Here is a 144,179-nt window from a genome sequence, read left to right on the forward strand (position 1 = left end):
CAAGGATCTCTGGTAGGGAGAGTGATCAGAATGAATGAATGAATTGTTTATTTGAGTGTCACGCATAAAATACAGATTAATAGCCATAAAGATAAAATACATCATATTTTTTATGCCAGGCCTGGGCAGGCCGAGGAGACGCTATTACTAGTATATACAATACAATGATTCTTTATTCAAAATTTTAATATAAATATATCACACATCAAAAACTATTTCATGTAAAAGGTTTTATACAGTTATTTAAAATGTGTTGACAAAACGCTTTCTTCGAGAATGCATTTTAAAACACATTTGACCAAGATTGCTAAGAATGCCATTATTATTTAAAAGCCGCTGCATTTGCTCATCCTGAATATTATTTATCAAAGAATGGTTATTGAAAAAGTTTGGTTATACAGATGTACGAATATCATGATAAAATGGGTATTGTAAAAGAAAATGGGTTTCATATTCAACACAATTAAGATTACAAAATTTGCAAAAGCGTTCTGCAGCGGGGATTGGTGGGCATAAATATCTGCCCGTTTCTATTGCTAGTTTAAGTGTGCCACATCTAAATGAAGCTAAAAGACTACGTTTGTAACGTGGGAGATTAACATAACACTCAGTAGATAAACAAATCTTAAAAGGCTGTAAGTTCTAAGTTTTGGCATTGATTCAATACGCACCCGAACTGGTTTGTTTGTCTGATTGTTTGTGACGGCGGCCTGTGTGTGTGCGTGCATGTGTGTGCGTGTGTGTGCGTGCGTGTGTGCATGAGTGCGCGTGCGTGTGTGTGTGTGTGTGTGTGTGAACATAATTCACATGCAATCTTAAATACATACAAGTTACAAAGTATTTCTATGGATAATAACAAACGAAACTATTCCAGTGTCAGGATGGTAAGACATCTTCGTTGGTTTACTCGAATACATGGTATCAGAGTGGCCAAAATGTTATGAAATGTGTGTTTACATTGTGAATATGATGTATTTCTGTCGATGTAATATCGGTTCGTTATTTCTTCTTTGATGTTTTGGAAATTTGGTAGGGAGACGGAAATGTTTGGTTTGAATATGTTTTGCTTTGTTACAGTTATGATATGCTTAAAAACCCCATTTTCTTTTTCTGGATATTGCAATTAAAATGGCAATTTGGAAATTCTAGTTCTATTCCAGTTTTGCATGGCTATTCCAGACATGTTTTACAATTTCACAATCAAAGAACATGTGCATTTATATTTCTTTTTCTCGTTAACAAAAATGGCAAAGAAATATTTTTTATATAATAATATGTGACTTATTGGAACCATTTTTGTTTTGAGGACACGTTATATCTGTGGGAGCTACGATTAATCATTTGCCAATGTTTTCCCGTCATGTTCCCACCTTTTAATGTATTTTTGGGATATCATATTGCAGGGTACCGAATTTAGTATATCAGAAACATTCTACATCCCCTCTCCACCAAGTTTTCAAGGAAATAAAGTATTAAGAGCAGATGTAACTTGGATGTTAGGGATATATCGTCGTATATCTGTTTTAGGTCTGAAAGAGCTAGAAAATTCCAATTCTTGTCTATCAGATCACTTATTTCCCGACTAAACGTTATAATGAACAGCTATTTTCTCGAGACAACAGTAACACGTATGGGTTGACTTGGCTGGAGTTGACTCATCTGAAATACTGCTCGAAGCGCTGTTAAAAACTCACTCACTCACCCACTACTATATTGACTTCTATATTGAGTGCATATTTCATTGATACAACGGCGTGTCAAGCATAATGGGAAAGCAAACTTTTTAGTGATTCAGGTTCAAGACGTATTCCATTTTGGCGAAACCCACGACCACGTGCCGATCAGCCAAGGATTAAAACCTACAATTAGAGGATTCTGGAACTATTATTGGACGTAACTCTGCGTTTGAAATTAATAATTGAAACCACGAATCTTGTCGTGATTGGGAATGATATTCTTTCAAGCGCCATGACATATTTTTAAGATGAGGCTGGTGTCGCTCTCTCGCATCCTGGGGTTTAGTCACACATGGGACGATAGAGGTACTGGATCCACAGGGACAGATTCAGGTTCTAGTCACACAGGGACAGATTCAGGTTCTTGTCCCACCGAGGCAGATAAATGATATATTCCACAGGGGCAGATAGAGGTTCTACTCACACAGGGACAGATTCAGGTTCTTGTCCCACTGCGGCAGATAAATGATATTTTCCACAGGGACAGATAGAGGTTCTAGTCACACTGGGACCGACAGATGTTCTAGTTGCATTGGGGCACATGGAGTGTACTACTCCTACTGGGGCAGATAGAGGTTCAAGTCGCGCTGGGGCAGATTAAAGATCTCGTTCCAAAGGGACAGACAGATATTCTAGTCCCATTGGGGCACATGGAGGGTCAAGTCGCATTGGGCTAGATAAAGGTTCTTGTCCCACAGGAACAGACAGATATTCTAGTCGCACTGCGGCAGCTAGAGGTTCTAGTCGCTGTGCGGCAGATAAAGGTTCTTGTCCCACAGGAACAGACATAGATTCTAGTCGCACTGGGGCAGATAGAGGTTCTAGTCGCACTGGGGGAGATAAAAGTTCTCGTTCCACAGGAGCAGACAGACATTCTAGTCCCATTGGGGCACATGGAGGGTCAAGTCGCTCTGCGGCAGATAAAGGTTCTTGTCCCACAGGGACAGACAGAGATTCTAGTCGCACTGGGGCAGATAGAGGTTCTAGTCACACTGGGACAGGCAAAGGACTAGGGTGCAGCCCATGCTTGGTGCTAAGCAGCATGGGGTTTATTGGCTTCAACACGTGAGGACGGTATAACAGTACTAGTATCATCTTCGGTCGACTGCAGGATTGGCAATGGATGTGTACCATCATCTGGGCGTCGACAAATATTTTCCAAAACTTTTCATGTTTTTCATCAAGGTGCTCACATGATTTGATGCACATCGTGAGGTAAGACCCGTTTTATTATAATATACATCTTGATCATTGATCAGATCGTCTTGACTTGGCGCCGCCATTTTGTTTGAAGCAAATGAAAGTGATATGAGAGGTGGAAATCTGATTGGTCAATAGGAGGGGCATAAAAGGGACATAACTGGTTAAAGCCTCTGGTGACCCAACGATCGAGCCAAAATATTCCAGCCTAGTTCGGCAAGGGTGAAAACTGCACGTTGAAATCCATGTTGCTTACGGACCGGATGTCGATTTCGTTACGCGATTTTGATTGGACTGTGCATGGACTCATCAGTCCAGCCCAAAATTGCAGCCTAATTCGGCAAGGGTGGAAACCGGACTTTTACAGTCAGTTAACTCTCTTGCCCCTGGAAGATGATTTCCTGCGTGAATCGGACATTAACGTCTATTTCCTGAAGATTTCAGGGATTGTATCCATTCCTTGATTTGACATATTCCCTGTACCATATATACATTGATGGTTACGTTTAAATAATTGACACATATATTTCAGTCCCAAAGGATGTCTTAAACGTTAAAAAATGTACCACAACTTTCTTCCATAAGAATATCAAAGACATGACAAACAAAGTCCGACACAAACGAAATTGGATGACTTAATGTTGTAGGTCCTATATTTACCCAAATATATAACGTCAACGCCAGTAAATAACCAGTCTTGATTATCAGCCGAAACAGATTCCATTCCAGCAAAATAGAGGTGATAGTTATATGAATGGATCATGGAAGGTGAATGATGACAGCAGGTGTTCGCGAAAAGGGTAAACATGTCCTGCTGTACCGGTAGCATCCGTCACTCACGCAGATTGCATAAGAAAGTAAGTGTTTGTATTTTGCCGCACAGTAGAACAGAGACAAACCCACTTCTAAACGACAAGAGGTTATTTTGGCATGCAGTTAATCATTTCTTTACATATGCCCCATATAGATTCATAGAAAAAATGGAATAACTTCTTATCAAATATTTTAGAAAATATATCATGTAGAATAATGTCAGTGTAAAAGTGATTTTGAAATCAGTAAAAAAAGTAATACAATGACCCGACCATGATCAGTTTCGAGAAGGGGCTACGCCCACGTATTTAAGTCTTACCTTCATAAATCAATGTTTAGTGTCCAGGCAGCACGATATTTTTTAGAACCATGACTTTGACTCTTAGTTTACCACTTAATCAAACAATACAAACCACGCTATCTGACATGTTGGAGGGGCGGTCGGGTAGCCTAGTGGTTAAAGCGTTCGCTTGTCTCGCCGAAGACCCGGGTTCGATTCCTGACATGTGTACAATGTTTGAAGCCCATTTCTGGTGTCCCCCGCCGTGATATTGCTGGAATATTGCTAAAAGATGCGTAAAACCAGACTCATTCATTCATTATCTGACATGTTAGCAAATACTAGACGGAACACCTATAGTAGAATTACTACCAGCGGCAATAAACTATCACTCCATGTATACAGAATCTATACTGAACAACAAAAGTTCCTGTGACATTGAATAAGATATCAAAGTTAATATGTTTTTTACCAAATTTGAAACAATTTCGGTTTGCAACAGATAAAAGACTCCTGTAAGTGTTCAAATTGTTTAATTTGCCATACTGACTTAAGGAAATGCGTGATTTCATAAAAAAGAACCATGAACATGCCAAAATGTCAATTTACAAATCAATAGGGTGTGTGTCCACCTCTGGTTGCGATGCAAGCAACACATCTTCGTCACATTGAATGGACAAGGCGTCGCACAAAGTCCTTTTGAGTATCTGTCCATATCTGCTGGAGCATGTTTCGAAGTTCCTGGAGTGTCTGTGGAACACATGGTTGACGTCGAAGGCGCCGATCTATCTCATCCCTCATGTGCTCGATTGGAGAGAGATCAGGGGAACGAGGCGGCCAGGGGAGGACATTCACGTTGTTTTGTTGAAGAGAATCCTGAACAAGTCAAGCACTATGAGGCCGGGCGTTGTCCTGTTGAAAGGTAATGCCTGGGACATGACGATGCAAAAACGGTAGAACAACAGGGCCGATGATCTCGTCGCGGTAGCGCTGTCCATTGAGATTTCCCTCTACCACTATCAAACGGGTCCTCTGTCTTGCTGTAATCCACCCCATACCATAACGCTGCCGCCCCCGAACCGATCTTCTTCCATGACACAATGATTGACGAAACGTTCACCTCGACGTCGGTACACTCGATTCCATCCATCGCTGTGGCTGAGGTGAAAACCCGCCCTGATATTGCTGGAATATTGCTAAAAGCGGTGTAAAACCACACTCACTCATTCACTGAGGTGAAAACGAGACTCGTCAGGGAATAGAACTTCTCCCCACTGCATGGCCATCGAGCGTAGACGATGTCTGCACCACTGTAGACGTGCTTGATGGTGGTTTCCTGTCAAAATAGGACGTCTGGCGGGTCTTCTTGCGACAATTCCTGCACATGTGAGGCGACGACGTACGGTTTGTGAAGATATTCGTCGAAGGCCAGGGATGTTTCTTGCAGTCACTGTTGCTGGCTGGAATCGATTTCGTAGGTGTGTTGTTCGAATCCAGTTGTCTTGTCGATTATTGGTTACGCGTGGCCTGCCACTCCAAGGATGGTCCCTGACTGCATTCGTCTGTTGCCAACGTTGCCATTAACACCAAATGGTGTTTCTGTGGACGTTAAATTGTCTTGCAACATCACGTTGACTCGCTCATTTTCGGACTGGCGTGGCATTTCGTAATGTTGAAAAATTGCGTGATTTTGTTGTTTTTCTGAGTGGTTGTTGTCAGCACGATGCTAAACAATGCGTATGGAATCCCGTTAACGCACATGTTTTTATACCCATTCTTGGGTAGTGAAATGCATTGGGCTTGCATAAAAGTCAACTTTTGCATGGAATGCATGCTTTTCTGTAGCAGTTGCGTTTGTGTGACTTGATTCCATACATGTACTGCAATACTGAAAACCAAACTTTACTTGTTTGAAAAATACACTAAAATATTGGTGTCACAGGAACTTTTGTTGTTGAGTATTTAACGTGAAATAAGTATCGCATTTTCTTGGATCAGGACTAATGTTTTGTTTGTTTGTTTGTTATTTTACGTCGCACTCAACAATATTCCAGCTATATGACGGCGGTCTGTACATAATCGAATCTGGACCAGACAATCCAGTGATTGACATCAGGAGCATCGATCCACGCAATTGGGATACAATGACTTGCATCAACCAAGCCAGTGAGCCTGACAACCCGATCCCGTTAGTCGCCTTTTACGACAAGCATAGTCGCTTTTTACGGCAAGCATGGGTCGCTGAAGACCTATTCTACCCCGGATCTTCGCGGGTTCAGGATTATTGTGTGTTTTCTGGCTATATAAGGATAAGTCGATCGCATTGATGGCTCTCCTTGTAAACTGCCGGACAAAAGAAATGATACACACATGTTTTATGATGGCTAGATTTGAGATAAAATAAGCATGACGTGGATATTCGATGGCCACGTATTTGATACGGGTACCATGCATGAGACCATAAGTATTTGATAATAGTCGATTTTTTTCAATTTTCAAGTGTATTTTTTCGCCCCCTCATTTTAGTGTGATAAATGGGATGGACAAAATCGACAGCATTGGGTCTACAGGCTAGTTGACTATGTGTCAGTTTGCCTCGATAGCGTAGATCGTTGCTAATATTCTCACGCACTCTTTTGCCTGGTCCAGACTCGACCATACGCCATGATACCTATCGCCGCGATATCCGGAATTTTCTGAATGTGGAGTTAAACAGCATTCCCTCACTCGTTATATTTCCTATTGTCACCTTTTCTTTCTTCTAATTACGAACATAGAATAAAGTAATACATATTTATTTAAGAAAAAGAAGTAGAAACCATCATAATAACAACATCCTTGACCTGGCAACGATGGAAAAATGTTACCCGAAATGGAATGATAGCTAAAATCAAAACAAACGTCTTTAAGTAAATGTCAAGCAAGCGACGTGGCAGTGATCAACTTCTTCATGGAAAAAAAGCAAGCTCTACCACCACATCACGATCTGGGCACGGTCAGCATGGTCAAGGCCGCATTACGTACATTGTAGGTCGACACATGTTTCCATTCAAGTTATATGTAATAGCAGGCAAACATTTATCAGCTGTCCTCATTAACATACATATTGATTTCGTTCACTCTCTGTGAATGAGCACGTAGATGTACACTCAGGAATATCATTCTTGAACTTTCCTCAAAGAATACGTTGATTGCTCAAGCGTTATTGGGATAGTTTTCCCCTTTTTGGTACTTGCCGTTTGGCAAGGAGGTAAATGGTTTAGACTTTTCTGTTTTGATAAGTGATTTTTGTGTATATTCGGGTGCATATATGTTCTGTGCGTTCGACTTGCAGTTGCCCTCATGTTTCTGTTCCGTGTGTGTGTGTGTGTGTGTGTTTGCGTGTAGAGGATAGAGTGTCTGCCGGCGAGCGGAAGGTCGGTATTCGATTCCCTGACCAAAAGATTCAAACCAAAAGATGGTACTTGTTGTTACCCTGCCCGGTGTCGGCATGAAGGGGATACAACAAGGACTGGTCGCCTCGGAATCAGTATTATGTGTTTGAGTGAGGTATCGATGTTAAAATGATCCATGCTATCTGAGTGGCATTATATATAGAGCTCTAAATGCCGAATATAAGTCCAGATTAGTTCAACCAGCTCCACACGTACGTACGTTGCAATAAGCTTGAACGCGGCGTTAAACCCAAATTCACCTCACCCTAGATCTATTGCTTAGTTTGACCATTACAAATATTTCTTCGAGGTATTCAAAACGGCCCAATGATGTTAATTTTCAGCATTCTGTCGGAAATATAGCTTGCCTCATTGATGTTGGCAGATAATATTTGTTCCTAACGGACGAGGTAGGAGAAGACGCTGTTGGTATCTTTGGAAAGAGTTTCAAATCTTGATGCGGATATTATCAGCTCACATGGCTTCCAACCGGCTCTTTTCGTTCTTACACGTGTGACAGAACATTATAAAATCTAAATATCATGGCATGCATGTTGAGATGGCCTTTATCAAATATGTGTACAAGGATTACTTGTCCCAAACTTGATTGAATTAACCCCCCCCCCCCAAGCTGGCTACGGCACTGTAGTCGCGCATGCAGAAAGCGTGATTGTTGTCGGTTATTCAATCAAATGCAGTTACCCCTCGTCAGATTCCATAAAAAAACATGATAATAATAGAGACAAAAGGTGTATGAATACAAAATTATAAAAAGTGAACTTGTTGCCAACTTATATCTCAAAATTATTTGTTTCTGTGATTTAATTTATAAAAAAGTGTGTCAAATGGATAACTGACGGTCTGTAAAAGTTAATAAACTACAGTCGAGACCGTGAGACCAATGTAAGCACGGGGACTCTTTGTTTTACAAACATTTGGCTTGGCCATGTCCTCTCGAACATTCAAATACTCAAAGTAGACACAATCTATTGATAACATCTTCTTTAATTACTGCAATTAGAGAAGTTGTTATCCATATATTGTGCCTACTTTGTCATTCGTAAGTAATGCGGGGCACGGGTGGCCCAGTCGTCTAAGGCGCCGCGATTCACTGTGCAGAGTTGCGTCCCTTGGGCACGCCAGAAACCTATATTACCCGTGCTTGTGAGTTTCACCGAAGTGGTAAACGTCTGAGACCTGCATCACTTCCGGCTTTCCTCCCACATTAATCTGACACGCCGTGATATAACTGGAATATTGTTAAAAGTGGCGTTACACTCAACTCACTCACTCACTCACAAGTAATTCCGATCAAACAATTCAGGCAAATACTCATACTATAATATCACAACTGTCCTCAAACCAACAACAATAATCATATATATACCACTGATCAAGCCATGACATCACAAATTCGAAAAAAGGAAATGGGCACGACAATAATTTCTCTTGATAAATATTGATCGAAATGGATTTTCTTCAACATCCTGCCAACCCGGTGATTTCAGCATGTTCCGTCAGCAATGTTATCACGACTTGTAAACATATGTTTCTCCCCTTAATCATATTCGTATAGTTGTGCTTCTATTTAAAAAAAATAAAATGTTTCAAAGGTTCAGATTCTTTATTAACCCAAACTGACGTGACACAGAAATACATCTTTTCATATCTTTGACAATTTGACTTTCAGTTTATCACAGCTTCATATCGGCGATATATTGACTTACATTACCTGCCGTTATTTAAGAGCTCACCGACGTACGGCAGATAGAGAGGTGCAGTGAACACAGAAACCACCTGGAGTGCTTACCACGCGTATTTCTGATAAGACCCAGTGAAGTATACTATTTGCGACACTGAGTGAACACATTTTAGCCCATATCAAGTTATACAATCGTGTAAGTGTCCATGTTGAATGTAGTTATTAAAGGTGAAATATTTGCAGTAATTGGGCATAAAATCGTTCAGTGGAACACACGCCAATGAAATAAATCTTCTATGTGCAAAAACATGTATAAAGTACAGTTGACATACGTTGTGTATAATGTTTCTCTTCATGTAAACAAGAAACGCTTACACAGCTAAGCAGTGCCCTACTGAATCAACGCAATGAGAGTCGTTACACGATACTCCATTGATAATGTGTGTCTATCTGGGATCCCTGAACCCACTGTCACGATTCATTCATTACTCCAGATAACCCACTTACGCTTCAACTGCCCCCAGAGTCATGTTCATACGGTCATGTTTCATGTTTCCATTTGCAAATCATTCTGCTTATATTGATGCAGACATGAATAGCCACGTGTGTAGCAACCAGAACTGGGATAGGACCAGAACTGGGATAAACAGTCCACAATTTCGTAAAACCCCATTTACTGCGGTATGCTTTCGGTTAGCTCTAAAACGCATGGCGATATATATGCGGAATAAGATTCAGTTTTGGGGAACCACACTGAATATGATCTTTTGTATATTTCCATGTTCCATTCCAAATAAGTAACCCACATTACATTCTTCACTTTCAATTGGAAACTTCTTCAGTTATAAATATTCACATATTCACACGCCTTTCTGTGCGGCAATTCACATTTATGGATAAATGTCACTGTGTCTGTACGATATTTTCACTAATTATGTTGTTAAATATATAGGACCTCTTCACTCGGTGTGCGTTCTCTGAATGGCAGGCAGTTAGAGGCCGTAGACTAAGATTTCAGTATCGATGGTCATGTAATACTATGAACGAAACGGTCTGGGTGTACAAACATACACGTGGAAAAATGCAAAGCACCTGGTGTCATATTTTTTCAATTGTGATTCATAAACACATGTTCCTGATAGAGTCGGAATCAATGGACTTTTACCAGAGATTTCTTATGATTATGGAAAATGTTTTGTATGTGTTCTTTCCTAATATTTTGATATAAAATATTATGTTTTTGAAAACGGATCATGTATTCATGTTCAAACTAAATACATTATTGTTTTTGCGTATAAAGTGAATTACTCATATTTAAATACAAAAACCTGAATCAATAATGTAATGCCATGTTATGTAACTGGTAGTGTTACTTGACTTCTCTTACATTGCCTCCCCGCTGCTTGTCGTGTGATGCGGCTTTGTGTTTGTGGCCATCTGATAAAACATACAGTGTACAACGTAGACACAATTTTGTGGATAGCCCTTCTTTATTTTACTGCAATAGCGACGTTCGGTAAACATCCTTGTGCCGTTGTCAAGCATGCTTGTTGTTGTCCTTGTTTGACAACGGTACAAGGATCTATACCGATGCGTCGCTGAGGCAGTACAATAACAGTTATCCATATCCTGTGTCAACTTTGTCATCAGTCAACTTCTAAGAAATGCAAAGCAAACAGAACATACAATGTTCTTGTTCTACTTTTTCTGTAGGTATCGGTGGTGTTTTACCCATTACATATATTTCCATGACATAAGTTCCACATGTAAATATGGCTGTAACATACATGGAAATTCGGTATATAGTGACTTGACGTGTTAGGGGTAAGATGTCTAAGTAGTGTCTCGAGTCTTACTCTTGTTAATTTCTGCATGCCTTCATGTCGATCAGTGTGGTTTTCCCCAGCGTCGTAATTAGTGTTTTGTTAATCTCTTGTCAGTCTCTTGTTAATCCCTAATAAGTTTCTTGTTAATCTCTTGTAAGTTTCCCGTTGATATCTTATAAGTTTCTTGTGAATCTCTTGTCAGTCGGGGCGGTCGGGTAGCCTTGTGGTTAAAGCGTTCGCTCGTCACGCCGAAAACCCAGGTTCGATTCCTGACAAGGGCACAATGTGTGATGCCCTTTTCTGGTGTCCCCCGCCGTGATATTGATGGAATATTGCTAAAAGCGGCGTAAAATCAAAAACTCACTCACGCTTGTCAGTCTATTGTTAATCTCTTATAAGTTTCTTGTTAATATCTTGTCAATCACTTGGTCGGTTTAATATTAGTCTCTTGCTCGTAGCATTCAGGTCTCACGGTTGATCCGGCCTCAGCCCCGTGGGGACCCGGGTTAGAATGTATGCCCAGCACCCTATTGCTTGAAGTAAAAGGAGGCTAAATTGAGAACTCGTGGGGACTCCGGGTTAGAATGTATGCCCAGCACCCTATTGCTTGAAGGAAGAGGAGGCTAAATTGAGAACTCGTGGGGACTCCGGGTTAGAATGTATGCCCAGCACCCTATTGCTTGAAGGAAGAGGAGGCTAAATTGAGAACTCGTGGGGACTCCGGGTTAGAATTGGTCCCGAGCAACCTATACTGATTGTAAGAGGCGAATAATGGATGGAGTGGTCAGGCTCGGTGAATGGCGGATTGCATGTCAAACCCGACGGAGTGGATAGTTGCTGATAATATCAATCATTTAAGTGTTTGGTTCAACCTAGTAGTTAAAGGGTTCGCTCTTCACGACATGTTATTAATGTGAAACCCTTTTCTGATGTTCTAAGACGTGATATTGTTGGAATATTGCCAAAAAGGGCTCACTCACTACTCTAGAACGTTAAACTGAGTCACAAAGATCACATGCCTGTTCGGAGTTTGTAAATATTTTTTTATTTTTGTTGTTGTCTAAGTACCATATTTCCCAAATTATGACATCAGCTGCAAAACTGGGGCTACACTTGCGAAGATGATGAAAACTCAGTTTTAATTAACTGTAGACAGATAAAGAATATGATTTTAGTACACGTTTATGTGCTTATTTCCGAACAGCTTGGTATGGTTTCACAGATTAGAAGGATTTGAATGAATGGTGGTTTACAACCCAGTCAGCAATATTTTGAACATACGTGCCCAGGTGTTGACTGAATGCAGTTGATAGGAAAAGCTGTTATACAAATGATGATGGAGATTGCCGTGGCAGGGTACACATACAGTTGAACAGGGGATTTCTTTAATTTGTTAACTTTGGTAACAGTAAGAAAATATCTCAGCATCGTCATCAAGATTCAGGACCCATGGAGGATGGGTTGTGACACTTGTGAATATCCCATATAGGGATCCGTGCTCCATGTTGTAGGCTCGACATGTACGGATCCGTGGTATTGTCCGGGACGTACAATGGGGACTCTAATATAATAGCTGGAACCCATTGTGTCCAGGAAACCCTGAGGTGAGATGTGCATGGAGTCCTAAAGACAACAGGAAACCAAATGTGGAAACCAAATGTGGAATCCAAATGGGGAGACAAGAGTAACCTTTTGCTGGGGACCCTTTTCTGTCCTGAAATCCTCATTGGGAGACAAGTCAGGAGACCTATTCTGCCCCACAAATCCGAAAAGGAAGAAATTTGTGTTCAGTCACACAGTTCCAAAATAAAAACAAAAAAAGGGTACCTGGTGTGTCCCATGTGGCCAGACACTGGCACTCAGATATAAATTTCGATTTATTTGACACCCTTTATACAGATTTAGACGGAAGCAAGTTCTAATCATTTATCACCTTTCCTTGTTTGTAACAGTGCGTGAACACATCTGATCCAAGCTTTTCACAGTCTTTAAAATTCATATTTCTGTGGAACGATCACTACAAAATAACGTTTCTGAGCGATTAGGTACACGTGTTTTGTCTCCATCCAAGTGTGGGCACATGCCACCTGTCACTGTACATGGAACACAGAGTGTCTTTCAGTTTCCGATTGTGACACATGAACCCTGTTATCATAGGTTTAAATAAAACACATTACCTGTACCGCAATGGTTTGACACATACCACATGTGTTAACGCACGACTATCATATATTTGTGGACACAGAGGTAATGTTAACGTTTAAATGCACGATACATACCATTAATTTATTTAGGATTCATGACTTCATTACTTGTAGATACACGATATATGCCATTGTTCAATTTTGGACATGTGACACCTGTCTTTTATTACTTGTAGATAAATGACACATATCATTGTTCAATTTTGGTCATGTGACACCTGTCTTTTAATACTTGTAGATAAATGACACATATCATTGTTCAATTTTGGTCATGTGACACCTGTCTTTTAATACTTGTAGATAAATGACACATATCATTGTTCAATTTTGGACATGTGACACCTGTCTTTTATTACTTGTAGATAAATGACACGTGTCATTGTTCAATTTTGGTCATGTGACACCTGTCTTTTATTACTTGTAGATAAATGACACATATCATTGTTCAATTTTGGTCATGTGACACCTATCATATATTACTTGTAGATACACGATACATGCCATTGTTCAATTTTGGACATGTGACACCTGTCTTTTATTACTTGTAGATATATGACACATATCATTGTTCAATTTTGGTCATGTGACACCTGTCCTTTATTACTTGTAGATATATGACACATGTCATTGTTCAATTTTGGACAAGTGAAACCTGTCCTTTATTACTTGTAGATACATGATACATGCCAATGTTCAATTTTGGACATGTGACACCTATCAATATTTAGTTGTAGATACATGATACATGCCATTGTTCAATGTAAGACTTTAATCACCAGTCAATGGTGAATATGAGACACAAGATACCTCAGGCTGTTAGTATTCAATTTTAGACACCTGTCATTTATTACTTGTAGATATATGACACATTTCATTGTTCAATTTTGGACATGTGACGCCCGAAAGATTTTTACTTGTAGATACATAATACATTTCTTTGTTCAATTTTGGACAAGTGAAACCTGTCTTTTATTACTTGTAGATACATGATACATGCCATTGTTCAATGTAAGACACAAATCACCAGTCAATAGTGAATATAAGACACAGGATACCTCATGCTGTTAGTTTTCAATTTTGGACACGTGATGCCCGTCATTGATAAATTGTAGACACATGGTATCGGTCAATTTTGAAGACATGGTCCTAGTCAGTGATCCTATCATTGTTCATTTTTGTTCAAATGTATAACAATCGCTTCTGGTCTCACATGCAGAATGTGCTTCCGACTGACACTCGTGTCTCGTGATGCTGTTTCACGGTGACGCGTCTTGTCTTTGACAGAAGCTAGCCATCTTGAAATGACCGCCGACAAGTCCACCAGAAATATACTCCCAAAAACCAAAGTTAGAAACGCACCACCGATGTACCCAATACCTGCCGCGGACAGACGAGTGTCTTGAATACTCACAAACTTTCTTTTGGATTTCGACGTCATGATCGGGTCCACTGTAAGCTGCTTCTTAATCTCTTTTGCCTTTTCTTCCACTTCTTCAATTGTGATGTTCTTGCAAGTACATTGACACGCATTTGATTTACTTGTGACCTTCACCGTTGAGGTGACTTTTACCTTGACTGGTACGTCGCGAACCGTTGTTGCCCAGTCTTCTCTTGTGACCCGTGGGTCAGTAGTGACGTCATCATTTACAGACGCTGTAGTTTCTGCAGCTAATGTCGGGGTGACGGTTGTAACGTCTTGAAACAAATAAAAATTAAATAGATCAAGAAATATATCTACTCTTCCTGAACACATGTTTACAGCATTCTTATATGTCTTACTACATACTATTTCATGATGAATATTCAATTTTTAATTTTGTATTCCATTACATGTAGGAGACATTCATATTTTGTGTTTTACATTTGACAAGAAATGTAAAGTTGGCAGAGGTGAGGTGAAGTGAAATGGGGTTTAACGTCGCGTCCAAGATTATAGAACCAATATAGCGACGTGCATGCACGTGTGTGTGTGTGTGTGTGTGTGTGTGTGTGTGTACTAGTCCGGACTGATGCCGATTTATTGTGCAAGCCCACTTAGATACCATGCCGCAGTAGTACCATCTTTTAACGTCTTTTGGTATGGCGGAGCTGGGGATCGAACCCAAGACCTTCTGCTCACTGGGCAGATGGTCTACCACTAGACCACGGAGGTGGTGATAAAGTTGGCAGAAACAACATGGAGGCAAGTGCACGCATCAACAAAATAATGTTGTGGTACTCCGTAATAAGTCATACCAAGGCGTGCTTGACATAACCATAACCGCGCTGTATTACTATTACATACATCGAAGGGACCTTCGAAGAAGGCGGGTAAGTTTGCCGATAACCTCTTGTTTTCGCTCAAGTTTTCTTCCCGCTTTTCCTTTTTCCGAACACCTACACTTTTAGCCATTGCGTTAGGGTAGTGAAGTTGGTGAGCTGGCATCAAACATGGTGTCGTACAGTAATTTTAGTTAAATTTCTCTGGAGGTCTACCACAAACAGTAGACACTACCATGATCGTTCGTCATTATGATTATGTGTTAAATAAATGTCAGCTGAAGTTCACACAAAGCACACGAGTTTCACATAAATGGATCGCCAGAACGGAAACCGTTTTAAAGATAAATATTAGGCCTCATTTTGTCGAGTTGACACGTGCATTCATTATGATGTCTGGAAATGGATTATGTCATCACGCATAAAGGGAAGCCTGAATCTTGTAAACAAAGGTGTGTGGTATTGTATTTGAAAAGAACAAACAGACAATGGCAGGTACAGAGCAACGCGTTATCGATTTATCGATTTCCGATTTCCTTTCAGCACCAGCAACGTCTGTAGTCTTAAATAAATAGTACAAATGACTGCGACCTCTACTCGGATCACATTGGGTGATGACCATTGACACGTCTTTTTTAAGTTGTCATTCGACCTATGTGTATATACTTTATATAAAATAGTATCAAGTTGTACAATAATCCAACAATGACGAGGAGAATTACTGAGTCGAAGTGTCAGTCAGCACGACTCAAGACATAACAGGTAGATAAATCACACTACGCAAGACAACAGGTAGATAAATCACACTACACAAGACAACAGGTAGACAAATCACACTATACCAGACAACAGGTAGACAAATCGCACTACACAAGACAACAGGTAGACAAATCACACTACACCAGACAACAGGTAGACAAATCAAACTATACCAGACAACAGGTAGACAAATCGCACTACACAAGACAACAGGTAGACAAATCACACTACACCAGACAACAGGTAGACAAATCACACTATACCAGACAACAGGTAGACAAATCGCACTACACCAGACAACAGGTAGACAAATCACACTACACCAGACAACAGGTAGACAAATCGCACTACACCAGACAACAGGTAGACAAATCGCACTACACCAGACAACAGGTAGACAAATCGCACTACACCAGACAACAGGTAGACAAATCACACTACACCAGACAACAGGTAGACAAATCGCACTACACCAGGCAACAGGTAGACGAATCGCACTACACCAGACAACAGGTAGACACATCACACTTCAACAGAAATCAAGTAGACAAAACACGCTACACCACATAACAGGTAGACAAATTACACAAGCCCTCACAATATGTATATTGGCCACCACGCGCCTGTGGTCAGGTATGTGAAGCTGGCCAAAATTATTTTTTTATACCTAATAATACTAACATTACATTAACATGTATATTTCCCTGATGCATATTTCTGCTTTGATTCAATAGTGATCTTTTCTACGCATCTGTTGTCTACATCGGTGAGCATGACTGTTCCTGTGTCCCAATATGCTGGGAACGTACATGTTAAACAATAGTTTCGGACTGACTCAGTTGTCAGTCCCTGACAGATGTAAGTCAATCTAACCCGACGTTGTCTTGGAGAGACGCTGACAGTTACCGATTGTCCTAACTAGACCATGACAAAGACAGTTTCTTGACTGGAAGTGGTGGAGCAAAGTTGATTCAGTCCTCGATAATAATTATATATCCATTCTGTTATGATAGATATCCTGGAAGAATTTGCCAGTTTGCTTTCTTTAAGAATTGACCTCACCATCGCCATATCAACATTCTCTAACTTAGCAATTATTTCTATCGCTCGTAATGGAAATTTGATTTAACAGTTAACTTTAACTTCGTGCCTTATTAATCGGGCGGGAACCATGGTGGCAAATAGATACAGGGTTTTATAATAGAATGGAGAAATGATACACTGCATAACCGAGGATGAGTTCTTGTTTAAAACAATCATTTAGCACATAAACTTCGTCAAGGAGGCGATGGTAACTGTAAGTGCACAGAGACTAAACTGTTAGATACAATGTACAAAAGAACTGTTGAGGGAAGGGATGATCTTACCCACGAAACATCTTTCTCCTGTGAAACGAGGTGGACAGATGCAGGTGTAGTTACCGACGAGGTCTTGACACGTGCCTCCATTTCCACAAGGTTCGCTCACGCAGTCGTTGACCTCGTCTAGGACAGATTATCGGGTTACTGTTATGCTTAACAGTACTTCACAGTATGAAATCAAATTAAAGCACTACACTGTACGTTCAATGTTATTTATGTTGTGTTATTCATGTTGAGCGCCGCCGTCAGTGTCCATCTGTTTCACGGCGGGCTGCCTATTAGAGAGTCTTGGCCGGACAGACCAGTGGTTTATTCACGGATTCACGACAAGCATGGGGTACTAAATATTTATCCTGATCCCGAATTCCAAAGGGTGTTATGATGTTAAAGTTTATTTCCAAAAAAAATAATTAAGTGAGTGCGTGAATGTTTTGTTTTGGCAAATCAACCATATTCCAGCCGTACCGCAACAACGTTCATATATACGATATTGGGTAGCAGTGGTTGATATTTGATCCGTGACACAGATCTTAAAGGTATTCTTAACTAATTTGATTATTAATAAGGAGTGTGGGGGGTGGTGTGTAGCCTCATTTGGAATATGACAAGATGGCAAATTATTATTGTGATCCAGAGAATCCGCAGTTATACCCAAGTGAGCACCAAATAATACCAATATCCAATTTTCCAAATGGACATTTACACATTAGTTTCTCACCGTTTTCACAAAGTAGGCCGTTGAACCCTGCAGGACAGTAACAGCGATAGGAATCCCCAGATTCGTAGCAAGCTCCACTGTTTTCACAGGGAGCAGAGTTGCAGGCATTCCTCCCTGCAAGATAAGTCCAGTACTGCATGAGCGTTTGTTATCCATAACACAATAGGGAGATTGATTCACATGCGTCTTATAACTGAAATCACAGGCGGTTAATCTTCCAAAATTTTCGATCTAAAATATGTTAATTTTTAGAACATGTCCAGGGCAAAGCCCGAACCAGATAGTAAATATATTACCTGAAAAGTTGTCAAGAATAATTCCAGCCAGATACCCATAAGCTTTGAAGGTTATGAGGCCGTGTACCGTGGCTCCGAATCCTTTCCCGTTACGATGCGCTAAGGTGAGTTCCCCTTGTTCAACAGATTTGGAAGCAGTTGTCATGTCACACCCAGGGATGTCATGGAAGGAAGACTGTGGCATGAACTCCAAACCAGAGCTGTCATTTTTGGCCACAAATACTGACACATAAGGAACCAGGACATACCCAGGGGTACTGGAAGATGTGATCAGATCCAGGACGTACCTGGACGCGTATCTTTCAACCGGGGGCATGATGGCCATGAAAGGATCTCCTTCTAACGCAGATCCATCAGCAACCTGCCCCTTTGCAAACTGCACCACCATGACTGGCTTGTTGCTTGTGATACATCTGTAATCCGTCTGGGTAAAATCCAAATCCTTAAAGGTCCTTGCGGACAAGATGTGTCTGGTACCGTCTGATTCGAAGACCACAGTGTCATGCTTTTCAGCAACAATCCGATACACAACACCGCACTGGCGACCAGCGATGGGGCCCAATGCATACTTCTTCCCGAATGCATACGTGGGGATTAGCATTTCAACGAGATTGTCTGGGAACTCCACCTTCTTTGGAACTTGGGTGAGAGGATTCCCAGAGAGGACAGCAACTGGTTTAGTTGCCTTGATTAGAGTACCAGTGATGTCTCGATCACAATACACACGCACTATATCCATCATCTGCAGCCGGAACGTGAGGATCGCTCCCTGCACCAGGCGCGTGCTGTTGCAGCTTGCTGTGGTGCTCAGTGTCACGTTGACAACGGTGTCGTTTTCTGTTGCAGCGATTATTACATGGCCTGAAAGTAAATGAATATTTTTCACGTCAAAGTTTCAAAGTAAACTATGTAAACTCATTCTCAGGTTTCGTCATGTGGTTTTATATCTGTGATATCACTGTAAGTTCTTTTTATATTTGAAACAACAAGAGACAAAATTGATTGCCAAGTGTTCATTTCACTGTTCTGAGAAAGGCATTGTTTATGTGCCATGAAACAGCATATTGTTCTCACTGGCAGCCTGTGATTCTCCTGTATCACTACCAATGCCCTTGGAAGGCCTAACCAGCACACACTCAGGGTGTTGCATGGTCACTTCCGTGTTCACACATTACCAAGGCTTTATATTCATGTGCCAATAGAGGAACATTTAGATTATTAAAGAATGGCATGACATGTGGTTAGTGAAATGTGCAATACACAAAAATAATCAAAACCATACCCAAGGTAAAACGTTTAACTATTCATTGCTTGACATACTAACTATTACCAATGGGGCCTGCATGCTCCCATCCAGATGTATAACACAGTAGGTTTATCTCCATTCTACCATGACGGCAACAACGCTTTGAAAACTGCGCTCTCTTGTGCACAGGTCCGCAATCTTAGAACTTTCCGAAAAGTGGTCACAGGTAGTTAAATATGTAACAACTATTACTAAAGTTCAAGATTAAAAACACCATAGTCGTGAGTAAGTCATAATACGTGTTCAAATAATAAATTGTACACTGTGGACTGACTGTCGTTTTTCGGAATTTTGCGCATTTCTTGGAAATCGAACATGCCATCATTTCTATTGTAGGGGTGACGGGTAATAGAAAAAGGTTTTAAAATGCTAAACGAATATAATTCTACAGCAAACTTTATGAATTAACATTCTATTATACATTAAACATGTGTAAGTGTTATTAGTTAGTTAGCAATTTCCCCCAGTAAACAATGATAAAATCAAAATAAATGCCTCGATAAATGCCACCCCGAACTTCGAAGTGGCAGAACTTGACCTACATCACGGTTACTCACACCTCAAAGCTGTCAATGGCTGACAATCTTGTGTTTATATTCTCCGTAAGGAGTTATAGAATGAAGCAAGATGACAACCCCGATCTATGATGTGGTTCAACATTAACAGGTAGATTATCTGGGATTGATCGAGCCTGCTGGTACATCTATATGATTACTGAGTATGACTGAACAGCCGCTTTAAAGGCTTCAAACGAGCCGGATATTTTGAAACGAGGAATCTGCATGGTGTGACCTATTAATTTCAAGATTTCACGGATCCAAAGCCAAATAGTGAGAGAACTTAAGACATTTGTGTCCCAGAAATAGTGGATCGTGTATGATTTTCTTAATTGTGCGTGTTCTGAAATGAATTTCATCAAGTTTGATAAGCTGTTACTTCAGTTGGGACATTGTTTTCGTGGACTTTCGAAGGGGAGTGTTTTCTGATGGACTTTCAAATCCCCTCCTGCCAAATTCTAACGGTGGTGGTTGACGGAGATGGTAATGGATATCGATCAGAAAAAGAAAAAAACATGTTGTCATGAATAAAGTTTTTTCAAACAATTTTTAGAATGTTATATTTTACTTTCATTGTCGGTTGTTTCAATGAGGAAATAGTTTAAATTGTTCCGATTCTGGTCACCATAGAACATTTCTCTTACAATTTCATAAACATTTCATTTGTATGCAAAGGATATGCCTTCGTTAAATCTTTTAATGTCATAATCGAAGCAGTCAGGGTTGCGGCCTAGAACGCCCCAAACATCCGATATCAAAAAACCGTATTTCCTTTATTTGACGCTACACCATCTATTAATTTCGCGAGAGCCCTTGATTCGGCGTGTATTAGAGACCTGGCTGGTATTAGAGGAAATAAAGATTAATTTTACAGTTTATATGGGGGCGATCGATCGGCAGCCATTTTTTATAAATCAATATGTAGGCTTTCTATGTATTCATGCGCACATTTTTTTGTGAAAAGGCTTAATATACATGTATTTGAAAGGGGTTTCCGTAGCAAAAAGGAAACCTCTTTTTAACCAATCAGAATCAAGCATTCATCAATGTCATGGTAGAATATACAATATAAAACGACTACGAACGGTAATGCTAAAAAGGATGTTCACATAAGAACTTCATCGCTTTCCTCCAAGGGAAATAAGGTACACCTGAGGTTAAATAGTAAGTTCGAATAATCCGTGTTTGGAATTCGTAAGTTCGAATAATCCGTGTTTGGAATTCGTGCCATGTGCCACGCAAATGTGTGTTGTCCCTATTAGGATGCGGCTTAAATAATGTTTATAAGCGACATCAAAAAGTCATTCAATCATGCTCACCTCCTGCACCTGCGTGACTGTAATAGGTTACTGCAATGTATTCGTCCGACAGCGTATTTACAGGTAGAGCCAGAAATCCATCCATTGCATTGTACTGATTCACGTAGCCGTACACTGACACCTTGTTTGATGCTAAGATGTGGATAGCCTTTCTCTCCACCGCCATGTTCGAAAACACCGTGGTCTGATAAGGGAAGTAAATATGTCGAGAACTTCCGGCAGAAAGGAAATGTTCAGTGTCATTTTCCCCGTCCATCATAACGTAGACTTTGACGTCCGTCTCTGACGTGATTACCAGGAGATTGACGTTGTCATTTGTACCGCTGTCGGGAAATGCTACGATGAAATTAGTTCCTTTCTGGTCTATTTGTACACCACAAATACCTGAAATATATGCAAAACATATTCATGCACACGCGCGATAGTATTCAGTTAGCATACAATGCAAAGTATGAACAGTATTCCAGTTATATCATGGCATGTCAGCTTGATACGGGAGTACCTCTCGAAGTGATTCATGCCTCAGACGTTTACCACTTCGGTGAAAACCACGAGCAAGGGTATGGTACATAAAAACCAAGAAATATAATCAATGTGGTAATTTGCATCACAGTATACAAAATCATTTAGTTATAATGACAAATTGTCACCTCACACGAGGGGAAATTAATAAAATTTAATATATTCTGCATTGAATATTAATGTATACAAATTTGTTGAATGATTTGACCCATTACTGAATGACATTCACTTTTTAACAGTACCAAATGCACCAAAAGCACGAAGGGCTACTCCATGTCATCCGAACTGTGAGTACATGGAGCTATACACCTACCTCGGATAATAGCTTGAAGAACCGACGTAGCCACAACCATTTGTACCTAAAATATAATTCTAAAAATCAATTTACAAATTGTAAACATATGATAAATTATTGTGAAGAACTAACCAGATATATTAAAACAGTTATATGAAATGCGTATCAACAGCTTGAAAATTGACACAGACAGAATTCCTAACTTACCAAATAGAACATTTTGCCGTGTTGTCTAAAGCGCCAATCCGAGAAGTGTGTTTGTTGCACATTTCATCCTACTTTTGTTCATTACGTGGTCTTTCATCAGTCAAGTGATGCTGGTGTAAATATGTACATATGCCATTTTATGATAAATATTGCAATTACCAGAAAAGCTACAGCGAAATACGCTTCCATGTGTGTGTAGTTGTCTGTCAATGTCAGGAGTTGATTACGTCCCCCGAGCACTGTGTGTTTGTTTTATTGTTGTGGAATCTATATCAAGCTGACATGCAACCGTCATGTGCTGTCATGATTAATGATGCACTGTTATTGATGAAATAATAATAGCAATATGTACCATTATTGAATTATAACTATAAGCCACTGTACGAATTTCTGTACTGTATTTTGAAATACACCATGAAAATACACTGTTTATCTCAGTGAAGTGCTCCATATAATGTACATCCATTATAGTCTTCTTAGCGTATTGAATGTGGCTGCGAATTTTTATGAATTTTACACACTAAAACTGATATTATGAAACCAATACAACTACCACAATCCAACAACGCTTTCTACACCTGCTACGGCCACAACCCCGCTACTCACCATTTGTCTAAGGCACCACGATTCGCTGTACAGAATTGCGTCCCTTAGATATTAGGACCTAAGACATACTTCGCACTTTCCTTCCACATCAAGCTGATACGCCGTGAGATAACTGAAATACTGACCAAAGCGGCGTTAACCCTAAGTTAACACTCACTCACTCACTCACACATGTGGAATTGATATAGAGTAAATCATACTGATATCCCTTGCCATTTGAATGTGTCTTCACAAGAAAAACACACAACCCTAACTGATACATGCATGTAAATTAAAACGCAGTAAAATATACATGAACCACATCTGTGTTTATGACACAACAAAATAAACGTCATGGAAATCAACTATTGTCATTTAATTTATTTCATGTGCATATAAAATGGCCAGACCTCAATTATTTCCAGAGAAATATGATATTGATCTATACTCATTGAAATGAAGAACCATATTGATAACAGGAACAACACTCAACACATCTCTCGGCGTTCGTCCGGCCAGCGTGCCATTGGCGCTTTTTAGATGTGTACATTGCACATTGCATGTCAGTTTGTCATTAGCAACTGGCAATATTCCGACGTACTCGGGCAGCTGACAAATTTATGTATTTACCTTTTTGAAGGGAATGGGAGATATATTTGCAGAAATTAACACCAGAAAACGATTTTAGGCAATGAGTTCAAATAAATACATTGATAGCCTATCATGCAGAGAGGGGTCCAACACTGAACAATATTCCTCAGATGAGGGAAGAGACATTTCTCAAAGATGTCTCTTGTTGTTCATCACAGTGTAAGTATACTAGCCATTATTATTAGAGATGCCCATATTTCATATTTCACAACTGTGTCTTGAATTCAAATTTCGATGTGCTTCTATACTGCATTGATAGATGCTGTTATGAGACGTGCATATTCTTCTGTTATTCAGATTACTTTTACAAAAATGTATGTTTAACGTCGTATTTATTAAGTTTTATATACTAGGGGCGTATGGCCCCTATGGAGTTCTTGAAATAAATAATAAACTTTGACTGCCAACTTTCAAATTTCGTGATATTGTGGACAAGAAATGTGCTTGGTGGACCATTTTTACTGTCCCTTATGCCAAACTTTACATTGTTCACAAACATTTTGTTCCATTTCTTAAACATACCATATTATCTTTGCAGGCAACAATTCTTCTACTGATGTCTTTAATGTTGGAACTTGGAAATGGTAAGTTACATTTGTTTTAGTACATAAACAGTGAAATAAATTGTTGCGCCGAATGTAATTGCTTCGTGTATTACGTATTACGTTTGTTAGGCGTTTGCAAACGCCATAATTATTTTCTTCATTACATATGTTTCAAATTAAATTACAGGTGGTTTAAACAACAACGGCAAAGAGTTTGTCCTGACCTTCATGGATAGTCTACGCTACAATTATGACCTTGAACTTTTCATTGCCACGTCAGAGGAGACGGAGGTCAATGTGAACGTCACGGCCCCAAAATGGCCATTGGCCAATCTAGATCAATCGTTTACAATAAGATCCGGGGAGGTAAAGCAATTGTTTATATCAAATTCATTGCGAAATATTGGTACAGCTATCTCAGGTAAAGGCATATACGTGTCTGCTGATAATAATATAGTGGTGTACGGTGTCAATAAAGAGGACTATTCCAACGATGCTTTCCTAGGCTTACCAACTGATGTCCTAGGGAACCGTCACTTCACTGTCAGCTATTCACCGGCCTTCAGAAAATGTGAAGTTGTCATTGCAGCAGTTGAGGATGACACAAGTATTCGAATCAAGCTCCCTGTATCCGACCCAGCCGTCAGTGTCAACTACCAAGGACTGCTTTATGGAAATGGGGGCGTGATTAACATTGTCCTGGATCGGTTCAGTACCTTCCAATTTCAAAGTGTAGGCGACTTGACAGGATCTCGAATAGACTCAGATAAACCCGTGTCCGTCTTCAGTGGGAACATGAAAACCAATATCGGGACAGGAAGTACCCAAGACCACCTAGTTGAGCAGATACCACCAGTTGAGGCTTGGGGTAAGCGGTTCGCAACAGTTCCAACCCCTTATAGAACTACAGGGGATTACTTCCGGTTCATAGCCAGCGAGGATGACACTGTTGTGAACGTTACAAGACATGGAACCCACAGCTTAGCTAACGCAGGGCAATATCTTCAACTCCTCATACCATCGAATGAATTCAATCTCGTCTCCAGCAACAAGGCTATACTGGTAGTGATGTTTGTCCTCAGTCAGTTGACCCAATTTGACGAAGAAGAAGCTGATCCGTCCATGATTCTGATCCCTCCTATACAGCAATGGGCGTCTGACTACACATTCGCAACACCTAAGTTTTCATTAGGGTCATATGAGAACTTCTTCATGTTGGCCATCGACTCTGTGGAGACTTCTGGGCTGATGCTGAACGGCAGGCCAATGGTTCCTGAAGGCAACTGGACGTCAATTCCCGGAACCAATCTTGTAGGCGCCTTCGTGTCTCTTCCAGAGGGGGTACACAGGGTCCGACACATCTCCCCTATTGTCTTATTTGCTGGCTACCTGTATGGAAAAGCCTTATCAGAAACTTATGGATTCCCCACAGGGATGAGACTAGCACCAATAAATGCGGTAAGCACTGAATTGCTTTACAGTAATTTATTCATTTTCACTTTTTCACTATTGTTTTGGGTTTTAGCCCCGGCAGAAAATTGAGACGTTATATATTTATAAGAGATCCTAGAGATTTCGATGAGTCACAAATTCAAACAAAATTTAGATTTAAGTATTTCAAATCAAATTTACTTCAATGAGCTTAAGAACAGTTGTCGCACAAAAATGGAATCATGACGTAAGTTAACCCTGATGCAATCTCGATTTAAAAAACTGATCTCAGTTATATACTTATCATCTTAATTCAGTGACCATTGCGTGTGATTTCAATGTAACAGTCTTGAACCAGTCCACAGCATTTCAGGACTTACATCAAATATTTTTAAAAATCTGGACTTATTTCGACTCATCGTTATATTTGAATGCTAACATGATAATTCTTCAACATCAGTTTTGTTAATTATCCATGAGCAAAGGAGCTTACGGACCTAACAATATCTCGGTATAACCGAAAGGCACATATCTCGTGTCAGACACATCTGGATTTGTCATCAGTGCGCATGGAATAGGACGACGTATCACTTTAACCGATGTCGTTATATACGGACTTGACTGACTTAGTTCTGATTACCAGTATTATTTAAAAATATATACTATTTCTTTCCTTTTTGTTTATTGATCCCTATTTGGATATAAAATCACGTTAATATTTTGGACATAATATCAGATTCTTATATGTTCTCCTTAACTCCTTGTTCAAAACCATGAAATAATTTTATGTATTGATATAATACTTGGTCTTGGTAATGCTAATTGCTCCTTCCTATGTTTGGCGTTCTCTGTTTACCAATCCCTATGGAGAAACACAACACAGATATAATATATGATTCATGGTTATGTAAATAAATAATCCTTACTATTACAATTTTACCGCAGTTGTGTACGGCAACTTCATCTACGGACGGAGACGGGGTTGACAACGACTGTGATGGTTTCATAGACGAGGAGCTGTGTTTACCGGGGGATGATGGTAGGAACTTTTGTAAACATACAACTTAGGTAAACAAGTATAGACATATTGAGTGGTATACAGTCAAACCTCGTTGTTACGAACTCGTGGGGACCTGGAAAAAATCGACTTATCCGGGCTTTCGAGAGGTTAGCAGAATTTTATGCTTAATTCAGATACTTTTGACTCCCAAATGAGTTCGAGACAACCGTGTATTCGACACATCCAAGTTCAACACAACGAGGTTCGACTGTGGTGCCAATATCTTATATATGAGAATGAGTCAGTGAGTGGTGTTTTACGCCAATTTCAGCAATATTCCCGCAATATTACAGCGGGGAACACCAGGGATAGGATTCATACACTGTATCCATAGTCGGGAATCGAACACGGTTTTCAGTGAAACGAGCGAACGCTTTAACCACTAGGCTTCTCCACCGCCAAAGTAATTCAAAACCTACTTTATTTGTCTGTAAACTCAAAGGTAATGAATTAGATCAATCTAGCAGTTGATGATTGCCCTAATTGTGTCAATTTGACTAATTTCAATGCCTAGACTCTACTGAAATTTGGTAACAGATCAAGGCGATAGCTCATTTTCAATCCAATTCGACATATTAACAATAAATAGTCAATCCTAAACAATAAAAGTTAGACCAACGCTGAATTCTGTGTGTGATACGGAACCCTGATAACAATAATCGAGTTTGTCTTTATTAAACACACAGTTCATTTTGTTGTCATAAAGTACGGGTTCTCAATATTTTCAATATTTCTGTTATCCGGTTATCATAGAAATGCTATTAATGTCACGTATATACAATTCTTAGTTTCAAACGTTTCCAATAACGTCATATTACCTCTGACTGTGCGGTGTGAGCGAGTGATATAGTAACAGTTTTTCAGTTAAATCACGACGTGGCACCTTACTGGTGGAGGGAAGTCTGCGCGAGGTTCATGTAGGCCGTTGACCATTAAACAACCTAAACAATAGACAGCTACGCCTTTGTAGACAAGTAAAGTAAAGGGGGACATCCTTGCTTCATGCTGACAGCATGGATAGCATGATGTGCCATCGACCATGACTCACTTGCTTGAGAGCATTGCATGGACACAGGAGAACCAATGTCTCTGTCCTTGCTGTATACGAAACTGTTCTGTTATGAAGATAAAACGGAAACACCGATATACTGATATGGTAATGATCTATTGAAGGTAATTCTACTCCTCGGAAGGGGCGGTCGGGTGGCCTAGTGGTTAAAGCGTTCGCTCATCACGCCGAAGACCCGGGTTCGATTCCCGACATAGGTACAATATGTGAAGCCCATTTCTTGTGTCCCCCGCCGTGATATTGCTGGAATATTGCTAAAAACGGCGTAAAATCATACTCACCCACTCTACTCCTCGGTGGTCATAATCCATTATCTTTGTGTGGATAGCGACTTTGGCCTATACCGAAGTTATATAAATGATATTGTGGATTCATTATAACCGGAACTAATCTTCATATGAAATAGATGATGACGACATGGATGGTTACCTGGATGAGGACTGCGCCAAAACTATTCCAGGTAAATGTTTTCAAATGTTAAAATGACTTCAAGCCGATTTCTCCAAATGAAAGGTATAAGGACCCGTTTCAGTCAGCAAGATGTCAAATTGCATAATTTAAGAATGAGCAAAAGTGCAGAAATTTTACATCGCGAATTCGAATAAGAAGAATGGGATATAACAACAATGTTCAACATTTGCAAATTTTGGACATTCAACAACATGAAATGTCGAGGTAAGGATGAAATATAAAATACTATAATTAAAAAGGACAAATAAGCTTATTTTAGGGGTATTATTAGATTCTTACTTGTGTAGATTTTAGAATTTCTCTCGATGAGATATCGTCTCTTTTAACTCATTTAAGCCATTTCTTGTGTCAGTCATTTGAACATGCTCAATAAACGTCATAACAAAGGTTCTCTTAATTTTGAAGTTTGACATTTCCAGCATGCCAAAACGGGCCCGTATCACATCCTATGTTCCTGGAGGCCTAAAGACGCCGCCTGTGACCTGTGGGAATATTTTGACATTGATAAAAGGGTCGAATACTTTGAGACGTGCGCCAATTGAATTGTAGTATTTATACACTCCGGTTCGTTAATGGTTTATAATGTAAAAAAAATCCATATTCTGATTTTGACATTGGTCAATGTTTTATTTGTTTTGTAAAAGTTGAACAGAATTCAGATTTTAATGTTTTACCTTTCACCGTGCGAAGATATCGGTTATGAATAATTTCAAGTACATTCACATTGTGTAGTCTTAAACATAATCATATCAATAAATGAACCGATTTATGGACTACATTAGCATAGAGCTCTCACAAAGAGGTCATTGGAGGTAAGAAAATAATTATGTGTGCGGTGAGGGTGGATGCGTTCAGTGTGTGAAAAAAGCACCCTAAACATTATTTTCAGTATATTTACCATGTATTTTAATGTCGCGTTGTCGCGCTTTAAAAAAATGAAGCAAGTGTTAGTTTTTGCTCCTTAATGTGGAACGAAAAATAATTTCACAATTCACAATCGATATACAATTTGAACGTAAAAACTAGATTTCACAGATTCTCACACACAAATACAGGATACCAGGCAATCCTTTATCCATCCATCCATTTTAATCTCCGAATTTTTGCCATCAATGTCAAATTACCTTTACAAGCGGTGACAAATGGTGCACGTTTGTGTGCCGTTGTTTTAAAACTGTGATGCTTCGACTTTTTCTATGGGCCTAACGGATTCGACAATCTGTCCTTGCTTCCACACAGTTGACGGTTTCTGGTCTGACTGGGGTGCGTGGGGAGACTGCAGCCAAGACTGTGGGGAGGGGATGCAGACCCGTACAAGATCGTGTGACGCTCCCGCCCCAGCCTTCGATGGTCAACCGTGTGCAGGAGACAATAACGACACTCAACTATGTGTAATCTCTTCCCCGTGTTACAATTCGGCATTAGGTAATATAACCTGCGTTTAAACACTAACTTTATTGCACCGTTTTTCAGTGAAACCCTAATCGTCAGGACTAACACATGCCAGCATTAACGAATCGTTAGTTAGTCCCCTCAGTAAATACATAATACCTCCTAACAACATACTGATTTTTCCACATAAATATAAACCGACCTAACGGGATTTCTATGCATGTTAAGTACATATAAGTCATTAATTTTGGACTGGTATGATACCAGGTTTGACGTTTGGAGATAAATGACATCGTTCAGTATTTACCATATCTGCTTTTTCTGGACACCATCATATCTTTTGTGATATACATTACTCTAAAGAAGTACAAGAACATCTGATTCCTTCATATGACGATACTTAATCAGTCATGGATTATACATAGGAAAATGAAAAGATCGGGCATAACAGATTAACTATTATATTGATAGAATCCGGTGTTCTTTAACTTCTTTGAGTAGAAAACCATAACCTGCAACGAAACTTACCAGCTTTACATTCTTGTCCTCACATGTGTGTGGTAAATGTTGCAAATCGGTCATTCAGATCATAACTCCCTAACACCGTGGATCTGTATTCATCATGAGGAAAATGTATCCCTTCCTTATCATCACGCTTGGTGAAAATTACTCTTGTATTCCCAACATATATGTGGTAAGCGTCTGCATATAACCTTACACTTCCAGGTACCTTTTACAGATCTTTACAAGACCAGGCGGTTTCGTCCCTTCCAGAACCTCCTTTTGCTTCAGTGCCTGAGTTGTTTGGAAACAGTGATGTCATTTCGACAACCGACAGAGATACAAAGTATAACACTGAGATGCGCACGCATGTATTTGAGACTGGGGAGTCTCAATCCTGGGCAGTTGCAGAATCTGGACAAAGCGAGCTCATGACTTCAGTTGGTTGGGATGGATATTACCCCACGTCAGTGTCGACACAGAACACTGGGTCGTATAGGTCTGAACGTTCATTCCCTAGCCAAACGGGAATCATCTCATCTCTCAGTGGAGACGCTTATCATGACGCGGATATATTGATACATCCAGAAACAGACAGGACCATCGTTGGGAACGTGCTTCAGACAGTAACTGTGTACTCTTTATCTGCGTCGCATCAAAGTAGTCTGAGATCAAACGGTATAGAATCACTAGATGCGTACCCTTCCCCAAATACGATGAGTAGATCGGTCAGTTCGATGAAATCACCCCATGATCTTAGAACGGACGCCTTTGGAGAACTTTCGTTACATACTGGAGATGTTCGCAGAAATACACACTGGGAAATGTCATTTGGTGAAGTTTCATTCTCGGGTACATCTGTAACATATTTCACATATAGCGACAGGTATGCCACTACTAGACTCGATGGTCACAGTACTGTTGAGGTAAACGAACTGTATCCTACCCCCGTTGCTGAAACTTTATCAAACAGTTTTGGAGTGGAAGAAACAGACATCTTGAAACCAATCTCCAGTGGGCTTGTTGATGTGTCTCAGTCCATCGCTCAGATTACAGAAACTCCCGCTGCTGTCATCAGTGCTGAAAGTGCTCATATTGTCACATCTGGTCCTTGCACTGTCAGCCATGGTGCAGAAGCACCATCCCCATCTTCATCGTTGGTAAGGGTTCCACTTTGTTTGTTTTCACGCACTGTGATGTGACCAGTGTGAAGTAGGATTTTCGCCGTTGAAAGCAATACGACAGCAGTGTGATAGCAAATACAACCTTAGATGACATAGACTGGTACTTGGCAGAAGTACTCCTGTACGGCGTCAGACCATAAACAGTTACTTTTTAAGAAAAGAGGTGGGTGCATCCTGTAGGAAAGGTCATGCCTATCCTTTTCGGGAACATCTGGTGTCATCACTGATTTTCAGTAACCAACTCATACACCGCTATTTTTCTTTTTACGCCCAGTAGAACTTGTTTCGGCAGATAATCGAGCCTGGTTATTATCTGACATTGACGTTTGTTATTTACCACAAGTAACACCAAAAATAAAGCGACTAATAAATCTGACATATTGTAATTTTTACAACTCTGACACCAAATATTCCCAATAAAAAGTGAATCGTATCCCACGCGAAGCAGCCTTTCTGACACATTTTAGCGTTACCCTTTTTCCAAAGTTTAATATATGAATATAATCATTTTTTCACTTCTAATTTCCTTCGTCATCGATTCTTATGAATGTATACTCCTCCATACAATGAACGCGAATGCATTGTATTGTGGCATTTGTTGGATTCATTGAATGGATCAACGGAAAGCAGCTGAATTATCACCTGTGACACACGATGCCACCGTATACACCAGCTGCTGGTGTGGACATGATATGTCAAAGGCCAAAGCCATCTGCAATTAGTCGACTTCATGTATACAGTTCAATGCTCATACACTTAACACTTTCCATCTCCACGATGGAGGCGTGACAGGCCTTTGGCTCAAAATCCTGCCTCACACATGCGGGTCCTCGCCGCCTTGGCTGAAATCCTACGCATATCTGGTATGGCGGATGTTCAAGAGGCTGTCGTGGTGGTCTGTACGTAACGAGCCATTGTTATTGGCTCTGGTGGTCTCCGTATGTGGGAAAGTCATTTGTTGTCCGATGGTGTTGACCTAATCCTCTTACTTCTTCTCCAGCAAGCAAAGTCTCCTGTGCGGCGTCTGTTATCCTCAAGCTGTATATGTCCGTGCTCCAAGATCACCAATCTGAACAAGGATGAACTGGATGAAGTGACAAGGAGAATTGGGCAGAGGCTTGCTTTGGATAAAGCCAACCTGTCCGCTACTATCAGGAAGCACATCAGTGTCTGGGACGCAAGAAGTTCCTCCCGGACAATAGGAGTAGTTGGGGTCAGTCTCATCATTGGGGTCATCTCCGGGGTCATCCTGCTGGACGTTGGAGCACTGTTCAGAGACTTCAAAACTCTCTACAGAGACGTGAGGACCTTGTGTGCTTCTAAGGTTTGATTGATCCCGTGATAGCGATGTGGTATCGTGGTTTCTGGTTGAACATGTACATATAACCATAATGGGCAGAACATCCTTATGTCTATGAATCGATCAAGAAACAAATGTTCCTTGCATAATAATTGTTGCATTTTGCATTGCTTGTAAATTGATGTATTATTATTATCAATAATCGTTTGGCCAATTCTTCTCGTCGTCCCGTCATATTTTCTTTTACTACCAGTGGTTCAAGCTGATAAGATTTCATAATATGTCGTGAAAGATGTTAATTAAGACAAATCCACACAATAAATCAGAGACTTTCTTTCTTAAAATCGTGCGATTAAATATCCCTGCGTTCCATGCAATGTATCAATACTGAGTTAGTGAGTGAGTATGGTCTTACGCCGATTTTAGCAATATTCCAGCAATATCACGGCAGGGGCACACCAGAAATAGGCTTCACACATTGTACCCATGTCGGGAATAACCCGGGTCTTCGGCGTGACGAGTAGACGCTTTAACCACTAGACTATCCGACCGACCCGTATCAAAACTGAAAATAATGACTTTGTCCATTCCTTTAGTGGATGGTACAAAAGTGGTGGTTAAAGCGTTCTTGACACTGTCATTTCAGTCCAATAAAGGAACCATATGTGATGGGCGACATATGATGTACACATGTACGCTACGAGGGGAGTTCAATAAGTTTTGCAACTTCAATATAAAGGACCAAGTGAGGTGAATGAAGATTATATTGAAAAATAAAAGGGCAAAAGATATTTTGCATTTTTGTCTTATGTTGAAGTTGCAAAACTTATTGAACACCCCTCGCATGATAATGCTCTACGTGTAATCCTCGCAATTATGCGTGAATGAGTTTAATTTTACGCCGCTTTTGGCATTATTCCAGCAATCTCACGGCGGGGGACACCAGAAATAGGCTTCACAAATTGTACCCATGTCGGGAATCGAACCCGGTTCTTCGGCGTGACGAGCGAACGCTTTAACCACTAGACTACCCGACCGCCCTCGCAAATATGAAAAGAAACAAGCGTTTCAACTTGTACAATAAGGTACATAATTTATTACTGCAAGATATCTATACCAAAAGCTCCAAGTACAAAAGAGTATGACAGAATACGTTTCTGCAAAATGAAAACGTGAATATTGGCATCATGTTATGATTTTCTTGTTGCGTTTTAACCCTGTACAGTTACGAACACATATGACCTTCCTATTCATAATACCGGGAGATACGTGTACCCATGTGGAGCATTAAAGTTAACAAAATGGTCGCCATGATAGTTTAGCTGAGGGTTGATCGATGACATCTGCATGCAAATAGTTGGTCCTAGAAGCAATGGTGTGGGAGAGAGATATATCTGACCCTTTACCAAAAACAACTTGTCATAAATTTGATTTCTTAAGGCCAAAATGGTTGTTCAAATTACTGGGATGAACAGGTTTACCTTTTGTTAACTTATTAAGAGATGTTCAAAAGGAGAAAACCATCCGAGAGGTGGGAGAAGAAAAAAATCAACACATAGAGACACCCGGTCATTGTTGAAACTTGTAAGTGTAAAAGAAGGAAGTCTTTACATGATAGTTCCTCACTACTTAACCCGTCATCACAAGTGACTCCATCAAAGTGGACAATACAAAGGCTTTTACATGGAAATGGTTACCGGAGACGGGTAGTCAAAAAGAAAACATCTCCTCTCAAAATCGGTTCAAGCGGAGGGCCTTTCGCTAGATCCCATCTACACTGGACTGTCAAACAACATTTTTCCGAAGTTATATTTGCAGGAGAAACTCGGGTTGCAGTAGGTGAAGATCAGAAAGTTCAGGTTTGGAGAACTAATGAAAAACAGTGGAAGCCGAGATGCCTTGGTGTGAACAAAGAACTGAGTGACATGTTTTGGGGCTGCGTTTGTTTTAAAAGGTGTTGGTACCACTGTGGATGGTCATCAAAAGCCATCATATGGCCAGTTATTGCCAAAGTTCCAACTGACAAAGGATGTCTTTTTCAAGAGGATAATTGCCCTGTAGAGAAGCAACTCAGTGGAAACACGACAATTATATTCAGACTATGATATCGCCCCGAGTCCCCAGACTGTAATATCATAGAAGATGTGTGGAGAACTCCGAAGATTAGGCTGACGAGACAGTTACATGAAATCAAAACCAAACAGGACCTCATTGACCAGGTTATTGACATCTGGACGTCATTGACTACAGAGTACTTAAAGCCACTATATGCCAAAGAGAATGTGACAGGTACTCTTGGCAAATGTCTGCATTTACTAATAACTTCATTTTCACGTAACGTAATAATCTGTGATCACAATCAAAGCAGTTTTACGGCGGCCATTGTGTGAACTTAATATGGCACCTGAGTGCTCCAATGATTACAAGAGTGTGAACATTGTCTGGTTATTGTGACCATATGGCTGCATACAATTCTTTTATCTAATAATGTAGCATATACTGTTTGAAATCAAGCAAGGAATAAAAACATTTGTTGTTTGACATCGTGTATATTCCCTCAAGAATCACCAGCTACCATCATTTTACATACGACCTACACGAAACGACACTATTAATGATAACACCTCAAGTATGAAAACACATTTCGTCAATGTTAATACAACAGATTACCGGTATTTGGCCGGAACGTACAACACCACGGCATGCCATGACGCCATGGCGCAGTGGATGACGTCACAGGTGTCCACGACATTTGAACCGATGGAAATAGGAATGCAGAGAAATCCACTAAGTGTTCACACGTTTTTGTACGTTAGAATACTACGCTAGATATTCTTATAACGGAGTAGACACCAATTCGTTCTACGAACTGTTTTCGGCCCTGTAAGCAATTTGGAACAGACCAACCAGTGATTGATATTATGAGCAACGTCTCACGACGTCGGAGTAGGATGGCACACAATCTACCAAGCCATCAAGCCCAGTAACCCGAGCAATTTAGTCGCCATTTACAAGCAGAGATAACCATCATACCTATCCTCTGAGATAACATCTCGTTCGTGACATATTGTGTATATATTCCCGCCAGTAACCATATACATGCGCTGAAACAACGCTACCATACCTGTCATAATATATGGCCTTAATAAGATAATACACAATTCTGGTAGGTAATTCGTAATGAGCATATATACAGCATGTATACAGTAAATGGCCGGGACTAAAAAACATTTCGTTATATCCGGCAGGTGGTTATAAGCGTGTTCGTTATGAACGTAGTTTACTGTATATAGTTAAGGTGATGGCAAAATAACTCGTCGGTCTCATTTTGGAGAATCTAAGAAGAGTGAACAAACCTACACGACTGATATACATATCGATAAAATTGAAAACAATATGATCTCAGAGTATGTAAGAAAACAGGAGGAATTAAACAGAGCATCATCAAATGGTTCATAGTGTCATGGTTGAATGGAATATAACATCCATTTAGCGGTGCCAACTTTTAACGGTTCTATTAATTTGATAGCTTACGCTGACACACTCAAATTTAAAGAAAGTTTCCATAACTGAGGAACCAACCAGAAGAGTATTTTGCATGTAGCTTTTCAATCCCTTCCTGAATATTGTACACAGTCATCTCGGACATAAAGAAATTCACTTTGAACACAAAGTAATGGCCACATTCCGAGCATCACAGTGGTTTATATTTCTATTAAGATAGATCTTTCCGTGCTGCATCCAATGTAAGGTGTATACGACACATTTCTTTCGTTTTCAACACAGTTTAATAATCAACTCATAACCTTTTTTTCAAATTCTGTGCTGAAAGGCGAAAAAGTGTTTTCCTGATTTTTGCGTATACCGACAAAATATAATTCATAATCTGATACAAATTTGGTTGTACATGAATAGTGATGTTTTAATGTGTTTTTAAACTTGTGTACTAAGTTTTACATCTACGCTTTTGAATACATAAAATATACAAAAATATATTGTGCTAAGATCACTTTCAGAATTCAGAATAAAATACAAGGTTTTAAAAAGTCAATATTTTCTAAATGTCACCAGTTCTTCACTAAAATGTCCAAATCTATCCATAATATCCATATAAAAATGAAAACACACAAAGAAGTATTACAGCATTGATATCTAAGAAGAGATTTATATTTTGTGGTATTCTAAGACTGAATTTTTCTTGTATTAGGTCAACCATGGTCCTCTCGTCAACGCCGTCTTCTACCTTGACGTCAAGCGTCTTCGTTGTGTCGGCATCATCATCAACTGTAATGAAACAAAAGTAACTGTATTAACATGTCCGCTTATGGATCCTACTCGTTAGACATTTCAAAAGCCCTGTTCAAAGAATAGGCTCATTTTTATTTAGTTATTCATTTTGTTGGCAGTCGATAGAAGCGAATATGACTAGCCCCAAATCACTGACCTTTCACACTACAGTGATTAGGATATAGCCTTAGAAGTATTATACTTTCTGTCTATAACAAGCAATGACTAGAATGAGGAAATTGACAGATTTTAACATAATAGATTTGTAACATGTATTTACCTATGCTGTGTATTGTATGCCATTAGGTGATTAATAAACATAATACATATACACAGCACACATTTGTTATTTGTCTAGTAACATGAGGTCCTGTGACTTGATCCAAGATGTCCGACAGTCAAAAATACTTAAAACGAACTACGGTCATAACGAACTGAAATTAGTGGTCCCTTTGAGTTTGTTATAAACGTAGTTTACTGTAATTAAATGGTAAGGGGGTGCACCACTGGAATATTGCTGAGTGCGGCGTTAAACAACAAACGAAACAGAAATAAACAAAGGAAGGTATTAACTTTTCATACGCTCGTATGTACATCGATCCATACATCAATGTCTATTTTTCTTTCCATCGAGAAAAGAAACATTAGGAACTAAAGGGAATTAACTTTTTGATTTTTCATATAATACACATGCCATTTCTTTGCACGAACGACAATTGATATTCATGTATGAGAATAATGAAAACAAAAATTACAGGAGAGCGCCTATTTGTCCGTTCCAACCGACCTTACGGTTTTCTAAAATAAATCCGTCAACTGTGAATGACGAGTCCTTACTCTGTTTGCTGGTCTTGTTGGTTTGCTCTTGTTCCTTCATTCTGTATGTTGCGTTATCCCGGGTGATCTTTTTACGAATACTCCAGTATGTTAATCCCTCCGTCTGTAAACAGCGAAAGTAGTCAATTATTACCATCGGCCTCGGTCATCAAGGGTATTACGCCTTCATTTTAGTCAATCTCATTAAAATCAGACCTTAGTTCTCGCTACCGCTAAACAAAGATCTCAGGACATCCCATTACGGGTCACGTCAGACCGACCTTGTGCGAACTTTGACCGACCAATCGAATGACCAATCAGAAGGCAGCTTTCTCGTGCTTTACGGCACTAATTCAAAATTGGCGACTACGCTTCGAAACATATTTTGACAAATTCTCGACTACAAATTTGAAACCTAAACAAAAAACATTTTGGAATGGCTAATAGATGGTTTAGATTGTATGGATTCAGTCGTTAAACCTGTAACTATCGTTCGGAATACCCCGTGTAGGTTGTATGATTAGAAATCACATTCCGACTGTCACTTTCATGATCTGGTAAGCGACGTTCTCATTGGTCGGATGAAAGGTCGGTCTGACGTGACCCGTAATGGGATGTCTTCAGATCTTTGATTAGCGGTAGCGAGAACTAAGGTCTGATTTTAATGAGATTGTCATTTTAGTGTAACAATTATGAATGCCCTTGACCCCTGCACTACGGTTCATTCGCCTACCGAAAAGAACTGTAAAAAAGAAGTACTACATTTTTAATAATAACTTCCGCGGTAATACGACCATCGAATCAGCTGTTTCAATCAGAAAAGACTTTTGCGGTTTGACCAGTCAGAATAAGTACATGGTTTAATTTGTCCTTACGAATACCACGAATATGAACTGCTGCAGTTTCGAATAAGGAAGTGTGTACAAGCAGTCCATAATGTCGATGGACGTGAAAATATAAATTCCTGTCATTTTAAACATAATTTGAATACAACGAACTGATATTCAATTCAAGAAAAGATCGACCTCAGTAGACATTACAGAGGTCTATCTGCGCCCATGATATCATTAAATAAACATACCACATCGATTATTTAGCGATTCATTGAAACGAGGTAACACAAATTGCACACATTGTTCTCCTTAGCATTCAATCACGTTAACCCAATTTCGTTATAGTAAGTGAACACCCTTTATTTAAAACTCCCACAGAAACAAAGAAAGATCTAACTAAAAATACCATCGGGTAATTACGACTAATTCCAAAATTCTCAGTTTTAAGGAATACTCTACTTTACTTTATAGTATACATATACAGCCGAAAACCAACTTTTTAAGCTTTTATTTTATTATTGTTATGTACCAATGAAATTTAAAAAATGCAGCAAAGAGGGTTTGGGTAATCCTGGCACAGTCAGGGTCAACATCAGCTCAGGGCCCTTGCCAGCAGCCCAGGCACCGAATGGGACTTCTCCCAGGAAGCGCTGCCTAGTCGAACACACCCAGAACTTTTCGGAGAAAGTGACGACTCCCCATGCTGCACAAGGGGATCATCAGACAAAGATAAGTGTGCAAAAGTGCACTAAACAATTCTATCATGAGGAGCCTCTAAGTTAAACAAACCACTCCCTCCCATTATAACTGGGAAATATAAGCACTTGAGGGAAGAGAGAGGGTCGTGGGATCAATTGTCTGACATGATTCTTCGTATGAGGTGTCAATACTGAGAAGTTCCTGTTTCGTCCGATCAGAAACACCAAAAGAATTGGAAAGGACGTATAGGCGTGATCTTCCACGAGATGGTCAACAACTATTCCCCCAAGTGAACTGACTGATCCCCCCTCTTCTACCTTGCCACGTATCAGATGAAGCATGTTGCATTTGTAGAGCCCAAAGGACATGCCAATATCATTAGAAAATGGCTCGACAAGAAAAATCTGAGTATTTTTAGTGGACCTCCTTTGGCAAGAATGTCAAGGTCATCCATGTAAAGGAGTAGTAAGGGGTGATCTCTACTGAGGAGATCAAGGATGATAGTATTCCTCTTTGCTGAGCAAAAAAGCTTAAAGGATTCGTTGACAAACAGAAAAGCAAAGGACTTTAAGAATGCCACTGAAATATTCTTCCTCTAATAGAAGTTCCGAAGTTACCACCTGCCCCTGCGAATACAACTCAAGTTGAGTTGACATGCGAAGTGAGTGACTGAATGATGTATGACGCTGCAGTCAACAATGTTCTAATTTTACCACAGTGGTCTGTAAGCGACTGGACCAGGGCAACCAGTGGTTGATAGCATGAATACGCTGACACACTTCCAGGTTACACATCCCAATCTCCCTCTGACAGCAAGCATTGAATACTGAGGACCATTTATTCTCAGTATCAGTTGGGACTTCTATGTACATGCAATAACAATAGTTTGCTGACATCAACCAGTTTGAAAACGTTTAGTCCGCTATTCAACATACATCGAGTTATGGGAACCGTCTCCCCTTACAAAGGGAGATAATCGGTGAAACGGTACGGTTCAGGATTGACTACTTACAAGTTCCTTGTCCGGCTTTTCCGTCATGAGGCTCACGGCAAAGGCAATAATGGTGGTCACGCAGAGGACAATCCCCGAGAAATAAGTGAAATGCACCTTAGACACCACAGTGGGCCTGTCGTCCACGTTGCCGCATCCAGGGGAGGGGTACACGAAGTCCAGGACGAGGCGACAGACCCCAACAACTTGTCCTACTGCCACGCCCCAAAACGCACCCTATTATGTACAAAACACATACATTATCCCAATTTGCTTTATCGAGGTAAATCCCCAAGAATTCTGACTTTTTTAACATATTCAAAACTTTGAGTTGACAAGGCTTCACTTAACTGAATATCACAACATTAATAAAAGTAGGGATGATATAAGCTTATGATGACGAGGAATGTAGTACTGAGGACAATTACAAACAAAATATGAATATACCAACGGAAAAACGTAACTGTGCTTCATTATACTGCAGTTTCTGAAACTAAATAATGCATCTTTCAATACATATTCATGCAGACATCGGTCGTGATTCCGGTCGTGATTCACGATTTGCACGTGCATGTTTGCGGCGTACAATTTGGATGTTTGCGTGTTTGATTGGGAGCATGATACTCACACACGTGGTTGTTTAATGTGAACAGCACACAATTACTGCTCATAAAAATACTCTTTGGTTTTGGTGCTTCACTCCGCGGACACTTGAATGTTCATCGAAACACAACATCATCTCTTTGGAAACGTTATCTACAGCAGGGCAACATTCATGACTTGCCACGCAAACAAGGCAACCCTTTTCGGTTGATGCATTTACGGAATCGATATCAAACTGCCACATTAACAGCTCGGACAATTCCTGGGTTTAGTCCAATTATCGGCAGACCCGTACACAACCGATTGAAGGAGCACAACATCGGACCCCGACGTCCAGCGACTCGCCCAATGTTCCTTTCACTTCACCTTTAGGGTCGCCTAGCTTGGTGTAGACAGCGTCTGAGGTTAAGAATAGAAGGTTCAGAATACAAGACTGGGTCATATATTGTTCACTGATGAGTCCAGGCCTCTTCAGGACAGTTCTGATGATCGTGCAAAGGTCTACAGACTTCCAGGAGAACGTTTTAGCGACGTTTGCGTTACTCAACGTCGTCGTCAGTTTAGGGGTGGAAGTGTTACGGTAAGGGGTGGCATCACCACTCATGGATAAACACAACTCATTGTTAATGGCAATGTGTGTGGCGTACGCTACCGGGACGACATCTTTCGCGATCAGGTTCTACCTCTTGTGCAATGCAGGGACGTAACGTCACGTAGCAGCAGGATAATGCCCGCCCACGTTTTGCACGTGTTGTGCATATATTTTGAGGCAGCACAACATTGCTGTTGTGCCATGCTCGCTGTTTCTCTGGGATGAGATAGCCGACGCCTACGACAAGACCAGAACCATTTGACATTTGGAACAACATCACCCAGGATATTTTCCACCCTCTGATATCTTCAAAGCGCTGCGGCTGCCTCGCCTGTATCAACGCAGATGGTGTTCACACCCGATTGTAATTGAGTTGTTCATACCCCTCTTTTAAGGCGTGTCGTTCTGTCTCCTATCACCAGGTATTGTTTTTCTGAGCGTTGTTATTTTTCTATGACATGACATTTCCAAACTTTATATGTATCACGGTTTACTATTTTCCTTTTGAATAAAACAAAATTATTTGTATCATCCAAAACTTGCTTCGATATCACTTTAAAGTAACTACATCACAATGCTTTGCAGACCATTGTGATGTCATCACAATCAAAGGGCATCACTGATATTTCTGCCACTGAAGTTGGTTATATACTCAAGACACTAGTTATTACTGTTTTGAAATGAAAAAACTCTTAGAATAATGAGTTTGGAAATGTTTCAGTTGAATCTCACCCTCGTATCTTTTGACATCAGATATATACTCACCGACAAAAGAAACTCGAATACCATATATGTCGGTTAATATATGAAGAATTACTCATATTCGAGGGGTATAATTAGATTGGTTTGATGTACACACGAACATACTGGTTTGTTGTGTGAACCGACGCTGATGAACGCATCACATGTGACGTTATTGATCCATGACTCGGGATACACCATTTGTCTTTTGTAGGATTAGCCTGTTAAGTCCGGAAATCACGAGCAGCAAAGTGTAATACAAATAAAGTCACGCTGTGGTAACGTTAAAACTTGCCTGAATATTTGGTACTCATTGGAAACATATATGTTTAACGTACACACCTCTATGTATGTGTCTATGGTTAGAATTCTTTTGGCGGTGAGTACATTATCACTTCTCGACGAGCTTCAGCGTTTTAACTTTTATCGAATCGTGTTGATATATTTGATATCAAAGACACTCGGGCAGAGTTTCCCAATACAACTCCACAAGAATCGATGTTAATAGCACACCAAGGTCGAGATACATTACTTTGTAAACATTCTATAATTACATATTCACAAAATAGTATTGATAATGTACTGGCCTTTTCATTAATTCTGGGTACAAATATAGCGAGGATGAAGAGGGCGCAGATAGGTGGCGCAATGTAGCCATTGACAGCCTGGATGTAGAGGAAGAGTTGCCCTTCCTGGGAAGACATAATCAGTGGAATCCAGGCCAGACTCACAGCAACAAGCACCAAAATAAATGCCCTGCAATAGTGAAGATGTTGTAAGTGAGTAAGTGAAGTGAGTTGGGTTTTACGCCTTTCTAAGAAATAATGACTTCAAATCCACAATCATGCATTGCAGCTAAGGTGACAACCGACTTGTGTACAGATGCGTTGTTCTCGTTACCCAACACCTTTGGTGAGCTGTATGCTCACACAGGTGCAATAGGTCATGCTCAACAGGTCAACTCATGCTTGCCATGAAAGGCGATTATGATTGTCGTAAGAGGCGACCAACGGGGTCGGGTGGTCAGGCTCGTTGACTCGGCGTATGCATGTCATCGTATCCCAGTTGAGTGGATCGATCACGGGATTCTCTGGTCCAGACTCGATTATTCACAGACCGCCGTCATAGAGCTGGAATATTGTTGAGTGCGGCGTTAAACAACAAGCAGTGAAAGTGAAATTAGAATTTGTGAAATCAATTATGTGATATGACTAATTATTTACCGATTTCAAAATAAAATTTTCTTGATCTCTATTAATCATTTATTACAATGGTACACTGTATTTTGATATTGTTATCTTAAGATCATCTTCTCGAGGCAAGGGGGTTAACTGACTGTAAAAGTCCAGTTTCCACCCTTGTCGAACTAGGCTGGAATTTCTGGGCTCGACCGTAGCGCCAACAGTGTATATTACCGAGTCAAGTCCCTTCTATTGACCAATCAGATTCCACCTCTCATATCACTTTCATTTGCTTCAAATAAAATGGCGGCGCCCAGTCAAGACGATCTGATCGATAATCAAGATATTTATTGTAATAAAATGGGTCTTATTTCGCAGAGTGCATCATATCACGTGAGCACCTTGATTTCGTTACGCGATTTTGACTGGACTATGCATAGACTCGTTAGTCCTGCCAAACTATAACTTCAATTTCAGCCTAGTTCGGCAAGGGTGGAAACTGGACTTTTAAAGACAGTTAACTCCCTTGCCTCGGGAAGATGTCTAAAGACATACAGGAAGGTGCAAAGATATATCATATAAAACAACGTCCATTCACTGGTCGGTAAGTCGAATATTAATTTAAATTTTATTTTTCATTTCCCAACCACAATTTACCTCAATTCTCAGTAAAACAAAATGAAAACAATAGAAGGAAATGGAGATAATATTTATGAGGCATCTAAGAAATGAATCATTTTTCTCAAGGTACGATCAGGAACGGCATTGCTGCTCGTCCGGGATATGTAAAAAGTACAACTGCGTTGTGGAAAAGTGCTGAAGAAATACGGAACAGAAACCACATCTAGCAGGTAGAAAAATATTAAAATGCAAAAAGAAAAGTCAGCGTTGGGCCGATGGCCTACGATCCATCAATGGAAACACGAGATCTTTCCACATGACTTTGGGTCGGTTGGGTAGCCTTGTAGTTAAAGCGTTCGCTCGTCACGCCAAAGACCCGGGTTCGATTCCCGACATGGGTACAATGTATGAAGCCCATTTCTGGTGTCCCTCGCCGTGATATTGCTGGAATATTGCTAAAAGCGGCGTAAAAGCAAACTCACTCACTCACTCTACATGGCCTTACCTGCCGACGATGAGAAGCTCCCGTTCTGTAGCGGCTGGCCTCGCTTTTCTCCATAGATCCATGGTGAACACTGTGCCTGCGCTGTTGAACACCGACGTCAGCGAACTCATCAACGCCGCTAACATCACCGCCATCATCAAGCCACGGAGTCCTGCAGTAAACACACCCTTTTTAAACCATCTACTTTTACAGTTATAAACGGTAGTGCCATGCTGATTGGCTCTAGGGGTGGCCTATCCCAAAAGTCAAACTTACTCAAATCATACTGTAAATTTGAGATATTACTTGTTACAATGAAAGGTTGACGAAGACGAATCGTGCAAGTGCAGAAATAGTTACACTATTCGGTTGATTAGGACAACCGTACTATTTTCTGAATATTTTTGTAATATATCTGTATATTCAGTAAATATATATCGAAGATCAAAGAAGGTGAAGCCCTGGAAATAAATACCCTCCGTCTTTAGTTGGAAAGAATACGAAACAACAACGTTACCTGTTTATCATCAGCTTTTTTGGCTGAAACATAACTGATAGAACTTACGTGGTTAGATCCTGTAGAGGTAAGCATGTTTGCCAAAAGATAACCCGCACTCTCTGTGAAATATTGATTTTTACCCATCCAGTATTCAGGAATACTGAATAAGGGGCCAACCGTTGGATATTCTTATAAAAAATAAACAAAAATATTGATAATACACTGAACATGCTGGATGTTAAAAGATATGGCGTTCTGGCTCCTTCTTCAAAGAAAATTGAATGTATTGAAACACTGACATATTCTTTCAAAGGTCGAAGCCCCAATCTCCACAAGAATATGGCCGGTGCCTAAACTGTCTGGGAAGCTCACCAATGGGTGCCAGGGTGAGGATGAGCTTGGGGTAGGCGATGTTGGAGCATCCCGCCTCGTTGCCACACACCTCTAAACACGTGGCGGGGTCCGAGCAGGCCACTTCAGCTGAAAGCGTCAAATCATAGAAAGTGAGTGAGTGAGTGAGTGAGTGAGTGAGTATGGTTTTACGCCGCTTTTAGCAATATTCCAGCAATATCACGGCGGGGGACACCAGAAATGGGCTTCACAATCGAACCCGGGTCTTCGGCGTGACGAGCGAACGCTTTAACCACTAGGCTACCCGACCGCCCCAAATCATAGAAAGAGTTATACTTAAACGAATGTTTTATTGCATCAATAATAGTACATGGCGTTGTAGGTCACATTACTGTCAATCAGCGTAAGACAAACCGCGGTTTATAATGTCTTTTATACCCGGTCTGTCACGGCTTAGAGTGCTATGATCCCATACCATGCACCAAGACGTGTGCAAGACGTCTGAATTGTGTATTTGTACTGAACTGTCTAAACCATCAGCTCTATGCTCCTAACGATACCGACCTCTCTTCGGGCTGATCGCGAATCTCTGTGCGCTGTAAGCGGTATTAACGACCTATTCTGAAGCACCTACACCTACCTATACTAGCTTCTGATTGGTTAAGGAGCAGGCAATTCTTTTCTATGTAACTCGCTCATGTACCCAGCTCATATATCCGGCTGAGAATACAATCGAAACACACCTTAGGTAACTTGATTATCTCGCTGAAAAGAAACGATGATTATCCGAATGCATTGAGTAAAGGGAAGTAATTCAATTTGCGTCGTCTGGTAGCTGTCAAAATGGCTGAATCAAAGCGTTTTTCTCGGTGAAATTTCGGACATGTATTCTGTTTCTGGAAGAATGAATGTCGGTGAGGTACTTATGATCCATTGGGGCATATATTGTGATGTACCTAGTGTGTGAGCCTGACCGCTCGGGGTACATAGGCTCACCCACAGGATACACCACACTATATAGCCGTCGAAATCGGTTGACAACTTATATTGTACCCAAGTGGGGAATCGAACCGTGCTTTTCGGCGTGACGCATGAACGCTTTAACAGCTACCCGACCGCCCCTGTTGCAGAGGACTACCTGACTGAATATGGTTTTACGCCGCTTTTAGCAATATTCCAGCAATATCACGGCGGGGGACACCAGAAATGGGCTTGGCACATGGTACCCATGTCGGAATCGAACCCGGGTCTTCGGCGTGACGAGCGAACGCTTTAACCACAAGGCTACCCAACCGCCCCTGTAGCGGAGGAGGAGAACACGGACGCTTACATGTATAGAGGACCCTGCTGATCATGCCAGGGAGGATGATCAGGAACAGTGGTAGGATCTTGAGGTACCCAGCCAACACTGTGGCGCCCTTGGCGTGAGCCATATTTTTGGCAGCAAGGGCTCTCTGGACTAAAACCTGAAAAAGATAACAGCTTAATAAAAAAACTTAACTAAAATAGCATAGCATAGCATAGCATAGCATAGCATAGCATAGCACACCACACACACACACAGACACACACACACACACACACACACACACACACACACACACACACACACACACACACACACACACACACACACAATATGGATGTTTATTTACACACACATTTGTGCTGAATCTCGCCACAAAATGGATGTTTATATGTATATGTCTTTCATTCACAAGTATGTTTTTGCCAACAACATTTTCAGGATTGCAGAAACAATATAGTGTTCATAATATAATGCATATAAGCATGATATAAGAATACAAACATGTATTAATTCAAAGGCAGACAACTATATATGTAAGGAGGTGAAATTCTCACCTGGTCAGCACACCACGCCCACAGCGACGCCACAGTGGACCTGATGATGATCCCTGGCCAGGGCAGGTCGGCGGTGACGGGATCGCGGAAGATGTGAAAGGCGTCATGGCGAGGCATCCCGCATGTGTTGTTCCTCGTCACATTGGTCTCAGGTATGGCAAAGAAGTATTTGGTGTAGAGTCCGTCCATCCCTCCCACTTGGACGAAAGCTGAAATTCAGTATTTTGAACAGGATGTAAGAATGCCTACGACAATGTTCAGAGCCTACACAAACGTGTGGAACAAACAGTGACGTTGTTTAACGCCGCACTCTGCAATATTGAAGCAATATGAAAATATATCTGTTAATAATCGAGTCTGGACCAGACAAACCATTGACTGACACCATGAGCATCGATCCACGCAATTGCGATACGATGACATGCATCAACAAAGTCAGCAAGCCTGACCACCCGATCCCGTTAGCCACCACCTACTACAAGCATAGTTGCCTTTTACGGCAAGCGTGGGTTGCTGAAGACCTATTTACCCCGGATCTTCACGGGTCTAACCAAACAAGTATAAACAAGACATATATAAAGCGATGATTAGGATGAGGGATATTATAAATGGTTAAAGCTGAATGGCCAACACAATGGGTTTAATGGTATTAAATAAATAATGGCATATCAACTATCAACATTAAATACAACATCAACAGTGAATGTATGTTGACAACGGCTCTTCTATATCCACTTGTATGATATAGATATTCTTTGTTATATTATTTTTATATTTATTGTTCTGTTTTTAAGTCACCTACATACATACAGTGAGAGTCTAACCCCGTTATCGCGAACCTATTCTCAGGTCCCGGTAGCCCCACAATATAAATACATCACATTTGCTCGCTTACATCGAATTCGAGATACCAATTCATAGGTAAACTCGAATATTGGATTTTGTACCTTCATCTCGAAATTGGCATTTGCCACATTAACAGAGAAGCACCATGAGAGAATCATCTCACGCAGCGCTGAGCAATTCTAGAAACATCTTGCACCTTTCTTCACACATCTTACATCGCTGTAAAAAAGTACAGTGCAATTTGAACCAATTGTTCCAAAACATGCTGATCAAAGTCGGATCAAGTCTCGTGACACATGACACATGCCTTTCTATGGTGGCCGTGATAAAGTTATACCACGAGACGAGAAAGCTATAACACCATACGAGAAAGATATCACACAGCCATAACACGAGACGAAAAAGTTATAACTTGAGACGAGAAAGCTATAACAAACCTATAACAGGAGACGAGAAAGCTATAACACGATACGAGAAAGATATAACAAAGCTATAACATGAGACGAGAAAGCTATAACACGAGACGAGAAAGCTATAACACGATACGAGAAAGATATAACAAAGCTATAACATGAGACGAGAAAGCTATAACACGATACGAGAAAGATGTAACAAAGCCATAACATGAGACGAGAAAGCTATAACTCGAGACAAGAAAGCTATAACATGAGACGAGAAAGCTATAACAAAGTTATAACACCAGACGAAAAAGCGGTGTCGCGTTCTCGTCTCGTGCTATCGCCTTTATGTCTGCTCTTATCGCTTTCCGGTCTCGTGTTATCTCTTTCCCGTGGCAGTTACTGAAGTCCCGGATAGCTGCACAGTTGAGCAGAACACTCACCCATGATCGCCAGTGTCACGGCTCCCACAAGCATCACGATAGTCTGAAGGGTGTCCGTGAACACGACCGCTGCAAGACCCCCTGAAACACATTGTTAACATATTGGATGGTGGTATTCATGCATAACCATTCAGACATTATCAAGTTGTTATCCAAGGTGTTATAGTAATAATTATAAGTTTGCGTATCATAACACGTGCCCTAAACTTCGGATGAATCAAGTAAAAAAGGCAAATGACATTCTCTGTTTTCCCTACCAACAAAAAAATAAAAATAATTCCCAAAACATTCTCACAGGAAAAACATCCGCCCCTATAAAAGCCAACCTACATGCAGAGAACTGCTTTTGAACTATTTGCTTCGTTATAAGCGATGTTTGCAACGTCGAACTTAATTTATCCAAATTTTACTACAAAGAAACAACGAATCTATTTCAGAAGCGAATGAAAAAGTGGTGTGCTGCAAACAGCGATTAATATGTGATATTTTTCTGGTGCTTCAACGACTACTGAAGATGTTGACTGAGACAGTATGGTTGTACGCCGTTTTAACAGCATTTCAGGGGTGTCAGGGTAGGGAGTTGGGTGGGGGCACCAGAAAAAGGCTCCACACATTGCACTAATGTGAGGAATCGAACCCGGGTCTTCCGCGTAACTAGACAAACGCTTTCACCATTTAACCACACTGCTTCCCCGCTGCCCTACTACCGAACGTGATCAATAGACACGTTGTATAAACTGCTATAACGCACCAGCAGTCTCAACAACATCATCAACGTAGCAGCATCCGAATCATATAGGGGTTATGGGTATGTTCTGAGCCTCACATAGAAATAATTAACCTAAATACATTAAAATGATTTATTTTTCACCATCACCCACTTCTACACTGATACACTATTGCCAACGATGTTGGGACCATTTTTATACCAGCTTCGTAGAAGTCCTTCTTTTGGCAGTCCAAGAAGTTCTCCACAGTTGCTAAGATATCATCGTTCGTGTCGAAATGGATTCTGGCTAAAGCGTTCTTCATGCTTGGGAACAGATGCAATTTTTGCGTAGCTTGATCAAGCAATGAAGGTGGGTGCTGAAGGGGTCCAAATCCACACTCGAATACTGACTCATTGCCCTGATGGAAGAGCACACCTTTTCTCAGCTTCATCTTATTTTATTCACGTAGTTACCTAAAGAATGCAGGGGAAGACGCATGTTTGTTTGGCCTCTTGGAAGAGAGTCCAACGTGATGACATCATCGACATCATCCCAGAACATGGATGCCAGTCAAGCTTTTGGGACTGCCTTTGTCTTCTTGGTGGTGGTGATGTTAAATGCTTCCATTGTCTTGATTGTTGTTTGTACTCAGCTGTCATCCTTATTCACAAACCGATGCAAGAACCTTTCTGTTTCAGCTCCAGACAGAGCTAGATTATCCTGGTGTGTTTTTATCAGATGTCCGAAGCTTTGAAGGTGAGGTGAGTTGAGGGGAGGTGAGGTGAGGTGAAATGGGGTTGAACATCGCGTTCCAGATTATTGCACTTGTAAAGTGCATTTACGGATGTGTGTGTCTGATTGTACATGTCTGGAACAGCCCATTGATCATGAGGTACCTTATCGCAGTTTAACATGAATACTGACTCCGAGCCGACCACTCCTTGTTTTAGTTCCCTAATGCCAAGCGCCAGACAGTGTAGCAACAAGTACCATCTTTTAACGCCTTTTGGTATGAAGCGACCGGGGATCGAAGCCCCGACCTTCCGCTCTCCATGCGGACGCTCTACAACTGGATCACGGAGGTGTCCAGAAGCTTTGGAACCCAACGAGTTTCTTCACCGTCAACGTTTCTGTGATAACGGAATGTACTCTCTCCGGGTCATTACGCCGGTCGATCCTTACCATAGCATGGATTATCTGGATCATTCCTGGTGTTGCTGACGTGGAGGCCGCCCAGGACGGGGTCGTCTTCATGGCTCTCCCTGACACACTTAAACTCTACTGCCCATCTACGGTGGCATAGGAAGTCCTTCCCAAATGTTTTACGCATATCTTCAGGGATGGTTATTGGTGTTTAGCCCCTTTGATGCAAATTCCTTATTTTATTGCATTTATCATAGGCCTCAATAGGTCTCAAACCTATTTAAGCTGACGCAGAGAAACAATGATTCCGCAAATGACTCAAGTTTTTTTCTGCCCATTCCTCTATGGAATCGTGTGATGTCCACAGCAATACATTTCATTATTGCTCAATTCCTTCTACATGTATGTGAGTCTCAGAACCTATCAACTTAAAAAACAAGCAACGGACCGCCCTGTGGACAAGCAGTCACGCAGTCTCAATACATATTTACAGGGACAGGTCCTACCAGGAGTATCTACGCTGTCAGATAAGTCACAGTTGTAATTCTCTTTATCCAGAAGTGACATACCTTTTCTTACAATATAGAGCAAGCATAGCCATTTCAAATCACATTTATGCTAAGGAGTAAACTACTTTTAACGCGTCTTGTGACGTGATACTATGACGTCTCACTGATTAAATGAATGAGGTCACCCACTGATAAACCAATAGACGGACGCATTCTTTATCACAGTTAGCGAAGTTAAGTTGTTTTGATTAATCCCACTCAAATATTGATCTCGTACAATACAATCCTACAATGTTCAATACTGTTTAATTAAAAGACTCATTGAATTTTCCCCTGTTAAGCATAGATTTACTAATTGTTCCGTGAACAGCATACCGACAACTGTGTAGAGAGCGGTCACGGCCAGCAGTGGTACAATGGACAGATAGATGTTCCATCCTGCTGCTTGTTGAATGAATACAGCCCCGGCGTAGATGTCTACCTGTAGACAGAGGCATAGCGTGAAACGTCATCGTCCTATCATGTCATAATGACGTTGTACCAAGGGGAGCAGAATATTTAATTCATTATTTTATAATGTTAAAACCTTAATCATCATAGTAGACCTACCTGATAAAATGTCGTCTTTAGCTTTATAACAAGGGTAGAAAAAATTGATTTGAACATCTTTGTCCCCTAAAAAAATTGTCAAGTCTTCTTACGATCGACCGACTGTCCAATTTTGTACACCTGTCTACCATCTGTCTTCCTATTTAGCCTACCTGTCTACCGATAAGCCGTCCTTCTATCTCTATTCCTATTTAATCTACCATCCACAAAGCCGTCTTCCTATTTAGTCAATCCGTCTATCGATCTACCGTCCAGCAATATGTCTGCCTATTTAGTCCACCTGTCTATCGATCTACCTTCCCTCCATCTGTCTTCCTATTTAGTCCATCTGTCTATCGATCTACCGTCCATCAATCTGTCTTCCTATTTAGTCCATCTGTCTATCGATCTACCGTCCATCCATCTGTCTTCCTATTTAGTCCATCTGTCTATCGATCTACCGTCCATCCATCTGTCTTCCTATTTAGTCCACCTGTCTATCGATCTACCGTCCATCAACCTGTCTTCCTATTTAGTCCATCTGTCTATCGATCTACCGTCCATCCATCTGTCTTCCTATTTAGTCCATCTGTCTATCGATCTACCGTCCATCCATCTGTCTTCCTATTTAGTCCACCTGTCTATCGATCTACCTTCCCTCCATCTGTCTTCCTATTTAGTCCATCTGTCTATCGATCTACCGTCCATCAACCTGTCTTCCTATTTATTCCATCTGTCTATCGATCTACCGTCCATCCATCTGTCTTCCTATTTAGTCCATCTGTCTACCGATCTACCATCCCTCCATCTGTCTTAATATTTAGTCCATCCGTCTATTGATCTACCATCCACACGCCAGTCTTCCTATTAGTCAATCTGTCTACCATCTGGCTTCCTATTTAGTCCAACTGTCTACCACCTGTCTTCCTATTTCGTTCATCTGTCTATCAATCTACCGTCCATCCACCTGTGCTTACAGATTAAAAAGAAAATGGCCTCATCATCAGCTCAGAGACCTTGCCCCGTCTACGCTTCTGGTGAATGTGAAGACTCTCAAACACTGCAGCCATCTGCATTACACAGATTGTCAGAAAGGCTGTATTCCTGGCAGCAAACCCGGGTACTCTCCCAATGTCAGTCAACAGAGGTACCACACTTGAGGCACTAAGAACAATGGGGAGTCGGACATCCTGGTACTTCGGATGCAAGCATGATATTTCGTAAGCAAGGTCCGCACATTTGCCATGTTTTTCCTGAATCTTGTAAATCACATAAGTGTCAAAAGGGACAGAAAATTCAATGATCTAAATGGAGAAGATCAGGTTTGTTGGCCTAGATAGCTCTAAGGCTTGGGCGGGCCTATTCCAAAGAATTATGTATTTATCATTTTCTATGACACCCTTAACATATTCTGGTTCGTACCATGGATGGACCTCTGTGTCAAAACCACAAGCATGGCGAAGATGGTAATAAAGGGATCGAGCCTCTCCATCATGTCGCTTTAGATACTGTGTCTGTGCCAGAGCTGGGCATCCAGTGACAATGTGTTGGATAGGTCCCATTAAATTCATTTCATAATCTACATTTCATAGTATTTCACACATTGACGGTTTCGAGTGAAAACTGACTGATCCTGAGCAGCAAACAGAAAGCCTTCTGTATATCTTTTCAGGTCAGCCGACTTCATCGATGCAATGGACTCTGCGGGGTTACTGATCCTCTCAACACACTACACGTAAACTCGATGCAGCGGTCGTTCAGAAAAACTGAAGTCCGTGACGATTTGATATGGTACTTCGTTTGGTTGACACTCTTTTCTGCACCGTCCAGCAGTACAAAACCATCAACAAAATCCACACTGACCTTGGCTCGTTTTAGAAAACTGTGGAATGCCTTGTTTTCATCATGAGTCTTGACATGCTTCACAAGAGGATCATCAGACAAATAAATGTGTGCAAAAGTGCATAATACAATTCTATCATGAAGAGTCTCCAAGTTAATCAAACCACGTCCTCCCATCATAACTGGGAAATATAAGCGATTGAGGGAAGAGCGAGGGTGATGGGATCTATTGTCTGACATGATTCTTCGTGTGAGGGTGTCAATGCCCTGAATTTCTTGTTTCGTCCAATCAGCAACACCATAAGAATACGAAAGGACGGCTACAGCATAAATATTTGTGGTTCTGACTTTATTGTTCTTAACTCAGATTTTCTTAAGTCTACATTTGTATTCTGCCCGAAGTTTGTCTTTGATATGGGCATTATCGAGTTTGTCTCTAACCTGCATTCTTAAGTACCTATGTCAAACAAATTAACATCATCCTTTCTACTTATCTCGTTGATGCATTGTCTATAAATTAATAATCCCAATGCCACTGTGCCCTGATTGTATGCCACTGTTGTTCACTAGGTGCTGTCTCTGTTAACGTTGGAAGCACAGCACTGACAAGGCAATTAACGTTTCTCTGGAGTTGACCCCTATCACACACACATTGTACGTGACCTCCTTGTCATTGCTCTCAACACAGGTACTCGTCTGTTATACAACCTACATAATGCCCGACCTAGAGTAGGCCACGACCATAGAAAAGCAGGCCACTTCAGCACAACGTATCTGATCATCATGCTTATCGGTCAACACTGCCGAATAATATAAATAATTGTTTTTCGCACAAATTGCACATACTGTTTTTGTGAGTCATCGTTTCCCGTCTACGTGACCATATGTCTCCTTGTTTTTAACACCTCGTATCATCACTATTTGATAGTGATTCATAAACACATGCTCATTGGCAGATATTTGTATGACTATGGAAAGGACTTGTCGCTCTTGTTATTAATATACTGTTTTTTGTAGTGTATCTTGCTCAGACTTCATTATTAACAGGCCGCTGTTATACACGTATTACTTGAATATTGATGCGTGACGCGTTAATAGAGCACAACAGCCTGTTGTCGTCGTTGTATTCACAGCAAATGAGTACCGGTATACAATATTGGTATAGCTAAGTTAGTTTGTCTTAAAAGATATCCCGAAGAAGAAAGAAATGCAGATTTGTTTCCTTTTTTTGCACTTTAGATTACCCAAATCAAGATATATAGTCTATAGTGATAAAGTTATTTACTTTACAGATGTAGTGTTGGGTAAATACATTCCAAAATGTTCATTGTTCATTATATATTAAGGTTGTGGGTCATGTTCTCCAGAGTATGCTATATTTTCATTCATCTACGGAGGCCTGAACGTATTTGGCGGCCATATTGCATATTTTTGGGGCGGCCCCAATATCCAGCAATATTTAGAAAGGCATTACATACAACTATACCAAGTTCATGTTTTTATCACAAATTGCACATTTGACCCTAGCTATATCTGTCTCGAAACGGATGCACTATCTGGTGTGGACTGACCATGACCATTTCTGATGATCCAGCTTGTGTCTACATCTACTTTAGTATGCAATGTTTAACTTTCAGCTGAGTCAGTATCCAGGTGTCATGCATGCGTCACGTCTCTCTATTTCAATCAGCAAACATGTTTACACATGGCGAAAAGGGGCGCTTCTATTCGTGAAAAAGAATTCTCATTTGATTTCGACAGCGTGCATACATATTCAAAGTTGCATTGATTGCCCTGTGATAACTTGTCCTAACATTTCTAAAAAGTGTTGCTCATTTCTTAAATTATGCAGAGCGTTGGTCAATTATGGCCCTTTTAATATTTTGTCCTTCGGGTACTTGGATATTAAAAGAGTAACTATTAAACTTGTCCGCGAGCGGTAAAGCCAGTCTCATCTGAATGAAACAATCACACTGTTCAATTAATTTGACAAAAGATTAATTAGTTGAAGTTCAATCAGGAATCTATAATTAATACAAAAATATCGTGTATATATTCCGTGGTACTATCTGGCTATAGATGGTTATCCTCACAAATACCAAAACATATTTGATCTTTAATAAAAAGCGACAAATCCCGGTCCATAATCATAAGAAATATTTGCTCAAAGCAGAATCCATGGTACGATCATGACTCGATCATTAGAATGTGTTTATGAGCCACTATCAGGTGATTCAAGGTGTTTGCGAAAAGGTGAGGGTATCCTGTCTCCCTGGTGGCTCTTGTCTCAAACACACGTAAAGACAAACCCTAATTTTATACGTACATTTTACATTTGTTTTTTGTTTAACGCCGCACTTAGCAATATTCCAGCTAAACGACGGCAGTCTGTAAATAATTGTCTCTTGACCTGACAATCCAGTGATTATTGGGATACATGCACCAACCAAGTCAGCGAACCTGACCAACCTATCCCGTTAGTCGCTTCTTACGACAAGCATGGACCAGTTCTAGCCCTGATCCTCACGGGTCCCAAATTTAACATCACATCCTGCCATATAAACAGTAAAGGCTAAATGTGAGTGAGTGGGCAGAAATACGCTTCTCGGATTGTACCCATGATGAGAATCAAACGTGGTCTTAAGTGTGACGAGCGAACGTTTTAACCATTGGGTTACTCCACAGGGAATCTATGGAATGCAAGGTTTGATGGTTATCCTGCTTATTATCAACAAGATGCAGGATTTCATTGACGGAAGCTGACTTACCGAACACTTGGTTATGACATACAGAATCAGCGCTAAGACGCTCAGATAGGGTCGTAATCTATTGCCACCAAACCGTTTCTGGAGATATTCAGGAATGGTAAATATCTGAAAAATAAATAACATACATGCCGAACATACATGCAATCTTATAACAAAATGTAACATAAAAGCATGGGGAATATGAAATCAGAAGCATCAATTAAAATGTCTCCAGTATTGTCTTAGATGATCTTCAGTTTGCCTACACTTCATGATCACCCGAAGGACTGTAAACGTTTGCTCACCACTTTAAAAGGTAATACGTCAAATTGATTGCATCTGTTGAATTAGCCAAAGACTGTATTGCTAGGAACATGTTTAATGAACAAAAGACCGCTGTCCCGGTCACACAATGCCAACAAACAAAATGTCACCAAATAATCAGTCAGATCACCCGTCGAAATGAAAGTATCTGACCAAATCTGAAACAACGTAAAATAAATCACGAAAACAAATTTATTGTACACAGGTTTAACTCTCTGTAACCCGTATGTGATCCACGTGAAGTGATCACAGCCTGGTACTGTCGTCTCGTGCTCCGGGATAGTTGCCAAGGGAAGATTGTTCCACTCTTCAGTAAGAGAATATGCCGGGTTCCTGTAGAGTTGCCGGAAATACAGAGTATCGTGAAAGGGCGATCTGCAGGTCTTTCAACATGCATATGTTTTATTGGGTTGAGATCTGATGACTGAACTGACCACTCCATGCAGACAATGGTCTCCTGCTCTAAGTAGGCATCAACGAGCCAGACATGATGTTGTCGTGCGTTACTGTCTACGTGCTCCGCTGTAGGATATGAAGATTCTTCCATCTGGAATGATCCTCCACCCGAAATCATGATTGAGCTCCCCTCCATAACATCATGTTCGGCGACGTTGGCATCCTGAAATCTTTCTTCATGTCAACACCACTCCAGTGGATCTATGAAGTCGCGACAGTATTTCGACTCATTAGTGAAAATTACTGGAGCCCAGTCCTTGTCTTCAGCCTATTCCATAATACAGACGCGCTTGCCTGTGAGTTGGGGTCAGTGGGATGCGAATGCAGCCCCACGGAGACGATTACACACTGCCTGTGTAGAAACGTTAACGCCACTTGCGTTCCGCAGGTCATTGCTGAGTGTGGTGGCAGTCACGAAGAGATGACGTCTTTCTGCAATGAGCAGAAGCCTGTCTTTCAGCTGTGTGGTGGAACGCTGTCGCTGCATTAAGTTGTTGCAATCGCCAGAAGCAGATATTGTTGTGCTCTCCGATAATGATTTGCAACGATTCTGTCACGATACATCCAAACTTAGTGTTTCAAGCACCTCGTGCACATCGATCGCATGACTGCATGCTTCTGTCCGTTCATCTTGAAATTGAGGTCCTATATATATGGGTTATTCAATCATTGTTTACCGGGATATTTCAATCTTCATTTGTTGGATAAGATTTTGATATAATCAAATCGTGATCCTTAGGAAACTTTGAGTAATATATGTGTACCTTTACCTGCTTGACAACGTTTGTTAATATCCTATGTACAAGCATAACAAATTGTTGTAAATATGACATATACATGTAAATAAGGTATATTTACCATCACAAACAAGTACTTTTACGTGCACAGTTTTACGATCACCCTGGTGCTAACATCGTTTTGGGAACAGGGCCCAGGAAATATGGTAAAGGTGTTTTTTCGGATTTCAAAAAAGTTAATTTGGATAAACGTGTGAGGGTCTGGGGTTTATAGATATAAAAACCACCATAGTTACTGAGTCGTATAACTCAGAATACGACTATTCCAAACCTAACTATTAACAGTCTACATAAGGCTACTTGTACACAAGACTAAACTGTTATAACCGCTGCTTAATATGTGTTTCTTCAGTTATCTTAAAACAAACAAAACACATTCTGTCGACATTCTCCTGACTACACCTGCATACAACATATGGAATGTTCAACAGGCCTTAACTTGTCTAGAATTGCCTTTAACAGATAAACGTGTTTAGGGTCTTAATGTGGGAAACGCCCGTGTACCCCTTATGCCTTGATTCGTATATCTTCATTGTAGGTTCATTGTTTAGGTGGTGTTAAGGCTATTTGTTAAGTTTGGAACGACGGACGTGTAAATGTCAACACTATGTCTTTATTCACTACTATTTAAAGATTCGTCTGCAGCTTGCAACCGACACTAGCTTTCTGTTGGCTCAACTGCGCATCCATTTTTAGCATTGTGTACTAAGCCTGAAGAACACTATTGAGTGGCTTATCGATATGTAACAGTATACAAACATTGTGTTGGATACATGTACGTGAATAATTTCTACGTTTGAAAAGATTTATATTCACACCGCCAAATGTTGTTTTGGTGAAGGATAACACATTGCCAGGTCGAGTATACATATTTTGTTTGATCTTGTATAGACTTGCGTAATCTTTGTACACAAATATATATGAAGCCATGAATACCACGAATGTACAAATATGTTTTGTGATTGCTACCACTGGGATTGATGTCTTTTTTATTTTATGGTGTTGCCTTGTACAGGCATTGTAACATATATCAAGATATCAATCTCTTATGATTATGGAATGTCGTTTATATTCAGACAAAATGCAATCTGGTTGAATGTGTTAATGCCATATGTTGTGATATATAGTAGTGATATTCATGAATCATTTTCAAAGCTTTTGCTTAAGTTTGATTATCACCACTTTTCGTCCTGTGTTTTAACGACCGCAGTGATTTACATTCAAATCAATTCAATGTGTAATGGCGGAATCGGAGTATACGGCATGCCTGTGCATTGGTGACAATAATTACACAGTAGTAATGAGGTGGGGTGAAATGGACTTTAACGTCGCGTCCAAGATTATTGCACCTATATAGCGAGACCACGAGACCACGGAGGCATTCCAGTAGTTATGACATTGCACGGGGCAGACTATAGAAATATCACGGGTACGGTGGTTGGAAGGGGAATCTGAGAGAATATTTTATTGATAAATAGCAGTGAGGAGTAATGGGGTTTAACGCCGCGTTCGGAATGTTTGCACGTATATGGCGACGTGCAGGCACGTGTGTGTGGTTGCTTGTACTACAGTACTCACGGAAATGAAAAAAACCCTGTTCTTTCGACCTCAAATCTTAAATAAATGCAGTTAATATACAAAATATGTAAATATTCAAACAACTAAATTAGTACTAATTGGGCCGTGGCACAAATACAGCGTATCAAATGTATTTATGCCTTTTTACACGTAAAAGTGTGTAAAAATGTGAATAAAACAGGCTATTGTGAAAAAGGGCATAACCAGGTGTAAGTAGATCAAGGTGACCTATGACACCTTGACGACAGGTGGGAACAGGTGCATAATGCCTATAGTCTGTTATGTTGAAAGTGCCGACAAATTACCTCCTGTAAAGTACATTTTGTATTGTTCACTGAGATCAAACTAGCAAATCCAGACTAGTACTTTTCTAGTTGTTTTGTTATTTAGTATTTACAGCTATGTAACACTTTGCGTCGATTTTTAAATTGAGAAAAACATGTTTTTTTCATTTCCGTGAATACTTTAGTTCGGACCATGCCGGTTCTATAGTGCAAGTCCAGTGATATACATATAGCATTCCGCAGTCAAGCATGAATACTCCACTAAACTGTCCTGTTTTATCCATATAATGCCGAGCGGCAGGCAGGGTAACAACAAGTACCATGTTTTAAAGTATTTTTGTTTGACAAGCACGTCGGGTCGAGCCATTGACCTTTCGCTCCCCGGACAGACGCGCTCTCCACTACACAACGGAGGCAGTCTTGGCACTGATCATCAACACAGCTGGGATCAAGGGCAGTTTATGGAGGGTTTGTCTACGTTGACTTGATGAAGAGTGTGTCTACGTTGACTTGATGAAGAGTGTCCACGTTCACTTGATGAATAGTGTGCCTGCATTCACTTGATGAATAGTGTGTCTACGTTCACTTGATGAAGGGTGTGTCGACGTTCATGATTAACATATAAAACCAAACTAAAAATCGACTTTCAATTGACTTGAAATGATCGATAACCGGGAATCGAACCATTGACCTTCCGCTCTCCTGGCAAACGCTCAATCAGCCAGACCACATAAGCGGTCTGTAGAGTGATGATACTAATATTTAAAATGTTTAACCCATGGGCGAAATGTATTAATACCACTACAAATAAGTAGAATTACATTAAGTTACACATTTGTGTTTTTTTCTGTTATGAGTGAGTGAGGCCGTGTCAGCTTAATGTGTGAGGAAAGCCCGAAGTGATGCAGGTCTCAGACGTTTACCACTTCGGTGAAACCCACGAGGACAAACCTAGAAACATAATCGGGGCGAACCGGGATTCAAACCCACAATCATAGGTTTCTGGCGTGCCCTAGGGACGCATCTCTGCACAGCGAATGGCCGTGCCTTAGACAACTGGGCCACCCGTGCCCCCATTTTTGCATAAACATGGGCCAATATTTAAATAAGGTTATTAATTAACTGAATTCAGTAAAAATGTGTTATGATACTTGTAGACACACCTTTATGTATTTGAAAAAAAACCCAAAAGCATTAAACTTGAACAAATGCATCTTTGTTCGCTTACGGGCCAAATTGTTTTCGCCCACAAGCGAGATATTTTAATAACGCTATAAAAAGTAGAATTAGGTTAAAACGAGTTGAAATATGTGACATGATACTTGTAGACACACTTTGATGTCTTTGCAAACATCTTCAGATGACGTATTACATGAATATTGACGGTGTGTATATATACTTACCCCGGTCGAGAGATAGGTCGGTAACAAGACCCGTCGCAGGAAAATATACTGACGTCCAAAAGAAACTTTACCAGAGTTTGAAATGACTCTTGCTTAAAAACAACAAAACATACATGCATGAAGTAAAGTGTATTGCGAAGATCAATATATCAACATAATCAACACTGAAAATGACAATCATACCGCGACCGAGAATGGCGTCAGAGCCCCCCAAAGTTGGGTGTGGTACAAAACTCGAGCTTTCAGAATCATGGACAATAGGCAGAGTGCATAAACAATCGCTCACGTTCAATAACAAGTCATTAGTAGCGTGTGTGACCACCAAATGCCTCAATACACGCAACAACTCTTCGACGCACAGAAAAAGTCAGTCGTCTGATGAGGTCACGTGGGATTTGACGCCATTCTTCTTGGAGGGCCAAGATCAGTTCTTGCCGGTTGGCTGGAGAGTGCGGTCGTTGTTGAACACGACGATCCATCAAGTCCCAGAGGTGTTCTATGGGGGACATGTCGGGTGAGCGTGCAGGCCACGGCAGGACGTTGACGTTGTTGGCTGTGAGGAAGTTAGTGACAATTCTGGCTGTATGGGCTCTAGCGTTGTCATGCTAATAAATGACACCAAATGGAGAAATGGTAGGACAACTGGACGAAGAATGTTATCCATGTAACGCTGAGCTGTCAAGTTTCCGTCAACGATGACCAGCGGAGTCCTCTCCTGCCCACAGATCCCTCCCCACACCATGACACTCCCTCCACCATATGGTACGACCTCCTGCACGCAACACGCCGCCGTTCGTTCACCCCTTCGGCGGTAAACACGTTGTCTTCCATCAGCCCTAAACATACAGAATCGACTTTCCTCAGTGAAGCCATCCCCTGCCAGTCACGTCGTTGCCAACGTCGTACAGTCCGGGCACATCGCAATCGCAGGCGACGATGTTGCACTGTCAATAGCTGTCCTCTGTATGGTCTAAAAGCCCTGATTCCATGAGCCCTGAGTCTCCTGGCCACTGTCTGTCGACTAACCCTGTGACCTAAGGCATTTGTCACCGATGACGTCACTGTCAGGAAGCGATTTCGGAGGTGCAAGGTACGCAAGTACCGGTCATCATGGGGCGTGGTCACCCTGGGTCTGCCTGTTCTTGGCCTGTCAGCGGTCCGCCCTGTCTGTCTGTAACGTTGCATCAAGTTGGTAACGGCAACACGGGAGCAACCGAAGGTTCGTGCAATATGGGCGTGGGTGGCTCCCATCTGTACCATACCCAAGGCTCTTTCACGTTGTTCGACTGTGAGTCGTGGCATTTCTTTTGTGTTTTTTTTATCACTGTGGATGTCTGACTTGCCGTTTCAATCGTTTTATACCCTTACCCGCACGTGCATTTGCAGTTGTCCGTGGTGCACGTGTTTTTCACTTTTTCGCGTGTTATCTCGCAAATATGGAACAGAAGATTAACATTTTCTGCATACACTATTGTTGTATTTAGGTTATGTGTTTTAGATAGACTTCATCAAAAAATAATTTATACTTTGTCTGAAATTTATATTTTCAGTTGGTAAAGTTTCTTTTGGACGTCAGTTTATTCTCGCCTATGGGCGACATAGTTTTCGATACATTTTATTTTAATGTCTTCTTCCTTAGTACCTACCCATGAAAATAGAATGTTGAATTTTGTAAATAACTTTGTCAGAGACTGGCCACAGTTTCTGGACAGACGGGTTTCCAGAATAACATGGGACGTGTTATATACGTTCTGTTATTATCCAAGATAGGTTTTTGATACCTACGAACATTTTGTACAAAGGCATACGTTGTTCCAACACGTGTTCACATGGGCTATAATTTGACTTGTCAAACATCAAGCTATATACAAACACCCTTAAACGACGTTTCACAAAAACATGAATATTGAGGGTGAGCATGTTTGCTTACCCCGGTGGAGAGATAGATCGGTAAGAAGACCCACCCGAGAAGCAAGAGAAGCAGAACAGCCTGAAATCACAACAGTAAACACGTTGTCGGAGAGTGTGTCAAATTGGATCGAGGAGACGACCTTCACAAGCATTGAAATGCGAGAATATAAAAGGCATAGGTTCAGTGGATATTTGAACGAATGCACACCCTGGATGTATAGAAATATCAATAATAACAGCGTTACGCGCGCACACACACACATGTACCGCTCCCACACACACCCTCCGACACACACGCAACGCAACCACACACGCAAGCACATGCAACCACACACACACACACACACACACACACACACACACACACACACACACACACACACACACACACACACACATGTACCGCTCCCACACACACCCTCCGACACACACGCAACGCAACCACACACGCAAGCACATGCAACCACACACACACACACACACACACACACACACACACACACATACAGAACGTGGCAATTTTTAGCTAATTGCCTTCGTAATGAATATGTATGTGTGCATTCGTGTATCCTACCTGGTTGGAATAAATATAACAACCACGTATCATATTTATTTTGACTGTCCATGTGTCTCCGTTCTGTTGAATCATGTTAATTTCACTATTTGGTAGTGTTTTATGAACACATGCTTAGGGTATAGTCGGAATCGTGTATATGACGCTTATTTTTATTCTTATGATATTGGATTATTTTCGCTTTTATTTACATGTATTCACAGAGATTCATACATCATAGCTTCTCCTGAATACGAGTTTGCAGAATCAGCAGTAGGTTGAATACTTACCCCCCATTCAAATGCTACAACGGCTATGCCAGAGGCCGCTCCGCTCCCTGCTAGGCCAACGAAATGCTCACTCCCAATGTTGCTTGCAAACAACGAAGCTCCAATCTGTTTACAATATTATTGTTATAAGAAGATTATTTTGCACATTTATCTATTAATAAACGATGATCAATAATCAAGTCAACGCTGTCGTTCATATTTATCATGAGATAAATGTTCATATATATAATTATATAAAATAGAGAATGTATATTTGCATATGTTGTCATGCTTATAAATGTACCCATGCGTTATGTGACTGTGGGGTCCGCTGGTACTGACGAGCCTCAGGCTATGTTGTACACTGTTGCATATTCATAATATCTGAATTATTGCCTTATTTGTGATGGGAGTGAGAAAATTACATGTCTCACATGTGTATGATAATATCAGTACATACCATACATATATATGAATAGTTATGAAAATGTTTGGGGCGGTCGGGTAGCCTAGTGGTTAAAGCGTTCGCTCGTCACTCCGAAGACCCGGTTTCGATTTCCGACATTAGTACAATGTGTGAAGCCCATTTCTGGTGTCCCCCGACGTGATATTGCTGGAATATTTCTAAAAGCGGCGTAAAACCATACTCACTCATTTTCACTCACTATGATAATGTTTATAAAAACATTCCTAACTGTAAATTATCACTAAAACATCTTTATGATATTCGGCAACAATCTTAAGAGGGAGACATGACCTGTCCTAGACTGGTTTACCTGTCGTCGAGCGCTTGCGCTTCTAGCCTGCAAAGGCAAGGAGGCGAAGGGCAGGATACCAGTCTAGCTCTGTCCGAACTATTTCCCCATACAGCATTTCGCTACGGTGAAAGAGGGTCTGCCTATTGAGAGGCAGGGGGACAGGCATATCGCTGTGTGGGAAACATTAAACCAGTTTCCGTGTACCGACATAAGCACTTTCGGACAGTGTAAATAATTGATGAGTCAGGCTACAGGAGTAAGCATATTTCCATTTGGGAGGTAACTCTCAAAGGTTTATAATTGAAAATAAAGAACGCACTAACAGGCGTTGTGGGTTTCAATTTAAAAAATATCTGCATGTCTTCACATATCTATTCCATTATATAATAAAATTATAACATTGTAGCTATTACTTCGAAAAGATTAATTATGAACAAACATTAATAACTTTACCACTGTAGATATACCAATGTCAACAGTATCATGTATACCACTATGACTGTGTCAACATAATACCCACTGTTCCTTAAAAAACAAAAACAAATGTATCAGGAAGGTATTGTTGTAAAAACATATTACTAGTTTTGTTTTCATAATGTTTGTTTTCTACTTTTATATTGCATAAATATCAAACTGAATTGTGCATGATTAATATTCCTGATTTTGAAGGTACATGTACCACATGCAAATAACAATTTGTTTTATCTTCCGGGTTACACACGTGCACTTTATGACAAAATAGGTAGGAATGCTACAAAAATTATTTGCGCGTTGTTGATCCTCTGGCTCAAAGTTATCTTGTTTCATGTGTTTCTCATCGTCAGATCAAATCAATTATGAAAGGTTTTCATGTCCACCCATTTGCCTCCCCAACATCTATCATCCAGTCTGGTACAAATGAACGAATTTCCCGTTGCGTACGGATATCATAACTTGATTTTCTTTTCAACTGCTAATTTCTCCCCTTGTTCTTGACACCGTGTATAGCACAATAACCATTCCAAGATTTTCTGAGGACATGCATTTTTGGAAAATGTTCCAGTTAATCGTGTTCAAGATTCATGTTACGAATCATTTTTTGCACTTATCCAACCCTTAAATATCCAGGTATCAGAAACAATAGGTACTTCAAACATATATTTAATAGTCCTGATGTGTGTGTGTGTTGCGTGTTGTGTGTGTGTAATGGGAACTATACGTCACTCCTGCACATGATATGCATCATAAGTTTTTAATGTGTTCAACGTTTCGCTGTATTGTCGTGCAAAATACATCCCAATATCAGCGACCTTTCATCAACCACCAATAAGATAAAATGTAACATCATATATTAAGCCATTCATATCATTGTCTGTGTTTCTCATTTCAATGCTCAGCTTCTGATAACTCTCATGGACTACATGTATGATCAAAACTGTTGCCCTCAATATGTCAGTTTAAATTAAATTCATATTGAAACTCCAATTTTGACATTTTCTCAACCACTGGAAGCGTTGTTAGCGTTGACCAGTTTGTTTTGACATGAGTTTGTCGTGGCTCTGTGGACAGATACTGTTAAAAAAGAGTTAAAGAACATCCGCTTTTTTCATATAACTATTGTTAATCTGCCATGGCTAAATTATAACGATCTTTAGTACTGCCTTAAAATCTGCAAAATGTGGGTTTCAGTTCTTATGGTGGATGAAAATGTGTATGGGTGTGTGTGTGCACGTATATTTACCCTGTGTCAGTTTGGTTAGATGTCAACCTACATGTTGATTTGAGCAAACGGATATAACTTATATTTAACTGTGTCTTTACATGTACATGTAGAACGTTATCATTTTTGTGTAGAACGTCATCGTATGTGTGAAGAACGTCACCATGTGTGCTCAGAACTTCAACATGTGTGCACTTAGTCTACTTACCGGAAACCAAACCATAGTCCTTCCGGCCAAAAAGTATCCCTTCACGCTCTCCCTGTTCTTGCGACACATAGACTGAAAGAAGAAAATATACAACAGAATATATAATTAACTCCAGATAATGTCAGGATGGACAATGTTGAACTCTCTACAAAGCGCTATATGGATTGATGGTGTTTTGTTTGTTTGTTGTTTAACGCCGCACTCAGCAATTTTTTCCAGCTATATGACGGCGCTTGGTAAATAATCGAGTCTGGAACAGATAATCCAGTGATTGACATCATGAGCATCGATCCACGAAACTGGGACATGCATCATCTAAGTCAGCGAGTCTGACCACCCGATCCCGTTAGTCGCCTTTTACGGCAAGCATGGGTTGCTGAAGACGTAATATGCCCCGGATCTACATGGGTAGATTGATGATGTCATTAACGCTAATTTTGAAATTTACCAAAGCCAACAATTATTATGTCAAAAATGGTTATAAACGCATGCGCCCGAGAAACTTTGAACATAAACTTCTTCAGGTGAGAGAGTGAGTGGCTGAATGAGTTGTGGTTCACTCAGCTTTGTACAATATCTCAGTCATATGACGACGTGTCTGCCAACTTTGAGAGTATGTCTACCACTCTGGTGCCACTCAATACTGTGACGTTAACAACGACGTAACGATGATAAATGTTTATTTGCATACTCGTATATGCAAGGGGTCGACGTGTGGTTCTCGGTAGGAAGTGACAACATGGTATCGATGGCTTGCGGTATATACAAGTTTACTTTATACAGGTGGATATATATACAAGAAGCAGTATGTCAGCACAATGTGATGGTAGTGATGGTGATACACAAAGCCATTTAAACTTCAAAACATGGCCGGCGGCATCAAGGGACTGAAGTGATGTCTTCCTTCCAGTGGCAAGGTGCTGGAATAGTCTGGCATATGTGGCTCTGGACTAGAAGCAAGCAATGGGCAACAGGATGCACCTAGTCATGCATTAAGTAGAGGATCACATAAACCTGAAGCCATAAACTTCTAAAGCCTGGAGCAATAAGCATGTGTAGAAGGTACCATCCATGTAGATAGTGTCAGAGTCCGAAAGAATGTCCAGCATCTCTGTTGTGGCAAACAGTATCTTGTTTACTTCTCCGGCATCGACACACAGGAACTGACGTCTGACTTGAGGAGACATGATCTCCAATGGTCTCCAATGGTAGTTAGTCGACCTTTTCATCCACCAAAGGCACACTTCCAATGGACAGCCAGTTGATGCCGGACGTTCAAACGATAGCGAAAGCCATCATGTAGGACCTGTTGACGACTACGCTGTGAAGTTATGTATTCAACTCGCTGAACGTTCGCCATAGTGAAATGAAATACATGTTGTTGCATTAAATGTTTAAAAGGTCGCCTTCTGCCTTCGCAGGAGTAACCCTGTGTGTTCATTAATGTATGAATCGCAAAGCCGATGCGTTATCGTGTGTGAAACCGTAACTCTGTGGTGTCCAGACTTGATTATTAACAGGCCCCGATATAGTGACAGCACCGGTAAAGAACTTTGACTCACTCACTATGATTAGACTGAACTAGATAACAGCATGTACCAGCTAAAAGAGTTTAAGGACAGTGAAGAGAGGAAAACCCAAGTGGATGCATTGCATCGATCTCTAAGATGTTCACTGTAGAAATGTTAAATCATTCCCTGCATAGTTTGAATGAAATGCAAACAGATCACGTTCAAGGTAATGACAATGTTTAGCAAGTGCGTGCACGTGCGCACCGCTGCGTATACGTGGCCGGACTTGCCAGTTCTATAGTTCTCGTCCACCGAGATACCATGCTCCAGTTTAATATGGATACGTCGCTCAGACACACCATACTGACTCCGAGCAACCAGTTAATGCATTCCCGTAATGCCGAGCTTCATACAGGATAACAACAAGTACCATATTTTAACGTATGATATTTTCGGTATGATCGAACCCCGATCTTCCGCTCTCCGAACAGGCACCCCTTCTCTGAGACCACGCCAGTAAATGGATATTTATCAGATGAAGATAATGAAATGCATTGAAAGCCTATGTATAAAAAAACCTCTCCACACACGTGCAACAAAGCCTTTACTTTATATTTGTTGACTGTCATGGCACGACTAACCCTTCGATTCCAATATTACCAAAACATTGACTAGCTTAAACAGTGACTATTATAAAGTCTACAATATTTGATAGAATGATATATATTTTGTGTTTGCTTCTGTGCGTGCGTGCGTGCGTGCGTGCGTGCGTGCGTGCGTATGTGTGTTTTAATCTGTGCAAGTACCTCACATGACACATGCCTTGACCGTATCGTCAAAGCCAAGTCAGGTTTTTTTCACAGTTCTATTTCAACGCAAGAAAAGGAAATACAATGAAACGAACTGAAAGTGACATATTCAGGAACCTACAGCCTCGGGTCATGGTGGAATTACATTGACACCGGGTGTTCAGAATAAGCTCCATCTGATGACAAATAACAAGACATGTATTGCGAAAAAACATCGCGGGTCTTGTTGCGGGTTCGAATATCGGATTCTCCTTCGTAGCCATCCTTTGTTTATACCATAGCGAGGTAAAGAGGAAAATGAACCTTCCTTCCTCATTGAGCTTGGATGACACGACTAAGTTACCGGCATTAATCCAAACTTGATCACTATTTTAGCGTGTTGATCAGGATATTAAAACATACCTATTTGCATGGGGTAGGTTCAATCAAGGAAATGTCTTTTCGTGTACATGTAGTGACATAAAACAGGTGATGACCATTAATATAGTTACGCCATCTTCAAAGGTTCAGTACAACTTGTGAAAATTTAAAGCATATGTCATCTCGAGTATACCGAGATGAACAAGTATGACATGCTGGACTGCCTCATTGATAACATCTATGTGAAATTTTGAGATAAAATATTTTTGCAAGATGTAGGCATGCCTTTGGGCACCAACTGTGATCATCTTTTCGCTGATCCGTTTCTTTGAGCATATGAATCAGAATTTCTGCTCATATTTGCAAAATCAAAATAATGAAATTTGGCTAAGGCGTTTAGCTTTAGCTTCAGGTATATCGATGACCTGTTGTCGTTCAATAACTAGAAATATAAGAAATCCGTGAAACCTCCCAATCTGTTTCATAAGATTCAGAGTGACAAAAAACTATTTACAAGATTGTTTGACAAGAGGGGTGACTTCAAGTTTCCAGTAGTCACCTTTCCCTTTACGTCCAGCAATAATCCAGCAGCTCCACACTTTGGTGTCTACATTTTACAACTCTGAGGTACAATCGAGCATGTTCTTTCCATGAAGATGACAGAGAGCGCCATACGATTCTTTCTCAAAAGTTGTTTGATCAGGGTTACACAACATTCAAGACCTTGGCAAAGCTTCAAAACATTTTACGGTGGACACATGGAGGACATTTCCAAACGTGAAGCATCAGTGACAAGAATGACGTCCGCACTAATACCCTATTTTGACTGTTATGTTTCCGTGTGTTTTTGCGTGAACAATTGACTTCAAGTTGCCTTAATATGTGTTTGTGACGGGTGCCACCGTTGGAGCAGGATACGCTCACCTTTTCACGAATACCTTGTGTCATCACAATTTGATATTGGTGTTTGTCGCTTTTATTTCTTTCTTTCTTTTAAGGTTACTGATATGTTACAACTCGCTTCTATGACTATGTGCTGCGTGCTGTAGTGGGTGAGTATTGTGTGTCAGAAAAATGATGAGCAGAAAATAAGCAAGAAGAAAACAAACCCCGAAACATGCATGTAACCACAGCATACCCTCCAATATTGCTCAAACAATATTACAGTATTATCATGATGTGAACTGGTGCATTATGTTATAACCGAATCAAGTTCGGGTTGACGCCCATGAATACAGTGAATATTTTCTGTAGGCGCATGATAAAAGTTAAAAATAAAAGTCTTTATGTTTTCACAACTTCCAACTTCTAAATGCCTATCAAAGACCTTACCTGATAACTGATATGGCAAGACACAAATGTAAATGATATATGGAGCATACGTGCATACGAGTATGTGAGTTATAGATGACAATAAATACGATAAAAAATACACTGAGAGATAATAGTAAGTGAGTGAGTGTGGTTTTACGCCGCTTTAGCAATATTCCAGCAATATCACGTTGAGGGACACCAGAACTTAGGTTCACACATTTACACATTGTACCCATGCGGGGAATCGAACCCGGGTTTTCGGCGTGGAGAACGAACGCTTTAACCACTAGGCTACCCCACCGCCACTCAACACTCCAACGAATGAATATCCTCGGCTTGGTTAAATAGAGGGGAATAAACACAGAACTAAAATATGTTTACGACCCGGTGACAATTCCAAATATATGTTAGCTGCATGCGTTGATACGCTTCAACCAAGTTATCGAGCATGACGACACAATCCCATAACGCGCCTCGTCCGAAACACATCAATTTGGGACCAAGTCAAATCCAGAGTAGAAACGGGTTAGAAAATGCTTTTCTATGTACTTACCATCAAACTGACTGCAAGCACAAACAGGAAATATATAATTAGGACTAAAATGTCCACCCAGTTGAAAATTACTGCAACCATCTTGAACTCAGTAGACACTTAACCGCCGCGTACAAGGCTGTGTAGCAGGTATGAAGGTGGTGGTTTGTATGACAGTTGCCAATAGACCCGCCTATGTAGGTCACGCCACAAAGCTCATCTGATATGCATCTTGCGTATATTCAAATTCATTTGGGTTACTGGCATGCGCGTTCAGAGTCGGATTGGTTGACATAACATTGTATGAACTCTTGTAGTATCTGTCTTATTTGAAAACCTGTGAACTGGTTCCTTGAGAAATATTTTTTCTACAAAGAAAATCTGTTTCGGTAGATGGTGGAGACTGATTATTCTTTGGCGTTGACGTTTTCAAGCTGATATGAGGCATTATAGAACTTTGGAAGGTCTGTATATCACTCGTTGTATCAGCAAGGGTACGATATATTTGCACTGTGACTTGCTCATGCCATCAATCATTGGTTGGTTTGTGTATTTGTGTGTTTGTAGTTTAACGCCGCAATATTCCAGCTATATAATAGCGGTCTGTAAATAATCGTTTCTAGATCAGACAATCCAACAATTCACATCATAAGCATCGATCCACGCAATTTGGATACGATGACATGAATCAACCAATTCCACCCGATTCCGTTAGTCGCCTCTTACGACATGTATTACCACGATTACAGATTATAGTTTATTACAATTTATGAACCCCTTGACAGTCTGAGCGATAGTTTCTTCATACGGCACATGTTTTTATTCACTTGCAAAAGATACAAACCTTACTCTGAAGACTTTAAGTATGGTGCTTAAAATTCAAATTTACAATTACTGTTCTTCTTGTGACGTAACTAAAAATACTATTTGAATTGGCATTATCTTATTTTAGTCAACTGTTAAATATTAAACACAATTTACAATTCTGACAAACATGAACGATAAACGAAGCATTGAACCACGTTTACATATTCCTATTTCACTGAACCATATGCTGCAGCACAGATCACATGCATATTAAACAATCCCGTTTCAGTCTTGTTTGTTGGAGTTTGAAACTTTGTCAAGCAAGCATCATGCGCTGTTGTGCATACTCAAGCCAGGTATTGTGCTCGAGAACATCACTATGACTTTATCATCCGCGTGAAAGAAGCAAAACTAATTTAATAGTTTATGGATGTAGTATATGTCACAAGTGCAATTATTTTGGATTTGATATGCTCATTCATTGACGTTTTCAAGCTGTTATGAGGCATTATAGAACTTTGGAAGGTCTGTATATTATTCGTTGTATCAGCAAGTGTACGATATGTTTGCCTTGTGACTTGCTCATGCCATCAATCATTGGTTGGTTTGTTTATGTGTGTGTTTATAGTTTAATGCCGCAATGTTCCAGATATATAATAGCGGCCTGTAAATAATCGAGTCGTGTCCACACAATCCAGTGATTGACATCATGAGCATCGATTTACGCAATTGGGATACGATGACATACATCAACCAGACCACCCGATAACGTTAATCGCCTATTACGACAAGCTTAGTTGGCTTTTACAGCGGACATGGGTTGCTGAAGACCTTGTCTGATTCGGATCTTCACGGGTGCAATCATTGGTATATATTCAGGTTTTATTATTTATCTTATTTTCACTTTGTGTTATTATATTAGGTGTTGTTGGTTTTGCCTAACTTGCTGTTGGTGGTGCTGGATGCATGTGCTGTTGTTGTTGTTGGTTGCTGTTGTTGGTTTTGCCTAACTTGCTGTTGGTGGTGCTGGATGCATGTGCTGTTGTTGTTGTTGGTTGTTGTTGTTGGTTTTGCTGTTCTTGCTGCTGCTTGATGTTGGTGCTGTTGTTGTTGGTGGTTGCTGTTCTTGCTGCTGTTGCTGCTGCTGGATGTTGGTGCTGTTGTTGATGGTGTTGGTTGCGTTATGCGTTTAGTTTTGTTGTTGCAGTTGTATTAGTGATTATAGTGTTGTTGTTGATGCCGTTGTGTTATTTTTGTTGTTGTATTCAGTCCCAGAAATAAAGTTGTCTTATTCAAAAATATCTATCTTCAAAATAAATAAAAAATCCAAATGGAGCCCAGAACAATCTAGACTTGCCAAATCAATCTAAACTTGAGTTGGACTTCTTGTTTAATTTGTTCTCAAGCGTCTGGGAGACAGACGAGTGGTACTGTTGTGTTGGTGGAATGTGGTGCTGTTTTTATTGATATTGTTTTGTTGCTGTTCTTTGTGCTGTTGGTGGAACGGGGTGTTGTTGTTTATGCTGTTGTGTTAGTGGTTGTGCTGTTAGTGGTGCTGATTTGTTGTTGGTGGTTCTTCTTGTGTTAAACTGTTATGATTGATGGTGGTAATGCTTTATTTGTTGTTAGTGCTTCATTTGTTGCATTCGAGCGTGAGCCACGGTAACGGTTACAATCCAGTTTCGGGGGGCTGCTTTGCCCGCTACCAACAGTTCCATTACTGCGCTATAGCGCTGCCGCTGACTCGCTGTACCGTTACAGTTGGTCACGCTCGAATGCACTCGCACTGGCGATCCAGCACCTACAGCTCAAATTGGATCTAAAAGGTGCACCCGTTGAAGTGCACTGCAACTAGGCAACAATGCGGTACATTGGGTGCAGCGGCACACTGGGTGCAGCAGCGCAGGCAACAAACAGATCCATCACCGCGATATAGCGCTAGCGCGACACGCTTGGATCCAACACGCCCGGTAAATGGCACTACTCCACACCTGTATGCCCTGTTGTTATTGGAACATGTAGAACTATGCTCATAAAGAGGGAACCTGAAAGGAGATCTACTGAATGAAACCCGTTTGAAAAATGTTAAACGTCGCGCGAAAATTTCGCGAAATCAAGCATGCAGGTGTCTCGCTTAATCCGGACTAAGAGAAGGATCGTCTCCAAAGCAGGACGTAAATACTTCATGATATTTCAATAACAGCCAAAGAGCCAAACTCCTTACACTGATTTACCCACCTGAACTAGAAATAAAAGAAATCAGTGAAACCGCCCAATCTGTTTCATAAGATTCAGAGTGACAAAACACCATTCACAAGACTGTTTGACAAGAGGGGTGACTTCAACGTTCCAGTACGTTGTCGCCTTTCCGTTTACGTCCAGCAGCTCCACACTTTGGTGTCTACATTTCACAACTCTGGGGTACAATCGAGCATGTTCTTTCCATGAAGATGACAGAGAGCGCCATACGATTCCTTCTCAACGGTTGTTTGATCAGGGTTACACACCATTCAAGACCTTGGTAAAGCTCCAAAACATTTTATGGAGGACATGCGGAGGACATTGGATTGGTCCATAATTATGTTTCCGTTGTTTTTCGCGTGAACAGTTGACTTGCCTTTACATGTGTTTGTGACGGATGCCACAGGTTGGGCAGGATACGCCTGGTATCATCACACAGTGGTGTTTCATACCCACATGTTTATGATATAGTCGGAATCGTAAAATGGACTCTGCCTCTGTAAATATTTCTTATGATTATAGGAATAGTTTTTGTCGCTTTTATTTTTGATTTTTTGAGGTTACTAATACGAGGTTACAAATAATAAGTTTTGCAACTTGGGCATTTGTGTTTACACAAACAATGTCAGCTTGTGGCAGGTGTGACACTAGTCATAACATCAGGTTGACATGTGTCATAACAAGCTCCAGTCACAACAATAAGTTAGATGTGATGGCTTCATTCACCTAAGGGTGGTCACAATCATGGATTCTCTCATAATAAAGTTCCTTACCAAGGAGGTATGCAAAGCAAAACAAATCCATGAATCCATCTATGTGAATGTGGATTCGGAGAGTTAAATCATCCACCCTACAGCCCAGACTAAGTCCCCAGTGATTATTTTCTGTTCCGGCAAATGAAATATACCCTACGTGGAAGACGCTTCCAGGATGACGAGGACATAAAGGCTGCCACAGAGGCGTGCTTAGAGGGCCAATCTGCGGATTTCTATAAAAGTGGTATTAAAAGCTTGAAGGACAAATGGAATAAGTGTATTGAGGTGAATGGAGATTATATTGAAAAATAAAAGTGCAAAAGATATTCTGCGACTTGGTCTGATATTGAAGTTGCAAAACTTATTGAACTCCCCTCGTATGTTGCAACTCGTTTCTATGAGTGTGTGCTGCGTGTTGTGTGCTGAAGAATAATGGGCAGAAAATAAGCAAGAGGAAAACAAACCCCGAAACATGCATGTAACCATAGCATACCCTCTAGCATTGCTCAAACAATAGTACAGCATTAGCATGATGTCAACTGGTACATTGTGTTTAACCGAATCAAGTTGTGTTGCCGCCCATGAATAAAGTGAACATTTTTATATGCACCTGATAAAAGTTGAATTGAATTGCCTATTTTCAGAAATGACCATGCATCAACGAAGAATCTTAACTGTTGTCACAGAGTATCATTAAATAAAGTAGCAGTGATAACGTAGTACTACACTACGACTCAAGGTTTTTTTTACTACATTTCGCAAAATCTGAGCTGGGACTACGCCGAATGTTTGTAAAATATTTTGCGTAGCTACGCGGGGACTACGCAGAATGTTTGTAAAATTTCTTCGTAGCTACGCAAACACTGCGCGTAGCTACTGTGAAGTATCTGCAAAACTGATTGTCCCTTTTATGGGACCAGTTAGTTTTATCTCCCCCGGGCGTCGGCACAAGCGTGGCGTTGAAAGACAAGTTATACATGTACATCCCATATGGTGACTGTTTTTCACTATTCATATTATAATTTCCTTCATGATACCACGCCATTACTTCTGGCAACTTTACACTGACTTCAAAGTACAATAGATTGAACGAGAACAAAATAATGATAATGTATTGTACAAGGAAGGATTGTGCCTGTCATCTTGCAGATTTAGATATGTAGGAACGAGAATAATTGTTATCATGAGTATCTATTATGCAGTTGAGAGTTATGTATGCACATGTTCACTGTAAACGTATTTACTTGAAAGTCCTATACGACCTACGACCTTCGCGAGCGAGTTGAATGGTCCAGGTCCATTGCAACGAAATGTAGAACGGGTGTATACGTTTTTTAATTTGGTAAAATACATGTAGGTTTGGTAAATATTATTATAAAACGAATTTCTATCTTATTCCTTTCATTCAAAATGTCTTCGGAAATGAAATAATGCTTGAAAAATGGAGCTGACTTCATGGGAGATGTGACGTTAGCCAGCTGGGACTGTGCATGTGGACACACAGTTGCACCGTATACACAGCATACATGGTTGCTCTTTGTTTTAGCAGGAATATACAGGCAATGATTCTCTGTGTACTAATTACATGTTTGGATGTTATCAGTTCTGCGTTCTGTGACACAGTGATGTAAGTATCTACTCCAATTGACAATACATGTATATAATAAAATGATTTGTTTAACTATCTGCTGGAATCATTTGATCGGGTAAGAATCGCAAAATGTATAACTAGACGAATCAACTATTCATACCCGATACAAAAAGAAACAGCATGATTTTAGTAAACAATTACATAACAATTAAAAAATTCTATTAGCAGATAAATTATAGAAAATCCCTATTAATCAAACCTGTCAATAAACTAAAAATCATTTCTATCGGAGACACCACAAGTAACGTTGAATTACCAAGTTTTATTCATTACTATATTTACTGCAATTCAAAATACTTTAGTGTTACATTTTTCAGAGGAAAAGGCATACACATAAAAATTATATTGCTCCCGTTTGTGAATGCACGTAATAATTGGGATGTCGGTTCTCTGCTTCATAATGCTTCACACATGTGGTATATCTGAATTTGTAATGTGTATGGTGAAGAATACACATAGCATGAAAACACTTGCTATTCGTCAGTCTACAATAACTCAAAACAGTCAAATATATTTGTGCTGTCTATGCAATATCCTAACCATGTGGACTGCTTGTGCACATGCAAGTTGTTAAGTGCAATATTGTATTATTAGAATGTATTTCAATTTGTTTCCACCATTCTCTCTATACAATGTTATGCATGTTTATCGTGCTTAATCTTATTGCTCATGGCAGTGTTCCCAAATCTCGTGTAGAATAAAACACTTTAATGTTTATCCTTCCTTATCTAACGTTTTAACATAACACATCATAACCATCATCTAAAACACAACAGATGATGCCAAGACATATTTTATTCATAGTTATTGTTTGTACAGTCTTAAGATTGATTTTATTAGTCTTTAAATCTTATGTCCACAAACAGGTCATAGCTGATCTAAGGAATGTTGATGGTCCAATTATCTTACTTACTGTTTTTTTAAATCAAATAAGAGTACTGTATACGATATACGTCAGTCTGATAACCAAGTTTTTACAATTAATCTTTTGAAAAAGACAGTTAAAAGACATTTGTGAGAGGGAGGATTGTATGATGGCTGTAGCAGGCAGATTGACAGCCGTTGTCGACGAGAGTTGCGTGCATTACTAGGTTATTTGAACGGCAGTGGCCTTAAAGAAGACGGACAGACAAGTTTATTTATGTCTCACTCCTAGAAGTCGTACTCGTTCACGTTGTAAAATTCTACAACCAGTCGCTAGACGACTTACGAGAGACAATATGTCATTAAAAATAAACCTTAATACACAGCGATAAGATATATACATATATACATCAGTGATATAGAATGGAACGTCGCTTTGGTAAAATGATATGGCAGGTTTGGGCCACGCAAGAAATAAGAACAACGTTTGATAGAACCTGTGTAAACTTTTCACTTTTAGAGTAATTATTAAAACAAGTAAATTTAAGACTACAGCGATTCAGAAGATCAGCCCTCACGTCGTCGTATAAAGGGCAGATAAGTAAAACATGGATCTCGTCGTCCACCTGTTCTGTACAATCTCTCTTCTGGTGGTATGTTTGTGTAACGTCCAGTCTCTATATTTAAAGGCGCCAATCATCATCTGAATTTAGCTGGAGGGCTCCTTTGAGCACGGTTGACAGGTTGCTGTTCTTGCTGCTGGTGGTGCTGCTGGTTGCATGTGCTGTTGTTGTTGGTGGTTGCTGTTGTTGGTTTTGCTGTTCTTGCTGCTGGATGCATGTGCTGTTGTTGGTGGTGGTGGCTGTTGTTGGTTTGACTGTTCTTGCTGCTGGATGCATGTGCTGTTGTTTTGTTTGGTGCTTGCTGTTGTTGGTCTTGCTGGTGGTGGTGCTAGGTGCATGTGATGTTGTTGGATTTGCTATTCTTGCTGCTGGTGGTACTAGATGCATGTGCTGTTGTTGGTGGTGATTGTTGTTGCTAGTTTTGCTGTTCTTGATGCTGGTGGTGCTGGATGCATGTGCGGTTGTTGTTGGTGGTTGCTGTTGTTGGTCTTGCTGGTGGTGGTGCTAGGTGCATGTGCTGTTGTTGGTTTTGCTATTCTTGCTGCTGGTGATACTAGATGCATGTGCTGTTGTTGTTGTTGGTGGTTGTTGTTGGTTTTGCTGTTCTTGATGCTGGTGGTGCTGGATGCATGTGCGGTTGTTGGTGGCGGTTGCTGTTGTTGGTTTTGCTATTCTTGCTGCTGGTGATGCTGGATGCACGTGCAGTTGTTGTGTTTAGTTGTGGCTGTTGTTGATCTTGCTGTTCTTGCTGCTGGTGGTGCTGGGTGCGTGTGCTGTTGATGCGTTTAGTTCTGGCTGTTGTTGATCTTGCTGGTGGTGCTGGATGCATGTGCTGTTGTTGGTGGTGGTTGCTGTTGTTGGTCTTGCTGGTGGTGGTGCTGCTGGATGCACGTGCTGTTGTTGTGTTTGGTTGTGGCTGTTGTTGATCTTGCTGGTGGGGGTGCTGGATGCATGTGCTATTGTTGTTGTTGGTTGCTGTTGTTGGTTTTGCTGTTCTTGCTGTTGGTAGTGCTGGATGCATGTGTTGTTGTTGTGTTTGGCGGTTGCTGTTGCTTTTGGCATACCTGCTGCTGCTGGTGGTGTTGGATGCATATGCTGTTGTTGTGTTTGGTGGTTGCTGTTGTTGGTTTTGCTGTTCTTGCTGCTGCTGGATGCATGTGCTGTTGTGTTTAGTTGTGGCTGTTGTTGATCTTATTGTTCTTGCTGGTGGGGGTGCTGGATGCATGTGCTGTTGTTGTGTTTGGTGGTTGCTGTTGTTGGTCTTGCTGGTGGTGGTGCTAAGTGCATGTGCTGTTGTTGTGTTTGGTGGTTGCTGTTGTTGGTTTTACTGTACTTGCTGCTGCTGGTGCGGGGTGTATGTATTGTTGTTAACTAAGGTAGAACCTTACACTGGAGGTATTCCGTGTGCACTCGCTGTGTTTTATAATCGCTCATAAATACAAACTTGGAAACGGTGCAGTTTACCAACAAACAAACAGGCAGGCAGATTGTTTACTTGAGTCTTATCTCACACACATATTTACACAGATAGATATAACAGTACATACAAGTGAGCCACCCGCTAAGGGTTACGAGAGACGTACAATATATCACAGTTTATACAGTATGAATATATTGGTGTAAAAGGGGTATATAGAATAGTTATAATAACGATCACTAGCCAAATAAAACATATTTTCTTCGTTGGAGAATAAAAAAAGCAGGATTTAGCGGTACTATATACATAGTATTTAAAATGTAAAATATGTTTATTGGTATCACATAACTTGAGGAAGTTGGGATTGCTAGAACTGACCTTTTAGTTTACATTTTCACACAAATCACCATTCAAGGGACAATGCAGCAATACCTGACGTTCGTCGTCAATGCTTTCATTACACTGAAAATACACGCCTTCATTAAGATTCATATAAGTAATCATTCACATTCATAATCCGCCTGATTCCAACTATAGAGGAGCAGTACCTAAATTTTGGAGAGGATAGAGCGGTAAGACCGAGGCATATGCATACTTACATAGCTTTCACATGCATACACATCTTTAAATATTCCATACTTCTGTAATCTATACCACCTGTTCTCCCGCCAAGCTTGCACCACAGTTCATTCCAATCTGACACATACTTTTCCATGCAAATATTCTGCATACGTACAACTACAATTTTCACGCTTACATTCTCTGAAATATTCAGACCCCATTCATTCATCTTTGCCCTCACACGAAACTTTCAGCATTCCGTTCAGACGATAAAAACACACTTATTTAATGTAAAGACATTTCAGTGGGGCCCCAACACTGTCTAACAATACACATCCACTACCTATCGGACGAGTCCATCCCCTATGTCTATTAATAGAAACATTAATGTATTAGACTAAGTGTATATACCCAACCCTAATCTGAAAAGCACGATAGTGAACGGCATTTACAGAAGACATTTCACGATGATCCCAGATAGATGTCCCATGAATCAAGACAAACCAAACCATTGTATCATACAATTTGGAATAAGTTAGTGGATTGCATACCTCCAATTGCCTTATATTCACAGATAAAAGGACATTATGCTCTGTTAGCAGATTTAGCTGCTGCGTTTGCTATAGCATTGTAATCAAGATGTTCGGTGAGCAGTTGGCCGAGAAAATTATAACAGTCAACAATATCAAAAACAGAGTTATCAATACTTGAACTAGCTGTTTTTCTTGGAACATTTACATTTCTTAAGTATACAATCTTGGAAGTGTCATTATTAATTAGGAAACAATTAAACAACACCAAGTATTCAATGGCATATGCTAAAGCTAATATCATCAACAGAAACACCAACACCAGTTTCATTTAGCTTGTCAAGCAAATCCATCATAAAAAAAGTTACAAAGAATTGGAATATCCTGTATTAAATCCCGATTAACATTAAACCGGGATGTAAGCATACCATTTATACGTACACTGCATTTCATATTTTTCATATAAAGATAGAAGTGCAAGGGACATCCCACATCACACCTCTGTTAATGCTATCATGGGTTTTATGAAAGTCAATAAAATCAAGAAAGGTGTCTTCAAACCTCGATATGATAAAGGATCTAAAGTGGAACACTTTGGTATGGGGTTAATAATCACGCCCGGTACCAACGGCTAATTACCGCGCTATGGTGCTACCATTGATACACTCGCACTGGGGATCCAGTCCCCACAACGTATTTTGGATCTGAAAAAGTGCGCCCGGTAAAGTGCACTTGGCCACAATGCAGTTTAACGGGCGCAGCTTCGTCCGCTACAAACAGCTCAATTACTGCGCTATAGCGCTGTAGCTGTCTCGCTATACCGTTACAGTGGCTCACGCTCGAATGGTCAGGGAGCTTACACGCCTTGGAGATCCTACAGCCCCTTTTAGATCCTTGGGGTTAGCCTGGTTACGGCTAGGGTTAGCCATAATTCGTCCCTTGTCACAGTGTTTCCTATAATCCAATGAGTGTAATCCTATTGGAGTAGTCCGTTTTAACACGTTTCTTCGCTCATTTGGTTACTCAGTTTGATGGACAGTCCCTCCAAAAGATGAATGGAGAGGGTGTGACTTCAGTAACACACATGCCCAAATCAGTGTTTACTTAATCGCGCATGCGTGTTAATGAGGTGCTTATGATCCATTAAACGAGCACTAGTGAGTGAGTGAGTGTGGTTTTACGCCGCTTTTAGCAATATTCCAGCAATATCACGTCGGGGGACACCAGAAATGGCCTTCACACATTGTACCCATGTCGGGAATCGAACCCGGGTCTTCGGCGTGACGAGCGAACGCTTTAACCACTAGGGTACCCGACTGCCCCTAAACGAGCACTAATTACATGTGATGGTCCAGCGGTATAGTGTAGGCTAATTAATTGTTCTAATTAGACAAGCCGTTAAGCCGGGAAAGAGCTAACTGGATCTAAAAAAGTGCGCCCAGTAAAGTGCAGTACTCCCGAAAACTTGGTGAAATTGTGACACGAATGCATTCTTCTAATGCACTACCGCTTTTAGTTTGAAATTGGCGACAGTTCAGAAAAAAAATTGTCATGAGATTTTAAATAACTAATTTGTATTATGTCCAATCCAACATGTGGCCTAAGTTATTAGTACATTTAGAACTCTGCTCATATACTTTATACTTTATAAAATTCTGTTGACGAAATTTGGGTCTGTCCATGAAAGCATCTACATCATGTTACAGAGCACTAACTATGTTTCATTTTATACAAAGTGACCAATACCTTCTGCAAAAGCTCTTCTTAGTGTATGTCAATTTATTCTTAAAAAATAAAGTTATAGGCTTTGTTTGTAGATTTTGCAAAGGCTTTTGACTCGGTGAAAAGGGTTAACATGTGGTCCCTCTTTCAAAGACATGGGCCTTGTACGTAGCAAAACTGGAAAGTTATTGCGTTCTTTATATAAAAAATGTGAAGGTGTGTGTTTGGAACAATGGCGCTATATCGGATAATTTTATAAGTAACATGGGTGTCAAAGAAATGTGTTTATTAATTTCTTTCTATTATATTTTTTCATAAATGAATGGGCAAATCCAATCCAAAATAACTGCAATGGTGATATATGCTACATCCATAAACTATTAAATTAGTTTTGCTTCTTTCACGCTGATGATATAGTCAAAGTCATGTTCTCGAGCACAATACCCGACTTGAGTATGCACAACAGAGTGGAACAAATATTTTGTGAATGTGCTAACGTGACCAACTCCAAGAAACAAGACTGAAATGTAATTGTTTAATAAGTATGTGATCTGTGCTGCAGCATATGGTTCAGTGAAATGGGACTATGTAAAAGTGTTTCAATATTTTGAGCCACAATTTAACAACATAGAGGAAAGGTAATACAAAAACATCATCACTGTTTAAATATAATTTTCCATAGATATCACCAATGTCCCATGATGATGCTTCGTTTATCTTTCATGTTTGTCAGAATTGTAAAATGGGTTTAATATTTCAACATTTGACTAAAATAATGAAAATTCAAATATTATTTGTTCTTACGTCACAAGAATGATAACAGTAATTGTAATTTTGAAATGTATGCACCATACTTTAAGTCTTCAGAGTAAGGTTTACATCTTTTGTGCGGCGTTAAACAACAAACAAACAAACAAACAAACAAACAAACAAACAAACATTGAGACAGTCTGTTTCTTTCCCCCGTAAGACATGTCAACTATCAGGGTATCTGGAGGAGTTGCAGCACTTCTATTGAACTCTCTCCTAGCTTAGAAGCAGTTATGCATCCTGTCCGTTGACTATGCCAGATTTAGCTTGATGATTGTTTTCGAGTTATGCTTTAAATGTCCTCAGTCGTCTGTTGTAATGTGTAGTCATCCTGAATCATGGAAGCTATACCTGGTGACAGCAAGTCAACTCCACCCCGGCAAATGAAAGACACATTCAATGCATCAACTCCACTTTCAGTATTCTTTCTCTCATTAGATGTGTTGGAATTATTTGGCAGTGGATCCAAAACTTCACCCAATGGTAATTGTGGTAGGTCACATGTATTCAAAGTATCACTAATCTGATCAATAATGGCGCCGTCAAGTCGTCTTTATGAATAGACTGCCCTTCATTTACTGCAAACCTGTCAATTTCAACAGATGTAACCCAGGGACAGGAGGGACATGAATCGTGAAGAGAAAACATCAACTGTCTCACTCTTCTAGGATCTTCTTGGTGTCGTTAGGATGCCTCGGATCATAAAAGACTTTGACATCACCAGGGGAAGAATTTGTGACAGAGGACGGTAAAATGTGGGTGTGGGTGTGGGTGTGGGTGTGGGTGTGGGTGAAAGACTACATTTTATTTGGTGAACTTATTGAGGTTTATAAAACAATTTTACAGAAAGTAATTGCGAAATAAACTTATCCTGCAACACATCTGCAATCTGCCCCATACACTGTGCCACTTTCCTTGTTCAAGCACACACACATAGACTGGGTAAGTTGGTTTACTCTTATCGAGTTTAGGATTACACAGGGCTTTGTAGAAACAAAATGGATTGGAAAACACAAAATTTGCAAAATAAACATTGAAGAGTGGAGGTTCGTTTGCTTCAAACAAGTTGCAGCCTTCTGTTGATTTGTGGTATTTAAGCTGATTCCTGTCAATGATTTGTATACCAAGAATGAAATATTCTTTCCACTTATCAAGAATTAAACTTTGGGATCGCTCCAAACTTTTGGATAATTTAATTTGCAAATGTCTCAGACGTTTTGGCAACTGCTCATACGATTTTAGAATATTTTCTGTGAAAGAATCCCGAGACGTTGCTGTGTATGACTTCAAGCTCACTATTACGATCAAGATGAAGGTTGGACACTACCTTGTTTTGCAGATCTCGTTTCACATTTCAAGAAATTGAAAGCTTCACAAATATTTAAGAGTAGATTGTCTTATCCCATCATCAAGTGGTTTACAGTTAGACAAACAGAGGGCGAGTTCTGACAGTATTTGTGTTTACCGCCATACTGTACTCAACACGGAAGTAGACTAGTGTAGAAAATAGGTCACAAGCGATGAGGGAATTCCCTTTTCGCGAGAGTCACGAATATGGGCTATAGTCATAGCCACATCAAACAACAAAATCTAATTAAGTCATATTTAAAGAGTTTAGCTAAGAGGTACATAGCGGCCAACAGCATCCAAGAACTCCATAGGGGTCTTTTGTCCTTGTCTGACCTGGTGCCGGAGACTAACAAGTCTGTTGGCAGCTTCTCTATTAACTCGTTTCCTGTTGGGTAGGTCCACTCGAGAAGTCAATCAATGCCATCTTTACCTTGTCTGCTGATTCAATTATCTTGATGACCTAAAGAAATCTGACGATGTTTTGGTGACCAAGAGGCAGGGTCTTGTTGAAACGGCTGTGGAACCCCTCTCAATGATTGTTTGTACGAGATCCACCAGTCAGGTGGTGGTTCTACAGTGGCAGAGAAAGCGTGAATCTTTATCCACTCATTTCATTGAATGCAATGAGTCTCTGAACTTATAATTCGTAATTGCGCTGTACCTTTATATCCTGTTGAAACAGGACCTCCCCTCCTTTCCTTTCAGGTGAAGGCACACAACCAACAAACCAACTGAGGCATACAACCAATAAACCAGTCAGGCAAAGAAAACACCAGCTCATGGTCAACAAAAGGCTCAGATCATAAACAAAGTTGTAGAGTTCATTGCCATGGCATTGATCCAAATTACAAGCAGGAAAATAAGTGCCAAAGCCAAGGCCAAAATCTCATTTCAGTAAATATTGCCGTAGTTGAAAAATCAATTCCAAAAAGCCCACGAAGCTGGCAAAACTCCAGTAACATTGTGGAACAGGGAAATAGAAAAAAGCTTGGAGAGTGAGAAAGAAAGCCCTTAATAGGTCAAAAAGGGATAAATCAGCCTTTGCCCAAGTCCGAGCAGCCAGGGCAAAAGTATCTCATAGACGATACAAAAAAGAGTCATGGCAGACCTTCTGCAAATGCTAAAACAGCCTGGAGCAAAATAAACGCAATCAGGGGTATGTGTAAGCCAACAAATATTCACATGTTAGCCCACGCCCATACAGTCAAAGGAAAGGCCAACATTCTATCTGAGAACTTCTCATCTGTCAACAGCAACAAAAATTGCAGCAAAGAATTCAAACAGGAACAAATTTCTAAGATATTAAAACAACCGCAAAGCAATCATCTGGTGAGGTGAGGTGAAATGGGGTTTTACGTCGCGTCCAAGATTATTGCGCTTATATAGCGACGTGCATGCACATGTATGTGTGTGTGTGGCTGCTTGTACTAGTCCGGACTGATGCCGATTTATAGCGCTAGCACACTGAGATATCATGTCGCAGTTTAACATGGATACCCCACTCAGACACAGTATACTGACTCCGATCCGACCAGTCCTTGTTTCAGCCCCTTAATGCCGAGCGCCAGAGGGTAACAACAAGTACCATCTTTTAACGTTCCCAAATCACGTGAATCATAAGATAATAAGACACGTTAACGTTTCGCCTTCCTTATCTAAAGTTATAACATTTCAGATCATAACCATCATCTAATACACCACAGATAATGCCAAGGCATGTTATATTTGGTTCTATTGCCTGTAGGTTTTAAGATTTTATTAGTCTTGAAAACGTATGCCTTCAGCATATTTTCACAAACAGTACCGTTAGACGAAGGAACATCCAGTTGATCTTCCAGTTAGTTTACTTACTGTATACGACATACATGTACGTCAGTCTGTTAACGACCTTATTATTTTAAGTTATTAAATTAATATTTTGAAAGAGACAGTTAAACATTTGTGACAGGGATGACTGTATGGTAGTTACAGCAGACAGATTGACAGCCGTTGTCGTCGAGAGTTACGTGCATCATTTGGTTATTTGAACGGCAGTGGCCCTGCAGAATGTTATTATACCTTAAGAATTTCTGTGGCCAGCTACGGACATACCGTATTCGACGTAATAAGCGCCCACGGCGACATTTGTTTATAATGTTTGCAAGTGAACAATCCCAATTAGCACTCCTTCCGATTGATCATTGTACACAAGACTGATTTATTCGCGTATGATACACACACGTGTGTTAAATGCACCCTTAATAATGGGCAATTTAATTCTGGAAAAATATATCTGTCGTACATAAACATTTCAGGTTGTCAGCTTAAACCACAAAATTTATCTTTCAACTCTGTTTTTTCCACCAAAATAATATTCTAATAAGAGCCCCCTATTCCTAATTTTGAGAGCGCCCTGGGCGCTTATTACATCGAATACGGTATTTCAAAATCCTGTTCAGATTGAAGACTATGACCAGAACCAGTTCAGTAAACAGTTAACATTATCGATACTACTTTGCAGAGTTGAGGCACTACCAGTACATGGTTCTTTATTGTTGTAAAACGTAGCAATCACAAATATTTCAGCTAATAATCTGTAAAAAAATGAGTCTGGATCAGACAAACCAGTAACTTCTTTAAGAGGCATTTAGAAGTTGGAGTACTATGTAAGGATAATATATATGGATGAACCATTGATTGATGTTATGAGTAACACCCCACGTTGTCGGGATATGGTGAAACGGATCAACCAAATCACCGAGCCTGATCCACTCAGTATCGAGAGTGCCCACACTGCCCCTGTAGCCTCGTACGACAAACAGGGGTCGCTGAACAAGAACCAAGCATATGCTTCTGAGATACCGGCTTATCTCACTCAGCTTATCTCCTGCGTCTCTGCCATTTGTACTGCAACGAAAAACGTTGTTCAAATGTCCCGCGTTATAATGAGACAAAATATGTACAGTAAACTACGGTTATAACGAACACGCTTATAACGAACAGACGGATATATCGAACAGACGGATATAACGAACTTACTTTTTGGTCCCGACTACTTGCTGTAGTCATGCTGTAGTCATACTGTTAATGTACTTATAACGAACTACGGTTATAACGAACTAAATTAGTAGTCCCTTTGAGTTCGTTATAACCGTAGTTTACTGTAATCCATAAAATCAACAAAAACAACACCGATATTGTGTTAAGGAGTCGTGTTCAGTGTCTGCTCAGTGGCGCTGATAGGGCTGGCAAACCCCTAAAAGCGGCGTAAAACCAGATTGAACTTTACGTACACCTACTACAAATGTTAGTATGGTCGGTGAAATGAGTTCACGGCGACCGAGTGATTGCGGAGTTGCATCCCTTATCACGCTTGTCCTGCACAGCGATAGCCAATGTGCGGCGCTCGCTGTCGGTGAAGGCGGCGCTTTTCCATTAGTCTGTAATCTCGAACCAATCTTATGAAAATCTTTGTGCAAAATTCATGTATGTCAGTTATTGATTGCTTAAATTCCCTCGAGGTTTTTAGTTACCTCTTACTAGTTTTAGGCGGAAAATAATAAAACACTTTGGCCTTAATTGTACATAGAACATATTGTGTAAAGTGCCGACTGTGCACATTAGTATGATGGTTTTAAAATGTAGTCAGTTAACATGTTAATCCTTGGTATCGGATTAAAGTTTGTTAAAAAACACACTTTATAGCCTTGCCTGCCCTCTTGGGTTGAAGAGGGGGCACGGGTGGCCTAGTCGTCTAAGGCGCCGCGATTCGCTGTGCAGAGTTGCGTCCCTTGGGCACGCCAGAAACCTTTGATTGTGGGTTCGAATACCGGTTCGCCCCGATTATGTTTCTAGGTTTGTCAGTACCATACCCGTGCTCGTGGGTTTCACCGAAGTGGCAAACGTCCGTGACCTGCATCATTTCGGGCTTTCCTCCCACATTAAGCTGACACGCCGTGATATAACTGGAATACTGTTAAAAGCGGCGTTAAACCCAGCTCACTCACTCTTGGATTGAAGGACTACCCGAGGGGATGTTCCGACGTCCGCGCTTTGTCGCCCCTCCTTATTATAAGTGTAATCCGAAATATCCTCTCGGAAATTCTTCTTCGAACGGCAGCGTCTGTGAAGTTCAAAGACTCTCCAACTGCAACTCTCTGTCGTCCAGCCGGCGCCGTTTTAATTTGCCCACTATTCACCAGGTGCAATTCGGCGACCCTACAGATTGGGCTTCGGGCTGCCTCGTTGACAGCGAGGGGGAATCCCCCTGAATCCCATCAAAATCTGTGCAAATCAACTGAAGAAGAACTCACACCTGTCTCTGAGGGTGTCAAGGATATATAGCAATCAGGGGTTTGCACTTGGCATTCTCGTGTCGAGGATAATTATTCAGTCTAAGATGTGATATGCACGTGGCAGCGAAGCAAGAGAGGAATGGTCAGTTGAGTTGCTAATAAACCATCGATCAAAGGGTTAACCGATAAAACCATCTGATATGACATGATATATTCATATGACTTTTGTCGGTTGTTATTACGATATTAGCATTTTGTTTTCATTCTTTCAGTAACTGATCAAATTGTCCAATACGCTAATTGGACAAAATACAATTCAAATGTGAATCATCATGTTTAGTGATAATTTATCTCTAATTTCACATGTTTATGGACCAAGTTTGTTATCACCTGTTCGTTTACCTGAATTCCTCGAAGGAATACTATGTAGTTGTTAAACGTACATAATATGATGTTGACCAAAAGCTACTCTTTCAAGTCGTGTATGCATTAATTAAAAACTAGTCGAAATTACAGTCCATAGCGATTTTTAAATACGCGACGAAAAAGCCGATCCATAATTCAATACTATCACACTTGGAGCCCCGTTTCCCGTTACCGAACTGAACTGTTATTGTGTGGTGTTGATCATCCTTAAACTATCAGTTGTTGTCCCGTCACGGAGCTGGGCTGCTGAAACTAGGGTGCTAATACATGTAAATAAAAAAAATGATGTACAACTTAGTAAAAGTTCACAGTTTTAATATTATCAGCTTGATGTAATTAACGAGGGACAATCTAAAGTGACTGGACGTCAAATTGTCACAGACAAAGACCACCGATAAGTGAACAATGAACTAATATGAAACTAATTAACTAAGCAACCGCATTGTTTGTTCATAACCGTAAACCAGCTATTTCAAAAGATGGCTAAAACAACACTGACGCAAAGCTGATTAAACCGGCTGCGACCGATAAACACCTGGGGGTCAATTAACTCTGCACTCTAGGCTTGGCTACATGGTCACTGTGGGCCTTTCCCTGAACAGTCTCTGGGGCTAAAAAAAGAAATACCTCACTTCCTATGTATACAAATATTTGACCTACTAAAGTTCTTGACTACCAGCAGGACGGCACTTGTCCTCAACTAGATAATCCTGAGAAAATGTTCACGTATTACTAGATGAAGGGGGTATACTATTTAAATATAATACCATAGCCGATGAGGTGAGTGCAGGAACACCAGCAGCAAGTCAGCATAAGATCAATATACCCCATAATAACATAAATGGCGACGCTGAGGTCTACGAATCACACAGTAGCCGAGCGGACCGTCAAGGTCTGAGGATTCCCCACGTGGGTATAGCGTCTGAAGTCATTTCTGGTGTTCACTGTTCCTTGAACAGTGCTAAAACCATACTCACTTACTCCTCTCTCACAGTGAGCAGATATGCGGTGATGTCATGTTCAACCACATCACCAATTAAAGAGAACGCCAAACAGAAAACTCTTGAATACATTATACTAAACAATACTATAAACAGCGAAATTCGCGAATCAGTATGACTAAGTAAGTGAGTGAATTGCGTTTTACGCCGCTTTTATATTGTATTTCCGTTAATTCAGTTTATAACGGCGTGTGTTTCATTATTCTGGGCTATGGAGCATACCAACTGGGAGTGTTTATCATGGTTTCATGGAACACAAAAGGGACGCAACTCTCCACATAAGAACGGAAATTGGAAGGCATCTCACTAACAGTGTCGGAGAAACAAAACGGGTCAAATTCTCCTTTAAAATTTGTATCAGAATTCTCAATAACTAAGTTTATAACCAATGAGATGAATGCACATTAGTCCACACAAAATGAAAAGAACCCATTAAATGTGTTATATATAAGTTCCGCTGACACAGAATGTCAAGGAAAAAATACAATAAAAATGAATAGGATAAATAACAAAGCCAACGGGAGATCATTCACACAGGTTGGTATAAATCCAATAAACGTACCATGCAGGAAATATAGTCCCTATATGGTTGGCTATGTGGTATAACACGCACCAGACTTCAGATTACAAAATGGTACTTACGACGATTCCTATAGCCAAGACCAGTGCAAAGTACAAGATAAGGACCAGAATATCTATCCAGTTGAGTGGGGTAGCCATAGCTCAGTGTCCTTTCTTTTGCAGTATGTCCACAAACACCCCATCTGTCCACCGAAGAACCAACAATGTCGAAGCGTCCCAACCTTTGTCAATTGCGTACCTTTGTTGCCTGACACTCTGACATCTTGACCTAGTGCAGATTGCTAACAATGAATACTTATATAAACGTGTTACTTTATGTGAATCACGTCATGAACTAGACTGGCCCGACCTGATTGCTACATGATCTTGTAATAAGGAGTGCACAGTTGTCCTACAATTACCTTTGTACATGATATGTTCTGATAAAGACATACGTTGTGCACATGGATACATGAATAATCGACATAAGCAATTGTGTCGGGGAGACTTCATCCACTACTTTGGGACTGACCATTTGGAGGGGGTTGTGGGGCTTAGATTTTATCGAAAAGAATAAATTGTCGCCAAAACTTCCTTTAATTTTTTTATCATATAATGGGCAGGTTTCTCGGCGGGATAAAGCCAACGGATAAAAACGATATCCGTTGGGGTCATATGCGGATAGAGATGCAAATATCAAAGGTCAAGTAGGACTACTTTCACTGTTTATAAACAAAGATGGCGTCGTCCTCGTCATTCGGCGATCGAGTCAAAATTAACCATCGGGAATCTGGATAAACAACAGGGATGATAATTGCTATCATTATCAAAAGAACAGTCTTATATACTGAAAATCAGTATCTAACTGTGGCGTAGCTAAGGCATTTTATAAGTTTTGGCTACTTTGGAGGTATACATTTCGAAACAATTTTGCGAGGACGCGAGGCCCAGCCAAGCGGGATCAGTAGCCATATCAGTGCTTGTAGACCTCTGCGACTTGAAACCTTCTCCACAAATTAAAATAGTTGGATTTGGCCGAAATATGTTTGAATTGTTACCTTGTTTGGTTTTGTCGCTGGGTGTACATCTGACTACACTTCTTAATGTTATGATAGGACAGACCAACTGTCAACAACGCCTGACCGTGCCTGTGACGTCTCATAGACTAGGGTTAGAGTAGCTTCCCTTTGACAAAGGGCAGTTACTCTAGCGGACAGACCGATGGATTGCCGCGAAAAGCAATTAAAAACAACTGTTGTTTTGCGTATATGTTGCTTCGCCACTGTATAAGAAACAGATTTCAGTTTGAACTATATTGGCTACTGTCACTGCCCGACTGACACATCACTTACCCTGTGACGTAATAAATATTAATGCGCGCATTCCAGGAAAATTCGCAATGTTTCGGTAATGTTTGTGAGAGAGGGATAGCGATTTTAAAGCACAGAATTAAAGCATGACAAGGCTCGCTAAATAAAATGTTTATTCCTAATGCAGGATATTTACCATCCCCAAACACACTCGCGTGATAACCTCTCTCTATATGCTTTAGACTGAGGAAAAAAGAAATTATCTGCAACGAATAACATAGTTGCAAGGTTTGTTTCCACAATAGTTGATTTTTTTATCTGCATTTGCGGGTATAACTGAATTAAAATACCTGGTCTCCATACAACATCACTACACTGGTATCTGGATTAGTTAAACTTGGAATATATCGGAAATGCACGGACATTGTTTTATCAATTACAAGCTACAATCTATAGCTACATTTACAATCTGTTCGGACCAATCTTAACTTGGTGAGATAACTGTAGAAACTGAATCTACTTGACAAAACGGCGCGCAAGTGAGGCCGTGCTTCACATTAAAAATGTGCTTCAGGTTAAACATCGCCATTTAATTTTAGTAAGTTATTCTCTTCAAAGGTGTGTTTTCCAAATAAAAACGTTTATATAAAGTACATTTTTAGTGAGATCTTAGACCATTCATCTGTTAAGATATAAAACGTTTAAAATTTGAACCGATCCTATATTCGCTGAGAGCAAATAATATGTTGCAAACTGATCACATATCTTAAACGTGTTTATACAAGCAGAAACATCCCTGCACTTGTACCCTTGATTGTCTGGGTCGTTTACAAGCCTAGCCGCCGTCGCATGGAAGGAGTACTGTTGGCGGCGTCAGGCAACCGACTCTTAATTTTGTAAACGAACAACTTGTGTCATCACTTATTCTCAGTGATCTATGCATATTATTTTCACCATTATTTTGCCTTTTACGACCGGTGGAATCTGTTTCGACGGATGGTGGAGAATAGCTGTTCTCTGGCGTTGACATTATGTATTTACTTGAAATGGGATGTTAACAGGTTATTTTTTTATTAATTAGACATAATACACTCATGAACAAAGGTTTCTGGCGTGCCTAAGGGATGCATCTCTGCAAAGCGAATTGGGGCGCCGTAGAGGCGCCACCCACCATGAAGAAGCAGGAACATTTACCCTATTCCCGGTGGACGGAATTTCCTGATATAATATTAAGAGTGCCGGTAAAGAAAAGGGTCAGACATTTTTGTATTCAGAATTATTTCCATCAATAGCAGAAGTTTCGACTCATTTGGTGTCCTATGGTGTAAAATCTTGTATATTTCTATGTTAATATTACACCAAGTCCTGGTGGTATATGTGTTATTCAAGTGCCTGTGAATCCGATTGCACATCTAATTTCAATATTTATATAATACCATATCCATATTTGACTTATTGTCAAAATTCCGTTTTCATGTGCCACGCAATGCCAACAAACAACATGTGACAAATAATCAGCCAGGTCATCCGTAAAAATTGAGAGTATTTGACCAAAACTGATACGTCATAAAATCACGAAAACAAGTTCATGATCTGAAAAAATCCCAAAACTATCAGTAACAGGTATGTGTTACACGTGATGCGATGACAGTCTGGCACCGTTGTCTGATTATCCCAATAACTCTCTGGGTGGTTGCCAAGGGAAGATTGTTCTACTCCTCAGTAAGAGCATTGTCGAGTTCCTGTAGAGTTGCGGGAAGGACAGGGCGTCGTGAGAGGGTGATCTGCAAGTCGTTCGACATGTTGGGTTCAGGTGACGGGTCTGGGCACTCCATGGGGACAATGTCCTCCTGCTCTAGGTAGGCATCAACGACCCAGCCTTGATGAGGTCGTGTGTTATCGCCCATGAGGACGAAGTCCGGTCCGATTGCACCAGCATATGGTATCACGTACACATGTAGAATGTCCCTGTAGCGTACACCTGTAATCATGCCCCGCTTTAAATAGGACATGAAAATCAGTTCTTCCAGCTCTACTGATCCAACCTGAAATCACGTTTGAGCCCCCTTCATAGCAGTCATTTTCGGCTACGTTGGAATCCTGAAGTCTTTCTCCTTGCTTAAGCGACACGCGGTCACGACGAACTGTGAAGTCTAGACGGCATCTCGAATTCCAGTGAAAACTACTGTGGCCCAGTCCTGGTCTGTCCAACTGACGTAATCTTCAGCCCAATTCAAACGTGCCTGTCTGTGAGATCAGGTCAGTAGGATGCGAATGCATGCCCTCCGTGACCAGAGAATGGCCTCACGAAGACCATTACGCACTGTCTGAGAAGAAACGTTAACGCCCCTGGCATTCTGCAGGTCATTTCTGAGTATGGTTGCTTTCATCGTGCTGTTATCAGGAGAAACCCACTTGATTTTGGCTAAGTGTTTTAGCCGAACAATACATTTTGCCTTTTTTTTATTTACCTCTAGTAGTTGATTCCATGAAGAGATGCATCTCACTGGCTAAGACTAATATGTATGGAAGAAATTAGAGACCCAAGAACATGTGACAGTATGCATACCAGGGTCAAAAGGTTCTAAGCCACTTCCCGCGGTGTAGTGGAACACTGTCGACCATCTGCATATCGTTGGATAGCTGGTCCGAACGTCTGATATCGATTTCACGCCCTGCTGATCACACTTTGAAAGACCCCAATGACGTTGGCAACGTGACGTTGTGTTGACCCAGTTTCAAGCATGCCCATGCATCGGCCTATTATTTGGTCTTCAAACGACGTCTTTTTTGGGGTCGGTGGGGGAGGTATCATAAGTGCATTAGGTTTTGCAATCTTTAGTAGCAAATGATGTTGTGCTCTCTGATAATGATGTGCAACATTCAAACACAGGTCTGTCTGTTCATGAGGTCCTCTAAGGGTTACCCAATCATTGTGTACCGGGATATTTTCAATCTTTATCTTTTGGATGATTTATTGCAAACGTTTACGTGTTTAAATTCTGAACATGTATAGATTACGGGAATGTGTTAGGTGAGGTGAAATGGGGTTTAACGTCGCGTCCAAGATTATTGCACTTATATAGCGACGTGCAAGTACGTGTGTGTGTTTGTGTGGCTGCTTGTACTAGTCCGGACTGATGCCGATTTATAGTGCTAGCTCACTGAGATACCATGCCGCAGTTTAACATGAATACCCCACTCAGACACAGTATACTGACTCCGAGCCAACCAGTCCTTGTTTTAGCCCCTTAATGCCGAGCGCCAGACAGGGTAACAACAAGTACCATCTTTTAACGTCTTTTGGTATGACGCGGTCGGGGATCGAACCCCGACCTTCCGCTCTCCGGGCGGACGCTCTACCACTAGACCACGGAGGTGGTGGGAATGTGTTAAGGTGGTGTTTTGAGTGTGAGGCGATAGCTAATTTCATTTGTTTAGACCTAAGGGCGTTCAGATAGAACACACCAAATGTGAATTCCGTGTAGGATTAAGCACATTTCTAATTATGTCTTTTATATTCTAAACACATCTTTTACGGTGTAATATTTGGTAAGTGAAAATGGATGCGGTACACAGTCGTGTTCTTACCAGAGATATTGGAGTTATTCCCCTTTGACCAATTGCAGCTATAATGCTTTATGGGTTGATAGCAAGTCGGTTCTCAGTTCATTAGATATGTCCATGAAATATTTGATCGATGTGGATAAAGTATGTGATGGCGGCCTGTAAATAATGGAGTCTACATCAGACAAATAAAAGGAATAGTGCTGCTCTATGAGCAACGTCCTACGCCGCTGGTACGAAAGATCATGACACGCATCAATCGAGTCATCGAGCCTGACCAACCGATCTATTAGGTAGTCTCTAACGTCAGGCAAGAGCTGGGACGGGTTCTAACTCGGGTTTCCAAGGGAACTGTAGCAAAGGTGTTGCAATGTACGTACAAAGCTCATGATTAACACCCTCTTCCCAATGAAGCTCGTCACGCCGAAGACCCGGGTTCGATTCCCGACATGGGTACAATGTGTGAAGCCCATTTGTGGTGTCCCCCGCCGTGATATTGCTGGAATATTGCTAAAAGCGGCGTAAAACCATACTCACTCACTCACTCACTTCCCAATGAAAGTGATACTTTTTAAGTGATATATTATCATGCATACTATGGATGACGCCATTCCATGACAAAAGTGATAGTCTGAGGGGATTCTTCTGAATAGTTTACTCATAACCATACCATAGTAGGTACCAGTAATCGTCTTTTATCTTTCTAAGTAATCAACAAGGATCACACCCTTTGCATACCAGAATACAGTGGCCATAACTTTCTTCACTAATCTTCAAGACTTGAATTTCTTTGGTGCCTGAGAAGTGGAATGGTGCCCGCATTAACCATACATGTAGCTGCCCAACGTTTAACAGTGGAACAGCAAGGGCACTTATCCCCATACACTTGTAACCTGTGGTCATAGATTTCTTGGGGAGAACTTTTCCCGAAAGTACAAAAAACTTAATGACTGCTCTGTACGCGTTCTTTTCCATTTCTGTGTCCATTTGCCCCTATCGCGTTCAACTGGCTGTCACTTATAGATAAACGGCTCCAACAGACCAAATACACTTGCAATGAACTACTCAAACAATGCACTACTTTAACTAGTTCACTTTGTTATGCCCCAAGTTGAAATTAAGTGAGGCTTAGAACTTTTTGACCAACGTATAACCTTGAAAATGGACAGGGCTGGCAACACAAGTCAGTTATTATTCTCACTCAGCCTCACAAAGATGTTCATCTTAATCAGGTGTGGAACTCAAATTAGTGAATACTATGCTCCCACCAAATACGCAAACATCCAAAGTCATCAAAATGCACTTGCATGTTGTGAATTAAACTCGAGGAGATGTCTTCATTAATATGTGTTCAAATATGCATTATTTAATTTCAGAATATACTTGTTATTCTTTATAAAATTGATCCTGTATTATACAGGATTGATGCTGACACGCTTCTAATTGTGTTGTATACGTACCAGTACATGATAGAGATGTTATGGACTGTGTGTCTTGATAGCATGTATGTTTAATATTAATTACTTGTGATTAATACATGAATTGTTATGTGAGAACACAATGTATTATATGATCTATGGGCTGGATTGCCTGCACATTCTGATTAAACGATCCAGCTCAAAAACAAATAAAGCCATTTCATTTCGGGGGACACCAGAAATAGGCTTCAAACATTGTACACATGTCCAGAATCGAACCCCAGCATGCACACATGTGAGAGAGACTATCACTCTGAACATCGCCTCTCTGGACTCTCAATCATTTAAAATGTGATAAATGTCAGAAGGGGGGGGGGGGTGTTGGGGGTGGGTTGAGGGTGGCGGTATGTGTGCGTGTGGAGGGGTGGGCAAAGAAGGAGCATAGTTTTATAATCATACTGTCAGATACAATATGGGCGAGTACTACCTTTTCAGTTCATCTCTCTTCAGTTTACTATTTTGCTTTTCACTATTGTATTGTCCCATCTTCATTTCAACACGGTTCAAGGTGAAGTTAACATTCCAGGTAAGGTTTCTTTATGGAGCAAGAATACGCCAATACGTCAGACAACAAACAATCGAAACATTTTAAATAGAAATGCAAACAAAATAGAATAATATAAAACTATTTATTTTCACAATGTGAAATAATGGACCTAAAAATTCTGACAGGGCACGTTTGCCATTCTTCAACCATTTTGCTACCTTTGATGTCTTTGGTTTCTTTTGTCCTTTCCTCCATTGTTTAACAATGTCTACAAACACTTCTGAGATACCACTTCCAGTTTTGGCCGAGACTTCATGATGGGTACAGCCACTCTCTTTACTCTTTGCTGTTCCAACCACTGGCTGCGACAAAGTGAATGTCAATTCTTAAGTGTACATAGAGCTTGTATGCAGAGTGGACATAGAGATTGTATGTATGGTGAACATATAGATTGTATGCAGAGTAGACAAAGAGCTTGTTTATAGAGTGGACATATAGATTGTATGCAGAACTGACATAGAGATTGTATGTAGGGTGAACATAGAGATTGTATGTAGAGTGAACATAGAGATTGTATGTAAAGTGAGCATAGAGGTTTTATGTTAAGTAAACATAGAGATTCTATGTAGAGTGAACATAGAAATTGTTTGCAGGGTGGAAATAGAAATTGTTTGCAGCATGGACAAAGAGACTGTATGCAGAACGGACATAGAGATTGTATGTAGAGTGATCATAGAGGTTGTTTGTAGAGTGGGCAGAAACATTGTAAGCAGATTGTAAACAGAGATAGCATGCAGACTTGACATAGATATTGTATGTAGAGTGAACATAGAGATTGCATGCGGAGTGAACATAAATATTTTATGCAGCGTGGACATGGAGATTGTGCGTAGAGTGGACATAGAGATAGCATGCAGAGTGAACAAACAAAAGAATAACATAATTGAGGATTAATGTATTTAGCAGTATACATGTACCCCCATGTGATGTAGTTTTGTTATTCCCCTCTAAACACTTAGATAAATCTGGGAAATGGAACACGTTGGTTATTCTGACAATGCAATAGAATGGATCTTCATAGACGATTATAGTGAGTGATTGTTTTAATGCCACTTTGAACAGTATTTCTGTTTAATCACGGCGTTTGTCAGCTTTATGCAGGGGGAAAAGCCCAAAATTATTCAGCCTCAGATGTTTGTCAGTTTGGTGAAACCTACGAGCACGGGGATGGTGCTGACAAACTTTGAAACATTACCTTGGACTCTGTCCAAACACACGCACACACGCACTCACACACACAGTAAGCTGGAACTAGGTGGGGATCTAGAGGACCCATGGCCACCAACTGTTAATTCAAAAGGACCTTAGGCTTTAGTTAGTGTTAAATAATTTTAGTAATGTAGTGTGTTCACATATCAAAACTGACGTAATTTCAGTATTCATTTTCAAATAATCACGTAAAATAAACATGTAAAGCAATATAAAAAAACCCAGTTTGTTTCGGTCAAATTATTATTCACGTCATCTCCTTCCCACCCACCAGTCGAGAATAGAAATTAATTCAACACATAATTCCACAGGCTTGATTAGATGAAACTGTTTTCACCAACAGCTTCAGGGACTGCAAAATTATTTATCTCTATTTTGCTTATATATATGTAACAAAAACTTATTGTGTATTAAATTTGCATGTACTTGATATATATGTCGAGGTACACCAGTCTTGACAGCAGAGAATACCATGTCATGATCAATTATTGACCTTCACGTGCCACTCCCGAAGTTAATGATGTTTGTTTCAGATAATTACTTCTGTAACACCGTAGCCATTTACCTACTGATCGATATGTCTCCTACAAGTAAGCTCGACTGTTGTTTATGAAGAGTCGCTCTTCGTGTCATGTTATTATCGGCAGGGCTTGATAAGATCTTGTGTCATTGACTTCTTGTAATTCAATGGCCTTTACGGCGATTCTTCAACAACGGTACACATCTCCATAGTGATTGTATTAGTACACTCTCGAGAACCACTCCACAGTAACATGTGAGAGAGCGGATGAGATTCGCTTAGTGTTCACATAGTCATACTATAGTATGCTAAAGGAAACATGTAGGTACAGTGTGTTGAATGTAGAAGAGCTCTGTTTTGTAAGCATGTGTCCATGAATAACTATTAAGACATTTCTGCCATATCTGTACCATTCTGACTACACCATGACAATATGCCCACGAATGGTGCTACCTTGACAATTTGAACTATTTTGTGTTGCAAGACATTCATTGAAAAATTCATAGAATGAACATGCTTGATTATGCCTATAAAGTGTGAAATGAGGGTACCAAATGCCGAAGCTGCTGGAATATTGTCTAACATAGAGGTTTGGAAAGTTTTGGAAAGTTGAAGTCATCACTTTTGTCACACATGGGTATGGAGTTTCCTCTCTATCACTCGTTTATGCACAAATCAAAATATGAAACAGATGAGATTTGTCACTGATCTCTTTTATGTTTAGTTCAGGATGGTTGGTTGGTTTGTCGCTTAACGCCGCACTCAGCAATATTCCAGCGATATGACGGCGGTCTGTAAATAATCGATTCTGGACCAGAAAATCAAGTGATTAATATCATGAGCATCGATCCACGCAATTGGGATCGATGACATGCACCAACTAAGCCAGCGAGCCTGACCACCCGATCCCGTTAGTCGCCTCTTACGACTAGCATAGTCGCCTTTTACGGCAAGCGTGGGTTCCTGAAGACCTATTCTACCCCGGATCTTCACGGGCCCGGTATGTTGTCGAAGGGAATTGGCTCTTTGCCCATTATTAAACCTTATCCCTCAGACATTCTTTCCAAGACATACTATCCCTGGTATCGTGATTCTACAACACGGTTCTATGGCTATTTTACTGGTTAAAATGTTGGGCATCATCATCTTAGGATATACCTAAAATATATATAACATTTAAATATAATACGTCTATAATAAGAGAATCACGAGGCTCCCTCGATTCGCGCTTATAAGATAAAACAACGTTTACGTTTACGGAAGTGCTCATTACAATTCGGGTGTACACTTAAGGCTCATTTATATGACCAGAGACCGCCTTTGTGGTAAGGGGGTAGAGCATCTTTTTATAAACATATTTTTTATATGTATGGATCTGGTGATGTATGGAATGCACAGTGTGTGTCGGATGTAAAACATTGTTCAATGTTTAAGCAACAATTAATAGATTGTAACTGGCAGACTCTTCACACTTCTATGCTTGATTCTGGGAAATTGCGATATTATTCCAAGTTTAAAACCACTTTCTGTACTGAATATTATATCACTGCCTTTAGGAGTAGAGAAATAAGACGATATTTATGCTTATTACGGTTAAGTGAGTTACCATTAAGATGTAATGCAGGAAGACGAGATGGATTAGATTATTCCTTAAGAATTTGTAACCATTGTAATATTTGTGAAATAGATGATGAACTACATTTTCTGTTTAGCTGCCCTGCATTTAAGGATTTACAAAGTTATCATTTATGTTTTTTACAAACTGAATATGAAAATGAATGTATTTACACTAAGTTAATGAACACAAGGAATATCACATAGTTGAAGAAGCTTGTAACATTTATCAAGAAAAGTTTGTATTCTGAACAATAATATTATGTAACATTTGTCTCTTGTCACAATGTAAATCTATCTTTCAGATGTATATGTACTTGGGCCTCTGGCCTTATTACTGTGAATAAACCAATATATATGCCTTAATATGCCCCATAATGACATGAAATAGCGACATGTTAGCAGTTTGGAAACATTGTAAACGTACGTTCAGAATGAAGATATCACCCAATCCTTGGAGACGACTTCCACATGTATCAGGGCCTTGCCATCTTTGGTCTATGGAGGCTTTGATTTTCCTAGTTTACTTAAGGGAATAGGCTGTATCTCCGCTTTGTCTAGAGCTAGCTTCGCCAGTGTGTCTGCTTTTTCATTTCCATGAATATCTATGTGAGACGGGATCCAACACAGCTCCACCTGTTGCCCTTGGTCCGATAGTTTGTATATTCGTATAGAATATTATTGACTGTGCTTAGACTGGAGTTTTAGTTTCTGCCGCTGATGGCTTGAAGTGCACTTAGCGAGTCTGGTAGGACGACTGCCTTTGCTTCCGGTAGTTTCGGTATGAAGTTGAGTGCATGATAAATTGCCTCCAATTCAGCAGTGAATACTGACTGACCATCAGACAGGCGAACCGAATGTGCTTGGGGTTTAGAGCTTTTGATATGGATTCTTGGATCCATCAGTGTATATATCGGCCAAGCTGTCTAAGGTAGTTTGCATTTTAGTGAGGTAGCTACTGATCGTAGTTGGGTTTGGTTTTCTTTTTTAGTGACTTCTGATGTTTTTCCAGCGAGAGTGTAACCCTTTGTAGTGACTTTCTGGTGGCTGAATGTCATCACAATTGTGACTTCTCGTTTTTATATCCCAGATGACTACATTGAGGGATTTTTCCGAGATAGGTTTTCATCTCGGGTGTTTTTGCCTTGCCATATATTTTCACCAAAGGGTTTGATGTTCGTCCCCAGAACGATAATATTGCCTGCTCTCTTCTTAGTTTCACTGGGATTTCTACTTGTAGTGCTTCTAGTGAAGTACCCGTTGCTGCACCTTTGGCCAGCATTAAGGCTTTGTATTGTGTTCTGTCGAGGCGGTACAAGATAGTGTTTGATGCTGAGTTAAAGGCCTCACAACCTTCAGTCTATTTTTGATCCGATAAGTGATTTGTAGAGGTCCAGCTGAGTGTCCCTCGATGTGCCCAAAGATTTTCCCTGAAATTGCCAGTGATACGTTAATACGTTTTGACATCTGTTTTTCACATATCCTATGTTTGCGCCAAGTGAGGTGTTGATTTAGGATCACCCCTAGAGATACTGCGGATTTTTCGAATTTGATTGGTTTGACTTTTATGGAGACACGGGGTATCATAGCACCTTTCGAATACAAATTGCGACCGGTGATTGCAATATATATTGCTGGACAGTACCCTCAACCAACCACGTCGCTGAATAGTACACTTGACCAGAAACGTCAATGAACAGTACCCTTGACTAATCACGTCACCGAAAAGTACCCTTGACCAGACACGTCACTGAACAGTACCCTTGACCAATCACGTCACCGAAAAGTACCCTTGACCAGACACGTCAATGAACAGTACCCTTTGACCAATCACGACGTTCAACAGTACCCTTGACCAATCACGACGCTCAACAGTACCCTTGACCAATCGAGACGCTTAACAGTACCCTTGACCAATCAAGTCGCAGAACAGTACCCTTGACCAGACACGTCAATGAACAGAACACTTAGACCAATAACGTCTCTGAACAGTACCCTTGACCAATAAAGTCACTGAACAGTACCCTTGACCAATCACGACGCTCAACAGTACCCTTGACCAATCACGACGCTCAACAGTACCCTTGACCAATCGAGACGCTTAACAGTAACCTTGACCAATCAAGTCGCAGAACAGTACCCTTGACCAATCAAGTCGCAGAACAGTACCTTGACCAATCATGTCGTCGCTGGAAACGTCAAAGAGTTCGAGGCCATTGACGTCTATTTCATCGATAGTGACGGGTCAAGGCCAGTCCATAGTGGCGTCTTTAGGTCCGAATTTCCACAGCTGGTAATCATCTTGACACTGTGTGTCTGTTGATGCGTCGTCTCAGTCCAGTGAAGTGGTTGGGCAAATGTGACGTGCGCAGATGGCTGTCCAAATGTGAGGTGGTCACACATTGTACACCGCTTCGTGGCCAGTCCCGTGTGTGCTCGACCTTGTGGTATTGGATGATATCGTCTGACAATGGTCAGTCGGCTGCACCCAAGCGTTCCAGCAATACCTGCGTAGACCCAATTGACGCCATTCCAAGTCCCATGTCCGTCTGATAACATTTGTCCCGCATGCTTTTATGCTCTGTGCTGTTGAGGGATGCAATCGCTTTGCTTTTTATATACCCTCTATGCAATTTCATCTCGTGTCATAATATGTGTGTTTGGGCAATCATTTTCAACCTGAATTCAGTTTCCCTTAGCCAGGATATCAAAGCCTACGCACAATCGATTATTGACACGATCAATAGCATGAAATGATACAGTAGCATGACATTGATTAGCGAAAGGAACAAACGTAAACTAAATAGTCTAAATATGTTTCACCCTATCTTTGTGCTATTATCACCAAAGTCCCCAACGAACATCAGTTTGGTTAAAAAACGTGCTAATGTTCAACTATTAGCTAGAAAAACGCTCCCAGAAAAGCTTAAAATTCAGCCTCAATAAGACATGGGCATGGGTTTGACATCCCCAACATGTTTTGTCGGCGTCTCGTGAAACTCTAATGTCAGCTGTCCTGTTATGTTGCTGATGTTGCTAATTGATACATGTCACGTGACAGACCCAGTATACTTATTGGAATGAACAGAGGATTCGAGCCAACGCCCATTTACACTCATTCATCTTCAAATGAATGTCCTTTCATTAATGCTTGTCCGAAGAATTTCGAAAAGTCTTAATGAAAAAGCACACTTTATAATACCCTTTTTGGCGTCAATTATAAAATGTTCCATTGACAGTGTTATCATTAAAATGGTACCTGTATGAAATTGACAAACTGATGTTGAATGTCATGTTCAGTCTCTTAAATGGATTCCGTAATTACAATGTTCTGCCCTCAAGCAAACAGACAAACTAGAAAATAACAACATCAAACAATCCAGCAACTAGATTACCTCATTATTTCAAGACTGTTTATGCCCACGGCCCAAGGCTACAATCAAGTCTGCAGTTTACAATCAATATATAATCATGGTTCGTTCGGTTCATTAGTATTTTTCTTACACTCATTTGCAGATGCCTCGCAACGACCTGACAATCGGTTTCCTAGACAAGAAATGCGTCGTGGATATTATGACATGAGACTCAACACTGTTACTTTAGAAAGGAGCAGACTTTACTGTATTGTGACAATCTATAAATACGAGTAACTACTCAATTGATGTTGAACATGCAAACAAACACAATGAAATGTTAATACATTTTTGTATATACATTTATAAAAATACTAGGATTTTATGATTTGAAACATATCATTAAAGAGGACAAGACAAATTCTCGGGGTTTTATTATGTCATATAATATAAGTCATACTCTTTGTCGGAATCTTAATCAACTGTGATACCTCCCCTTTCTCATACGTGCATGTTAAGATGATTCATAGTCGCCAATCCCCACCTGAAGAACATACTGACTCTGACCTCTTGTTTCACAGAACTAATTACTCGAAATGCCAAAAGAGCGATTAACGTTGTCTTGTAACTATGACACACAATGAGATATGTCACGACTTTCAATCACTGTAAAGTGTTGTAATTTATGTGTTATGGAAAATAACAAAATAGTTGGTCATTCGTCTGATAAATGTTTTATCATAACAAATTCACTGACAAAACCCATACCTGGTAACTCAGTTAACAATGTCAGAGGAGGCAGCAGCGGTCAGACAAATCACAGAGCCTGACGACCCGGGCTCTTAGGTCAACAACGTGTAGCTGGTGACGTGTCGCTTTCAGTCGACCCGTGTATGGCGGCCGAGAGGGAGCATCGCTTTCTCTCCTTCAATTACCTTTGCGAGAAAGCGATAACACGAGACGAGAAAGGGATGCCAAGAGACGAGAAAGCGATAGCACGAGACGAGAAAGCGATAACGCGAGACAAGCACGAGCAATCTCGCTTTCTCGTCTCGTGTTATAGCTTTCTCGTCGTGAAGCAATATACCTACAAAAGTCTAAACCTAGAAGACAAGCCTTTAAATGACTTTATATTCCTTTATTAAGGAATATACACGCAAAAGAACAATTATTTCATTTTGGATGAGAGCTGTGGTTTGTAGAGCATACAAAGCAGCAGGATTGGACCCCAATTCAGCCTCAGACCCTAACGAAGTAAGAGTTGTAGCCTCTATGTTGGCATTTCACGGCAACTGCTCCACACCAACAATCATGGAAGGCTGTTCCTGGAAATCAGATACAGTCTTTGCCAATCACTATCTCAGAGACTTTGCCACTGAAGACATAGCTGACATTCAGCAATTCGGACCATTTAATTTAGTTATGGCACACACCTCACGAATCCTACCAGAGGATACTAAAGATCAGACACACCTAATGTCACGTAGACTCGTTCACGTCAGGTTATTGTACCTGATCAACGACCGCGAGTCCATGTCCCCTTGAATTACTATGTAATTCAGCACATAAGTGAGAAACGATTCTGTTTAGTTTATTGCTCTTAACATCATAATCTTTTAAGGCGAACAAGTTTTAGAATCTTGGATACCTTAAAATTCCACAAATCGATGAGATTTACTTCCAATTTTGCTGCTCACAAAAAAGGAAGGGGGTGTCCCAATAAAAGATAAAAGAAGAAAACAACGTATAAAATTAACCAACGTTCACATCTTGTTTTTTTAGGTCAGATCGACGTTTATCACACACGCAAGTGGAAACCACCTCCTACTGTGAGATTCAAGCAAATGTATGAGTCATGATCAGATAAAATATGAAGTTTATAGAGTAAAAATATTTATATCCCTGACTCATACACATGAGTACCCTCCTGGCCTCTTTCCATTGACGTGTTTTGAACTATTAAGTAGGCCAATAGAGAGAGTGATGAGTCACTGGGCTTGATGACGTGGTTCCGGTGCGCATACACAGGAAGTTATTTGGAAAAGAGAGAGAAAAGACTCTATAGGGGTCGCCTGTGTTCAATGTGACCATTACGCCGTCAGCACGTGGCGGGTCATGGCAATACCCTCTAAATAAATCAGGTTACAATCTAACTATATGCTGTTCAAAGAAGACAGAGGAGACCCGATTCTTTCATATAAGTATATAACTTCATCAGTCATGACTGATTGTATTGCAAAACACGGTCTTATATGTGTGCGTTTTCTTTTACCGTCCATTGAAAATAGAAGGGGAGACAAATTTTCTCCTCGGCGAACTCCAGTGTAACTTGAGAAGAAACAACCTATAAATGCGAGTAACTACTCAGCTGATCTTGAACATGCAAACAAACACAATGAAATATTTTTGTATATTCATTTATAAAAATACCAGGATTTTATGATTTGAAACACATCATTAAAGTGGATAAGACAAAATCTCGGGGTTTTATTATGTCAAATAATTTATTTTGGAAACATGATACCCAATTGGGGGTACGTACCCTACTCTTTGTCGGAATCATAACCTACTATGATACCTAACCGACCTCCCCTTTCTCATACGTGCATGTTAAGATGAATCATAGTCGCCAATCCCCACCAGAAGAACATACTGACTCTGACCTCGTGTTTCACAGAACTAATTACTCGAAATGTCAGCAGATTTGGTCTCAGACAAGAGCTTCCTACTGTCGGGAACTGAAACCGAATCTCTAATGGACACCCGGATGCAACGGACTCCCTGGAGATCTTCGTTAATCCCGTTGTCGATAAATGATCTACAAGCTGATTGTAATCCTAGGTATGTGTCAACTCAGACGTCGCTTCCAGCAGCCAGTCGTGTCGGATTAGGCTACGTCAACCTGTTTTTTCCTCCTGCGTGGAGTTTTATTATGGACACAGTGGATTGCAACGTAAGGTGCTTCAAACTTTGATTTGCATCGGATACAGGAGAGAAGGAGTAAATAATGAGATAGACTTGCTGTGATTTCGATTAAGAGAACCAAATGTGACGTCATATTTCGCATTAACACGGCTTTATAACGGCGGCGCTTTGGAACAGGTAGACAAGTTGGAGCCAAAAACGCGATCAACGTTGTCTTGTAACCATGACACACAATGAGAGATGTCTCGACTTTTTATCACGCGGCTTTTACGACCACAAGAGATTCTGCGTTGACAGATTTATCAGGGACTGAGACAAGCAGATCACATTGTTCATGGAGACAACATGAAATATACATATTATCGATTGGTTGCAAAGGCAACGTGCTCGTTGTATCACAGTTAGCATGAGAAACAGATCAGAGCGTAGTCATACACGCCACTGGGACAGTATGACACAATGTCAGCCATGTCACAGTGTCCGACATCTGTATCTAGTTCAGTGAAACTATACTGACGGAAAGCACTAACTGTAAAGGTTGCTGTAATTTATGTGTTATGGAAAATAACAAACTAGTTGGTCATTTGTCTGATCCATGTTTTATCACAACAAATTCACTGATAAAACCCATACCTGGTAAGAGGAGACAGAGCGACTCAGTTAACAATGTCAGACGAGGCAGCGGCGGCGCATTGCAGACATCAGATAATTGAAAACAGCATGGGGATGTTGTTCCCAAATGTCAACCAAAGATTGGCCCAACTGAGCAAGCATTACTGGCCTGTTCTGGTCCTGTCGTAGGCGTCGGTTTATCTTATCCGGGCATGTTCCGTGGGGGAGAGGTTATGTTGGGGTGTCAAGAAGTCTGTTCCAAAACGTTCAACGTCTGGACGGGCACTATCTTGTTGCAACGTCACATCACGTCCCAGCATTTACACAAAGGGCAGAACATGATCTCGAACGATGTCGTCCCGGTTGCATACGCCATTCAAATTACCATTAACAATGATGAGTTGTGTTCTCCCATGTTTGTTTTGTTTGTTTGTTGTTTAACGCCGCACTCAGAAATATTCCAGCTATATGACGGCTGTCTGTAAATAATCGAGTCTGGATCCGACAATCCAGTAATTGACAACATGAGCATCGATCCACGCAATTGGGATCTGCCCACCCGATCCAGTTAGTCGCCTCTTACGACAAGCATAGTCGCCTTTCACAGCAAGCATGGGTTGATGAAGACCTATTCTACCCCGGATCTTCACGGGTTCTCCCATGAGTTGTGGTGCAACCCAATAACATTACAATTCCGACCCCAAACTGACGACGTTGAGTAACGCCAACGTCGCTTAAACGTTATCGCGCAGACGGCCAACCCGTGGCAAGTCATGACTGTAAACCTGCTGAAGATATAATCTCCAAAGAGACGATGTTGAGTGTCGATGAACATTAAAATGTCTGGCAAACTTCACTTTTGCGACATGACGGCACACCATGACGCATAGATGTTGATTTTCGGCAGGCTGTGGCAATGCGTAAGCGTAATTTACGGTTAAACAAAAGTGTTTTATGAACACCATACAGCTAAGCAATCATTGCTTGCTCTTCATATTACAAATAACGCGTGTGTGAGTATCATTCTCCTATAAAACACACAAACATCCAAATTGTGCGCCTTGCATGAACATGGACGTGAACTATGAATCACGACCTTAAAATCGAGGAGATGTCTTCATAAATATGCATTAAAAGATGTGTTAAAATCATTTAAAATTTTAATTTTATTGGACTTTTTATTAATCATTGCTACTTGCAACTTAGAATGTATCCGACCCATCGGACAGAGCCGATAAAGGACTGAAAGCATTAGCAACAAACCACGACATCGGGGCCCGATGACATCCAGTCAGACAAATCACAGAGCCTGACCACCCGGGCTCTTAGGTCAACAACATATTGCTGGTGACGTGTCGCTTTCAGTCGACCCGTGTATGGCGGCCAAGAGGGAGCATCGCTTTCTCTCCTTTAATTACCTTTGCGAGAAAGCGATAGCACGAGACGAGAAAGGGATGCCACGAGACGAGAAAGCGATAGCACGAGACGAGAAAGTGATAGCACGAGAAGAGAAAGCGATAGCACGAGACGAGAAAGAGATAACGCGAGACAAGCACGTAAAAACACGAGCAATCTCGCTTTCTAGCCTCGTGTTATAGCTTTTTCGCCGTGAAGCAATATACCTACAAAAGTCTTAACCTCGAAGACAAGGTTTTAAATGATTTCATATTCCTTTATCAAGGAATATACACGCAAAAGTATCCGGAACAACTTTTTCAGTTTGGATGAGAGCTGTGGTTTGTAGAGCATACAAAGCAGCAGGATTGGACCCCAATTCAGCCTCAGTTGTAGCCTCTATGTTGGCATTTTTACGGCAACTGCTCCATACCAACAACCATGGAAGGCTGTTCCTGGAAATCAGATACAGTCTTTGCCAATCACTATCTCAGAGTCCTTGCCACTGAAGACATAGCTGGCATTCACCAATTCGTACCATTAGTTATGGCACACATCTCACGAATCCTACCAGAGGATACTAAAGATCAGACACACCTAATGTCACGTAGACTCGTTCACGTCAGGTTATTGTACCTGATCAACGGCCGCGAGTCCATGTCCCCTTGTTTTACTATGTAATTCAGCACATAAGTGAGAAACGATTCTGTTTAGTTTATTGCTCTTAACATCATAATCGTTTAAGCCGAACAAGTTTTTAAAATCTTGGATACCTTAAAATTCCACAAATCAATGAGATTTACTTCCAATTTTGCTGCTCACAAAAAAGGAAGGGGGTGTCCCAATAAAAGATAAAAGAAGAAAACAACGTATAAAATTAACCAACGTTCACATCTTGTTTTTTTAGGACAGATCGACGTTTATCACACATACAAATGGAACCTACCTCCTACTGTGAGATTCAAGCAAATGTATGAGTCATGATCAGATAAAATATGTATTTTATATAATATGATATTCATATCCCTGACTCATACACATGAGTACCCTCCTGGCCTCTTTCCACTGATGTGTGTTGGACCATTAAGTAGGCCAATAGAGAGAATGATGAGTCACTGGGCTTGATGACGTAGTTCCGGTGCGCATACACTGGAAGTTATTTGGAAAAGAGAGAGAAAAGACACTATAGGGGTCGCCTGTGTTCAAAGTGACCATTACGCCGTCAGCACGTGGTGGGTCATGGCAATACCCTCTAAATAAATCAGGTTACAATCTAACTATATGCTGTTCAAAGAAGTCAGAAGACACCCGATTCTTTCATATAAGTATATAACTTCATCAGTCATGACTGATTGTATTGCAAAACACGGTCTTATATTTGTGCGTTTTCTTTTAGCGTCCATTGAAAATAGAAGGGGAGACAAATTTTCTCCTTGGCGAACTCCACTGTAACTTGAGAAGAAACAAGAAGAGTGTTACTTTAGAAAGGAGCAGTCTTCACTGTATTGTGACAACCTATAAATGCGAGTAACTACTCAGCTGATCTTGAACATGCAAACAAACACAATGAAATATTTTTGTATATTCATTTATAAAAATACCAGGATTTTATGATTTGAAACACATCATTAAAGTGGATAAGACAAAATCTCGGGGTTTTATTATGTCAAATAATTTATTTTGGAAACATGATACCCAATTGGGGGTACGTACCCTACTCTTTGTCGGAATCATAACCTACTATGATACCTAACCGACCTCCCCTTTCTCATACGTGCATGTTAAGATGAATCATAGTCGCCAATCCCCATCAGAAGAACATACTGACTCTGACCTCGTGTTTCACAAAACTAATTACTCGAAATGTCAGCAGATTTGGTCTCAGACAAGAGCTTCCTACTGTCGGGAACTGAAACCGAATCTCTAATGGACACCCGGATGCAACGGACTCCCTGGAGATCTTCGTTAATCCCGTTGTCGATAAATGAACTACAAGCTGATTGTAATCCTAGGTATGTGTCAACTCAGACGTCGCTTCCAGCAGCCAGTCGTGTCGGATTAGGCTACGTCAACCTGTTTTTTTCCTCCGGCGTGCAGTTTTATTATGGGCACAGTGGATTGCAACGTAAGGTGCTTCAAACTTTGATTTGCATCGGATACAGGAGAGAAGGAGTAAATAATGAGATAGACTTGCTGTGATTTCGATTTAGAGAACCAAATGTGACGTCATATTTCGCATTAACACAGCTTTATAACGGTGGCGCTTGGGAACAGGTAGAAAAGTGGGAGCCAAAAGCGCGATAAACGTTGTCTTGTAACTATGACACACAATGAGAGATGTCTCGACTTTTTATCACGCGGCTTTTACGACCACAAGAGATTCTGCGTTGACAGATTTATCGGGGACTGAGACAAGCAGATCATATTGTTCATGAAGACAACATGAAATATACATATTATCGATTGGTTGCAAAGGCAACGTGCTCGTTGTATCACAGTTAGCATGAGAAACAGATCAGAGCGTAGTCATACACGCCACTGGGACAGTATGACACAGTGTCAGCCATGTCACAGTGTCCGACCTCTCTATCTAGTTCAGTGAAACTATACTGACGGAAAGCACTAACTGTAAAGGTTGCTGTAATTTATGTGTTATGGAAAATAACAAACTAGTTGGTCATTTGTCTGATCCATGTTTTATCACAACAAATTCACTGATAAAACCCATACCTGGTAAGAGGAGACAGAGCGACAACTAACTTAGCAATGACAGACGAGGCAGCGGCGGCGCATTGCAGACATCAGATAATTGAAAACAGCATGGGGATGTTGTTTCCAAATGTCAACCAAAGATTGGCCCAACTGAGCAAGCATTACTGGCCTGTTCTGGTCCTGTCGTAGGCGTCGGTTTATCTAATCCCGGTCATGTTCTGTGGGGGAGAGGTTATGTTGGGCTGTCAAGAAGTCTGTTCCAAAACGTTCAACGTCTGGACGGGCACTATCTTGTTGCAACGTCACATCACGTCCCAGCATTTACACAAAGGGCAGAACATGATCTCGAACGATGTCGTCCCGGTAGCGTACGCCATTCAAATTACCATTTACAATGATGAGTTGTGTTCTCCCATGTTTGTTTTGTTTGTTTGTTGTATAACGCCGCACTCAGAAATATACCAGCTATATGACGGCTGTCTGTAAATAATCGAGTCTGGATCCGACAATCCAGTAATTGACAACATGAGCATCGATCCACGCAATTGGGATCTGCCCACCCGATCCAGTTAGTCGCCTCTCACGACAAGCATAGTCGCCTTTCACAGCAAGCATGGGTTGATGAAGACCTATTCTACCCCGGATCTTCACGGGTTCTCCCATGAGTTGTGGTGCAACCCAATAACATTACAATTCCGACCCCAAACTGACGACGTTGAGTAACGCCAACGTCGCTTAAACGTTATCGCGCAGACGGCCAACCCGTGGCAAGTCATGACTGTAAACCTGCTGAAGATATAATCTCCAAAGAGACGATGTTGAGTGTCGATGAACATTAAAATGTCTGGCAAACTTCACTTTTGCGACATGACGGCACACCATGACACATAGATGTTGATTTTCGGCAGGCTGTGGCATTGCGTAAGCGTAATATACGGTTAAACAAAAGTGTTTTATGAACATCATACAGCTAAGCAATCATTGCTTGCTCTTCATATTACAAATAACGCGTGTGTGAGTATCATTCTCCTATAAAACACGCAAACATCCAAATTATGCGCCTTGCATGAACATGGACGACCTTACAATCGAGGAGATGTCTTCATAAATATGCATTAAAAGATGTGTTAAAATCATTTAAAATTTTAATTTTATTGGACCTTTTATTAAGCATTGCTACTTGTAACTTGTAACAGGGAGCCGACTATTGAAAATAGAAGGGGAGACAAATTTTCTCCCTGGCGAACTCCAGTGTAACTTGAGAAGAAACAAGAAGAGTGTTTACCTATTTGAACACATGACTTAATGTCACTGTACTATTTGAACACATGCCTTAATGTCACTGTACTGATTGAACACATGACTTAATGTCACTGTACATTTTTAACTAGTGTTAAACATTTAATTCTAGAATTTAGCAATTTTGGCTAGGGACTAACCCCGCAAATGAAGGCGAGAAATCGATGTCTCCTCTCAGCCACGATACCCTTGCATACATAAACCTGCGTTAGCCAAGTATCAAGACGTTGTAGAACATGCTTTTTTGAGAAGCCGATTTCTGGTGTCGCCCGCCGTGATATTGTTAGAAAACGTGCTCATGTTCAACTATTAGCTTGAAAAACGCTGCCAGAAAAGCTTAAAATTCAGCCTCAATAAGACATGGACATGGGTTTGACATCCCCAACATGTTTTGTCGGCGTCTCGTGAAACTCTAATGTCAGTTGTCCTGTTATGTTGCTGATGTTGCTAATTGATACATGTCACGTGACAGACCCAGTATACTTATTGGAATGAACAGAGGATTCGAGCCAACGCCCATTTACACTCATTCATCTTCAAATGAATGTCCTTTCATTAATGCTTGTCCGAAGAATTTCGAAAAGTCTTAATGAAAAAGCACACTTTATAATACCCTTTTTGGCGTCAATTATTAAATGTTCTATTGACAGTGTTATCATTAAAATGGTACCTGTATGAAATTGACAAACTGATGTTGAATGTCATGTTCAGTCTCTTGAATGGATTCCGTTATTACAATGTTCTGCCCTCAAGGACAGACAAACTAGAAAATAACAACCAGCAACTAGACTACCTCATTACTTCAAGACTGTTTATGCCCACGGCCCAAGGCTACAATCAAGTCTGCAGTTTACAATCAATATATAATCATGGTTCGTTCGGTTCATTAGTATTTTTCTTACACTCATTTGCAGATGCCTCGCAACGACCTAACAATCGGTTTCCTAGACAAGAAATGCGTCGTGGATATTATGACATGAGACTCAACAGTGTTACTTTAGAAAGGAGCAGACTTTACTGTATTGTGACAACCTATAAATACGAGTAACTACTCAATTGATCTTGAACATGCAAACAAACACAATGAAATGGTAATACATTTTTGTATATACATTTATAAAAAAACTAGGATTTTATGATTTGAAACACATCATTAAAGAGGACAAGACTAATTCTCGGGGTTTTATTATGTCATATAATATAATTCATACTCTTTGTCGGAATCTTAATCTACTGTGATACCTCCCCTTTCTCATACGTGCATGTTAAGATGATTCATAGTCGCCAATCCCCACCTGAAGAACATACTGACTCTGACCTCTTGTTTCACAGAACTAATTACTCGAAATGCCAAAAGAGCGATAAACGTTGTCTTGTAACTATGACACACAATGAGATATGTCACGACTTTCAATCACTGTAAAGTGTTGTAATTTATGTGTTATGGAAAATAACAAAATAGTTGGTCATTCGTCTGATAAATGTTTTATCATAACAAATTCACTGACAAAACCCATACCTGGTAACAGGAGACAGAGCGACTCAGTTAACAATGTCAGAGGAGGCAGCAGCGGTCGGACAAATCACAGAGTCTGACGACCCGGGCTCTAAGGTCAACAACATGTAGCTGGTGACTCGTCGCTTTCAGTCGACCCGTGTATGGCGGCGGAAGAGGGGGCATCGCTTTCTCTCCTTCAATTAGCTTTGCGAGAAAGCGATAACACGAGACGAGAAAGGGATGCCACGAGACGAGAAAGCGATAGCACAAGACGAGAAAGCGATAGCATGAGACGAGAAAGCGATGGCATGAGACGAGAAAGCGATAACGCGAGACAAACACGTAAAAACACGAGCAATCTCGCTTTCTAGCCTCGTGTTATAGCTTTTTCGCCGTGAAGCAATATACCTACAAAAGTCTTAACCTCGAAGACAAGGTTTTATATGACTTCATATTCCTTTATCAAGGAATATACACGCAAAAGTATCCTGAACAACTTTTTCATTTTGGATGAGAGCTGTCGTTGTTAGAGCATACAAAGCAGCAGGATTGGACCCCCATTCAGCCTCAGTTGTAGCCTCTATGTTGGCATTTTTACGGCAACTGCTCCATACCAACAACCATGGAAGGCTGTTCCTGGAAATCAGATACAGTCTTTGCCAATCACTATCTCAGAGTCCTTGCCACTGAAGACATAGCTGGCATTCACCAATTCGGACCATTAGTTATGGCACACATCTCACGAATTCTACCAGAGGATACTAAAGATCAGACACACCTAATGTCACGTAGACTCGTTCACGTCAGGTTATTGTACCTGATCAACGGCCGCCAGTCCATGTCCCCTTGAATTACTATGTAATTCAGCAAGTGAGAAACGATTCTGTTTAATTTATTGCTCTTAACATCATAATCGTTTAAGGCGAACAAGTTTTTAGAATCTTGGATACCTTAAAATTCCGCAAATCGATGAGATTTACTTCCAATTTTGCTGCTCACAAAAAAGGAAGGTTGTGTCCCAATAAAAGATAAAAGAAGAAAATAACGTATAAAATTAACCAACGTTCACATCTTGTTTTTTAGGTCAGATCGACGTTTATCACACACACAAATGGAACCCACCTCCTACTGTGAGATTCAAGCAAATGTATGAGTCAGGATAAGATAAAATATGTATTTTATATAATATAATATTTATATCCCTGACTCATACACATGAGTACCCTCCTGGCCTCTTTCCACTAATGTGTTTTGGACCATTAAGTAGGCCAATAGAGAGAGTGATGAGTCACTGGGCTTGATGACGTAGTTCCGGTGCGCTTACACTGGAAGTTATTTGGAAAAGAGAGAGAAAAGACACTATAGGGGTCGCCTGTGTTCAAAGTGACCATTACGCCGTCAGCACGTGGCGGGTCATTGCAATACCCTCTAAATAAATCAGGTTACAATCTAACTATATGCTGTTCAAAGACGACAGAGGACACCCGATTCTTTCACATAACTATGTAACTTAATCAGTCATGACTTAATGTCACTGTACTATTTGAACACACGACTTAATGCCACTGTACTATTTGAACACATGACTTAATGTCACTGTACATTTTTAACTAGTGTTAACATTTAATTCTAGAATTTAACAATTTTGCTTAGGGAAGCCGACTATTGAAAATAGAAGGGGAGACAAATTTTCTCCCTGGCGAACTCCAGTGTAACTTGAGAAGAAACAAGAAGAGTGTTTACCTATTTGCACACATGACTTAATGTCACTGTACATTTTTAACTAGTGTTAAACATTTAATTCTAGAATTTAACAATTTTGACTAGAGACCAATCCCCCAAACATTATCAAAAGCTTTTGAAAAGTCGGTGAATGCACAATATAATTTTTCTTTGCTATTTTTTAGTATACTTATTAGCATATTCAAAACAAAAATATATAGTTGTAGAAAATCCTTTACGAAATCCAGCATGGGCTGGCGATAATATGTTATTCACATTTAAATAGTTAGTTAATCTAGTGTTTAAAATACCAGTGAATAAATTACAAAGACCCTCAGTTTTGTGATAGGTCGATAAGAAGCAGGGTCTGGCGGATCACCCTTTCTCTTGTATGTATATAGACTTAATAAAACCAGCTGATCATGCATCAGAAATAATACCCCTGGTAAATAGAAGATTGAATAGCGATGTGAGCAGGGGCCTTTATAGCAACTCAAATGCATAAATCAAAAAACTATTATCTATCAAATCTAACCCCCAATCTATCACTCTAACTCTTTTCTCGTTCCATCACTTTCTCGTATCATTCCATCGCTTTCTCGTATTGTTCTATCGCTTTCTCGCTCCATTGCTTTCTCGCTTTCTCGTATCATTCCATCGCTTTCTCGTATTGTTCTATTGCTTTCTCGCTCCATTGCTTTCTCGCTGTCTCGTATCCTTCTACCGCTTTGTCGCCTCGTTCTATTGCTTTCTCGCTCTATCGCTTTCTCACTTTCTTGGTTTCTGGCTCTATTGCTTTATCGCTTTCTCGTCTCTTGTCATCACTTTCTCGTCTCGTGCTACCGCTTTCTCATTTCGTGCTATCTCTTTATTGCTGCCCTAATTGAACGCGAGAAATCGATGTCCCCTCTCAGCCCCGATACCCGTGCACACATAACCCTGCGTTAGCCAAAGTATTAAGACGTTGTAGAACATGCTTTTTGAGAACACCTGATGTCATAACTGATTATCAGTGACCCATTCATATAATTTTCAACAAAATCTGTTTCGTATGAAAATCTCTGGCGCTGGCGATTATATTAACAACGTTGACCACACGCAATGAAAGCAGACTCTTGTCAATATCTGTGCACACGGTGTACAAACAGAGGTTTTACCGTCATCAGCTCCCTTGAGCTTTTAAGACAACAACAGTCTATATTGTGCAATATCTGTTCCTAGTGCAACTCTCTGACAGGGAAAGATTTACTTTTTTACTTGAACTTTCAAATCCCAAATCAGTGCACTTTATTGTGTTGTATTTCGGCAAGAATGATCAAAAGCGATGACATTTATCGGAGCAAAACGTGTAATCTCAAAAGCCATCGGCGTATAAAAGAGTTCCAGCGTGGCATATATATGTGATTATTGATGTTTATACATCATGCAAGCCCAGATTTAGGAATGTACGAGGGATTACATGCTACCGGAAATATCAGTGTGTGTTTATTTTACTTTCACGTGTCTGTTTTATTTTATGGACACCATGCGGCTTCTCGTCGAGTACAGGCGTTAGAAACAAATACGCTAGCTCTAGAATGTGATCTTCTTTATATAGATTTAATAAAGGCATGACTTTGTGTCGATTGGTGATATTTGTTCTGGTATGTGTATGGAAGACGAATACACCACACACCCAGAGGCATTGTAATGCTGTTTTCAACACAGTCACGATTATATCACGCATGGGGCGGTGGGGTAGCCAAGTGGTTAAAGTGTTCGCTGGTCACGCCGAAGATCCGGGTTCGATTCTCCACATGGGTACAATGTGAGAAGCCAATTTCTGGTGTCGCCCGCCGTGATATTGATGGAATAATGCTACTTGAGGCGTAAAACCATTCTCACTTACTATATCACGTGTCAATGAGTGGGGATTCCAATCAAACTATGTAGTAAGAGGCGTCTAGGACTGCGTGGACCCCCCCACACACATTAAGCTTACACGCCGCGATATGACTGTAATACTGATAGAAGCGGCGTTAAACCCAACTCACTCACTCTTGTCAATACTTTATTATTTTCAGAACGTTGGAAACACGCACACATACCACACATACACAACACACACCAACACGCACATGATCATGGTTAAGTTAAATAATAGTAACCTAGGCATGTAAATGAACATATTTATAGTAAGCTTTTTCAATTATCTCTGTTGTTGGTGTAAATAGCGACACAATATATTTGTTGTCATAAGAAATCCCTGCTAAAAGTGATGTTCATTGACTGAGCTATATGGTTCATTGTTTTACATTTAGCCTGAGTCTGCTGGAGACGTTTGTTGCCTTGCGACTTTCGGTTAAACTTCCACTGGAATGCCTTGTTTGAGATAAAACTGCCTACTGCCGATCACGGTGACCAATTACCGTCTTTGCGAATAAGACCTATGTGCCATCACCAAGGAGGCTACTGGTGGTTTTACTGAGAAGCGTTAAACGAATCAAAAACACCTGGGTAAACACTAAATCGTTCTTCAACGGAGCCAACCAGGTGTCATTTCATAAACGATCCGTGAAGATCAGGGTTAGAATAGGTCTTCAGCAACCCACCCTTGCCGTAAAAGGCGACTAACGGGATCGAGTGGACAGGCTCGCTGACTTGGTTGATGCATGTAATCGTATCCCGATTGGATGGATCGATGCTCATGGTGTCAATCACTGGATTGTCTGGTCCAGACTAGATTAGTTACAGACCGCTGGAATATCGCTATGTGTGCGGCTTTAAACAACCAACAAGCAAGCAGACATTTCATAAACAGCTTGGGTTATAGCCTCTGATCGAAACCACGAGACAGTACAATCTATGCTCGGTGGTCTTGTCAAAATATTGTACTGCTGTCGTGCGCAGAAAGGAAGTTCCAGTGTGATGTATTTAGGTCATGTGTTAGTTTAGATCTTCCTTCCTTCGTGTGTGGCTCAATAATTATTTGTAACCATACCGAGAAGCGTCCGGTGATAAGACTCACGCTTGGTCTATAATAGGTTGCCACAAAGCATTGTAAATGAAAGCGCTGAGAGTGTAGTAGGTCTGAGCTGTTTGCTAAATTCAAGACGATAACGCCAGAAAACAATCGAACAGTCTCGATTATCAAGAAAAACATATTCCCTTGGGATTTAAAAGGCAAAAATGTAATGACAAATATATGAATTGATAACTAAAAAATAGTGATAACACTAGGTGCAGCACACGTCATTCACAAAAGGTAAGTGTTTCTTGCCCATCGACGTGTCGAAAACACGAATTCAAAACGAAAGCATAAAAAATAATAAATATTATGTTTTACCATTTATATGTAATCACTTAATATGATTTTGAAACATATTCGAGTTTATACTAAGTAAAATAATTACTGCCTACTGATGAATTGTACGTGTCCAAAATCTTGACTGCCTTATAACAAGGGCGATGAGAATCCTACGTTAGCCCCACGGGCCCCTGTATCTAGTCGCGTCCTGTTTTACCCGCCAACGTTCGTCGTAAGACATCTGTGGCTATTAACCAACATCGACCCACTATCACTGTCAACTACACAGAGTGGATATCCCCATTAAGAAGCTCTCTTAAGTATTGTTAGAGTCTTCTTAGCTCTTCAGGCTTCATATTTCGTGAACACAGGTTCAAAGAAACCTTATAATGGCCGCCATCCATCGACCTGTCTACTGTGACTTGTCCTAATTATTCACCAGTGTCATTTCGCAATGGCGCTCTGTAATATAGAAGTACCTACTGCCTGAACTCTCCAGGTAGACGTGTGGAGGTGCGTCTATCAGCGACTGCCTTAGTAGATGAAGTGGATAGAGCGTCTGTTTTGAGAGCAGGAGGTCGGCGGTTCGATCCCCTAGCCGCGTTATACCAATAGATGTTAAAAGATTGTACTTGTTGCTACCGTGGTTTGACCCCACTGAGGGCATAAAACAAGGACTGGTCGACTCGGAGTCAGTATAGTGTGTGTGTGTGTGTGAGCGTGCGTGCGTGCGTGCGTGCGTGCGTGCGCGCATGTAATTGTGAGTGTGCATGTGTTCGCGGGATATGCTGGAACCAGTCCATGTGCGTTGTGAAATAATCAATTATTTCAATTCCGTCAAAGCTGCCACCAAACATACACGCTGCAGCGCGGCCATTAATATATTTTTAGTTTTCGAAAGGATGCCTTAATTCCCAGACTAAAACTGGTAAAGGTTTGTTAAACGCGAACTGTATTTCTGGCGTTTTGGAACATGGTACTGTCATAAGCAAGGGAAGTAAAGCAAACAACTCCAAAAATAAGTTGTGAAATAATGTTTTTGAAGCCGATACAACTAGTGCAAGTGTCCATCAGTGCCAAATACACGCAGTCGATGAGGAAAGCTGCACATGTTGTCTGACATTCTTTTTGGCACTCGCTGTGAAATGGTAATCCTCAAGTAAAGGTCGCACTCATGTAGTCCCTGCTGGCATTGGTGACATTGTATACACGACCAGGTGTCAGAAAACGCCACTGGAGTTTGCCCTCTGTACTCGTACACCTACACATTGAACTCAAGGCCGATGTTTCAGAAAAAAATGAAATATGATTCAATGATAACACCATTATTCTTTAAAGGAAGGATACCATGATAAAAGAATGATTAGTACGTGTTTCTAAAACTTAATCTTTTTATGAAAGTATTGAATCGTTTCATTCGTAACGTTTAACACCGAGGTCTAAGGTAACTAAGGCAACTCCACCTACTAAATATATTCCGTCTTGCTTGACAACGGTATAAGGACCTTTACCGAAACGTCACTTTTTACAATATTAAGAAGAAGAAGAAGTCTTTTATTTGTACTAAGACCACTGTCCCATATACAATATATACATTTGAAATAGTGTGGTACATGAAAAAGGTAATGTCAGGTACAAATTTACAGATTTACAGACTTTTCATAATTACGTCTTCTGTCATAGCTGTAATACAGGTATTTACATAGTTTTCCAAGTAATTGTTTACATGAGGATGGCAGCAGCGTTTTAAATTTATGCATATTTGGATTATGGCATAATGTTGTTGGTAAATACAGTTGTCTAAAAGTATTAAAGAAGTTGTTATCCATAAAATAAAATTGTGTCTTCCTTGTCATCCGTCAACTTCTAAGTAATGCCTATTAAACAATCTAAGGCAACTTGTATTAAACTCATTTTGTGAAAGGATGTTTCAACAGAAATATGTTATAATCTATTGCATAGGCGACACATGGGCCAGGGGTTCGAGAAGAGAGGCGAATGCCTGAAAAGGGTCAAGAGTTTTCTACGAAGGAAGACGAAAAACACTTGGATTTACATCCAAGAGGTGGATGAACAATGGAATAACTGCTTTGTGACGTCAGATGGTTACCAAGTACACGGAAATACTAAACATTGTGTAACCCAATGCCAACATCGATGTTCTATCATGTCTTGTGTGTAGTAGGTTCGGGACTCTAAAGTATGGTCTTACACCGGTTTGCACATATTGCACTCGTATTGGGAATCGAACCCGGGTATTCGGCGTGACGGGGAAAAGCAATAGGGGCTTGACTAACCTACCGCCTTTCTACAGTCACGGTTGAAACCAAAAGGGTTGTTTAGTCTGTTTACGTTTCTATGTCGTCCCTTGATAAGCTCCGAATAGCAACATCGAAACTTTACACACACTTTTCATGATAAAAAATCCGTTTCTGTGTAATAAAGTAATAAAATACCACTAAAGTGTTCTTTAGTCAATCAATGCCAATACAAACGAGACCCGTGGGTCCGGGGTAGAATAGGTTTTCAGCAACCCATGCGACTATGCTTGTCGCAAATGACGACTAACGGGATCGGGTGATCAGGCTCGCTGACTTGGTTGATGCATGTCATCGATCCTAATTGGGTGGATCGATGCTCATGATATCAATCACTGAATTGTCTGGTCCGGATTATTTACAGACCGCCGTCATATAGCTGGAATATTGCTGAGTGTGGCGTTAAACAACAAACAACCAATACAAACGAATAAATTATGATGTTATAATCTGGTTGTTCGTGGCCAAATGTATGATACTGGTAAGGTCGGTATACTCCATATGACCTGGACACAATGGTGAGATAACCAAGATCCTCAAGGTCTGCAATAATAGCAGAAACAATGGAGTATAGAAATCGAGTGATCGTTAGTAACACTGTTTTTGCTCCAAGTGATCCAAACTGATAAACGACTAACATTTCCCCCATAAAGTTTCGGTTTATATTCTAATCCATACAACCTTCAATGTCAATGAATGAACATTCTCAACTTGCCATCAAGACCAAGTGTTCAACATTTATCAATGTTATAATATAGAGCCTTGTCACTTCCTGAGACGATCAGGTTGGACTAAGACCATCCGTGACGTTCTTTGAGCCGTCGACATTCATTACTTACAGAGCAATCTCGTTATCTCGAACTCCAATAACTCGAAATATCGTTCATAACGATGTAATTTTGTGGTACGTGGAATGTTATGACAAACCGGCTGTCTCGAACCGTGCATAATTCGATGAACGACCCCACGGAGTTCGAGTCAATGATATTTACCTGTTGTTAAGGTTTCTAAAATATGTTTATTAATAAAGGAAACATGCTTTAGTTTTATTTCTTTATTATAAACATTAGTCATTTGTACAAAATCACCATGCAAACAATAGATATCCCTATCAGTGGATATGCTGTAACAAATACAACATTAAACTTGTGAAAATATAATTTTCCAGATAAAATGATTCAGTGGTCCACAGTCAACACACAACGTCAACTGAACGTAACAATGGTTTCCTACGTCATATAATTCAACGTTGATCAAAATACCTACTAAATACACCGGGCAAGAATCTGAACATAATTTAGTGTTCATAAAAACATAGATTCGTACAGAAAATAGATTCTAATAGTAGAAACATCATCAATTTGAAATTCTCAGATACATAATCCAGACAGCATGATTAACGAAAGAAACATTCGAGAGTTATTCGTCATAAAACGTACGCTTGTGTATGTGACACTATCCAAAGTTAAACCAACATGTATATTCAACGTGAAACATAAACATTGTGAAACAGTATAACAGAACCGGTGTGACGCAATTAAGGTAAACACTTACAAAACGTCGCCACCAGCCATGACATGTCCTTTTAAGGACTCAACATGACACCACTTTGACATATCGTCGAAACTTCGTGCTCTCCTTTATCATAGTAACCTGAAGTGTAGGTGATTTGTTGTCATAATTGTCACACTTGAGAACAGTTTTACAGTACAGTACACTTCCGCGACATGAGCCGTGGCCAACCGAATTCGATGACACTCCCTTGGTGTTTACATCGTCATGAGATGTAATTGGCCAGAAAAATGACACATCAACATGATTTTACTGCGATGTCATTCGATAGGAAGATTCTTCAATATTCTCGAAAATGGCGACCCGCCGTCCCCGTTTCAAAATGAAATGCTGGCCACGTCAAGAGGTATTTGATGCCATAATAGTCATAGTAATCATTTCTGACATATGGTCCGTTGGAGAGATCCTTTCTTCACTGATCCCTCCTCACTCCTCCTCGTCTGTTTCTGTAAGCGTTTGTAGAATTGGTGCTCTTGGAATAACAGGCGATAGGTTTGGTGAGATGGAGATTCTCTGGGGAGAGCTCGGCATGTAATCACTCTGCAAAGCGTCCATCCATGCCGTCACTTCCCTAGTATCCCCTATATCGAAAACAACGGCATTCCCCTCAATGTTATTGGGCACAATTCTCAGCTGGGTCTTGTGCCCTTCCTTTGGAAAAACAAAACAGTTCTTCAAGCTGATAAACGTGCACTTGTTGCAGAAGAATTGCTCTTTGCTGATGACAGCGTAATGTTCGAAACTGTTTCTGTACACCTTCACATACACAGGCACCTTCCTCACCTTACTGCCAATGGGTTGAATGAGATAGAGGGGACCCTCCTTCAATACTTGTCCTTCCCGCTCTTGCGCCATGTTGCTACCTTCAGGCAGACGGCACTTCTGTAGTCCAAGAAGATGGCGCATCGTGCTGGAGTCGATAGTTTTTCTGAAGGTAATTTATCAGAAACTCGTCACTAACACACGACGAAGATCGATACTGCAAGTTTCCAGCGCCGAATCAATCGCGTCTCACCTTGCCTCGTTCGGAACGTCTCAAGCGTATTTTTCTCCGACGAAGAAATAATTAAACTGTTATTATCTGTTCCGGCTCTCTTCACCGCCTTAGGCCCCAATTTGTGAATAATAGTATTTGGGCATGTGATTTTTGTTCACAGCACCGTCGAGTGACGTCAAGTACATTCAAGTGGTTGTCTGATGTTGTCTAACGATAGAGCAATATTCTCTCTATCGTCGAAGCGCCCGCAGTATTTATACTCCGCCGTTTGCAATGCCCTCTGACGCTCCACAGTGTGACGTATGCAACACGAGACATGGTACTTACGCTTGTCGCCTTAAAGGGCCCGAGGCTCAACCGTTTACCCAATGAGACACGGGGCAGTCACTAGGCTTTTTGTCAAACACGAGACTGCGGGCAATGTTATCTAGGATCACTTGAGGTGTATTTAGTATCGCCATAAGCTTTGATCACGATTGTCTAAGACACTACTCACATACCACCCCCTATTACAATCTTAGCCGTTGTACTCTGATAATGTGATGGAGTTTGAGGTGAAGAGGTACTTGGTATTTCTTAAACAGATAGCATGTTTATGTTTCGAAAGGTTCAGTGGCTGCCAATATAAGGTGGTCTTGGACACTAATCAGAAACGTATTGAACTACACTAGTGACATTGGTCAAGTTTTTTCCACGTGTTTAAATATTTACTTGCTGTTGCAAGCCTTGATATCGACGTGGTATTTCTGAATGAGACACGGGCGCACTACATCGATATTGTATTTGGGGGATATTGAAAATGAGAAATGCAACATGATTACGTATGATGAAGTGTTCCCTTAAAATAAGGTCACTCTTCTGAAAATTACTGTGGAAAATTGGGATGCGAATGTTGTCATTTCCGCACTGAGATAATGACATTAATTTTCAAATTCATATATAGTGTTATGGAAACAATGCTCCTTAAACTTTATAGCAACTCTTGAAGGCTCCTCTAACTTCATAGCAACTATTTAAGAGATATAGTTCTGAAACATCCATTGCTATATCTGCCTTGCATGACATGTATGGCAGGTTTTTGACAGGTTACCATGTATTTTAGTTGTTTAGTTGTTTCTTTATGCACTAACTGTATATATAATAATGTTATGCTCAAATGTGTTTCATGAACTGTTTCTAAATATAGTATGCTCAAATATGTTTTACAACATGTTTTTAAACAAAACTTTGCATTAATGACTAAATTGTAAATATATTAACTTGGTCTCGTCGCTTTATAGCTGAGATAATGCCGATGCGACGTTAAAATTTAACTCTCACTCACTCACTCACTCACTCACTCACTCACTCACTCTTTACACACTATTTATACGATTAGGTAATAAGCACCATATCGTTCCGTAGGCAATGCACTGGGGAATAGTTTGCATAAATATTAAACGTTAACGCCAGGTAATAACTAGTTCTCGATTATCCAAGGAAACAGATTCCACTGGGTGTAAAAGACAAAAGAGAAATATTACATGAATGGATCACGGAAAATCAGACATACCTTTGGAGTTAACATCTGCAAAATAGCAATAAGAATTGCTTCTGGTTAGGAGTATATCCTCTTCTTAATTCCCGTTTATAATACTAAACAAACTTGATAAACATTAAATTTCATCTTGATGAAGAAATGTTATATTTTTCGCTTGAGAAGTATTGTCGTGAACGTATTTACGACTTTACATTTTAAAACAAAATCATTTCGATTTCATAATCTTAAAATTGCATAGTAATACTTACATTTAAGACCCGTGAAGATCCGGGGTAGAGTAGGTCTTCAGGAACCCATGTTTGCTGTAAAAGGCGACTATGCTTGTCGTAAGAGGCGACTATCGGGATTGATGCATGTCATCAATCCCAATTGCGTGGATAGATGCTCATGATATTAATCACTGGATTGTCTGGTCCAGACTCGATTATTTACAGATTGCCGTCAAATAGCTGGAATATTTTTGCGTGCGGCTTTAAACAACAAACCAACCAACCAATAATGATATCAATCACTGGATTGTCTTGACAGGTTTGATGCCTTGACAGCGTTGTGATATATGTGATTGTTTCCATTAAGTGAACGTGGCTCCAGTTTGTCCAGCTCGAAATGCGTCATTTACTTCATGCGAACAAGGAGTACTCGTATTTTTCGGATCCGGCGTAGAATAGGTCGACAGGTCGACTTAAATATGTTTGACCTTCTGGCGATAATGCATACATCAAACTATATCTTGATGCTCTGGCTCAATTGCAAATTTAAACATTCTAGTCTGGCTGTTGTCCCTGCCTAATCATAATTATCTCACAAAACTGATGGGGTCTGTATATCGTGATTAATATAAAAACTGCAATACCGTGCAGTTCGGTTGATGAACAAAGTGCATAATGTTAAGTACGCTGTAGGCAGCAACATTTCATTTATGAAACCTGGGTTAGAGTGTCAAACTTAATTGTTTTTGTCGTACGTTTGACGTTATCATTTCATGTATCGCCACTTGACACTTCAACTGTTCGTGACGTATGCACGATATCGCTTGTCGCAGGTGGCAAATACTGGTAACTTTACTTGTATAACCATCGCTTGGAGACTTCTTGATTTCGTGCCATCCTCCGCGGCGGGACTTTGCTCTTAATATCGATCACTGGTTTGTGAAGATGCGAGAGCGGCAGTGATCCCAAGCACCAAATGATTTAACTCCGTTTGGACACGCGTAAGAATTGGTCCACAGCACTTCGTTCCTTTATAGGAATCTAAATTGGATCGCACCCGTGAAGATCCGGGGAAGAATAGGTATTCAGCAACCCATGCTTGCCGTAAAAAGGCGACTGTGTTTGTCGTAAGAGGCGACAAACGGGCAGGTGGTCAGGCTCGCTGACTTGGTTGATGCATGTCATCATATTCCAATTGCCTGGATTAATGCTCATGATGTCAATCACTGGATTGTCTGATCCAGACAAGATTATTTACAGAATAGCTGGCATATTGCTCAGTGCGGCGTTAAGCAACAAACAATCAATCGTATTTTTTCGTGATTTTCAGTACATACACACACGCCAACACGCAACACGCCAACGCACACATGTACAACTTCTGATTTAGTAGTCATTACGCTGCATCTATCATATTACCCTTGAATGGATTGTTTGGTTTTCGCTGAGTTTTAACGAACAAACAGAACAGTGTTGTTATTGTTAGCGAATGTTATGTAAGCGTCCTTGAGATAATAACAAAACAACACAAAAGCTAGATGTATTACGTGAAATGTTTCACATTTCTGTTGTTTCATAATAATATGTATGAAAAATAATGGTTTATAGTTACAATCGATGTGGAATAATTGTAAATGTTATGTATAATGGTACGTATTTACAAAACGTCAAAAAAGTAAATGTGACGAACAATTCCTTGTTTGCGCAATGCCCGCACGTCGATGCCATAAGATCGTCAACACGATTAGGAGCCACTGCAAGATGCATGCGTATTGCGCATTGTGCTGGGGAGAATTTGTCATGCTGATCTCTTGTTTGACATATTATCTTTGACATATTCTGCAATTTCCGTACGTTATTATTAACGGTATGCAAGAACGGAAGTAAATTTACATTTCTCCTCAATAAATTTACACAGCTTAGAATTATTACTAATCTTTCTGGAATCTTGAGAAATGCGACATGGATTGTTTTCTGTGGCATATTTTGATATGTACCCCTAATCGATTGTAAATTCTAGTCTAACAGACAGTCAATCGCAAGGGGTTGTCAATATTTGAAGCTCACATCGTGAAACAATGAATTGCCTGTTACGCGCGTTTGCAAATAGAACAACCATGTCAATACTCCATGCACAAACTCGGTCATGAGCGCGCCTTATTGTATCGGGGGAAAAGAACACATTGTTTTCAAGGTCACAGAGAAAGGATAATAATTGAGCTTGTTAGTGAAATGGCATTGACAGAGAACAGCAACTCCCTCAGAAAACGTTACTCTTAACCTGGTTAAAACATGACGGAGTTAGATTACTCGGCTAAGTTTACGCCCCAAATGAAACTTGTGGCTACAAAGTTAATTAACCTTTCTTTCGCGGCTGGAGAAAACTGCCACTGTCCACCTTAAGTACACAAAATTAAGGACTTTGATTTCCCCCTCCCATGTGACATACTTGAAACTCTGCCGACAAATTTTAAAATAAAAAATTGGCCAAAAAATATTTGTTTTAGAAAATATAAAGAAGTAAGAAACAATGGAAAATTAAACACGAACCGAGGCCGACATTCTAATTCCTATACATGTCTTCCGTTACCAAAACAAATATGAAAGCAGAGTTTTTGGTTAACAAATTGCTTAAGGTGGGGTTTTACTTTAAATAAATAATTTATTATCCAGAAAATACCGAAAAATGTTTTTCCCATATTCTTTATTAAATGGGTCCTAACATAACTTTAGCGTTGTTTTAAGTCATTGGTAATATGTTTCTACTGAAGAAAGAAGGAAGTGAACTACATATTTCTCTCATCCTCATCCTCAACATATACTTACGTTCATTTATGGACAGGGTCCGTGGGAGGATCTTAATTCCCATCGAGCGGAGAAACGATTAGGTTAACCTTGTACAGTGTCCAACAATTCTAAACATATCCGTGACAACAGGGAGGATGCCTCACCTTGAGATAAACACCTTGAGGCGATACAGTAATAAGAGTCTATCTTCATTCTTTTATCCCACCGCCAGCAAGGATTGTGCCTTGGTGTACGTATCAACGTGCTTGAACATTTCTATAAGCATCACGGCTTTTCTTGGATGGCCGCTTGTCTTCGGGCGACGCCGGCGCTGTTAAAGACGGCTTTGAACGTGAATGTAGGACAGGCTTGGTATATTTGTCATATTCACAGTCATCTACTTGACATTTGTCCATAAGATTAGATGCAGTATTCGTGTACTTATATACTTAGACTCAGCTGGTGCGGAGGGGATATGTTAGACACGCAAGGGGTTAGGTTCACCCACATACTTGTGGGGCCCAAATGAGCTAAAAGTCGTCCATAAATGTTTGTTTGGCATCCTAATTTCGGTTCAAGGTTTGTATTTTTAGAATTATTTTCCATTCTGCAGTTGCTCATTTGTATGTAACCTATCGTGGCCACCAGGGATGGCGTTCGTGATATATTTCCTCATAAACGCCCACTACTATTTTTCTTTCTTTTGTACAATTTTGAATTGTGACAGAGTGGTTGGGAAATCGAAAACAAATAAAACTAAAATACGAATCTATGTTTGTTTTGAGATGAGAAAATGAGCATATTTGATTGTTTGTTTCTTGTTATAAGGCGCGGTCAGCAAACAATGTTGAAATGATGACATGGAAAACAACCCTGTGATACAGTAGTTACCTGGCGAGACAACCTATGACAAAGCTCAACATTTGACTTCAGTAGGCATTCTTAGGTCAGAATTGGTTGTTTGTCTTGTTTTCAGCAGCACTATTACACGTTGCAGGGCGATATTCCAGCATCTAGAACAAGGCGGTGACCTTTAAATAATGGAATCTGGACCAGTCAAACCTGTGATTGATACCATAAGCCACGAACCACGCCCAAGGGGTATTTTGACACGCTGTCAACCAATTCACCGAGTCTGGCAACCATATCCACATTTTTGTTTTCTTTGATGTTTAATGCCGAACTCAATATTCCAGCTTTTTGACTGCGGTCTGTAATTATTGGGTCTGGACCGTACAATACAGTGATTGACATCATGAACATCGATCCACGCAATTGGGATACAATGACATGCTTGAACCTAGTCAGCGAGCCTAATCACCCGATCCAGTTAGTCGCCTTTTACGACAAGCACATTCGCCTTTTACTGCAAGATATTGGTTGCTGAAGACCTATTCTCACCCGGATCTTCACGGTGCGATCCAATTTAGATTCCTATAAAAGGAACGAAGTGCTCAGGACCAATTCTAACGCGTGTCCAAGCGGAGTTAAATCAATTGGTGCTGGGGATCACAGCCGCTCTAGCATCTTCACAAACCAATGATCGCTATTAAGAGCAAAGTCCCGCCGCGGAGGATGGCACGAAATCAAGAAGTCGCCAAGCATGGTTATACAAGTAAAGTTACCAGTATTTGCCACCTGCGACAAACGATATCGTGCATACGTCACGAACAGGAGATGTGTTTAGTGGCGATATATGAAATGATAACGTCAAACTTAGCGACAAAAAACAATTAAGTTTGACACTCAAAGCCAGGTTTCATAGCTGAAATGTTGCTGCCTTCAGCGTACTTAACATTATGCACTTTGTTCATCAACCGAACTGCACGGTATTGCAGTTTTTATATAAATCACGATATATAGACCCCATCAGTTTTGTGAGATAATTATAATTAGGCAGGAACAACAGCCAGATTAGAATGTTTAAATTTACAATTGTGCCAGAGCATCAAGGTATAGTTTGATGTATGCATTATCGCCAGAAGGTCAAACATGTTTAAGTCGAGCTGTCAGTGAAAAAGGTTGCAATTTAGCAAGGTAGTTAAATATACTTCTGACTGATTTAAAGAAGCTGCAGCAAATAGGAAAACGCATGTAAAAACATTGTCTGAGCATATTTGTATCGGATCGGATCGTCAGTGAATGACAGGTTTCTTTCGTTTTACTACGTTTGGGTAGAGTTTTCTCTGGATGCGTTCTGTATCATATGTTTGTTTTGTTGTTAAATACCGCACAGAGCAATATTCCAGCTTTATGGCGGGTGTCTGTAAATAATCGAGTCTTGACCAACCACACCATTAATTAATATTGTAAGAAACTATCAATGCGAACGTCATTTAAAGGCAACATGGCTGTTTTGGGATGAGTCTGTAATGACATGTGGCGGGATCTCTATGACTGCCAGAACGTCACTGCATAATGCATTGGACGGTACAACCGAGACACTACACTGGCACCAATAGTTGTGCTGTTTGCGCTCCATGCAGGTACATGCTTTGTCTTTCAAGACGATAACGCTCGTGCCCACAGTATACTATCGACACTGACTGCTTCCAGCATCAAACATCACCAGCATACACTGACCGGCCATGATTCCAGACCTTTTCCCAAAAGAGCCCGTCTGGGACATGATCGGGGGACGTGCACGCCAAAGGTCACCCTCCACGTTAGCCGAACTGGGCCCGGCGCTGCAATTGCACTTTGCTAATTGGAGATTGAACCAGATCATGCCACTCGTATGCAACATGTATAAACGAATGTTTGACTAATCGTGGGGGCATTCCCATTGATGACCAAGTCATCTGAAACGTTTTTTAACTACAAACCCAGTCATGTTTCATGTTTATTTGCACCCTTGCAATATATCGCCAACATGTTCTGTCGATTGTCGTGTTACACATAGTCCTTCCTTTTTATCTCTCGATTATCATCACTTGATCCCTGTTTGTATTTCTGTAATCATCTGTTACTTTCGAATATCCTATCCCCTTTTTAGAGAGAATACTTTAGACAACGATGCGGTGACTATTTGCTTGAAAACCTATTGCTTAAAATAGTCCCGTTAGTCGCCTCTTACGGCAAGCATGGGTTGCTGAGGACCTATTCTACCCCGTTCAAAACCATTTAGATCTCCCGCTGTGAATGCTGATGTAAACAAACAAGGCTTTAAATATTTGTTTGTTGTATAACGCCGCACTTAGCAATATTCCAGCTTTAGGACGGCGGCCAAATAATCGTGTCAGGACTAGACAAAATAGCATCGATCCACGCAATTGGGATGTGATGCCTGTCCACCCGATCCCGTTAGTCGCCGCTTACGACAAGCACAGTCGCTTTTTACGGCATGGGCTGCTGAAGACCTATTCTACCCCGGATCTTCACGGATTGGCTTTTTAAGTGTTTTCCTATGATGTATACATTGCTCGCAAAAAGGATTTCATTCACTGTCCAGTCCTTAAACAAACTTGGCAAATAATCACTATGTAAACAGTTTTATATTGGGGGATGCGTTAGGATAGTTTCTTGACGTATGGCAAATAGTTGCATTCACAAACAGACAGAGCGATCCCATCTGGGATTCGAACCTACACTGCCAGAGTTAGGCACCTAATCGCCAGCACACAAAGCCAGAGATCTCACACACTCAGCCACTCAGCCAGTCTTCCATTAAAATGAAAGTTCGACAACTGGTCAAAGGGGTACACAAAGTACGTGATCTAGACTACCAGTTTTTGTGGAAGCGTCGGTGGCTGAGAGGGTGAGGTCTCTGGCTTTGTTTGCTGGTAATCAGGTGCCTCACTCTGGCAGTGTTGGTTCCAATCCAGGATGAGACCCAACCCCCAAAAGTACTAGAATATGTACTCTACTTAGGAAGCGTTATCCAATATATAACATTTGATACATTGACCACTTTCTAATTGGCATTGTGTGTTCAAGGTTGGCAAACTTCATGTGACCATGAAAATTACCTCCATTAGATTTGCAAACATTCTCTCACATTCAGTCTCACGTCCGCAGTGATCAGCTTGCCTACAAAAACCGGAACAAACATGAATCACCGACCGTGTTTCCTCTCAGCGAGGTGTCAAAAATGGCTTCTTTATAAGCAAAAACAGCGATATTTATTTTTAATGAACACATTTTGCCAGGGGTGTTACCATCTGTGCAGAATTCGACACACCAGGACACATCTAAAGCAATTATATCATTGTTTGTCTGTTGTTAAACGCCGCACTCAACAATATTCCAGTCATATGACGGCGGTCTGTAAATAAACGAGTCTGGACCAGACAATCCAGTGATTGACACCGTGAGCATCGATCCACGCAATTGGGATATGATGACATGCATCAACCAAGTCAGCGAGCCCTATCACCCGATCCCGGTAGTCGATTCTTACAAAAAGCATAGCTTTTTACGGCAAGCATGGGTTGCTGAAGACCTATTCTACCCCGCATCTTCACGAGTCGCTATTTTATTAACAAGATCAGCTGCAGCAGTTGCACGCCCGGCTCACAGTTGTTCGTTGGCCATTTAACTCATATCGTCTGACAATGGAAAACTGTTGCGACAGAACGCGACTGCGGAGTCGATCGATATTTCATGCTCACGCCAACAGACGTCTTCAGGGCATACCATCAACGGGGATTCTTTATTTCCTCGAATAAGCTTCAACATCACGGGTCTGATGTTACACTGTTAAATGGCACATTAAGATTTTTACAGTATGAACATAAATATTCAGTACAAAATCAAAATCTTTTCGTCACAGATTGTGTCGTTGTGTGGTGGGCGATCTCCACTCTTACGTTGTTAGCACTACGGTAGCACTATTGAGTCACTGCAGTATCGGTAGTGGTGTGTTATGGTACTGTGACGGTAGCACTCTTGAGTCACTGCAGTATTCGTAGTGGTGTGTTATGGTACTGTGACGGTAGCACTCATGAGTCACTTCAGTATCGGTAGTGGTGTGCTATGGTACTGTGACGGTAGCACTCTTGAGTCTCTTCAGTATCGGTAGTGGTGTGCTATGGTACTGTGACGGTAGCACTCATGCATGAGTCTCTGCAGTATCGGTAGTGGTGTGCTATGGTACTGTGACGGGAGCACTCTTGAGTCACTGCAGTATCGGTAGTGGTGTGCTATGGTATTGTGACGGTAGCACTCATGAGTCACTGCAGTATCGGTAGTGGTGTGCTATGGTACTGTGACGGTAGCACTCATGAGTCACTGCAGTATCGGTAGTGGTGTGCTATGGTACTGTGACGGTAGCACTATTGAGTCAATGCAGTATCGATAGTGGTGTGCTATGGTACTCTGACGGTAGCACTCACGAGTCCATGTGTATGGATCTGTATTTCATATGAAAGAACAACCGTAACAGAATAAAAGTGGTTTAGTAGCATTGAAGTTCAGTTATGGAGATTAGAGCTGGTCCAAACCAACCACTGCTTGCTGTGAGAAGCGATTTGACGGATCCGTAGGTAATGATCGGTGTCTTGGTTGACAGCGTGCCAAAGTACCAGCAAGCTTGACCACCCGATCCCGTTAGTCGCCTCTTACGGCAAGCATGGGTTGCTGAAGACCTATTCTAACCCGTTACAAAAAACATTTAGACCTCCCGCTGTGAACGCTGATGTAAACACACATTTTTGTTTATTTGTTGTACAACGTCGCACTTCGCAATGTTCTAGCTATTTGATGGCGGCCTAAATAATCGATTCTGGACCAGATAATCCAGTGGGGTCACGCGACATAGGTCTCGAACTAGTAGAGATCTCTGGGATATCCGGGTTTCCACTAGACAAAATCACATTGGCAACATTCCGTCCCTGAGAATTACTCCTGAGATCACAGGCCCTTGGAAACATGTATGTTCATCAAAGGAAGTCGTTTCTCATTCTACGAGATTACGTATTGCAGCGTGTTCAATCCGCGGATAACGCATGTAGGGTCGCGGGTTCCCGGATGGGACAGTTTCTTAAATTACGCACGACAAATCTGCACACTCAACTCCAAATGAAACGCGTAGTTTGCTTTGAGAATCTGAAGTGGTTAAAGGAACATGCCATGAAAATGAAAGGTTTAAGTAGGAACACTTCAAAATTGGCAAAGTATTTAATTTCAGAGGGCATTTTATGAACTTCAAGGTCACATCGACGTTTAAAAGTTAGCATACATTTAGTCTTTTAGAATCACATTTAGTAACGGGTATGACCTCCGGTGGTTTGTAGAACGGCTGCACATCGTCTCGGCATTGAGCAAAAATCTTTTCTTATAATTGGTCTTGGAATATTATTATAAGTGTTTACTTTATCACTGCATGCTCAACAACACAAGAATCTGTAAACCTCTCGCCTCGACGTCTCCAGACTCTTAACACGGCCACCAGCTAGGCCATTGCAGAAACTTTCATCTGTAAATTGAAAGACATCTCTTCTCCAGCGCCTTGTTTGCCAATGCTGGTGATATTGTGACCATATAGGTGGTGTGAAGCAATGGCGTTCAGTTAAACTTGGGACTACTTTAGGTTGACGGCATTGTACGTCAAACTGTTGTCCGCAGACTGCCATGCGACATTTGACCAGCTATGGTTGCACATAGGAATCTAGCTCTTTGACGTGACTTCACCATGTACTGACCTCGATCTCTTATCAAAATTGAAATAATAAATGTATGTTAAGGCGGCCTGAACAAATTCGAATCTGAGCTAGACTAACCAGTGGACGATATTATAAGCAAAATCTCACTCCATCGGGGACGAGGACACGAAATCAACCAGAATCTGACACTGGATGCTCTTTAGTCGGCACTTACGATTGACACATGTAAATGTCTACATATATCACGATGCCATGTGGAGGCGTTTCGACCCATCTTGCATAAGTACTCCGGGGCAACAGGTGGTGCAGTCGTTTAAAGTGCCGCCTTCGTTGTCGAGAGTTGCTTCTCTGGACTTGCCAGAACCTATAAACGTGGGTGTAAATCCCGCCCCCCCCCTAAAAATAGTTCTGGTTTTGTCAGCACCATACCCGTGCTCTTTGGTTTCCACGAAGTGGTAAACGTCTAAACCTCTGAACGTCCAGGAATGTTGACCCTTTGCTGCCAGGATCCAAAGTTGTCTGCTCCAATCACAGAATTCACCCGTTTGCCTTTCTTGGCCTGTCAGCACATCCGAGTACGTTGGTTCCGCCATAGTGGTAACGCATACAGCCTGCGTAAAAACCAATTCACTCACAACCAGCTACTTACCAATCTGAATCACGACTACAAGTTTGTTTGCTGTTCAACGCCACACGCAGTAGTATTCCAACTATATGACGACAGCATGTTAACCATACAATCCAGTCCACATCACGAATATCGGTCTATGCGAGCCTGACCATCTTTCGACGGCAAACAGGGTTGGTGATAACCAATTCTAACCCTGATCTTCAAGCGGGCAAGGTAGAAAATATTATCAGGTTTGACCCGATGACCAGTACATAGTTTGTTGTTTGTTGCTCAACGCCAGTCAACAATTTTCCAGCTATATCATGACAACCTGCAAATAATGGCATCTCGACCACAACGTCCATGCTGTCGGCTTACGAAGATACGCGATCATCCAGTCAATGAGCCATCCACACAGCTGCCTCTTACGAAAAGCATAGTTATTGGGGTCCTATTCTACCCCGGAATTAATTACCCTAAACAATGAAAAGGAAGCAAAGAACAAGTTGATAACACTGACTACGTAGAATTGATACGATAGTACCTTAATAAAACTAAATTATCGTTATATCTTCAGCCTCGAAGCCATGTCCGTTTTCGTTTAGTGTTAACGATGCATTTAAGAAATTAAACTAAACTGGAACTTAGTTCTGAGAGTTCGTTTCAATTCTTACATGTGGTGGTGGTGAAATGGGGTTTAACGTCGTGTCCAAGATTATTGCACTTATATAGCGACGTGCATGTACGTGTGTGTGTTTGTGTGGCTGCTTGTACTAGTCCGGACAAATGCCGATTTATAGTGCTAGCTCACTGAGATACCATGCCGCAGTTTAACATGAATACCCCACTCAGACACAGTATACTGACTCTGAGCCGACCAGTCCTTGTTTTAGCCCCTTAATGCCGAGCGTCAGACAGGGTAACAACAAGAACCATCTTTTAAAGTCTTTTGGTATGACGCGGCAGGGGATCGAACCCCAGACCTTCCTCTCTTCGGGCGGACGCTCTACCACTAGACCACGGAGGCGGTCAATTCTTACATGGGTATAAATGTATATAACTGTAACAACTCAGCACCAATCAGCTGCTAACATACATACATATTAGTTGTCAGTGTCAATTCATAATGTGAGAGGGGCGGTCGGGTAGCCTAGTGGTTAAAGCGTTCGCTCGTCACGCCGAAGACCCGGGTTCGATTCCCGACATGGGTACAATGTGTGAAGCCCATTTGTGGTGTCCCCCGCCGTGATATTGCTGGAGTATTGCCAAAAACGGCGTAAAACCATACTCACTCACTACTACTCATGTGAGAATGCATAAACACGTGTTAGTACGGTAAAATAGGATATTTTAAACTAGAAATATGCACATGTACAATTTCCTCCAAAAAAGGAAAAGCATAACCGATTGCATGGCAATGTATATTGTTCGATTCACCAAACTTGCTTCAAAATTGTTAAAATACGCCATGGATCATCAACACAAACGGATGTGGGTATTTGGAAAAGGAAATTTTGCCATTTGGTTTTGAAAACATTTGGTGACAAATTTCTAAAACATGTCGCCGAAACGCCATCTTAAACATTTCACACTTGCAAATACGTACAAGCTCAACTATTGGCTTAAAAAGAAAACATCTGTCTACTACGGTGGCCCATAAGGGACATGGAGTCTGTTTTTCAATATTTTGATATGTCACTTAATGTTATCGTAACCTTTTGCAAATTAACACGATTTGTCATACAAATATTTGATAAATCAGTATTAAAACTAAAATGAAAATGTCAAAAAAAACACGAAAAGATCAAAATCTTAAATGTAAATGTCAAAAACAAAAACAAAAATGTCAAAAACAAAAGCAAAAATGTCAAAAACTAAAATGAAAATACAGAAAACTATTTCCACCGCGGTGATAATATTCCCACCATCATGTCTCAAACATCAGTTGTCTGTCATCGTGTCACCCAGAGTACAATTTCACATCTCGTTGTACGATTCAACATTCTGGGTCAACCAACGTGCAGGAATTACGAAGGATGTCCGCCCTGACTTTAATGAATCATCATCGACAGATTGGATTCATTTTGAGAGCCAGGAGACCCTACTTTGGCTGCGTCTTACGATGCCATCACCGCCTTCAACGCGTTCGTTGACGTACTAACGTTCAGATCTGGAATCGGCAACATTGGAGACGAATATGTTTTGTGATGAATCACGTTTTCTCTTACAAAGACGTGGTCGAATTCATGTGTACAGGCGTGTTAAAGGCAGTTTTGCACGTAATCGTGTACGACAAGTGGAAAGATTTGGTGACGAAGTGTCATGATGTGGGGGTGTGACGTTACAGGGACGACAGTTTGCAGCAACACCTATCATTGACGTCCAACGTGAAATTTTCCAACAAGGTAACGCTCGTGTCAGGCTCGTGTCAGGCTCGTGTCAGGGGAGACTTTCTAGTCAATAACAACATAAATGACCTTTCTTGGTCATCAAGATCTCCAGATTTGAACCCAAATGAGAATCGACACCTTCAGTCACAGCCTTCAACACTTCATGGCTCGAACATTTCAAGAGGTATGGAGAAGGATTCAATAGGCCAGAATTCAGAGACTGATATTGTCAATGCCTAGACGTTGCCGTATGGTTGTGCAAGTACGTGGTGGTCATAACAGATATTGAACTTGGCGTCACCACTGACCATCTGCACGACATTTATGTGTCATAAAGTCTGGAACATCATATAGACAAACTTTGTTGCTTCAATGATGTGAAATGTCATGTTTTAGAGAACAGTTGCTCATTCTCATGCTATGAAATAAGCCCTTTTACGGTTGACTGTTTCAGCTATGCGTGTCTTTTTGGGAGAGTGTACATGCTGACCCTTGAAGAAGAAACAATAATAGCTGAAGTACGTGTTGTCCTGGGATATTTTTGTCTACTCCTCTTGGTTATAGGTTGCTAAAAGAAGCTGTGTACATACGCGGTGTCGTTGCTTGAAACAACATCAAAGATGCCAATACTCAGTAGTACTGTCCACACACACTCTACCTTGGAAGACTCTGAACAAGGTCACGTGTTGACAAAGGGTCGCAGTCGTGCATACTTGCGGCAGCCAACTGGCCCGGTGCCAAACCACAAGGTCCATGTCTATTCGCACGTTTCGATCAGAGCGGTTGACCGTGTTGTAGGTATAAGTGAATCTGCTTATGAGCTTTTGTCTTAATTCTAACTTGAGCGAGTGAGTGAGTATGGTTTTACGCCACTTTTAGCAATATTCCAGCAATATCACGGCGGGGGACACCAGAAATGGGCTTCACACATTGTACCCATGTCGGGAATCGAACCAGGGTCTTCGGCGTGACGAGCGAACGCTTTAACCACGAGGCTACCCGACCGCCCCTCTTAATTCTAAAGGGAAGAGCAAAACATGAATAACTCCTTAATTAGATTAATTTGTCCTTAAAATAAATGAAAATGTCAATAAAATATATGTGTCTCTCTCTTCAAATATGTATAAACAAATGTGTTTAGAATTTGTATGTAAAGCCTAAATAATCAAATGCAACGACAACAATGTTTTCTTTGTTTGTTTGTTTGTTGTGTAGCCTGACCACCCGATCCCGTTAGTCGCCTCTTCCAACAAGCATAGTCGCCTTTTACGGGTTGTTGAAGACCTATTCTATCCCGGATCTTCCCGGGTCGACTACAATGTAATTGAATACACAGATGAATAGCTCTGACGCCTTTGGCTGTCACAAGGCATTTACTCAATTAATTAGATAAAAACACAGAAATTGTCTCTTGTTTTTGCCGGGATATATTTCGCTGTGCCTGGGCTTGTGGGTTTGTCAGCTCCATACCCGTGCTCGTGGGTTTCCCAAACTGGTAAACGTCTAAGACCGAATCATTTCACAATCTCCTCCCACATGAAGCTGATATGCCATGATACACTCACTCATGTCAGAAATTTAATACCCGTGATCCCAGTCAATAATATCTTCAGATCTAGCTCACTTCACATGCATCAAAGGACCGCCTCCGTGGTCTAGTCTAGTGGAAGAGCCTCCGCCCGGAGCGCGGAGGGTCCGGGGTTCGATCGCCGGCCGCGTCATACCAAAAAACGTTAAAAGATGGTACTTGTTGTTACCCTGCCTGTCGCTCGGCATTAAGGGGCTAAAACAAGGACTGGTCGGCTCAGAGTCAGTATACTGTGTCTGAGTGGGGTATTCGTGTTAAACTGCGGCATGGTATTTCCATGGGCTAGCACTATAAATCGGTATTTGTCCGGACTAGTGCAAGAAGCCCCACACAGACACACACACACAGACACACACACACACGTACGTGAATGTACATCGGTATATAAGTGCATTTCACCTCACCTCACCTTACATGTATCTAAGATGAGATGCATCTTCAGTACAGAAGTATTGCATCTTCTACAGAATGCGCTACAGTGAATGGAATATCAGTAAATAATCCATCCTAGTTACAGAAGCCTCAATTTGATCGGTTCGCCCCGATTATGTTGCTATAGGTTTGTCAGCACCATGCCCGTGCTCGTGGGTTTCACCGAAGTGGTAAACGTCTGAGATCCGCATCACTGCGGACTTTCCTCCCACATTAAGCTGAAACGCCGTGATATAACTGAAATACTGTTAAAAGCGGCGTCAAGCCCAACTCACTCACTCAATTTGATTATCTGTGTGGGCTAATTCCATTAATGACGAAACATTTCCCCCCTTCAACGTCTCGTTATGCCCACGGTGGACGTATGACCTTATCAGCTGGCATATATTGTTATGGCTCTTCAGTAGAGTCTGTTGCAATTCGTGCTCTCGGCTGACGACATTATCTATGGTTTAGTGATGAATCACGTTTTCTCTTAACACGACGTGAGGGTACGGGTGGCCCAGTCGTCTAAGGCGCCGCGATTCGCTGTGCAGAGTTGCGTCCAGAAACCTATGATAGTGGGTTCGAAACCCGGTTCGCCCCAGTTATTTTTCTAGGTGTGTCAGCACTATACCCTTGCTCGTGGGTTTCACGAGGTAAATGTCTGAGACCTGCATCACTTCGGGCTTTCCTTCCACATTAAGCTGACACACCGCGATATGACTGGAATACTGTTAAAAGCGGCGTTAAACCCAACTCACTCACTTACCACGACGTGGTCGAATTCGTGTGTATAGACGTTGTAATGAAAGTTTTGCCTGTAATCGTGTACGTCAAGTGGAAAGATTTGGTGACGAAGTGTCATGATGTGGGTGTGTGACGTTACAGGGACGACAGTTTGCAGCATCACCTGTCACTGACGCCCAACGTAATATTTTCCAACAAGGTAACACCAGGCTCGTGTCAGGGGGGACCTTCTAGTCAATAATGTAAATGAGCTTCCTTGGCCATCGAGATCGCCAGATATGAACCCAAATTGCAAATGATCATCTTTGGGAAGAACTCGGCCGAGGTCTACGACACCTTCAGCCACAGCCTTCAACACTTCATGGCTCGAACGTTGCAAGAGGAATGGAGAAGGATTCAATAGGCCAGAATTTAGAGACTGATACTGTCAATGCCTAGACGTTTCCGTACGATTGCGCAAGCACGTGGTGGTCATATCAGATATTGGACTTGGCGTCACCACTGACCTCACATGTATCTAAAATGAGATGCATCTTCAGTACAGAAGTATTGCATCTCCTATAGAACGCGCTACAGTGAATGGAATATCAGTAAATAATCCATCCTAGTTACATAAGCCTCAATTTGATTATCTGTGAGGGCTAATTCCATTAATGACGAATCATTTCCCCCTTCAACATCTCTTTATGCCAACGGTGGACATATGACCTTTTCAGCTAGCATATATTGTTACGGCTCTTCAGTCGAGTATGTTGCAATTCGTGCTCTCGGCTGACGACATTATGTAGAAGCTAACTCAGTTGTGTGTCTTTGCGTCACCGGCTTGACCAACATGTGCTTACATTTACAATGTGATGGAATATTTATGCTATATAATCTTAAATTTATGTCAAAGCAAAACCAAAAGCATTATAGTTAATGCACGGGCTTATTTATGATTTATTGTTTTATATTTATGATTTCTACGTTCGTGAACTTTTGTTTTTTGACACGTTTGAAGTTTACTCTATCAAATTGTATTTCGAATAGAACATGTTTTTTGTTGTTTTTATAAACGCTGCACTCAGCAATATTCGAGCTATATGATAGAGGTCTGTAAATAACCGAGTCTGGACCAGAGAATCCAGTGATTGATGAACATCGATCTTCGCAACTGGGATACGAGGACATGCATCAACCAAGTCAGTTACAAGAAATGTTACCAGCAAGTAAGACTATTCTTCAAAACCATCAAAGGAGAACTCGAAAAAAGGAAACCCAGGAAATACAGGAAACTGTCTACAACTTTAGACAGCACGATGAGTGAGTGAGTTTGGTTTAACGCCGCTTTTAACAGTGTTCCAGTAATATCACGGCGTGTCAGCTTAATGTGGGAGGAAAGCCCGAAGTGATGCAGGTCTCAGACGTTTACCACTTCGGTGAAACCCACGAGCACGGGTATGGTGCAGACAGCACGATGAGACTACCGCTCACCTGTCATGATGAGATCAAGTGAATCAGTTTGATAGTCTATTTTAGTAAGGCACATTATTTCATGGTTATGGCTTGCCACACTGAGCTACCAGTTAGCACATGCAAATGAAGGATTTTTAAGTTGTAGGCCCCTAATGCCCAAGTATACACATGGTGTATCATGGAAGTATAACGAAGTAATCGTGCTCAACTTTGCTCATTCCGTGAATTACTGGTGTTTTTGTTCCAGATATTTTTACATAAAATATTACTTTGGCTGACCTGATTGCTATGAAGGAGAGAATCAATCTCGCATCACCGAACCACCTTCCTCATGTCAGTTGCTGTAATTTCACTCGGATTCCCTCAACAAATGTCAGAAACAGCTGGTTAGGCTCATGATCAGCTCACGGCCCTTGTCCCCTCCACATGCAGCTCAGACAGCGAATTGGACTCTCCCAGGAAGCGCTTCCTAGTCAAACCCACCGAGAACGCTCCGGAGAATGTGAAGACTCCCCAACACTGCAGCCTTCTGCATTACCCAGATTGTCAGAAGGGCTGTATTCCTGGCAGCAAGCCGGGTACTCTCCGAGTGTCAGTCAACAAATTGGGAGGTACCAAACCTGAGGCACCGAGAACAGTTGGAAGTCGAACAATTTGGTACTTGGGAATAAAGCGTGACATTTCGATAATGAGGTCTGCATATTTGCCATGTGTTTCCTGAATCTTGTCAATCACATTAGTGTCAAAAGGGAAATAAATGATTTCATTGGATTG

At 40.7% G+C, this 144,179-nt stretch overlaps 2 protein-coding genes and 1 pseudogene across 2 annotated transcripts; 1 reads left to right on the forward strand and 2 right to left on the reverse strand.

Moving 5' to 3' along the window:
- Positions 1–14,357: 14,357 nt before the first annotated feature.
- On the reverse strand, positions 14,358–23,489 carry LOC139450340 (uncharacterized; annotated as a pseudogene).
- A 1,097-nt stretch (positions 23,490–24,586) lies between these two features.
- On the forward strand, positions 24,587–33,013 carry LOC139450611 (uncharacterized). The gene is made up of 7 exons (XM_071232386.1): positions 24,587–24,614; positions 24,763–26,033; positions 26,952–27,045; positions 28,542–28,595; positions 29,846–30,031; positions 30,725–31,659; positions 32,684–33,013. The coding sequence occupies exons 1-7, from the start codon at positions 24,587–24,589 to the stop codon at positions 33,011–33,013; spliced, it is 2,898 nt and encodes a 965-aa protein (XP_071088487.1).
- Positions 33,014–34,091: 1,078 nt separating this feature from the next.
- On the reverse strand, positions 34,092–91,358 carry LOC139449873 (sodium/myo-inositol cotransporter 2-like). The gene is made up of 15 exons (XM_071231441.1): positions 91,211–91,358; positions 67,011–67,082; positions 64,367–64,471; positions 63,543–63,602; positions 56,792–56,896; positions 51,969–52,074; positions 49,232–49,312; positions 47,545–47,753; positions 47,012–47,147; positions 45,703–45,810; positions 44,853–45,003; positions 43,133–43,301; positions 40,631–40,846; positions 38,108–38,210; positions 34,092–37,267 (listed from the first exon to the last, which is right to left on the reverse strand). The coding sequence occupies exons 1-15, from the start codon at positions 91,286–91,288 to the stop codon at positions 37,077–37,079; spliced, it is 1,890 nt and encodes a 629-aa protein (XP_071087542.1). The 5' UTR covers positions 91,289–91,358; the 3' UTR covers positions 34,092–37,076.
- Positions 91,359–144,179: the final 52,821 nt, after the last annotated feature.

Source organism: Haliotis cracherodii, unplaced genomic scaffold, assembly GCF_022045235.1.
Source record: "Haliotis cracherodii isolate W230 unplaced genomic scaffold, xgHalCrac1.p SCAF_8, whole genome shotgun sequence".
In the NCBI taxonomy this organism is placed as follows: domain Eukaryota; kingdom Metazoa; phylum Mollusca; class Gastropoda; order Lepetellida; family Haliotidae; genus Haliotis; species Haliotis cracherodii.

Excerpts from the sequence above, each read along its gene's own strand:
- LOC139450611 (XM_071232386.1), top strand. The coding sequence starts at position 24,587 with ATGTCTTTAATGTTGGAACTTGGAAATG. Across the intron at positions 24,615-24,762 it reads AATGTTGGAACTTGGAAATG|GTGGTTTAAACAACAACGGC; the intron begins GTAAGTTACATT and ends ATTAAATTACAG. Across the intron at positions 26,034-26,951 it reads GACTAGCACCAATAAATGCG|TTGTGTACGGCAACTTCATC; the intron begins GTAAGCACTGAA and ends ATTTTACCGCAG.
- LOC139449873 (XM_071231441.1), bottom strand. The coding sequence starts at position 91,288 with ATGGCTACCCCACTCAACTGGATAGATATTCTGGTCCTTATCTTGTAC. Across the intron at positions 63,603-64,366 it reads TTGTAGCATTTGAATGGGGG|GCTGTTCTGCTTCTCTTGCT; the intron begins GTAAGTATTCAA and ends TTGTGATTTCAG. Across the intron at positions 47,148-47,544 it reads GGGCGTGGTGTGCTGACCAG|GTTTTAGTCCAGAGAGCCCT; the intron begins GTGAGAATTTCA and ends TATCTTTTTCAG.